The sequence below is a fragment of the Pelecanus crispus genome, chromosome 1 (assembly GCF_030463565.1).
Source record: "Pelecanus crispus isolate bPelCri1 chromosome 1, bPelCri1.pri, whole genome shotgun sequence".
Classification (NCBI taxonomy): domain Eukaryota; kingdom Metazoa; phylum Chordata; class Aves; order Pelecaniformes; family Pelecanidae; genus Pelecanus; species Pelecanus crispus.
In genome coordinates, this window is record NC_134643.1 from 98395379 (window position 1) to 98537805 (window position 142427).

General features: G+C 42.0%; 6 protein-coding genes across 9 annotated transcripts in view; 5 read left to right on the top strand and 1 right to left on the bottom strand.

Moving 5' to 3' along the window:
- Positions 1-2151: 2151 nt before the first annotated feature.
- Positions 2152-22174, top strand: CCDC80 (coiled-coil domain containing 80). Its single transcript, XM_009488686.2, has 7 exons — positions 2152-4047; positions 7995-8151; positions 13096-13232; positions 13862-14010; positions 17266-17369; positions 18983-19063; positions 21828-22174. Exons 1-7 carry the CDS (start codon positions 2152-2154, stop codon positions 22172-22174), a joined length of 2871 nt encoding a protein of 956 aa, XP_009486961.1.
- A 5253-nt stretch (positions 22175-27427) lies between these two features.
- On the bottom strand, positions 27428-37902 carry SLC35A5 (solute carrier family 35 member A5). 2 transcript variants are annotated; one of them, XR_012831241.1, is made up of 7 exons: positions 37733-37902; positions 36809-36907; positions 35019-35152; positions 31784-31851; positions 29652-30447; positions 27939-28484; positions 27428-27666 (listed from the first exon to the last, which is right to left on the bottom strand). XR_012831241.1 is itself a non-coding variant. In XM_009488687.2 (6 exons), the coding sequence occupies exons 1-6, from the start codon at positions 37860-37862 to the stop codon at positions 28419-28421; spliced, it is 1293 nt and encodes a 430-aa protein (XP_009486962.1). In that variant the 5' UTR covers positions 37863-37902; the 3' UTR covers positions 27428-28418. The 2 variants fall into 2 exon arrangements, 1 of the variants encoding a protein (XP_009486962.1); XM_009488687.2 differs by having other exon boundaries at positions 27428-28484.
- Positions 37903-39647: 1745 nt separating this feature from the next.
- On the top strand, positions 39648-65931 carry ATG3 (autophagy related 3). Of its 2 annotated transcripts, none has more exons than XM_075721087.1 (12): positions 39648-39769; positions 43292-43333; positions 46561-46610; positions 47839-47909; positions 49679-49786; positions 51811-51860; positions 53874-53955; positions 54451-54485; positions 55248-55403; positions 56061-56188; positions 63903-63971; positions 65676-65931. In XM_075721087.1, the coding sequence occupies exons 1-12, from the start codon at positions 39698-39700 to the stop codon at positions 65755-65757; spliced, it is 945 nt and encodes a 314-aa protein (XP_075577202.1). In that variant the 5' UTR covers positions 39648-39697; the 3' UTR covers positions 65758-65931. The 2 variants fall into 2 exon arrangements, with proteins under 2 accessions (XP_075577202.1, XP_075577210.1); XM_075721095.1 differs by lacking the exon at positions 39648-39769 and adding an exon at positions 43983-44088 and having other exon boundaries at positions 43294-43333.
- An 8362-nt stretch (positions 65932-74293) lies between these two features.
- Positions 74294-109304, top strand: F5 (coagulation factor V). The gene is made up of 25 exons (XM_075717702.1): positions 74294-74460; positions 77495-77586; positions 78982-79104; positions 80365-80577; positions 83442-83585; positions 84502-84723; positions 85463-85628; positions 87363-87540; positions 88573-88675; positions 89053-89264; positions 90053-90203; positions 90615-90827; positions 92639-94577; positions 96497-96662; positions 97865-98101; positions 98588-98798; positions 99847-100026; positions 102315-102431; positions 102889-102960; positions 104066-104160; positions 105532-105687; positions 106548-106692; positions 106850-106998; positions 107790-107972; positions 108754-109304. The coding sequence occupies exons 1-25, from the start codon at positions 74300-74302 to the stop codon at positions 108940-108942; spliced, it is 5817 nt and encodes a 1938-aa protein (XP_075573817.1). The 5' UTR covers positions 74294-74299; the 3' UTR covers positions 108943-109304.
- An 11258-nt stretch (positions 109305-120562) lies between these two features.
- Positions 120563-129922, top strand: SLC19A2 (solute carrier family 19 member 2). The gene is made up of 6 exons (XM_075719629.1): positions 120563-120778; positions 120887-121492; positions 124605-124836; positions 128299-128491; positions 129396-129537; positions 129797-129922. The coding sequence occupies exons 1-6, from the start codon at positions 120563-120565 to the stop codon at positions 129920-129922; spliced, it is 1515 nt and encodes a 504-aa protein (XP_075575744.1).
- A 10220-nt stretch (positions 129923-140142) lies between these two features.
- The window catches only part of CCDC181 (coiled-coil domain containing 181), a 7306-nt gene continuing 5021 nt past the window's right edge, over positions 140143-142427 (top strand). For both annotated transcript variants that reach the window (XM_075707038.1, XM_075707046.1), the window contains exons 1-2: positions 140143-140519; positions 141096-142045. In XM_075707038.1, coding sequence (XP_075563153.1) covers positions 140393-140519; positions 141096-142045 — 1077 coding nt within the window. In that variant the 5' untranslated portion in view covers positions 140143-140392. The remainder of the gene's footprint in view (positions 140520-141095; positions 142046-142427) is intronic.

Here is a 142427-nt window from a genome sequence, read left to right on the forward strand (position 1 = left end):
TTCAGCATCTTCCCCTACCTCCAGGGCAAACCACTGGCCACAGAATGCAAACTGTGGACACATACTAGCAAAACCACTACTAATGTTTATCAGTGCGCTGGACAACTTAAAGTAAATATGAAGCAAATAAGGAAAGAGAGAAAGAAAAGGAGGGGGTTTTATCCTTGAAACAATTTCAAGAGAAGTAGAAGGTACGCCTTCTCCCCCCCCCCGCCCCTCCCCCCAGGATAACTGAGGTCAAATCCAGTATGTTATCACGGAAATGTAACATCATCTCTGTAAATAAGTGAAATCTTGGAAAACAGTAAAAGTGGTATTATGGCCTTGGATGTTTTTAGATGTTACCCATCAACTACAATTAAGTGGTGTTTTGCACTGAAGGTGCATGACACGCTGAAGCCAGTGTGAATTGGCTAAAGACCGGGTGCTGGCGGCGTAGCTGTGCTAGTTTACGTCAGCTCAATAGAATGGTGTCATTTACACCATGAAGGGAGAGCAAAGTATGTGACCCTGTCTTTACCCATGTCTCTTTAGGTATTTTTGCATCTTTTCTCTTTTTTTTTTTTTTTTACTGCTAGTGCACATTCATGGGAAATACATGTGGCTCTAGTTTTAATACAATAATAAAGTAAACATCCCGATCTCTTCAAAAACTGCAAATTAACACACAGCCATTCCCATATGATGTTTGCAGAAAAGACTATACTAACATACATGAGGACCTGAAAGAGTAATTGGTTGGAAAGTGAAGAGAAATTGGATTTCACTGGAGAACTCCCAGAAAGCAAACAAACAAGGAAAAGGGGAACAGGAGGCAGAATTAATGGGGTTAAAAACCAGTAACTCTTAAACACCAGAGCTGTTATTGACACCGATGGGGAAATGCATTTCTCACAGGACTAGTTTTTATCCAGACGGTGTCCGTTTAATGGGAGGAAAGAGAAAGCTGAGGTTGGGGAGCGCCAGGGAGCTGGGACGCGTGAAGGAAAGAGTTAAGGCTGCAGTCACCCTCTCTGAAGTGCTCTGTGATGCTGTGCAGTGTTTCAGCCCCCAGAGCCTTCCTCCTCCTCCTCCCTCCCTGTGTCAGAGCGGGGAGGAGGCGGGTTCTGCTGAGCTGTTAAATCCTGAGTGAAGTTTCCCCCATTTCCAGTGGCCACTGTTGTCTGAGGCTGGTTCGGAGCAGGGCTGGGGTTACCCTGACATTTCTGGGACCACGGCCAGCCAAGAAGGGAAAGAGGAGAAAAGACGAGTCTCTTAGAATTTGTTTTTGTCGAAGTGTGGAAAAAGGGGAAAGGGAAGCGTCCTGGGTTTTTTCAGCATCACATTCCTGTATTTTTCTTCAGCCTGGAAAATATATTAATGCTGGTGCTTTCCCTTCTGGAAACAAAGGAGCTAAACGGGACTGAGGAAGCAAGAAGTGGGAAGGAGGCTTGGGAAATTTAAAGGAGAGACACTCGGAGCAGCTGGGATTTCCCTCTTCTTAAATGAAATCCCTGCCTGTGTGGGTAACCGATAGAGCAAAAAGCCAGACCTGCAGGTAAATGGAGAAGCAGAGATTCCAAAGGAAATTTCCGCTAACCTCATCCCGCTTGTCAAGAAGGTGAAGAAGAAGGAAAGTTAAAAGATACGCAGGGAGACAGACAGGCTCTGGGACCTGTTGGGCTGTGTAAAGATAAATCACTGGGCAGCAGCAAAGCTGTATGGCATTGCTCTCCTTTTAAAGGAAAAAGACGTTAAACCTCGTCGCTGGAAGGGGAACTTCCCTGAGAGTGTAAGTCTCAAGTCAAATTCTTGGCTTTCTGCTCTACGTACCGGACCCTTTCTCTGTGCGTGTTTGCATGTGTGTATGTGAGAACGTGAGAGAGAGAGACAGAGAGAGAAGGATGTGGATCACAGTGTCCTTTTGGATACACACAGTCATGTTACAGACAGATGATCTCATTTTTGCACAAAATTATCCATTTTGTGCTTTTCCAAAAATAACTGTAAACTCTACAAAGCCACCAGGGCAGAACAGAGGTGTAATCAGTACTTCTAAATCAGAAAAACTAGCCAACCTGTGCTCTTTTTTTATCACTTGTGCAAGATATCATCATACTGTTAACATCTAACTTTTTCTCTTTCTCTTCCTCCCTGCAAGTGGATTGCACAATGAACTGGAGGCCAGCTCTCAGCTTAGCCCTGCTGTGGGCAGTGTGGCTAGTGTGCGGCTCTGAGAAGACAGGGAGGCTAGAGGAGAGAGGGAGCCATGGAGTTAGGAAAGTGTCCCTGGCTTACAGGGCTCCAAGCAGCCTCCTGAGAAGGTCTGGGGCATCCCTGAGGAATTCGAGCCCGAATCCCCAACGCCCCACCACCAAGAGCGATTCTTCAGCACCTCCAAAGTCATCTGATAATGTCCTGCAAGGAGAAGCGCGTTCCCAGGCCAGGGGCATGGGGACCAGAACAAGACGGGTACAGAGACTCACAGCTGCAGCCAAATACTCCAAGTCCGAGATGATTAAGGATGAAGGGATATCTTCTGCCTCACAGTCACGAGTGGTACGTTTCCCTTTGGGGTCAAGTTCTCCCAATGTCCTGGCCAGCTTTGCTGGGAAAAATCGGGTGTGGGTCATTTCTGCCCCCCATGCCTCTGAGGGCTACTACCGGCTCATGATGAGCCTGCTGAAAAATGATGTTTACTGCGAACTGGCTGAGAGGCACATCCAGCAGATTGTGTTGTTCCATGAAGAAGGGGAAGAAGGGGGAAAAGTCAGAAGGATAACCAACGAAGGAAAAATCCTGGAGCAGCCACTAGATCCTGCCCTCATACCTAAGCTCATGAGCTTTCTGAAACTGGAGAAGGGGAAATTTGGCATGGTGCTGTTGAAGAAAACTCTGCAGGTGGAGGAAAGGTATCCTTATCCAGTCAGGCTAGAGGCCATGTATGAAGTTATTGATCAGAGCCCCATCAGAAAAATTGAGAAGATGCGGCAGAAGGGCTTCATCCAGACTTGCAAAGCAGCTGGGGTGGAGGGACAAGTGGTTGAGGAAGGCAGTAACAGGGGCAGCGCCCAGCCTACTCCTGGTGGTGGACATGTCCAGGTGTCAGCAAGGAAGGAGGAGCCAAAGAGGAGCAATAATCAGCCAACAAGGACCAAAACGGTGAGGAAACCAATGACAACCACGGTGGCCACTCCTCTGCCTACAGCAAGGACCACTACCCTCCCTCCCACCACCACAACTACCCGTGCCACCACCCGCGCAGTGACAACAGCAAGCCGGTCTACAACAACAACTACACCCCTCCCCACCACGCAGAGGACCTGGACCACGAAGTCACATTCCACCACAGAGTACCACAGGCTGCCAGTAGCCCCCGATGCCACCACACCACGAGTCACAACCTCTGAGGATTTCTACTCTCCTGTGTGGAAGGCAAACCGCAAGGACCGGCAGCGTGGCCACCTGGAGAAACACCTGGCAGCCACACGGAAACCAAGCAAAGCCACCCGCTATGACAGTTTCACAGAAGTCCCCACAGCTGCCTCAGTGCACTACACAAAGGCAAATGCAGGTAGATTTAAAGATAACCGAACAGACAGGAAGGACTACAACCATAGGGACCTAAATGTCACACCAGGGCAACACAAACCAACTAAGACTAAACCACCAAAAAGGAAGGCCCAAGAAAAGATACTGAGCAATGAATATGAAGATAAATATGACCCGAGCAAGCCTGCTAGTTCTCACTTAGAGGAAGAGATTGCAGTGGGAAATATTCCCCCAAAGAAAGGAAAAGAATCAAAGAAGCACGAGCGAATAGATAAACCTGAGAAGAAGAAGAAGAAGGACAGATCTGACAAGCTGCAGAAGAGTGAGAAGCAGTCCAAGAAGGACAAAGCTGACAAAAAGAGCAAACAGGACAAAGACCGTAGCAAGAAGAACAAGAAGGGGAGCAGGACTGAGAATGAGGATTTCCCCAAGCCCAACAAGAAGCCTTTCCTACAGCCTCCCAGGAAATCAGTGACTGACCTCCTGGAATATTTTGAAGGCAAAAGGCGGCTCATTGTAAGTAACTCATTCATCTGAATCCTATTACATAAATGAAGTCATATCTCCCTCCTAGTAGGAAGATGTGAAACAGGAAGTTCATGGTCATTTTGTATTCTTGGGTTTTGGTGCTTCTGTTTAAGAGGTAAAATTTCTAGGCCCAAACGATCATTTCCAACAGGGAAGGTTTCACAGCCTCATGTTGGAAATCTAACATGTAGTATGAACCTCAGTCAGCCGGGAATTAGGCTAAAACCTCCTCCCAGTCACTTCCATGAGCCACCATATAGCCATCAGATTATTTTGTTTCCAGTGCATATGTAGGTGTCAGGATCTGTATAGTTATGATCGACAAAAATGAAGTTCCAGCGTGGATTACATCCCTTTGTCGCTTTGGGGTACTTGCCAATGTTACCACATCTCGATGCTCAGCATGTCCTGCCAGCTGGCACACCTGTTTTATATTGGTGCTGGTGTCCTAAAACTGGAAGCAAGCCAGGTGGCTTGGCAGTACTAGTGCATGTCTGACTGAGGTTACGCACAAAGGCGTATGAACAGTTGCCCTGAGGTAGGATTGTTACATTTGCTATTCTTTCTGATGGGAATTTGGCATTCAAATCTCCTAGACATCTTCAGATATCCTGTGCAAACTTTATTTTGTTTTGGTTTTTTTCCCCTGCTGTTTTTATTAAACTATAACACTATGGTAAGTTTTCAACCCTGAGAAGAAACTCAGCATGGTCTGGAGTTACTTGTCCCAGGGTTTAATAGTGTTGTATGTTTTTCCAACTACTTATCTAAAAAAACACTTTACCTGGGACAGGAAACAGTTTTAGCTGTAGTACAAATGTTTTTTCTGGCAGATGGCACATGCCCTGAAAGGTACACTTTGAAAAACAGTTCTCTAGAAATATTATTGTGGGAGCTAGTTTCTTGCAATCATTCCACTGCAAGCTGGCCTGTTTCACAGTTATTGTCCAATAGTCAGTGTCACAAACATAGCTTTGACTTTCATGCCCCATGTCCCAATACAAATAGCTAAGATGCCAAACTAAGATGTCAACTGTTGGAATTTAATTAATCGTTCTGCTGATGATTCACAGACCTGAGCAGAAGGCAACTTTCTTCTCCCCCTCCCCATTCTTCCAGCTGTAGGGGCTGTGCAGAGCTAACAGACTTGCATTCCCCAACGTGATGTAAATGGAGAAGAGCCATATAGTCGAAAATTTTGGACTTGACTGAATTTTGCAAATAATGCCTATTAGTTACTTGTTAACTAATAGTTAAACAAATCAAAAGTTCAGAGAGAGAAACTGCATAGAAGTTTGGGATCTTTGAAACTTGGTCGGATATCTCAATGTTGTGGCTTCCAAAATATGTGCAGCATCAGGACAAATAAAAACAAATTTGAAAAAAGAGCCAAAAGCGGAGCTCACAGATGTCAGGCTGCTAATTCATTACACCAACACAGTCCTGGCAACTTAAAGGCTGGTCTGAAATTTGAACCTTCTGATACTAGGCCACCTCTCAGCTGGATCTCCAAGAATAGCGTTGCACAATCTCAGGTCATCAGGCCAAAACTCACTGAAGACAAATGATTATGCCACGCTGCACTTCACTTTTCCAGAATCTCACACCATCCTCAGCCTGCTTGCTCTAAAGTTTCTTGGAGAACAGCTTTGATTTGATCATTAGTAAAAGCAGTAGCTGAACGCTACTATCTCTTTGCCATGCATGGCATATGTGGAAAACAAAAAACTTCTTGAGCTTCTTTGAATTCACACACGTGCCTGTTTGCATCCCTTCCTGTCAAACTCTTTAGTCCCTTAGGGTCAGCCCTTCCAGCTAGATGAACCCTGCCATTCATGAGTCTTCAAACTCCCTCTCCAGAGAATTTGCCCACACTGCTGCAGAAGTGGCTCTACCTGATTTATTCCCCATTCCCTTGCTATACTTTTGACTTTCAGCTGCTTTAATAGACTGGATCACAAGGACATTTTTTCAGTCCTCTCCCAAAAGTCTTTTGAGAGATGTGGGGTTTTAAGTCCTACACATCATTAAGGATTTCAGATTGCAGATTTCAGTGTGAATTTCAAGGATCCAGAATTTTGAAGGCTATTCTGGGTTAAGTTTAATTAATGACAAATATAGGACCCAGCTGCAGAAACTGAAAAAATATACGGGTTTTGAGTCCTGCAGCCCCACCTCTCCATAGTGGGGCTTTTGTCGCAGTCTTATTAATGCTGAGAAATCTTGGTTCAGTGAGTTTGGGTTTTTTGTTTATTTCTCTGTGGTGATGAAATGCAGACTGACGGTTTATATATAACACTCTATTTATACCCACACACACATATATGCACATGCACATACACACACGTGCATGCAAATGCAGATAGATACAGTGTATATACTGCCTGGGTGAAAACAGTCCTAGCACAAAGCTTTGATTTGAAGTTTGCTTTGCCTCTTAAATGTTCCCTGCTTTGTTCTACGAGGTTTGATGAAGTAGATCAAATTCAGACTTGACTGTGCCTTCCTGCTTACGACCTCTGAAACTAGGAGGACAATACAAGCCAATGGTCTGGTTTTGATCTCAGTCCTCAAATCCTTTTCATGATCCTTTTTTCATTTGAAGCATTTCTATGCAATTTAAAAGCATGTTATACGTTATGGCCCAGAAATCAAATCCTCTTTCTGTCTGGCTCTCATTTACCTTCATGTCCCAATGCTGTAGTCATGCCAGTGGGCCTTTGCATGAGAGTCAGATATTAAAAGCCCCAAAATGCCTTTTACATTTCAGTACATTGATGAACTGGATTTATAAGGAGTATTTCATAAAAATTAGCCTTCACACCCTACAAACTTGAGAAGGCAGTTAGAAGATGATTGCACCTGTTACAGACTAAAAAGTGTAAGTTTGCAATTGAAGGATTCTGGTGATTATTTATGACCTTAAACCATAAAATTTGGATGCAGATTCCAACTCCCTTTGTGTTTGGGGGATTGGTGGCAGGTGCTTGATTGCAGTTCACTGCTGCCAGTTAGAATGATTACATTGCTAGAGCTGTGGCATTCCTCTCCACCTTCTGCTGGAAACTGCTGCATAGGACCACTGCAAGTTGTTACACACACGCCTCCCCTGGAATATTTGCATCTCAGTCACTGATGAAGGATCTAAGTTGTGTGCTTTAAACTTGTTACAAATTAAATCTTTGCAATTGTTTGGAGGCTTTGAAATAAGTACTATAAACTGTAGAGAGTTTTATACTTGTGGTGTTGTAATTGTTCCCCCTCCTGCTCTTCCCCCATAACCATGTCTTCTCAGCAATTATAAGTCCTGTAAGACATCGAAGTGGCTTGGAACAAACAAAAGCTAAATCAGCAATTTTCAGATGAGGTCACAATGGCCCTAGCGAGTCTTCCAGGTCATCTTATATGGCCATCAGCTACCTAAGTTTTCATGTAGCCCTAGTTGTACTCACCCCTTGACAGTCAAAACAGCCACCAGGACCCCTACCTGGACCATGGGATGAGGCCAGAGTGGCTGCCATGTTCCCACTGCTCCCCTTGTTAGTAAGTAGGGGGAATGCTAGATTCATGGCACCACTGAAGGCTGTGAGGAGGCATGACTGGCAGGGCAAGGGATAATAGGACAGTACATGGTTTTCTGTAAAATCAGTGCCATTTCTTCTATCAATCGGTGCTGTGGAGAGGCAGCGGAGGAGCTGGTGCCACCAGCTGGCTGTGCTTCCTAAGGTTTTCCTGTGGCTGGTTGAACACCTTTGGGTCAGGCCTGAGCCTAAAGGTACACTTCAACCACAAATAAATAAAATAAGGCTACAGAGCTGTCACCAGCTCTATGGAAAAGAAAGCCCAGTTTGCAGTGACTAGTTCTCCTTCAGTAAAATACTCATCTGCTTCATTCCTTATACTAAACAAGCTCTTTTGTCTCTGCCACCAACTAGCTGATCACGACCCCCAAGGCGGACAACACCATGTATGTACAGCAGCGAGATGAGTATCTGGAAAGCTTCTGCAAGATGGCAACGAGGAAGATCTCAGTCATTACAATTTTTGGCACCATGAACAACAGCAGCATGAAAATTGACCACTTTCAGCTAGGTTCTTTTTTTTAATAATTTCTTTCCATCTTGTGGGCGCAATACAGACAGCAAAGGGATAAATCTCCCCAGCTTGGGTCAAGATCTAAGCAAGATCATTTGTTGTGGTCCAGTTGCACTTCTGAACCCATTCCTCCTCTTTCCATGCCAGCTACACCCCTTTTGTATTTACATAAGTGCCTCTGGTATTTCCCATGTTTAGGCTTCCAGTGGTGTAATCTGAGCACCTTCAGCTTGCTTTCTGGGAATTCTTAAAGCCAGTAAAACAGTGAAACGGTGAAAAGCAGAAAAATGTGATGAGGGCATGGGACAGAAAGAAGAAATCAGGCTCAGCTCTACCAATATCTTGAATACCAACCTCACTGTCTAACCAAATGGCTGTCCTAATACAATGCCCCGCCCTTGGTTTTTTGCAGGACATCAGCCATGGGTAGCTAGATACTGGCTAGCACAATTTAAACACTGCTTAAAGAAACTGGTTGTTGTCATGAAGAAGAGGAGACTGGGGACAGAAAATGCTGAAGGGAACTGTTTGAGATTATATTCAAAGCTTGGCACAAGTTAATCCTATTTTGAATTTCAACATCATTATCTCCCTACTCTGCCACATAACATTTTCTCATGCCATTGCACTCCTCAAGCTCACAGAAAAATCTTCATTTTTCAGGGGCACGCACTGCCTAAACCCAGGACAGAGAGAAGTATGCTAGTTAGACCCCTTGCTGCGAGTTCCTTTCCTTCCCAGGATGAACTTTCCTAAGTTTAAGAGTTGATTTTGGTATGTTCACAAAGTGAGTATTCTCTTCCACAGTAAGGGGAGGAGGTCCAGGCACATTTTCCCCTCTGTACTGGTGGAAAGATATTTAGAAGATTTCAACCACAGCTTCTAGGTATGGACAACCTTACAAATTTGCACCAGCATACCTGATATTAAAAAGTTTACCATTTGAAGTCCATTAGTCTCTCTTTACCCATAAAGCAAGATACCCATCAGTGTGACTGTTTATTGCTGGCTGTTGTAAAGATGTACATCTCATTGAAGCCAGAGGTTTTGGAGGCACTATAAATCAGACTATGAAGGACTTGAAATGTAGCTCATTCAGCCATATTTAGTACCACCTTCTTTGCATACAGAGTTCCCATATGGATGGGTGACACTGGGCATCCATCTCTCTTAGGCAGCTTTGAAACAACCGGTGTCAGTGTTCAGGTCCTGGGGAAGCACCCACCAAAGCTAGTGAGAACCTTTCCTTTAATAACAGTAGGGTTTGGACAAAGACTTCAGGTCCCAGTCCAGCAAAGCACTTAAGCTTAGGTGTCTCTTGAATCATGTAAACAGTCTCATTGCTGTCTGCCTCTAAAGGTTAACACCACCATAAATGCTTCGCTGGACAAAGGCAAAGAAATAGTATAAAAGCTGCTAGTTTTGCTCATAAGTCCACTGCATCTTTCCTCTGGAAGTTCATCTGGTTTTACCAGACCTTGGGAAGAGACGTGTGATGGAACAGAAAGCTCAGGACCACACCAGATCCAGGGTATTTCAGGTCTGGCATGCAACAGGCCAGAAGATCACAGATTTATGTCTGGCTTCCAGCCATGCCTCTTCTACTCTCAGAGGGAGAGGACCAGGAGCCTTGTATGCCTGAATGACAGCAAGTCACAAATCCAGCCAGACTGTTCATTTGTGCACCTCCTTGACAAATCTGGAGCGGTACAGGATTTTCCACATCATGCCAAGGTTACTCAAGGTCACTTTTTGTGTATCTAGACCCATCTGCCCATCAGTGGACTGTTTAGGATTATATTTAGCTCCAGTCTGGCTAATAAACAGACGTTCACTCTGACATAAACCATACTCTTTCAGCCTGTTCCAAACTTAACCTAGACCCAAACTTTCCCCAAACCACACAAGTGTATATAACAGCTGAATTCTCACAGGAGGAATTAACTTGTTGAAGAAAAGCAGGAGACTTAGAAGGGTACAAGTTAAACTTCACATGAAGTTCACCTTACATTTTTGCCCAAAACAACAAATCCTGAGCTTTTTAAAAAGTTTAAATAATACAAACACCTTTCTAGCCTACCTCCCCTTCTCCTCTACCTTTCCTGCTTGCTTGGCCTCTTCATGGTTCACTCTCTGTCAGCACCAGAGGCAGCAAAAGCTCCTGAGAAACATTTTGTTCACAGTATTTATGCTGTAGTGAGAAGCCTTAGCACCCAGCATGATGAGGTCTACTTGTAGCGCTGCATCTTGGAACCGAGATACAAATGACAACAACAGAAAAGTCCACAGAAAAGACTTTTCACTTGAAATTTCAAACATGTTTAGAAGTAGTGAATGAAAGAGAGCTTATTAACACTGTTTGGCCAAGTTCAGCTCATACTGAAACCAAAGAGTGTTTCCCGGTTTCCCACTGGAATGACACAAAAGCTGAGTGTCACTGCAGAGGTCTTCTCTTCGCCCTGAGTTAGCCATGTGGTCTCTTTTCCCCAGCTCACAGGAACAGGGCTTTCGTCAACTAAACAGCCCCAGGCTACCTACCTTACAATCAAAGCCAATACCTATTCTATTAGGCCACTGTACTGCTACAACAAACTGCTGAACTCCTTTGCAACCTCATTTGAATTATTTGTGAAGAGTAACTCATCCTCTCAGCCTGTCTAGCTGCTACAGATGTATGGAGAAAAGTTTCCACACTCACTCAGTGACCTTTCTAGAAAGAGCAAAGAGAGCGAGGGCTTTGCAGGTACCAGCAGACAGTCTCAGCTCCTGTTGCTCTTCATGCTGATCCCAGAGGTCCTTTATGAGGTGGAGGTCAGGGACAAGTAGTGCATTGGAAAGAGGCGATTAAATTAACTTCTTTTTCTTCTCTCTAGAAATCACTTCCAAATTTGAAAGGCAGGCCAGCCTTTGTGGCACTATTTTTTTTGACCTGAAACATTTTTCTGTATCACTCTTGTCATTTAATTTTCTTCTTTACATTGTAAGTTTTAAAAGAAAATTCCCTAACAATGAAACTCTAAAGAGCTACCTTCATGTTGATATCTACAGTCTTTAAAGCACAAGAGTGCCATGGGTCAGTTGGTCTAAGGTACTGTGCCGTAGTGCAGTTTTCCATCACATTTCACACTAACATCTTTTGCATTATTGTACCTCCATATAGGCCAATAAGATAGTTTTTGCTTTTGTAGAGCAAAAGTATTGTTTGCAGGCATAAGTATGAATTTTTGGTCTATGTTTTAATGGTCATGCTTGCCATTAGTAACATGTAAATCTCATTTATGAAGAACTGAGGCATGATTTACATATGTTTTACAAAGTGAATAACCATTTAGCACATCCAGCAACACATCCAATGGGGAATTTACAACATTGCCTATAATTCTTTACAAAACTTGCAACTGAGGTACATATAACCATGTAAAACCATATAAATTACATCTACAGCTTGATTAGTATCACCAAATTTTAACAGTTGCTGGTTTGGCTTTTTTTCTGTAAGAAGCGGGTCCAAGGTGTGAAACCTAAAGGTCAGGTTCTGATTCAGACATTTTCCCAGAGTTTTAATTCAGAAGTTTTGTTCAGTCTATTACACCAATTGGACCTACTGCAAAATTTGAATCAGATCAGTATGCTCCTTAAAGGTTATGGATGTTTAGAAAATTATTTAAAATGTCTTATTGTATAATGAATCAAATCTTTTTTGTTGCTGTGTGCTCAACTCCCCCTGTGGAGCAGGGGACTGGGAAGTTGTAACCTCTGGATTCTAGTTCTTCATTGGCTGTAGCATCTCTGTTTGACTTTAGGCAGGTCACTTAAGCTTTGGCTGGGATTTCTAAATAAGGATATGAATATTTATATTCATAGTGGTGTCACAGGGGCATAAGCAAGTAACGTTTGCAGAGAGCTCATTGGTGCCCAGGTGACATTTCCCTTCGTGTGTGATTTAGCCTGTCTTTAGCTTTCCAGGCCCACAGTTGCATACAGAGGCCTGTTCCAGCATTGTCACAGTTGTATAGCACTGTGCTGGATGCTACAGCTGAGGCTGAGCTGATGACATGGAGGCTTTCAGGACTTGTCCCTAATACACCCTGGTTCCAGGGGTGTAAGTCAGTAAGGAACCTCAGTATCTCCACAGGCTTGTCTTGTACATGCTTCACATCTCTGCCTTCAGAGGTCTTTTTCTCCTCAAGCATTTCTGAATGTTTTCTTAGGTTAGAGCAGTGAGTAGGTACAAATCATTCTTAAATTTTTTTTTTTTTTTTCCTGCCAGGGTACTAGAATGGGAAATGAATGTCAGAAAGCAGATGAAGGAGTGCCACAGCAGAGTACATAGAGAGAGCTGAAGAGCTAGGACTGTAGTATTCAGGACACATTAAACAGTTTCTGGTTTCTTGTAGTCACTACACCTTCCATGTAATTTTTTAAGACTGGAAAGGTTAACTCTAATGTCCTGGCCAACCTCAAGCTGCTCTAGCTATATTTTACTGACCCAAATTCTCTATGTTGTTTCATTTGGATATGATGCTTTCCAGCTCCTGTCCTAAATTGTTGAACAGTTTCTATTTTCTATTCCAGAAGTGGCTGCAGTTCAGAACCTGGTGAAATGATTAGTACATGCATATGCATGTATAAGCACGTTTTAAAAATCTAAAATGTCTTTCCAGGAAAGAGCAGGCAACCAAGATTTTTCAAAAGCAAGTAGAAATGTTGAATACTGAAGTGCATGTGCCCTAGGATAGACTGATTTTCCAAAAATACTGGGATTGAAAACCGGACAGTTAAAAGCCATAGTGCCATACAGATGTTTCTTAATATCTTGCCTATGCAGCAGGAAGAGGGCTTCTGGGAAATTAATTTCCCTCTTTCTTTCAAGGTGGAATTAAAGGCAGAGCATTGTGTGATTCCATGATTATTTTTATTTCTCCTTTGTCTCATGTTAAGATAATGAAAAGCCCATGAAAGTGATAGAGGATGAAGATCTTGTGGACCAGCAGCTCATCAGTGAGTTAAGGAAAGAGTATGGGATGACCTACAATGACTTCTTCATGGTGCTGACGGACACTGACATGAAGGTCAAGGTGAGCGTTTCGACTCTTTGAAAGAAAAGGCATTGGAAAAATATGAAAACTTTGAAAAATTTTAGGAAATTACTACTTGCATGTGAAGTACAGAAGAGACTGATGTAGGACTCGTCATTGCTGGAGGACAAGAAAAAGGACAGTAAGAGAAATTTTCAGGAATTAGGTAGCTATCTTCATTTTCTGCAGCTAGGGGATTTCAGGAATTGTGGGTTTCTGCTGGGATGGTGAGCTGACACCATAGGAACAGGACCCCCCTCTGGCAGGGGTTTTAATGTAGTACCTGGCATTCTAAAATACACAGTTTGGCTGCTCAACAGGATGACAGCATATTGCATATGGACAATGCTCTAGTTGAATGGCCTTGCAAAAGAATATAATGACAATTTGTTGCCTGCAATGGCCTGGCCTCATCACATTGGGCAAATACTGAAAATACGCCACTTCCAAAGAGCAGTTTGACTGCAAAACAAATAATATTTTCCATGGTTTCTAATCTGTTCTAGGCCTTGTTACCCATGTGTAAATAGGAATACTTGAATCTCTATATATCCTACTGTACTGTGATACATGCAGAAAGAGTGCTAATATGTGCATCCCTTTATCCATCTGTTCTTTTTTCTTAACAGCAATACTATGAAGTACCTATAGCAATGAAGTCTGTGTTTGATTTGATCGACACCTTCCAGTCACGAATTAAAGACATGGAAAGACAGAAAAAAGAGGGCATTGTCTGCAAAGAAGATAAGAAGCAATCCCTTGAGAGCTTCTTATCCAGGTATGACCTTCTGTTCTTAGCTACTGCTAGTTATAATAATTATTGTCTTATTAGAAAAATACCCATCCAACTATTTCTGTGGGTTTTATTAATACAGATTTCTCAGTATTTACAGTGTTAAGCAAACACAGAGAGGTAGCCATAGCTGCATGCAGTCTTGTACAGAGCACTGGAAGTCAGGATGCATGTTGTCTTTCCTGACTGCACATTCTTTGGACACTAACTTTGTGTACCTCAGTACCCCCATCATGACATGGAGATAATAACACTGACTTGCATTAGAAGAGCAAATAAGGATTAAGTCACAGATGTTAGCTCATTGGTTTGAATGTATGAAGCACAGTGTTTATGTGTTTCAGTCATCAACCATCACAACCTCATTAATCCCATTCCAATCCATTCCACGTAGCTCAAATCACTAATTAATTCTCTGTAACTTCCTTCTTATCCTGCTTGAGATAGCAGTTGGTCTTTGCCAGTATTAGTCATGCATATTATTAAAGGTCTTGCAGATGTCTCTTGCAAAATGTTTGAGAGACCTTCTGCAGAAAGACAGTTTTGTTTATGCAATCTCTATATGCTGTGCTACTGCTCTACCTGTGAGACCTAAATTCCAGGCAATAAACATGTCCGGGCTGTGGGAATTCAGATCCAGAGAAGAGCTGTGCAGCTATAGCCCTATCTGTTACAGGATAATTTACATGAAATTTAGGGCTACTCCATCACTCTAGGCTTTACATGTTACTACTGCATCCTCCTCACCTACTATCAGAATCCAAGGGAATACACTGTTAATGCCAGATGGGTATAAAAATAACTGAGGTGGCGTGATGGATTATGACTTGAGGGAGAAAGGAGCAACAGGTAAATGAGTAGGTTGTTGGTTCATAAACATTTTAAAATTCGACGTCCAATTCAACAGAAAGAGAACCTTTAACAAGATCCACCCCACCCACCTCACCACCTCCTGTTTAGGTCTCAGTGATTCATCTTCAAGACCACCAAGAAGAACCACAGTTTGGAAACAGCTGACCAACACAAGAAAGAGCTTGTATGCTGGAAAGTGACAGGCCCCAAATCCTTCTTTGCTTGCAAACAGCCCTAGTAATAAACACACATTAGAAAAACAGGCAGGAAAAATGCAGAATGTTGCATCTATAAACAGAACTGCTGCTGCACAGAATGCATTTATTGTCTGTGAAACAAGCATCAGGCTTTAAATATCGGGTGGACTTCACTAGCCACATTAATTGGTCAGATTCCCAGCAAGATTCATTCCAGCTTTGTCCAAGATTATCTTCCCGTATGAACCAGAGTCCTGGCATCATCTCCCTGCTGTTGCTCATTGGGGAGGTCAGTTATAATAATGCAAATATTGTTCTTAACAAGTCTGGCTGGCGTGAAAGGAGACCATGAGAGCCAGAGCTGGTTTGAGTATTGCTTAAAAGCCACATTTATCAGGAGAAGATCCTTGAGTTTGTGGGGACGAGTCCCCCTGTAACACCAAGACACTGGCTGTGCTGCTCTCTCAGCTCACAAACAAGAATGGGGTGCAAAATAGGTAGAAGAGGAAGAAAGGATGCACCCAGGGAAGGGTCTGGCAGATTTGACAGGACAGGAGTATTGGCCTGTGGCTTCTCATGTCAGAAATAAGATAAATCTGTACATTAGTGATGGTAAACTAACAGCTGTGAAGGACCAACTGAATTAATTTCTCAGTAAAATGGGGCCCCAGACAAGCACACCAGGTATAGGGATTGCCTGGGGCAGAGGGATAAACAGCTTGAGTGGCTTTTAACCCTTTTCAGCTCTGTGCATTTCCAAAGGAGATACTCAAAAAAACCCAGAAAGGAATTACAGCATCTTAAAGCAGCTCACAGATAAGATTCCATCCTGATTTATGCCCTAGACAAAATATGATCCAATGTTTACATTCTGGGTCATTGTTTATAGGTAGCCAGGTGCTTTTGCTATACAAAATATCACAAAGATTATTTTTTCCTCATTTTTAGAATAACAGCATGAAATTTCCCCCCTTTCCTTCACATCACATATGTGATTCTTAATGCTTCTCGTTCCTATTCACATACCTGTATACCCACGCGCATGTCTCTGCTGTTCCTCCTGTGCAAGATTAAAATTCAGGACCTTTGCTTTTCAAGGGTTACTTTTTTAATCCTAAAAATGCACGCAGTATCAGTCAGTCAAGAAGACAGACATTGTCATCCCCTGTTCTTTCAGCCACTTGTTCTGTGACTTTGAGCAACTCCCACCATATTTTCTGCTTCTCTCAAGTGGAACAGAATTGACCCATTACATTAGCCTTTATTTTGTGATCTTCACATAGTGCTGCAGAAAGGCAGGCTATTATTGTAACAGAGTAACATCTGCATCCATTTAAAAGATCATTTCCTGCTACAAAAATATCCCCGCAGCTTTGCAAATTCCTTTAAATCTGATTTATTTAAGTTTGATGGAGAAGTACCTTTATTCAAAAAAGGGGTTGCTTGGAGAGTATTAAAAACCCGTATAGTTAGAATTTTTAAAGGTTTCAAGTGTCCTTATAGCATTGCCTTTAAGAGGACAACGGAAGGTGCTCCTTGTGGAAAAGTTTGGTTAGATGGGGCATCCCAAATTAAAGAAAAATCGAAAGATTTATCTTATTGCCCTATGCATGCCTTATATGGCCACAGGCTCACACAGCCACACACATACAAACAAGCTCAGATTTAAAGCCATGTTAAAGGTATTTTGAGCAAGGGCAGTATAGAAGAAAAAGAGGTCAGTGAGTATTTACACAGAAGTATGAGTTATGTCTGAAATGAAGATACACCCTAATTCTCAGACAGCCCTTGGACTGCAAAATAACTGTGCAGTTCCAGCAGTGGTGAATGACGTAAAAGCTAAATGTCTACTGAGGAATTCTACAGGAATCTTTCTTTCCCTTGGATATACACTTCCCAGCATTGTTATAACTATCAAAGGGCACTTTGAGCAAAGATCATAAGCTTTGCAGTTTGTTTGGCAAAGCAGCGAAATTGCAGATATTTCTTTGAGAGTTTTGGAGTTGTAAAATTCAAAACAGGCTTTATCCTCTCCCAGTGATGGATAGTACTGGGAAGATCTCCCATTCAGCTGTTACTTAGAAGTTGTGAGAGGTATGACATATCTCAGCCTACAAAGAACAAAAATGCTCAGAGGACTCGAGTCACTTGTGTCACGGCCAGGCCCTGTGGTGCTCTCTTCTCTTCCCAGGTTCCGATGGAGAAGGCGGCTGGTGGTGATCTCTGCCCCCAGTGATGAGGACTGGGCTTATTCCCAGCAGCTTGCTGCTCTCAGTGGACAAGCCTGCAATTTTGGTGAGTCAAAAGAAATTATACTTTTGCTCCCCAAAACCACATCCTTCCTGGTGATGTGATGGATTCCTTTGCTCAAGTCTGAACCTAGGCAGTCTGAGGAGTCTGACAACTGAAGTTTGCCGTAGCTCCTCCAAATACAAATGGAAAATATTGTGCTAAGCAGGTAGTACAGCACACCCTGACAGCTAAGACAGCTAAACAAAGTGTTCCCTGGAATCATTTTGTGTGAGGCAGAAAAGGTTAGCTCTCCAAAGCCTCTCTTCAGGCTTAGACTTCAGGAGATCAATAGTATTTTCTTCTTCTTACTGCACAAGTGAACGATGTAAGTACAATGCTTTGGGAAGGGCAGATACTCTTATACCCAGCTCAGAACTGGGCCAGGTATCAGGGAGATGCATGGACTTCCGTTTTTTTTTTTCTTTTCCTTCCTGCTTCATTCCCAAAACCTGAAGCCGTTTTAACCCAATAAGGACCCTCTCAGCCCCCTAACTACGTACTTAAGTTCCAACTACATAGTCAGTGGAGAGAGATGGGCTCCTCCAGGAGGCAATTAAGAGCAAGACCTAGAAACACTCTTCTGTCTTTCCATTATGAAGCCCTGAGAGACTTACTCTTTGACTTAGGTTGCTGGCAACACAAGTACTATATAGGACCTCGACTTGACTCCTACAACAGAATGAAACAGGTCCCATTCAAATGCCACTATTTCAACACATTTCAATTATGCCTGGAGATCTGCACAGTATCACTGCTATGCTGTCTATTTATTCATAATGACCTGGCTTTCATTCAGAGCATCAGCATCATCTCATTTGGTAACTACCAAAGTAACTGTGACATAGACCACAGCAAAATGCTTTTTGAAGAATGGGATGTAACCAAAACAGTTAATTCTTCACACTCTTCATTAGGGACAGCTTGAAGGAGACCCAGTGAGTTCCTAAAGTATTTGTCTTCAATGGCTGTTTTAACTAAATGATATGTTTCCAAGTATCTTACCTCCAAGTCATAAAAACAGTTACAGCAAAGATTTTGTAGATTGTACAGACTCATGTTACATGAACAGCTTCTACAGCCCCTAAGGTCTTTCTTCAAAGCAGAGGCAACAGTCCAAGCCTCTGCCCAGAACAAATGAAAGGAGTGAATGCCTGTCCTAAGCCATTCCCCACAGTCATTTGGAGTTTAACTGTGGTAAGTCATATTGCCTCTAAATACTTTGTTGCTGTGTGTATGACAAGCAAGAGCTTTACTAGTGAACAAAACAGTGCAGAGACATTCTGAATTTGGGGAATGGCCTCTCTAATTTACTGGTGTGCTTAATGTTTGTATCCCTGTGCTACAGAACCACACCAAATGCCATTGTCCTTGGGACACTAGCAACAGCTTTTATGCAACTGATATCACATTTATTTGACACAGTAGTTTATCCCCATGTTTGGGACAGGCAGTGCGACTGGCACAGACTCCAGAGAAATCAGTTAACTCTTCTTCCTAGAAGAGGGCTGCTGAGACTGGCCCCTAGTTTAGCATGCACAGACCTGGCTGATTAAACTGAAATCTGCCTGAGAACAAGCAGAAAGAACTGGTCTGACCCAAAACCATTTCCTCCACAGGTCTGCGCCATATAACTATCCTCAAATTGCTAGGACTTGGAGAAGATATTGGTGGTGTCTTAGAGTTGTATCCAATTAACGGTAAGTGACTGTTTCCAATTTCTTCAGTACTACCCATGAAGGGCATTACACAGCGCTGAGTGTTTCTTTGGTGTAATTTCTTTAGAGATGGGTATGACTGTGTTTTTCTCTTTTGTTTTGTTTCTTTTAAAAAACAAGACAACATAAAAGCAAACCATAAGTTTTCTTGGCATTCCTGTGCTAAATATTATATAGCTTCTTCAGGACAGAAAAACCCAATATCATCTGGAAGTCATCTCACATCTTTATCTCCCACCTAAACATACAGTCCCAAGTACACTCCTCTGCCTGCCTTGCTGTCAAAGACAGCAAAGGGATGTCCATGCCTTTTACAGGCTCAAGAGTTTGCAGGGCTAATGGAACATAGACCCAGAAGCTTCTCTTATATGGGTCCCTCATAAAATGGTTTGGGCTGGAAAGGACCTTTTAAAGATCATCTAGTCCAACACCCCTGCCACGGGCAGGGACATCTTTCACTAGACCATGTTGCTCAAAGCCCCATCCAACCAGATCTTGAAGACTTCCAGTGATGGGGCATCCACAACTTCTCTGTGCAACCCGTTCCAGTGTCTCACCACCCTCATCCTAAAAAGCCTCTTCCTTATAGCCAATCTAAATCTACCCTCTTCTGGTTTAAAACCATTACCCTTTGTCATGTCTCTATGGGCCCTGGCAAAAAAACTTTCTACATCTTTTTTATGAGCCTCCTTTAAGTATTCCACTTGCATCCCAGCAGGCTACTTCAGGTAGGAGGAGGTCTCACTGTCAGGGTACGTTTCAAGTGCTACAGCTTCCTCTACTACCCTACTACATAATCCCCACGACTGCCTCCATCAGTGGCGGGACAAAGACAGGAAGAAGCTTATTTATCCCACTGCTGTTCCTACAGCTCTACATGAAAGCATCTTAGTCCTTCTACCACACATAGACATAAGCCCATGCCTAAGAAAGAATATGAACAGAGGAAGCAGATGTCATACTTCTTCCATCGACACTCTTGCAGCCTCCACTTACTTTTCATTGAAGGACTTCATGACCTCGGTTATAGTTCCTATTTGTTAAGATCAACAGATCTCTCTCAATTCACTTGTCTAATCTCCCTTTGAATTCACATTAACTTCTAGCATGTGTCCTCCTGTGAGAACCTCTACACATCTGCAAGGTACCTTTTATTTGTCCTGAACATGGCCCCTATAGCTTGCTTTGTTCGATACCCCTTACCTCTTGTGTGGGGATAAAAGCTAAACATTTAATCCCTGTCCATCCCTGCAGTGACATTCACAACCCTGTAGACCTCCCCCAACCCATTTATTTTACAGGCTGAAGTCTTTACTTACTTGGTCATTTCTCATACAGGGTTTATTCCAAACCTACGATCAACCTTGTTGCCTTTCTGACTTTGTTTCCCAGTCCTACTATATTTTTTTGAGGTGAGAGAACCAGAATTGCACGCAGTGTTCAAGATGCACACAAACAATAGGTTTCCGTAGTGGCATAATAATACTCTGGTTTGGTTTTTCTTATTTTCCTCATGGTTTATAACATCTGTTTTGGCTTTTGACCATCAGTGAGCACTGAACGAGCCTTTCATGAAACTCTCTTTCACAGCCCTAAGATCTCATTGCCAAGTGGTAATGGTCAGATTTCACCATTTCTTATGTGGAGTTAAAATTTTCACCATGTGCATTATTTTACTTCAATTTGAATAGAATTTCTTCCATCATTTTATTGACCAGTCACACAGCCTTACAAAGGTCTTCTGCAATGCTGCAAAATCATCCTCTGCCCTTACAATTCTGAGTATCTCCACATCCTCAGTACAATTCCTCACCTCCATGCTCATACCTTACTTGCGTCATTTAACAAATACATTGAACAGCACCAGCCCCAGCACAAACAACTGTGGGACTTCACTGGTGACCTCCCTCCACTCCAGGAATTGATCATTCACTCCCACCTTTTTTCTGCCTTTCAACCAAGCTATTAAAGTTCCTTTTGAAGCCTTCTGGAAATCCACATAGCTTGTATCAGCCACCTGCTTGCTGACCCCCTTCAGAGAACCTCAACAAGTTTGTAAGGTAGGATGCCACTTTGTAAGAGTCCTGTTGCCAGGCCAACTAGGTGTATGTCTACGTGTGTATATATATATAGAGAGAGGTGTCCACTGATCCTAGTTGTCTTATACTTTCTACTCATTCATGCAGCACAGACTCCACACTTACAAGCCTGGAGTTCACCAGACTTGCTCTAGAACATGTATTTTGCAGTGGACATGACACCTACCACATCTCATATCTCGCATATCATGAAATTTCAAGAGTGAAGCTCTATACTGCTATTAATGACCGAGCAAATTCATCCTGCAGTTCTTCACACTATCACACTTCAATTCCAGTGATTTCTTTCACTGTGACTGTTTTTCACATATGCCTTCTGCATTATGTGAACCAGTGACCCAAGCTGCATAGAAGCCAAAGTGCATGTGTGTTGGGTGATGAAAAGGTGTGCCACACTCTAGTAGCTTCAGCCTAAAGAATAATGACAAGTTTACTAAACCTAACAAAACTGTTAAAAATGCATCTTTAGTTCACAGTGGAACAGTTTCATTTTGGAACCAGGAAATCCTGAACTTGTAAATGACAAGAATCTTACATTGCCAACTATTGGGCTGTATCCTATCTCATGTTGCTAACTCACTCATGTACAAACCATCATCATTGCCTAAACAAAATATCAATGCTCTTTTTATGTGATCACTTTCTAGGAAGCTCTACTGTAGACCGAGAAGATATCCCAGCTAATTTGGTGAAAGACATTCGAAATTATTTCCAAATTAGCCCAGAATATTTCTCCATGCTTCTAGTTGGGAAAGATGGAAACGTCAAATCCTGGTATCCTTCCCCAATGTGGTCTATGGCGATTGTGTACGATCTGATTGATTCCATGCAGCTTCGGCGACAGGAAATGACAATTCAGCAATCACTTGGCATGCAGTGCCCAGATGATGAGTATGGTGGGTATGGTTACCATAGCTATCACCAGGGATACCAGGAAGGTTACCAAGATGACTACCGTCACCATGGAAGTTACCACCATGGATATCCGTATTGAAAAGAGCAACTTAGCCTTCGACTGCCCCGTGTCTGTCTTCTAATAGCTATCCAAGCAATAGGTGGCCAGTTGCTGAAAGTCTTCCCAGGCCACCTAGATATCCATGCCTCGTTCTTCCACTGTTCAATCAAGGGACTTTGGTCATTTGCCTTCTCAAAAATGCAGAAGCCTTTACAGTGAAGCAATTCAAACCAGTAGTATTGAAGCTTTAAACAATAAAGACTCCTTTATATTTTTAAACCTTTACAAACAAAGGGCATCAGCAGGTGCTGTTTGTATTAAAACCAAACAAAAAAACGCCACAGCCCCAGTCCATGGACACTACTGTAGGGCAGGACACAAACTGTCCAACAAATATTGCAATGCTCTTTTTAGTATTTTTTTCTAAGGAGAACAAAAATACAAGTATATTTATTAGAAAGTGAGATTACATTGTGCTTACGAAGACAAGCAAAGAGTCACACTTCAGGACTTTCCCAGAAAAGGAAAATTTAAGAAAGAAGCATGGGGCAGGCTCTTTAATAATAACTATAACAAAATCCTTTTGAAGTACCTTGTCTAAAAAGACAGCATCCCTTCTACAGTGCATTAACATTGTAATTAGCTGACTATCAATAAAAATAAGAATTTATGGCTATGGCAGGATTTGTTACAATACAATACAATGCAAAGTTCTTAACTACAAAGCTTGCTGCATGGCCATTTATTCTTTTAATTGGGGTCCTTGTTCTCTTAGGTCCTGCCCACCTGACAGTTAAATTCAAGTTAATGAGAGCTAAATGGAATCACCAACAATAGTGAGCAGTGAAAAAAAGGAAAAAATCCTCTTTCACATATATTTTAAATGAGTTGTAACTAGCTCTCTATAATAATGTTTTAATTAAACTATTGCTCTAAATATCAAATTTTCTTCTACCTCTTCTTCTCATATGCTCCCCCATGGAAAAAAATATCTAGACTATATGTTTATAAAACTATCTGGGTATAATTTGACCTGCTACTAAACCAGCTCTATTTCTGCCACACTCTCTGAAATGGTTTTCTTATCCCTTCTCATGGGTGTGTTTGGGCACTGGATCTGTTGCACCACCCTACTCCTACTGAAATCAGTGGCAGGAACCACATGCATAGCCATGCTTTCAACACCATTTGGGTTAGATTTCTAAACATTAATGACCCAGCAGAAAAATTTAGGAATATCCTGAAGTGAAGGTATCATGCAAGCCTTCATACTGGCACAGTGGTCACTTCTAATGTTGAAGGCATGCCTGACCAGTCACATTTCTTTTTATAATCCAGGACATGGGTGCAAGTCATGTATAGACACATGCAACAGGGCACACTAACTAGGTTTTGCCATCACAGCAGTAGCACAGGAATAGGGAGAAGCTACAGATCTAAGCTGGCCAGAGCATGCTCCACAGTTTGAGTTTTAACTTTTTTTTTTTTTTTTTGGCCCAGACAAAACCAGAACTGGGTGAAGCAACAAGTTCACTCAAAACCAGATACTTTCTTTAGAAACTTAGTCACAAAAGGTCAGACTTTGCTTGCCCTTCTCAATGTCAAAAAGGCAGACAGATGTGGAGAGGTCACAGGGCCTCACCAGTTTGAGGTTCTTCATTAGCTTTACAAACCTGGTCACCCTCTGGGGCAGGCTGCCCTCTGTACCCCAAGGTGTAGTCAGCACAGGGTACAGCTCCCAGCTTGCCTCTCTCAGGTGACTGCAGATAAGTGGGGGAAGGTAGTAGGCATTGGACAGAACCATTTGAGAAGACTGCTTCTTGCAGAGAGCTTCCAAGCTCTCATTAGCTACAGCACTTGCACAGATGAAAGCAGTGGACAAAGAAATTCAAAAAACCAAAGAGGAACTACAATCAGAATCATAGAACTGAAAGGTTTCTAGAAGAAAATGGAAGGTCCCATAGCTCAGTTTTAGAAAACAAGTGCTTCATGCATCAGTGTATTAAGGTCAGCTGCCTAACTTTCTTTGCCTAAAGCAAAAGCAGAGGAAAGTATACCAGATGTCTAACAGCCACCTCCTGTAGACAAAAAGGGAAACACCTTTGGGGTGTTTTCTTTCAGGTGTTCATTTCAACCTTTCTGTAATCTTGTTTTTCTGTAAAGTCTGTAAATGAAAGCCCTTTTAACTCACATTACAAATCATGGAAACTAAATGTCCTGTGCTGAGCAGGAAGAGGAGACTGTTAACTTACAAAAGAGAGTGCAACACCTGATCCAAATTGCCTTTTTTCTTTTCCCCTTCTCCCCCCCCCCCCCCTTCCAGAATTCAAAGTTAAATTGTGCAAGTACCAAACCCAGCCTAGGCATTCTGTGGGAGTTGCATTAAAAAGACAACTCCAAACAAGCTCTCCACTTATAAGGGAGGTTGGGACGGGCTCTTAACCAAAACTACACATTCAAATATTGACAGAATTTGAGGAAGACTCAGTATTATTCTACATTGTGATGCCAATTCCTGCCTGCATTACAAACTGGCTCAAAATTACCAGAAACTTTTAGCAATGATTTAAAATCCTGGTTTTGCAACCTATCTCTCCCCATGGAAACCTAAAGGCAAAGCCTGAAGGAACACCAAGCCAAAAAATCCTTTCAACCACAACATATAGTTATCTTGAAAACTGTAAGCATTCAGGAGCTACAATACTCCAAATTAAGACTTCATTTTGCAAAACACAAATCAAATCCAAAGCACTGGATCTGTCCCCGCAGCAACACTCAGAGGACAGACTTATTAAGGTCCTATTTCTACAGCCCTTAGTGGGAAGATACCACATGATAAAGAAGAACTTTTTTCTTATACATATTTATGGGATTTGATTCAGCTCCAAGACGGCTGTTTTCATCCACAGGCTATCTTTCAAGCACCATGGCTCAGCTGCTACATTCACAAAGTAGCTGAAATTAACCAAAATAGATATTACTTTAACTGGCTTGTTATAAACAAGAGAAACATGAACACATCTCTCTTCCTGGGAGGTTTGGTGAACTATTTCCTCAAACCTGGAGGAAGGAACATAACATCATCAGCAGGATGGATCCTCAGCAGAAAGTTCAAACTTTTGGGAATCTGGGCTCTAAATCAGAGCTTACAAAGAGCTCTCTGCCCAATGTATTCGTTAAAGACTATGTGCCAAACTAACGCAGCTCTCCAAAAATCTCCTCATAAATTTCCCTGCTGCCATTTGAAGAGAAAAACAATAAGCTTTGCAATATGGAGTAGGTCAACAACCATACAGTGGAAATACTTAATCAGGTGGGATTCACATGATCTATTTGAAACATTTAACTATGGAATAGCTCCCCCTTGCTAACCAGGGCTTCTCTCCAGCTGACAGTTGTTTACAGTCACTTCCTCTAACAAATCTCATGTACACACTAACTTTGGCTATTGCCATGGATAGTACAGCTACACAGAATTACATAGTTATACTTTCAGGTTACTTTACACACTTTCTTATTGCTAAGTTGATGCAAATCCTTTCCCATTTTTAGGCAGCAGTTAACATTCCTGTTGCTGCAAAGGGGATATACAGTTCTCCTTCATTATTAAAAGAAACCTGCCTGGCCAATCCAACAGAATCTCTCTGAGACCTCCAACCTGCAGACAGCAGAAAGATTTCTACGTTAGACAGGACCAACTCTACAGCGCAAGTAAATGCTTGGATCAAAGTTGTATACCTGGTATCTTTGGGCAATCTAAGACTTTGGCAAATAAGTCAAACATGATAGCATTGGTGAAATTTATAGAGGGAAAAATCATTAAGCAGGACAAGAGTTGAAAGCAAGAACTAAGTGCACTTTATAAAACCTGCAGGTCAGCCATTTCCATATCTCATTTCTCTTAAAGGCAGGTATTTCAGGCAGGAAGGTCAAACATGTTTTTTAAGACATTCATCTTTGGTTTGGTGCTCTGTCATTAGAGGCATGAGGCTGATTTCCATGTTCTGACTTAATGCAAGGCAAAGCTCTCTGGAAAAGTTCATGTAAAAAGCTACTGCTTATGTAAATGCAAAGCAATGCAAAGCTAACAGTACTTTCACTCTTCTTGGAAATACCTGCTAAAGTTGGTAGCTACGATTGAAAAAGACAATGAACTCAAGAAGGTATATATTGCAAAGCTGTATGTAATGAAAAAAATGAAAATGTCTTATCGCAACTAAGTCTTTAACAGCTGGAGCACTTTTTTTTTTTTTCATTGAAGTTTCATCTTCCTAACAGGACATCATAAACCAATGAAAAACATGTTTCTGGTATATGAAATACACTTTCTTATTCATTCTATACAGATGCAAACAAGTAGGATTCCTTTTGTTGAACTGGCCTACTATAGAAGCACAATGAGATCAGCTGTAAAAAATTTTTCAACCACAACAGTAATTTCACTTTATACAGTTATTCTTAATATATGCTAGAAAAAGTTAGTACTCCCGGGGAAAGAAGTAAGAAATGAGAATAATAATTTTACATTCACAGTTTGCAACTTGACAGTCATTGCCCACATATGGAAACAGGCTGCCCCTCTTGATGGATCAATGACAGGAGGTATGTTAATTAATACAGCCATGAGCCATCAACACAGTATGCCTAAGTAAGCTGTTATACACAGAGCCTGGAAACAGGATGACAAAGGGGAACAAAGGCAGGACTGTCTTCAGTCCACAGAGAAATGCATCACTAACTGATTACTATACACTGTGGTATGAGGCTTTGACACTGAACTCATTGCTTATCTTCTTAAGAATTCTTTTGACAATATCTTTCAAATATGAAAGACGCATTTTTGAAGGGAGGAAAGTATAAACCAACATCTTTTCCACTGTTCTGAGAGAAGAGGCTTTAGGAACATACCAAGAATCTCTTATCTGCATCCCTATTCCCTTCCCCCTTTTAAAATTCTCCGAATTATTTGGAACCCATTTTTCATCTCACTCAAAATACAATCCAGCAGACGCCTCAACAGTGATTCTGAGATCACTATGCCTGGCACTCTGCAGAATGATTTCTCTCTCTACAAAATGAATGCAAGACCTTATCAGCCTGACAGGGTGGAGCAACACCAAATGATACTACCACCTGCACCCTCTTGCTCAGTTCTCCAGATGTTGAAGGGCACCACTGTAGCTGCATAATACTTGTTTTCAGATAGTGGCCTCAGTGCAAATTAAGCTTCTACACACAGCCGTTCTAAATGCAAAAAAGACACTATGACACATTCACACTGTATAACACACTTTTGTTTTATTCAAGCTCTTTCAAAGTTAGGCCACGTAAGTTGCATGTAAAATCCACTATCTGCTACAAAGGCATTCCAGATTTGCACTTCCCCAGACACTAGGAGACAGGCACACAACAGCCCCACACTGAAAATGTGAGGAAACTAGTGGCTGAAGTCAGTGAAATCTCTTCTGCTCTCAGTCACATCAGAGAAAATCAGAAAGGATGAACTCCACAGGAGTCAGTACAGAGTTACGCTGATGTAAAAACAGGAATGAAGACAGAATTAAGACCATTCCAACGCAAATCACACTCTAGAGATCTGCCTGTTTGAAGGATCAACATATCCTTAACCCAAATTATTTGATTTATTATACATTCTCAAGTCAAAGTTTGATGAGGTTGGTTCAGAGGGACTCTTTTATAGGAATATGTCAATCTGAATTGCCAAAATACAATAAATCAGTCAATATTCCTCATTATTTATGACATTATTAGTAACATCTTAAGTCCCGAAACAAAAACTTACTGGAGCATTTGTACATTGGAAGATGCAGCAAAAACATTAATCAACACTCATATCACTTCTGCAAGGTGGAGAACAGTTTTATCTCTGTATGGCTAACCAAGGAATTCATATAGGAAGTTGCAGTGACTTGGGTCAACCAAAGTGGTGAAAGACATACGGTTAGAGTCCGGGACTGCCTTCCACAATGCAACACATGTCACCCAGACCACTGAGTCCAGCGTCCAAGCCTCTTCTTGTTTGCATCAGTTAAAAATTTTGTTTCTTTCAGCAGATTTTGAACTCCTGATTTACATAGATAGGAAGAGGGAATACAACTCTCCATATATATGGCTTGAATGTTTTCCTTATCCACCTCTGACATCCAACCCCAAAACAGTCTGAAGTTGCTCTGCAAGTAGGGAAACACAATCCTTCTCTATGTTAACAAAACATTAACATTCTCTCACTACGAGTAATAGCACTCCTGTGAGCAGCCTCATGCTAGAGGGAATCATCTGTATCGATGTCACTGCTTGGTTTGTTCAATCTCTCAAATTCTTCTCCGTCCTACAGGAACCAGAAGCAAAATATGAGCAAAAGTTATCTTGTTATTAATACCAAAAAAAACAAAAAAGACAGGATTGAAGTTTATTTTGAAGGCATCACTTGCATAAAATCAAGACCCTGTAATTTAAATCTCTTACCATTGTGTTATAATTTTGCTTTAGGATATACATGCTTATAAAAAACATCCGCTGTATCTTTAACACTGTTTAGTGACTCACTCCCTAAAACAGCTTGTAGCCCATTCCTTCATCAGGAAGCCTACTCTCACATAGTGCTATTTGTTTTTACCACAGCTGCTCAATTATAAGTGTTAAAATAGATAACTTCTGATATACCAAAAATATATGACTGTTATTTACTGCTTGTTAAACAACAACCTAAAAAGGCACCATGTGGAATTTCTGGAAAACATCTCTCCCAAGTTTAACATTTCTTAGCATTAAATGGAGACAGCTCTCTCTGCTGGTTGCAACGTGTATTACAGAACACGTCTGTACAGGCAGACGAAAAGTACACGGACATTAACCCTTCCCCCTTACACTGACTGCTCAGCTCAACTGAATGACATATCTAAGAGCAAGCCCTCCCTGCCGTGTTCTCGTTAACTACATTACCACTCACATTAGGACAAAACACACTAATGGGCCTGGAGGAAATGTTTCATAAGAAAAACACATGTTAAAACTCTGTATTTAAACATTACCTTTTTGTCTTCAGGTGTCTTTGACTGTTAAGGTAGAAAGAATCTTAACGTCAAATATATTAACTTCTTCATGATGTGGGCGCAGCTACATAGATTTATCAGTTCTACTTAAGTACAATTATTTCCCAGGCATCAATTCCAATTTTTGGATGCCCAGGGCCAGCAAAATATTTTGGTTATAAAGGTTTCCAGAGAGGATTTGTACAAAGCTAAAGTTGCTCACAGGACTGTCTATAGTCACAGCAGGAAACCAATGCTTACCTAGGCTTCATGAATTGGAAAAGTGGAATATGCAAAGCAATACCCAATCAATTTAAAAGGTTTTATAAATACTAAGGAATTTTGGTGTTTGAGTTGAGGGATGAGTCCAGTCACATGCAAAATGAATCTTCCAAACATTCCACAGCATAAATGGAGGTGAAACAAAAGAGAAACCAGAGGAGACAAGTACCGAAAAGCCTTACCCCACTTGACCTCTCCCATGCATCTCCTTTGACAAGTTTGCCCCTTTCCCGCAGAGTGGCATATTCCAGGCCTCTTGGTTTACTGGCATTATAGATGAATATGGAGAGAAGCACTACAGGAGCTTCCAAAAAGAACTCTACAGAAGGCCTGAAGTCAAAGATGACGAACGAGACGGCAGTGATGATGACAGTGGTGATCTGAGCAGTCATAACATGGAACATGTTGTCTCGGAACTTCAAGATGAAGGCTACAGACAGCCCCAGGAAAGCTGTGACAAATATGAGAGCCACCGAGAAGATGTTGTGCCCATAAAAGAAGCCACAATTCCCTATCTGCCTCCGGTCCTTAGCCCGCAGCCCCAGCATAAGCCCATTGAACAGCACCCCAAAGGCATAGAGTTTGCTGTTCTGCATGAAGATGCTTTCAGCAAGCTGATCCCCATCTTTCAAGATCTTTTCATTGTAGATGTTAGCCAGGGCAGAAATGAAACACTGCACTAGAATAAGCAGATGGCCCAGGCTGAGGCGGAGAGGTTTCAATGCTCCTGCCATGGTACTGGTGACATTCCACTGGAAGCTGGGAAGGAAACTTGGTGCTACACAGTTGCCCTTTTCCAGGCATGCTTCCTCAGGTCCAGCATAGAGAAGACAGTGGTTAGATGGACTGAAAAACATATTGTGATGGAATCCGTGTGCAGCCAAGCTTTGCTGATGGCCTCCAGTTCCTAGAGTCAGGGCAACGATGGACAGGAATAAAATCACCAGAGATGCCCATTGTACCCAAGAGAGTTTTCGCCTAGGAGCAGACAAAAAAAAGCCACCAATTTTAGAAACACAGTGGCACAAATTAAATGACAGGAGAAGCAGCTCTACAAAACACATGAAAGACATGCCACAGATAAGGAGACAGAGACAGGTGCAAAGAAAAATTTTGGCTTTTCAGAATTGCCAGTAAAATGCCAAAATGCAGCATGCTTTTCTGTGGCAAGGGGGAGCCAGCCTGGTGATCACAGAAATACAAAATGGGAGTATTCTGTAGAGATAATTTAGGGAAAGTCTTTCAAGATCATGTTAGTCCTAGATACTGACTGCCTCACAACTTAAAAGCAACTGTTGTCTCCATGGGAACATGGGTCTGACGGATAAAAAGAAATCACAGACATTCAAATAATTACCCTCTTTCTTTGGTAAACTTTCACTACATTTCACTTTTCCCCCATGATTTTGTGCCCTTTTCTAGTATTTTATGATGGTACATCATATAAATCAATGAATGTAATTTATAAGACTGTTAGAACTATTTATACTATTTTTTCCACTCACACAAAGCCTGTTTATCTTGGGGAAATCAGAAATTTGGAAGATTAAGTAAACTGTGACATCCCAAGAGACATAAAACTAAACAACTGAGAAAAAGCATTTCAAGTCAGACTATCAGACACTCTTTTGGTATATTAACACCTGTAGAAAAGGCATCTTTGCTCCACGTTCAACACAAATGACTTTTTGAGTAGAGAGTGAAGTTAATATCCATTACCCTGTCAGTCTTTTCTGAATCTAAATCACACCATAAAGTGCACAAATCAGGTGAAGTGGAACACATAGGACAGAGAGTCTGGCTTTTGTCACATGAGTAATGAAGAAGACACATACAATTACTTTTTAAAACATACTATGCAGTTGACCAGAAACACACCAGGGCTGGCACAATATTACTGAAGACACCTCTATCTTTCACTCTTACATATCTCATTTCCTTTTGTTAAGATTACATTTACATTCAATTAAGAATTACAACAGACTGGAAAGAAGCACTGCTAATCATGAAATATGACATTTAATGTACAAATGAAAGTACCCAAACCTTAATTCTGACCATCCAACAACTATATAATCAGGATTTCAGTTGGTTTCTATTACAGTTGACCAAACGTGTAGAGATATGTAGGGACTCCTAATAAGCTATTATTTCCTACAGCTTCAGATGTAGAAAACAAAACCATCTCTCCAAGTTGGTATAGCCACAAGAAAACAGAACTACTGTTCCCATCAGAAAGAAAGAATGTAGCTTAACCTCTTCATCAAGGCTAGGAAGATATAAAATTTGATTTACTTTAGTAAATACTACTTACTTCAGCACTATCCTGAAGAGAAGAGCTGTTGTTATAATGACAAAATTTGAGAAGAGTACAGCCATTGCCTAGAAAGAGAAGGGAAACAAAGTTATACTCCAGACATACTGCGGACATCAAGAGCTCACCAACTTCATGTGTTCACCTTTCTGCAAGGTGCCAGAGTGAAAAGCTTCATCCTGGTACTGAACTTTCTTCCTTACCAAGTGGTAGAATAACACGCCCCTAAAATGACATTCAAGTTCCATTTCAAAATCTCAAGCAAACCACACAGCCCAAGTTCCACTGTAGTGGGGAAAGCTGTACTGAAACAAAGATGTGAGGAAACCAACCCAGCAGAAAACTTACTTAACAAAAAAAACTTAACAAAAAAGAAAATGGTTTAGTTTTCTGTCAGATTATTTTCCCAGCCAGGCTGACCAGTCAGCTGCAAAAACAGCTGTGTCAGCACAAAGTAGGAAGTTGCTCCAAAATGAAAATAAGAAAAAAATAGGGGAAGGCAAGGCTGCTTCTGGCTGCAGTACCAGCTTGTAGCTTTCACGAAATCCCAAACTTGGACAAGGCACTTGCAGAAAATAAACTTCCTGCATGTCAAATGCATTTGCTGTATCATTTATCAAAGGTAAGGACATGTTCGGCTTGAATTTTCAAGACTGCAACTGTACTAAAAAATTCACCTATTTCAAAGTACAACTGAAGACAACTCAAATGCTCCTGTCTAATTTGGGAATAGCTGTATAATAATGACAGTGCCCGAATCCATGGCCATGATCCCAAGCTGCAAACTCCTTGTGGCAAGAATTGCCTTTTTGGTCTCTGTATTAGACACTCTATACTGGGATGCTGGACCAAGAGGAAGCTCTTTTAGGCACTGCAGTTACCATTAAAGATCAGAATTTACCAGCACCAGTGGGGGAAAAAGGGTTCTTTTTGAGGGGTGGGGGTGTTTCCCAAATTGTGTTTTATTCAGAACCGCGCTGTGTAGTCAGTAAATGTACAAAAATCTAGGCATCTGAACTCCTTCCTCCAATTCAGCGTTAGAGCAAGATCACTTTTTTAGACAATTTTACACGAAAACACATATGGATTCAGAAGTGCAAAACACAGACATTATATTGAACTTTCTCATCTGCATTTCCACATTCCCAATTCTGCAATAGTAAAGCCTTTTTCATTTACCACAGGAAAAGCACAGGCCCTTTTCCCATTACCTTAGTTACTATCTGACAAATACTAAATCTCATGAAACAGCCCAACACTGTCTCAAGTAAGCTGAAGACTGACACGAGGCATCTGCCTAAGAAACCACAGCTTAATTTTCTGCTTTGCAAGATTACAATTCAATAAATATTCATGTTAGGTGAACAGTGTGGAGGGAGAAAAATATTTAATAAACAAGTGAATCTGGAACTAGCAGAAACCACTCCGGAAAAAAGGCGCTTGATGCAAAACATACAAGTGTTCCACATATACTCTGGTTTTGCTTCACAGTCAAAGCCCCCCATCCAACATCTCCGGTAACATAATATGATCAAAATCTATAGCAGGATAGTTACAAGGAATTAAGTTTCAGTTGCTTTGCTCTCTAAGGCCTCAAGGGACCTCTGTCCTAGATGAGAAGGAATAAGAAAAAAATTTACCAAAGATCACCATGCCACTAACTTATATGTCACGAACTCACAGGTCTCTAAAAAGTAAGTCTTATCTCTAGGAAATGTTAGCCACTAAAGAATATCCATAGTTATAGCTGAAGCTTCAAGCAAAAAAATCTCACCAAAGCAACTCTATACTTCAAGCAGCTGCTCAGCCAGGTACTACTTAGTCCCAAACCTACTCAGTTTTTAAAGTCACATGAAACCAAGTTCAGTCAGGTATGGCCACCTTCTTTCAAGCATCTTGCCTCCACCTTTTTATTTTCACAGTCTTGTACACTGTCAAGGTAGTCTATCTTACAGGTATTTAGTTATCTCTTTTAATGCTTGTTTACCATGATATGTTACAATTTAGCTAACCCTCCTAAAATATATCCAGTTAAAAGGTATAAGATGCTAAGAGTTCTAAAAAAAGAAGAATCTTAGGGCACATGTTCTGAGGGGAGAGAGACGGGGGGGGGGTGTAAAATATAAAAGCTGTGCACTTGACAAAAGATGACCTTAACTGAGCCAAATCAACTTGCTTAAGAAAGCAACAGTGTTTATGTAAACTAGTAAATATCAGGCTTTGCTATTGCAAACATTATAGCTGAATTTCCTTCCTAAAGTAAAAATAAAAAAAAACCCAAAACCCAAAAAAACACCAAAAAAACCCCCACACAACAAACCACAGACCCAAACACCTGTGCATGTTATTTTAAGATATCCGAGTCTTGATTTTAATTAGATTTTTCCAGCCAGGTCCTGTTCTAGACTCTGGTCTGTCCCTGACAGAAATGTACACCTAAAAGGACAATATTTTAAAGAGAAATGCTGAAGGAGAAGGAACAGAAACATTTACGCTAATTTTTAATGTCAAATGGGCAGCCACAGTATTTTATAGCAAGCACTAACCATCTGTTTCCATCTAAGTTCAACCATAGATTCTGAACCATAAAATATCCTAGCACGAAAGAGAAAGCAGAAAAACTGTACTATTTCCTGAACATACGTAGATTCATCCAAAAGGCTGAATGTAGCTAGAAGAAAGTACCAATTACATTTTGTGCTTAAACATAACCAATAAACTAACACAACAATTAAGTCAAACAGTTTTCTTCCTCCCCTCCTCAGTTCCTATTACACTTACTCCTTTTGTGGGATTACATTTACTCACTTTTCTTTGGAGTCAGTGAGGAAAGAAAACAAGTCAACAGGTGAAGTCACATACATAAAGTGGTAGAAGCTGCACAGAAAAGTGTGGCTCAAATACTAGCAAGAGGAGCAAATGCATTGAAAGAGAAATACAGAGTTGAAGAAAGCAAAGGAGGGAAAGCACCAAAAACCTGCCTAGTACTTCAGCGATTCAGCCTACCACTAAATCACTTCGGATGGAGAAAATACACAGAGACTCCCCTCTACTGAGGGCTGCACAACACTGACCAGTGGGCAAGAGAATGGGAAGGTCTGGCTGGTCAGGTAACAGATCATTCTTTTACCTCTAAATCTTGCCTTGCCAGCGTTACAACTGTATATAGCCTACAGGCAGCGTTACCTGTCACTAAGGCATTGGAAGATACTTTATTTGGTATACGTATACTTACTGGCTGGAGGTAGGACAGTACGTAGAAGACAATCAAGTTATCCAAAAAGTAAAGAAAGGCAGGAATTGACCATTTCATGGAATTACAAAAATTCTTCCAGGAGAGACATTCAAAGGGATGATCCAAACAACCCTCTGAAAGGAAAAGGTATCAGTAAGAAGGACATCTTTCTTATTATCAAAAGCCCATTCCCTTATAACAGGATAGGTACCACTGTTCTGTTTGTTCAGTCCAACAGTGTTCCTGAAAACTAAGGTACCACAGTCCTCTGGCAACATAGAGGACAGACCCAGGGCAGAACACATAGCTAGAGCAGCAATCCTGTGTCTATGGGCATTCATCTCCTTGCTTCAGCTAAGAAAACATCAAGGAACCTTTTACCCACACCACAGTATTTGTCCACTGGGAGCAAAAATTCAATTATCAACCATTCTCTGAGGGCCAAAAAGCACCCCAAAGCCCCTACACAGTAGCGACATCATTACTGGGTACGATTTTCTGGTGATCGTCAATCAAATCTAGAAATGAAACAATGACACAAACAGTGGATCTGTTCATATAACACCCAAAGGACAGCCAGTAATGTCAGAAATACAAAATAAACCAGAACTCAGTATCTGTAGCACACAGCACATGATCTGGGTAAAAAGAGAACATATAGGAAGAAGGGAGAAAGAAAGGACAAGGCACAAAGAATGACATTTACTTAGGCATTCAGGACACGCACTTTAGGAGGAAGACTGTGATAAACCTTGGACTACTCTAGAGCTGGTGACAGAAGTACTTTGTTAGCACAGATTTAAGACTACACAATGTTATCTAATCCTATTCTGAACCACTGACACATTGAGTTCAGCAAAACTGAATGAAAAAAACCAAAAGAAAAAAGAAAGAAAACAAAAAAACATGTAATCAGCAGTAGCCAAAGACAGCAAACACTGACTGAATATATTTACTGACTTGGGTATATCTGTACTAAATGGTGGAGGTAAAAATTTCACCAGCTTGCCAGAGCCATGACTGTTACATGGAGAAGTGGACAAAACCAGCAGTTCAATTTAACATGAGTCTCCAGAGCCTGACACCCTCTTCCAATTTAAACGTCTGTTCTCTACCATTTTGAAATGCTATGATGTTAACCTCTCATTGTTTTTTACATCAGGACAGAAAAGCCAAAAAAGAAAAAAGGAAAAATAGCCTGTAATATAAAACCAGTAGCTAGTGAAGGCTGACACTGCTTTTCCTTCACAACAAAGCTTCCTTGAATTGTAACACTGATATGTTGCTTCTGACTCAAATACCACTACACACAAAGCCTCTTCAGTGGAAGGTGATGGTGCTTTTAAATAAAAGTGGTCAGAACAACGGGACATAAAGGCCAATCCTTGAGTCAGTGCATTTTAGAAGCTTTTGTTCAGTCATGACTTCACAGTAAGGTGACTCCTATTATCCTAGCAAAAATGCTGTTAAAATTCTGACAATATTGGACTATCTTCATTATGCTTTCTAATTCAACTTACCTGTCCCCATTTCAGTACCATAAACAGAACTCAAGAACACCTGAATTTACAGCACAAAGTAGACTTAGAAAAGTAAAGTTTAGTTATAAGTCTGCATGGAAGACACAATTCCAGTAAACCTTACTAGCAGGACCTACTCCATACTACTACATGTGAATCTATCATTTAGAAAACAAAAAAAAACCCCAAAAAACCCAAAAGAAGTGATTTGAAGTACAGCAAATCTTAGAATATCAACACATTTTATTTATTTTAAACATAGATACTTACCTTTTTTCTTAACCCATAGTGCCAATACCACACACAGGACCAGTTTTACTACTTCAGAACATATGTTCACTGTTGTAGGGAGGTAATCATATTTGTTTTCTGTGGGATTCAGCAAATCGTAGAGTACACAATCAGATTTTGTCTCCCCAGTTCATAATTATAGCAAGATAGTATTTTAACCCCTCCAGTCAGAATTTTAGTCACTTTCCATAAATGCAAAAGGCTATGTCAGCACTTTCATTACAAATATTCCAATTTTTATGATATACAACTTCCTGAACGACCTCCTTTCTGGGTTGAAATCTTTCCTCATTTGGTCCCAGTTTACAGCAGAACTTTTTGGAAGAACTCAAGAACATCACTGTTTGAAAAAAAATTTTTAAATGGGAATGTTTTCCCCAAACAGCAATATGCTATTTTTCCCCCTCATAAAAAATGCTCCCAGGATAACACGACCTTCTCTTAGGACCGTATCTTTTCTTTGTTAGCATATTTTGCTAATACTTGGCGAACAGCAAAGCAGTAATACTAGCCAGTTATATTAGCACATCCGCTATGACATCACTTGTCTCCTATGCCTGTTGCAAGACAAATATTTCAGTCAAGAAATGGTACTACGGTACCATCTGTAGTGCTTACACAACAATGTAGTCTTTAAAAATCAGATATAAAATAATTCACTGCCTCATCTTTTAAGGGTGAATCTCCATGTCAATCATGCACCTTGCAACCCAAGTTATCAGTTCATGTCAGACCAGTGACTATACAGAGATTTTCCAGTACAGAAACACGTTACTATTTATAAAATAGAATGTTTATGCTAAGAACTCTGCAGGTAGAGAACTAGTCCTTTGGGTATCTGTTTTACCCCAAACGTCAACTCTTTTTTATTTGAGGTACATTATATTTATTGCCCAACAGCACCTTCATTGGCAGAATACTTCATCAGGAGGATTCGACTTGAGCCCAGCGCAATAAACACTCCTCCAAGCAGAAAGGTATAGATGGTTGTCTTGGAGCAAAACACAAGTCGACTACAGCACTTGGTCTTCATTCTGCTGTCTTGCTGTCAATGCCCTTTGGACAACAAAATGAAAATACACTATAAAGAGTACTTGCAGAAACTGGTTAAACAAGGTAAAATGCGTATATTCTACTGCTCGGTGTTATTTTATACAGAGATGCTTACATCGCAAGCCATGATCTCATTCTACAGTCATGTTTTTTATTTAAAAAGAATAAAATCAAGAAAGAGAGAAGGATACGCTCTGAGGACCAGCAGACAGGGACAAACAACGTACACACAGTGACTGAAGGTGGCACAAGAGGCCAGTTCGTCAGAAGAGCACATCTATGGAGTCCTGATTAGCTAAAAGGATTAAATAAATTGCACGCTTATTATTCTCCTTCAATATTTTTAAAAGCGTTCTCGTTCCCAATTCCAGCAGGGAAAAGTTCTGCGGCTGTGGAGCGAGAGCGACGCCGCAGCGCGGACCTGGGGCTTAGCCAGCAGCGGCAGGGGAGGAGCGCGGGGCTGCCGGCGGCACCCCCCGGACTGCAGCCCCCTTCTCCGCCTCCAGCGCTGCCGTGACTCGGCCGAGCCGTTCCCGGGCCCCCAGCTCTGAGAAACCGGCGAGCAGGCGGCCTGGGCCGGGGGAGGAGCGGGAGCGCCCCTCCGGGGCCGGCTGCCGGTGGGACGCCCGTTAACGGCCGCGGCGGCTCGCGCCGTTCCGCCCCAGCGGGGCCAGCCGGAGCGCGGCACCCCGAACGGGCGCGGGGCGGCAGGGGGAGCAGCCCCAAACCAGGCCCCGAGCGCCGGCTCCACGGGCCCCGGGGCGAACACCCCCACCTGGCAACGGTGGCGAGGCGGCCGCGCCACGGAGCGCTCGCCCGGCTTTGCTGACCGCCGTCTGCCACGTCGCCGCCTCAGGTGGACGCGAGGCTGCAGCCGGGAGCGGGGCCGGGGCCGGGGCCGCGGCCGCGCCGGGTGAGCCGGGCTCCGAGGCGGCAGCGGGCGGTGCTCAGACGGCGCGGCCAAGCAGACCGGGGACGCGGGCTCCCGGGAGGCCGCGGCACCGCGCTCTCCCGTCCCTGCCGCCCCACGCCCCCAGCACCCATCACCAGGCTCCCGAGAGCACGGCGCAGCCCCTCAGCGTCCCGCACAAAGCCCCCCTCTCCCCCGCCGCGCAGCAACCGGAGGCACTGCCCGACCCCCGCCCTACACCCACCGGCCTCACCTGGCTGGCAGCCTGACGGGCGGGGCGGGGCGGGGCGGGGCGGGGCCGGGCCCTCCCGCCCGGCAGCGCGCGCGCGCGCGCCCCCTGGCTGCCCTCCCCGCGCCGCCGCCCTGCGCGGGCGCGCGCGCCCCTTCGTTCTCCTTGACAACCGGCCCCGCCCCGCCCGGCCGCTCCGGCCACGTGACCGCCGGGAACCGGGCCCCGCCCCAGCTCTGGCCCGCGCCCGTCCCCTCAGACACGTGAGCCGCGCCCCCCTCAGGACCCACCCACCGCGGGGGGCGCGCATGCGCGCGAGCCGTCATGGCCTTCCCGCCCCGCCCCTCTCCCCCTTCCCGCCCCTCTCCCCCTTCCTGCCTTGCGCGCGCACAGGCCGAGGGGCGGGGCAGCGGCGGCGCAGGCGGGCGTTGGACGGCCGTTCGGCCCGCGCCCTCCCCCGCGCAGGCGCATCGCCGCTGGGCCGGGAGTGACGCGGCGTTGAGCGCCGGTGTGTCGTCACGTGTGTGCGACAAGACGGCAGGGAAAGGGCGGGGGGGGGGGGGTGTCACGTAACTGCCGGAGGAGGGGGGGGGGGCGGTGCTGCCGGGGCGGCCGCCGCCGCGGAGATCGTTGGCTGAGGGAGGCGGTTGATCGCCTCGCGGGGCCCGCCGGCAGCATGCAGAACGTCATCAACACGGTGAAGGGGAAGGCCCTGGAGGTGGCCGAGTACCTCACCCCCGTGCTCAAGGTGCCGGGCCGCGCGGGGTGGGGTCAAGTGGGGGGAGGCGCGCGCTGCCTGAGCCGTTGGAACCGTTAAGGGGGGGGGGGGGGGAAGGTGCCTGCCTTCTCGCGGCGGGGCGGCCGCGGAGCCCTGAGCCGCCGGGGTCGCGGGTGGCGATGGAGCGGCCCTGGCACCGGCCTACACCCCCCCACCCCCGGGGTGTCGCCCGCAGTGCGACCGCTGCCCGCCCGCTGGCGGCTCCTTACGGCCGCTCCCGCCTGCGCGGGCATTTCCCTGCCGCCCCGGTGCGGGGTGAGGGGCGCCCCACCGCCCCGGGAGTCGTTCCTCCTTCCCGGAAGCCGCCCGGCGGCTGCGGCTTCGCTTCTTGTTCGCAAGTCTGTCGTTGCGGCAGCTTTATGCAACCGGCCGAGGGGCTCCGAGGGCGCGGTGCGACCTCACGCCTCGGGCGGGGGGCGGGGGTTGTGCTGCGGCAGCCTGGCAGCGGCAAAGCCATCGGCCCTCATCCTGCACCGGGGCGTACGGGGTGGGGGGAGGCCGACTTGAGGCTCGCATCCCATTCGGGGCGGGAGCCTTCACCCGGGAGGTGCAGGCCTTCGAGGACCAGGTGTTGCTGGTCCTATTGATCAAGGGATAACTTATTTGTTGCTGTCTTCTGTTAAAGAATCTCTAAACTTTAACTGGTTGTGTGACCAGGAGTGGAAATCCAAAGGTGCTCGTGTACTGATAGGCTTAAGCCTGGTTTCAGGAATGTGTTGCAAAGGTTATTTTGGGTAAGAGTGCAACTTCTTCAGCTGACATAAAAAAAACCTAGTCGCATCTTCATTGTGTGAGCAGGTATAAACTTATGTAGCATAGCTTATTTCTATATCAGCATTACCATATTAATACAAGCCCCTCTGCTAAAGTAACTGCGAATAGTAGAAATGGGCTGTTTAGTTCTTGAGAGAGGATTGTAGCAGTCTGCTGGTAAAGGTGGGCAGTACATCTGTTATAATTCCTCTTATAGCTTATTTAGGTAGAAAAATTCTAAGTGTTTTTCTGCAGTTGTTAGACTACATCCCATCTTCTGCCTCCTATTTACAAACACTTTTGTCTCCACTGTGGTGTTGCATAATGTGTTATTGAGAATTCAGTTTTACAACAATGCAAATTCCTAAATTAAGGTGGTTTGAGTTTCTTTGATTTTTGTTAACTAGTGTATAGTGATGTTATTGTGTTTGTACAACTGCTGTTGTGCTTATCTTGAATCTTGTTGTTAAATGTCTCTTTAGAAATGAGGGAGAAAGGAAGTAATCAGTATTGTATGAAACAGGTGTGCTCATTTCCTTTTACATAGCACAGGTGATAGCATGCACCAGGGGGAAGCATCAAGAATAACCAAGTTAAGCAGTGGCTGTTTTTCTTTAATGATTTCGGTGGTGGGTTGACCCTGGCTGAATGCTGGGTGCCCACCAAAGCTGCTCTGTCGCTCCCCTTCTCAACTGGACAGGGGACAGAAAAAATAAAATGAAAAGCTCATGGGTTGAGATAAGGACAGGGAGATCACTCACCCATTACTGTCACAGACAAAACAGACTTGACTTGGGGAAATCAGTTTAATTTATTACCAGAGAAATCAGGGTAGAAAAATGAGAAATAAAAACCAAATCTTAAAACACCTTCCCCCTACCCCTCCCTTCTTCCCAGGCTCAACTTCACTCCTGATTTTTCTCAACCTCCTCCTCCCGAGCGGCACAGGTAGACGGGGAATGGGGGTTGCGGTCAGTTCATCACACATTGTCTCTGCTGCTCCGTCCTCCTCAGGGGAGGACTCCTCACACTCTTCCCCTGCTCCAGCGTGGGGTCCCTCCCACGGGGTGCAGTCCTCCACGAACTTCACCAACGTGGGTCCTTCCCACAGGCTGCAGTTCTTCACGAACTGCTGCTGCATGGGTCCCTTCCACGGGGTGCCGTCCTTCAGGAGCAGACTGCTCCAGCGTGGGTCCCCCATAGGGTCACAAGTGCTGCCAGGAAACCTGCTCCAGCGTGAGGCCCTCTCCCTCTCCATGGGTCCACAGGTCCTGCCAGGGGCCTGCTTCAGTGTGAGGTCCTCCCCAGGCTGCAGGTGGATATCTGCTCCACATTTAACCTCCATGGGCTGCAGGGGCACAGCTGCCTCACCATGGTCTTCACCGGGGCTGCAGCGGAATCTCTGCTCCGGTGTCTGGAGCACCTCCTCCCCTTCCTTCTTCACTGACCTTGGTGTCTGCAGAGTTGTTCCTCTCACATATTCTCACTCCAGCTGTAGTTTGTGTCCCGGGCCTTGGTTTTTTTTGTTTCCCCTTCTTAAATATGTTGTCCCAGAGGCGCTACCGCTGTCACTGATGGGCTTGGCCTTGGCCAGTGGCAGGTTCATCTTGGAGCTAGCTGGCATGGGCTCTTCCCCTGGGCACAGGGGAAGCTTCTAGCAGCTTCTCACAGAAGCCACCCCTGTAGCCCCCCGGCTACCAAAACCTTGCCACGCAAACTCAATACAATTCCCTAATGATTGAATAAGGTGAAGTTGTAGCCAAAAGTGAGGTACTTTTCAGTAGCTGCTTTTAGTCTTGATAGAAAAAAATCTGAGTTCTTTAGGGCAAGAAGTTACTCTGTAATTGATGACGCATAAACTTGAAAAGTGAGCTATGCCATGGTTGAAATGGTATGCTTTTTCAAAAGCCATTCTTAGGTAGCTCTAATGCTGGGGAACAGTAGGTTTCCTTGGTGCTTGAGGCTTTTCTGAAGAAAAAAAAACAGAAACAGAAGCCTGAAACAAAATACACTTACTCTAGGTTTGAATTTGCTAAAAATGTTGTATCCTTAAACTTCATAGATGTCATCTTTAATGCAAAAGTACTTCATTTCTCCCTGCAAAACTAAATCATGTTGCTGCTTGCCGTTTATTCTCTTATCCATAAAAAAAGTGACAATATGAGAAAATCAAAACCATTTCCATGGGGTGCATAATGAATGCACAGAAATGGGTTTAAAAGAAAAGTTAATAACTAAGTCTTTCTACATAATTTTTCTTACCACAGAGAAAAGTTGGTTTGGTCATTAATTTAATGACCTTTCTTAACTGCAAAGCCTCATACTGATGCATCGCACTACTGTTCAGTGTCTAGAGCAGTCCCGAAGTACTGATTGTGAGAATCCCTGATTCCAGCTGGTTTTCTGTCTGTTACTGGCAAATGTAATCCTGGGTGCCGGTGATCTTTTCTTCATTATTGATATAATTGGCTGTAGCAAAAAAATTGCTTTGTGTATGTGATCTTTTTTCATAATACCCCATATTCTGCCACAAGTAATTTTATTGGGCTTTGCATTATAGGATATGGAAGTAAGCTGTGTATCAGCCCTGGCAGAGGTTGCCTCCAAGCTGAGTCACGGATCTCTGCAGGCAGAGCTAGTTCCAAGACAAAAGTAGAGCAGATAATTTTCTTTACCAGTAGCGTGGAGTACTTTGATTTGTCAGCAGAGCTCAAAATTTCTAAACTTTCTTTATTGCAGGAGTCCAAGTTTAAAGAAACTGGAGTAATTACACCTGAAGAAGTAAGTATTTAGAAACATTGAAATATATTTTGAAAGTAATGATAAATTTTACTCAAAATGACTATGTTAATCTCAAACAGTTCATGTCTTTGCCAACTAATTATTACTTCTTGAAATGGTTTTCACAAAGTGGAAATTCTAAATGGCGTTTTTACTCTACAGATGAAGTAGATCCGCAACAGAATTCCTCTTGACACTTGACATCTCAATGTGGGATGCTTTTTTCCTGTATCATGTCATGAAAAGCTTGTAAGGAAGCTCATGCTGGGTCAACAGCTCTGTTTGCCATGGGAGTTAAGGACTCCCGTAAAAGCAACTCAAAGAGAAACTTTTATCTTGGGAACAGTCCTTGCTTTCCTGATTTGTGGTTCCTTCCAAGGCTCTGGCTAAATCATTACGTATGCTTGTCCACACCAAGTATCCAATGAGTCCCCCCTGCCCCTGTTCTCTTTAGGCTGTTCCAGGCTAGTTTTATTTGGGATTGCTGCCAAGCAGTTGTAGGTTTTTAAGGAGTCTGCTGCAAAGAGAAACGAACAGGATTTTTTCTAGAATAGTAAAAACACTGATTGTGCAGTGCTACTTTGATTTCCCCGTTTTGCTTTTTCTCATATTAAAGTGCTACTGTTCTGAAAGTAGATTGTCTTTACAGAAGAATAAGAAAACAATGTCAAGACTGTTAGAATGAAAGAAAAATGAGATAGAATGCACAAATGTGAAGATGAGATGGAAAAAGACGGAACTTATGACTGATGAAGGTAGATAATGTAGACGGAAGTGTTTTTCCTGGTACCTAGCATTTTTCTGCTGCATTGCGTGGCGAGCAAGCGCTTGTGCTTTCTATGATCCAGAAGATTACTGCTCAGAAAAACAGGCTTAGCAACATGGTGTTCTGCTGTTTTGAAAACCATACGTGTGTGTGTATATAAATGTTTATAATATATTACATAATAATATATTTATAATCTGTCTTCTATATAAAACAAATGTAACTCTTTACAGGGAAAGTCTGGACAAATATTCTACTAATGTAATAAGGTTTAAACCCTTATTGATCTATGAGAGAAAAGTACTGAAATAAAAGGTACTTTCTGTAGAACGTAGCAAGAACCACGTTATGTTACGTTAAACACTTTGCAGCGTTTAAACACCAGTAGTAGAATGCGAATAGTATGTATTCTTTGTATAAAGTTAGATGCTGATAGGATTAATAAATTCGATCCTTCAAAGCAGTAGTCAAGAGAAGCAGTTATACAGCAAGATAAATTTTTTGTTAAATTTAGTTGAGTCTTGAGCATGGATCTGCTGATTGTTCCTTTGACAGTCTTTCCTTTTTCCTGATGATTTCGGTCTTTATATAGTAATGATAGCAGAAGAAGAATTGAAGTCATCTATAATGATGCTAGGATGTTATCTTTGAATGAGTTTGGATTTCTTGGGTAATGAGTCTCAATTTAACTGTATTTTAGTCTGAGATGCTGACTATTTTATAGACTTTGTGGGGTTCCTGTGGCTTGCCTCTGAAGACGAATCCATTAGCTATAAGGCTAAAGATGACTCATTAGTCAAACTTAATACCTACTCCCTCTTTTCATATATCTGTGTACTTGATTTACTTTCAATAAATTCTTGCGTGCCATGAGTTCTTACTAGTTAATACCTCAGAAAGATAACACCTGTTTTAATTTTATGTGTAAGTACAGACAAATCTTAAAAATCATTCTTTCCAGGGGTTGAAATAAGATTTTATCCTAAAATTGATCTCTTGCCACTTTTGCAATATTGATTCAGGTATGAGATAGCATTAGTGCCTGAGAAATAGAAAGTGAAACCAGTTAGATAATTTTGCTGCCTAAGCTGAAGAAAATGGAAATGAAATTTCAAGTGGTGTTTTAGGGTTTTACATCTTTTAGATCCACAAGGAACACCTTCATTTTCTTTTTCATTTTTAATAATATATTTTAACATTGGTGCCACAAACAGTGTTCCAGTACCTTGAACAGAGAATTTTAAATAATTCTGGAGTTTCATGTGTTATTTATTATCATGTAAAGGCTAATGAGTTTTAAAGCTTTCATGTGTATTGGGAGGGATTGCTGTTTTCTTTAAAGTGAAGGTTTCATTTGTGCTAGAGACTTTTGTTGGAAAATAGGTGAAAGAGCACTTTTGCAGAGATTAAATCTGTTAATCCGTATGCAGTGCGTGTTGTGGTGTTTTCCACTACGCTGATATGCCTCGCTTTGGAGAGCATGGTAAGAAAATGGCTGACATGCTGCAAGCCTGTTGTGTCACTCTACAACAGCTTCTGGTCAACTACGAAGTATGTTGTTAAACTGGCTTTTTAAGACAAGAAAGCAACTATAGCTATAGGTGTGCACCTCATTTTCAAAAGTAACTGGTGCAAAGACCACACGAATCACTGTTCTTAAATGCAGGCTTGCCTTCCTCAATTTATGCGTACAAAAAATAAGCCCAATGGGTTAGACTTTGCTGGGTGAGTTTTGAGTTTGTACACAAGTCTAGCATGAGTTTTCCAATATGGCTTTGAAATAGTGATGTGATTTTATAAAAGCCTTTATCTCTGATACTAAGAACAAGTAGAGTGAAGATTAAAAGCTGTTTTTTCAGAACAAGTTTTTAATTGCTAAATTCTTGGTTATCCGTATTTAGTAAACATCAATGGTGAACTATCATAGCAAGGGTCATTACTTAAAATATATACTGTTTATTCCTCTGTGGCAGTTCTCTCACTGGTTCAATGAATTGATATCAGTCTCACTTTTCTTCTTGCTGCAAAATTGTTTTGAACACTGAAAGATAATTAAATATTATTTTTTTACACTAAGATTGTCATTGTCTTTGTAAAACTTTGAAGAGTGGCAAATAAAAACAGTTTATTCATTACAAAGTAAACAATGTTACTGGGACTAGGAAACTTTTTTGCTTGTTAAAAGACTGGTTAGGTAACACCACAGCTTTTGAAACTTTATCTGAGTTGCTGTTGTGCTTAGTGTGCATTTCCTTCAGGTGAAGTCGATTTAGTCTTTGAGTTTTCGTGGTTAGCTGAGGAATGGAATTAAAAGAAAGCATCAAACTGATATAAACAATTATTAGTTAAATAGTTAATCTAGCGAAGGAATGTGCAACTAAAATATTAATATTGAGAAAAATTTGAGATTGTTTTCTTATGCTATGTTTAACAGGACTTTATTTTTTCCCTGCCTTAACAGTTTGTTGCAGCTGGAGATCACTTAGTTCACCACTGCCCTACTTGGCAATGGTAAGTGAAATCAAAAGAATTATAGAAAGCTAGCATCCCTATCTGTGCTTTGATTTGTTTACATTGGATGCAACGTACAGTTGTTTCATTTCAGACCAGTACATGGACTCTTGCAGTAGAACTTCTGCTGTTCTTATGATTAAGCTATCATTAAGTCAGGCAGAACTTATTTATTGCTCTGTGTAGCAGTAGTTGAGATGAGGATTTGTTTTGGAATTGTTTTGTTTTCCTAAGGCTGTAGAGGAAATAAGCTGGTACATACTGTGAATGCTTTCAGTGCTTAGCTGCAGTAGCAGTTTGTCTCCCTGAGCTTGTCTTGGTGATTGAAAAAGCAAAGGCCATGTCCAACTCGAATTGCTAAGGGTTAGTTGTAATTGGGGTATTTTAGACAAGCATTTGTTAATTACATTTGTTCAAATTGGCCCACATCAGATCACTTTGTGTGTGGAAATCCCTTGGAAATCCCTTCTCTTCCATGTACAAAAAGGCTGCAAATAATGTGCTCCCTCATGTTTTATTAGTGTCTAGCATTATGAAACTAATCAGTTTGTGCCTAGATGGGCAGTTGCTATGCAGTTGGTGTCATCAAGATTCTTGGCTCTATACTGGGCCATGAAGAGCTGAAGGAGGAATTGTTGTGCTTGAATCATTTCTTGCCTTTTTACTGTCTCCTTCAGAGAAAACAAGATGTTGTGTCTGGCCTGTGTGCCAGCAGTTTGGAAGAGGCTATTTAGAATGTTAGACTCTTATTCCAAACCAGAAACCACTGAAGGTGAAAGCAAATGCTTGAGTAATGTGAGCTTGGCAAAGATTACTTGAGCTCTGGTGACTATGGGCAGGTTTTGTATTTCTAGAGGTCTTTTTCTTGCTTTTTCTGAAGTTCCTTTCTAGAAACATTTGGGACTGTGTTGTTGCCAATCCTAGAAAATTTCATATAGACTACATTGTTCTGTCAACCCATCTTTGCTTAGTCATCTCAAAGTGAAAGTAGCTTTTGAAGCAGAAAACAGTTTTTATCCAAGACTCCATAGTTTAGGAGTGGCCAATCTTTTTGACCCCGTACCGGTATCAAAGTCTTTGTATAGGCAAAAGTAAAGTCATAGGAAACGGATTCTGAGAATAGGTCAAGAGGAGTATATAAAACATTCCTGATATAAATTGAAAATAGAAGAGTTCTTTTGTTTGCAGATCAAATTCTTAACCTTTTATGGTGCACTTCATTTTACAGGGCTTCAGGAGAAGAACTAAAAGTCAAGGCTTATCTGCCAACAGACAAACAGTTTTTGGTAACTAAAAATGGTAAGACCGAAGTTTAAATGTAAGTGTTGTTAGGATTGATAGTGTGGTTGACTGTGCTATCAACTCTACTGATTGTCTGTATTGACAGGGGAAGCAAGTATCTTGCACTTTGGATGCTTTGGCTTTGCAATATTAAAAAAGCTTTTCCTGCACGTCTAAAATCTTTTTCTTAGACCAGTTGTTAGTAATGCAGCTTACCTTGCTGAAGTAGAAATGAAACTTTAAACATTATAAACCTCCTTTTCTGCCTTTCCTTTCTTCTGTCCTTCAGCTCATATTCAGTGTCTAAAAGGAAAACATGTTTATTTTCCTCTTTCTTTTGGAAAACCTGGGCTATTGAAGTGTTCCCAAAATGTTTTTCATGGTGATCTGATGCTTCTAGTTCAGTTATGTGACTAATGTCACGATCCCTTTCAATAGCTATAATATACATGACAATTTTAAATCAAATTTTGATCAGGTTCACAGTTGTGTATATGTAATACTTGTGGTGACTACCTTTTTAATGGATAAGAAAGCTAACATCTTGCAGCAACCATGGGGACATAATTTTCTCAAGAGATCTTGTATGAAAATGTGTCAAACAATGTCATTAGATAAACCTTCAGTACTAAGAACAGCCTGAGGAGATTTTTACCTGCACTGGGTTGTATTGTGTGCTTTGATTTCACTTGCAGGCTTTTGGAGTCTTGCAGTGTGCTATCATGCAAAAATGCTTATAGTAATGTTGGACAGACTTCCCTAAGATGGTCTTGATGGCTGGATGGCCAAGTGATCTACTTTGTTTCTCTTTTCCCCCCACTTCCAGGATCCCACATTGCTCTGACCCTTCTAGATCACATTTCAAAATAATGTGTTTTCTGCTGATGGTGGCACATTGGCCTACCGCCTGAGTAAAAGTTCTGGGCTATGGGTGAGGCCAGGAGCCATCCTACAGACCTCATTTTGGAAGTCTGGAGGACTTCTCTTTACTGTGACTTTCACACCCCTCTTCTCCCTCTCTGCAAGGTCTAAGAGCAATTTACAAAGTCTGCACTTCATGCAGCAGTTGTTTTCTCCACATTAGTAAAAAAGGAGCACTTTTTACATAGTCCTTGTTTGTGATACTGGAAAATGTCTGTTTTGCCTTAATCAGATCCGCATTCTTTCTTCGACTATTTTCTGAAAACTTTGTATAAATCTGTACTTGAATGGCTCTGTAATACGTACGACTGAAGTTATTCCAAATAGCACATTAATTCTAACCTCTTCTAAACTTCTAGATGTTAATTTATAATTAAACATACCTAATATATCACATAAATAGCTGATGCAAACTTTTAGCAGAATTCTAAAGACAAATAAGTTCAGTAAACTGATGCTAATCTAGGCAAAGTTGTATTTAGACTAAAAGTTGTCTAGCATTGTGAAGAAAACTAATAGGTTGTCTCCAGTTGTTAGCAAGTGGGCAGGCAGTCTGAGACATGAGAAGTTCATTATTTTCTAATCCTTATAAGTTTGTGTGAAAATGCTCTAATGGGTAACAGAAGAATGAACTTTTAAGGCCACTGCAAGTGTTGTACTGTACATGAAATAAAATATCTAGTACAGCACATCAATATATTCTTTTAAGTTCATGCTTTGGCATTTGAAATATAGCTCTAGGATTCCTTAAATAAGGATATATGAGAGACTAGCACATTTCAGAAGGCCTTGTAGGATAATTTCTTGCTCCAGTCTGATTTTGTATAGGAATGGCTGCATTCATTTTGTTTTGCAATTTTTTGCAGTGCCGTGCTACAAAAGATGTAAGCAGATGGAGTATTCGGATGAGCAGGAAGCAATTATAGAAGAAGATGATGGTGATGGGGGATGGGTAGACACCTTTCACAATGCAGGTATTCAAAGTCTTGCTTCAGACTTCATGTTTGGTAATCTAAAAGATTTTCAGTTTCCACTCTTAGAAAGTAAAATCTTTATAGATGACTGTGTACTAGTATCTAATCTGGAAGAAATAAGTTATATTGCCAGCTGCACACTTGATTGGTGTATGACTGCTCAGGTGTTAAACTGTATGCCTGGATATGCCTGAAATGGGCAACTTGTTGGAGGTGTTAACAATAAATTATTTCAGTGTTCTCTTTTTACAGTTCTAGGAAGTTGTTTAAAAAATGAGCTGTGTAGTGATTCATTCCTTAGTGGAGATCCTGTGACTCCTGTGATGCTGGTTTAAATTATTTGTTTGAAGAATATGCAAATTTCTCTTTTTTAGTAAGATTGCATGTGAAGCACGTTGAGATCTTCATCTTAGTGATGACCTCAACTAACTTAATTATTTCAGTGTTTCCCATTCTGTTGAATTGTTGGATTGAGCTAAAAGGGGGAATCATTAGCAAATACTTACTATCTTCATATCTGAGGTCACAGTGGAAAGGCGGGGGGGCACTAAAAAGAAAGAAAATACTGTTAAATACAGGTATGAGTGTAGGAGGTGATCCTTTTTTACACTAAGTCCTTACATGAGCTTGTGTTTATAAAGAAGTCTAAAATTACTGCTTACATGAATCTATCTCATTGGCTTTTCTAGCACAGCCTCCTTTTGTTCTTTTGTAAGAATTGGCAGTTTATTAGTTTTAGTCTGTTTCTTCATGTTTGATCATGAGTTAATAAAACTCTGTCTTTCAATGATGTTTTCTCCACCATTTCCAAACCTAGAAGGTACTCCACTCAGTTTTTACTTTCTTTGGTGTAAATTTTTTTGCTGTAATCTGTAAAGAAGTTCTCTAAATAGTTCATCCAGGCTGGGGAGAAAAAGGGTAGGAGTAGATGTCTTTTGTTTCTATAGATGTAGGTTTTTCATAACTGGCAAGTCTTACATGTATTGCAGTTCATAACTGAACACTCCCCACCAAAGAAATAGTTTGACATAGCTTTGTCATATCCTTGAATTAAGGATGCATTCTCTATCCCTGCTGTGGATAGGCTCCTCTGCCATGTTTTTCTTTTTAGGGTTGACTGGTTTGGGCAGCATGCTGTGGTAGCACAACTGTAAGACTCTGACTAGACCTGGCCAGGTCTCCACACACTATCAAAGGAGATAAAAAAAAAAATCTGTTTCCACCCACCTGTATAGATGTCCTTTATAACGCAACTTTTTCTGGTAGGAAAAAAAAAATGTAAGTGATCATACATCCACTAGAAATGCGTATTTTCCAAGCAGCATTCAACTGGCATTCCTTTTCTTTAAACAGCTATTCTGCTGAGCAGTTACTTGATTCCAGGTTCATTCTCCATAATGATGTAACTTATTTTCCGCTGAAGAGTTAATTAGGTAAATTTACTGTGTCAAAGCAGAATCTGGTCATGTATCCCAAAGAGTACTGGGTGAGAGCTGCAGTAAAACTGGAAAGCTAATGGGGAGGAACTCAAGAGTTGATGGTACTGTGATTTGGGATATTTTTTACTCCAACTTCCTCTCAGCTAAAAGCATTGAGTGTTCTGCTCCGTTATTGCTTTGTCATGAACACCTTGCTTTCAGGATGCTCAGAAATATTAATAAATGCATGCCTTGCTCATGAAGTTGAGTTCCATTATTGTGATGTCAACACCTATCCTGAACTCACTTTGATGCAAAAATTCCTTAAAACCCAAATTACTTTGCAGTGTTCCATCAACAAAATTTGTATGACATGCAAAAGCTGTGCTGTTGTGCTCCATGTTACTCGTATGGTTTGTTTATGGATGTCCAGCACCAAGCATGCTACCAATACCAAATAAACAGCCCTTCAAATATCAAAAGTGTTGTGAGATGTAACTTGGAAAGATCATATGCTGCTTTATGAAATCTTTGCAGCCTCTTTCTATACTGTTCTGTAACAAAGAAACAAGCTTTTTTAATACGAACTTCTTGTTCAATTAACAGGTATAGTGGGTGCAACAGAAGCAGTTAAGGAGATCACACTAGACACTAAGGTACTTTTTTCTAAATTTTCCTCTTGCTTTATTACAGGACCTAAAGGTAATAGAAGTATTACCTGCAGCAATCTAGTACTGCCTGTGAAAGATTAAAATATACTTTGTCACTAGGTATGTTGCAGATATACATTGACCTTCAGAGCCCATGATATTAGTCTAGGCCTGTGCTTCTCCTTATTACTACGCGTTTACTGAGGCAGTGTTATTTTTGGAATGTCTTTAGTTCGTGTGCTCTTGTGCCAGGCTTCTACAAACTGAAAATTAAATTCTGTTTACAGTGATACCGCACCTTTGTCTCTCAAGAAACTAATGGTTGGAGATCCAGTGTAAAGAAATTTTTGTATGGAAAAGATAATGTAGGGATGTAAAGTATTTCTTCATAATCTTTAACTACTGCAAGCAGAGTTTTAACACATTTGGTCCTGTTTGACAGGCTTGTGCCCTCAAGTTTAGAAGTATTAAAACTGTTTAAATGTGTACATCTTACAAAGTCATCAGCTTCTGCACATGTTTCCAAAAAGTCACTCTGCAGCAGGAGCCAAATGTGAAACTTAAGTCCTCAGGAAACTGAGAACAGTTGGAAGTACTTGAAATGGAAATGTGTTAGCTAACATGTTTAAGAAATGTGGAGAAAGTCGCAGAGGCACAAAAAGCTTTTAAAGATGAATTGGTTGTTAAAGTGGAGTTCTGTCTGTGTGCTATGAGAGTTTGCTAAACCATCCAAGCACAAAGCTTTGGAGTCTAAAAATTAGGGGGAAGAGAATGGGCTGCCACATGCTACCACACAATTGTAAACAGCTCAAAATGCTATTAGTATGATGAACTGTGAAATACATGTATTTCAAGTGAGACTGTGCTGAACATAGTAAAAATACTGCTTTGTCAGAAGTCGGTAACATAAGGGTGGAAGAAACATTCTAAGAAATGCCTAAAGGTGATCTTTGTGTGTTTCTGCGAAACACAAAACTTGCAGAACGTTATTGTGATTCATAACTATGTTATGAATTGGATTTCACTTCTGATATATTGTATGAAGAAAAACTCACTTGTACAGTACTTAATTTCTTGGACCACAGGTCCAACCCAGAAGGACAACTCACTGCTAACGTTCTGTTTGACAAAACACTTCACAACTTAGTTTCTTACTGGTTTTGGTGTTTTTTTGGTTTGGGTTGGGTTTTTTTTGTTTTTTTTTTTTCTTTTTCTAATGAGGAAACCAGCCAACTGATGCTTAGAATTAGAGCAGCTTCTAATTGTAATCATTATTTGCAGTGTTCTCCTAAAGTCTTCATGAAACCTTTCTAAAATGAGACCTCCCCCTTCTGAATGTCACTGGGGTTGTCTGTTGGGTTCAAATGCTATTCATAGGCCCACAATGCCCAAAAGCAAAAGTTGCCTGGGGGCTTGTGCCATATTAATTTCTGTTGGACTGTGCTTCCTCAGATAATGATACCAAAATGTGATATTGTTTGGGACTCTCTTGTGTTTTAAAAACAGTTATGGAACTGGATGATGCTCTTAGTCATATGATTTAGTTTTAGGTAGTTCTGCAAGGAGCGGGGAGTTGGACTCGATCATCCTCATGGGTCCCTTCCAACTTGAGATACTCTATGATAACTGCTGCTCAGTTGGCTGTGGGTTAGGACATATGAAATCTTAACCTACATGTTAGGTCATTGCCTTTCATTTCAGATAGGTGTGATTTTTGAAAAGAAATTATGGGCAGTTTAATGCCACGTTTATTGTTTGCTTAGGAATTAAATCATTCCAGATTACAAAGTCAAAGGAGAACTTTTTAGCAGATTTTTAATGTCATGCTAGGACTCTTGAAACTAAGTTTGGTTAATAAGCAGATATTTGAGTTCAGTATAGTCCTTCTTAATATTGCAGAAATTATTTTTCTGGTTTACAGTATGTATTGACTGGACTTACACCTTAAATTTGCTGGGGCTGTTAGGCTGTGTAGATGCAGCAGTCTTTAAAGCAGTGTTTTCAATTTAACTTCTAAAGGATAATATAAAAATACCAGAACGTTCAGCATCTTGTGAAGATGATGATGAGGAAGATGAAGGAGAAGCTGCAGACATGGAAGGTATTTCCTTAAATTTGGTGGGACATGCTTTATTTCAGGCCTTTAACTAAAGCAATACACTCTAAGAAAACACTGCTCTTTCTTTTCATGGATTGCATGCTGAAAAATTCAGCAGGCATATTCACTTTATCATATTTTGTATGGTCTTACTAACTTGTGTGCCAAAACCTGCGTGAATGTTAGTGACTGGGAAGTTAATTTGAGGAGCAGAACAAATCCAAGCAAGTATAACTTAGGGATTTAGCACAGCTTCCTTCCTGCTTCATACCTACACTTAAACTCAGTCTGCCTACTTAAAACCACTTAAGGATTGTTTTTCATGTACTTGCTGTAGTCTTGGTCAAAAAAAGGTATAGTTTGGTTTGGGGATTGGGAAGTCTACCTGAATAAAACATCTTTAGAAACATGTAGATTGTTTTAAAGGAGTTGTTTATGAATGAGAAATATGATGACTGCTACAAGCTGAACGCAGAATTTTATGGGTCTTCTTTTCAGAGTATGAAGAAAGTGGGCTATTGGAGACAGATGATGTGAGTGAACAGTTCTCTGTCTTGTCTGTTACAATGCCTATCACCAATATGAGCACAAGCAAAGTAAAAGTAATAACAAATGGCCGACATAACAAGCTTGTTAGGAGCAGTGGGATTATTGAGCCTGGTTTTCTATGAATTTGTCTCCTGACAACCTACTGGAGCAACCTTAACTCTTCGGTCCTCAGAGATTTTGATCACAGTAATTTTTCTTTTTTTGCTGATCCTTTTTGCTCTGCTTACACACAGTGCTGTATTCTCAAGAGGTAAAAAATGCAGTGGTGGTTCCTGAGGCTTACATGTGGAGGATATAGGTTCAATAGATTATGCTGATGCACCAGACTGTCCTGAGAGAAAACAGAGGGCATCGTTATTTGTGATACTCTGCTAAGGTCTTCATGAACCTGCATAAACTGAGACCTCTGCCTTCTGAATTTCATTGGAATTGTCTGTTGGGTTCAAAAGTTATTGGTGAAAGAAGGGAGGGGGATGTTACAGTGTAGTTGCATGCTTCCTTAAGAAATCGGACCTTTTTTAAAAAGTAAAAAACCCCACCAAAAATAAAACCAAAACCACTTGGTGGGAGAGAAACTGATACTCCTAATTTAAAGATAAAAACAAAACCCAAAAGCTTGTGTTTTTTTTTAATGCTCACTTAAGAACATTAATTTCAGTTTTACAGCTTTACATAACTACTTAGGATGGGAAAGGAGGGAACCCAAACAAGACTATAATAATGTTGTCATTTTTACCTTGAACCAGGCAACGCTTGATACAAGACAGATTGTAGAAGCTAACAAAGCTAAAGTTGATGTTGGAGGGGAAGATGCTATTCTACAGACTAGAACTTATGACCTCTACATCACTTATGACAAATATTACCAAACTCCAAGGCTCTGGTTATTTGGATATGATGAGGTATAGCTATGTCGTTTTTTTTTCCCCACTTCTGTGAAATTAGACTCACCATGTCAAATAGCAAGGCTGTTTTGTTGCTTATTCACGGTAGAAATTTAAATGAAAAAATGGTGAGAAAACCATTATACAGTCAGGGTTGCAGACAGGACTTATGGTGCTTGCAGCAAGTAGGAACAATTTCACTGAAAATTGTATTTGGTGACTGAGCACATTTGGAAGGAGGGAAATCATGCTCTGTTAGCTCTGTAGAGCTACTAATGACCCCAGTAAACTTAGTCAAGTAAGCAGGTATGTGTTTTCATGATCTTCAGAGGGAGAGGATTAGATAAATCACTCTTCCCTTTAATGACTACGTTTCTTGAGTTAAAGTTGCTTAGAGCTTACAGCTTAAATACCTAAATTGGAACCTAGGTGATTCTTAAATATATTGACTTTACCATTCACCTGGTATATTAAAAACAAAAATTTGTGCAGTAGTATTTCTACACCATATGGATTTTAACACACTGTTCCTTCAGTGTACCTTCACAACTGTTGTACATTAGATGCTTATAATTTATGGTGCTTTATCTGTTAACAACGTTAAAATTTCTGAGAAGGAGCAAAAGATTCGTTGTTAGTAATGCTTTTGTTCTCGTGTTCCTTTTTTCCATATAGCAACGGCAGCCTTTAACAGTAGAGCATATGTATGAAGATATTAGTCAAGATCACGTCAAGAAAACTGTGACCATTGAAAACCATCCTCATCTTCCTCCACCTCCCATGTGCTCAGTTCATCCATGCAGGTAAGTTTTTGTTTCTGGTCTGATTCAGCATGCAGACACAAGGCACTTTGCTGGTCTTGTTAAGGATTTGGCTCAGGTTTTCTGGACATATTTCCACAGTTGGCTGCCATAGTGGTCTTTTAGCTTCTGAGGCAGTATGAAAGGAAGGTATCAGTGGTTCTCAGCAGTCATTCCAGTGCTCACTGCCGCAGGTGTATTCTGCAGTTAGAGCTGTCTTCTCTCTGCTCAACTTGCTTTTCCTCCACTTTCCTATGCACTCCAGAAGTTGGCAGACTACTAGAACTCTATAAAAGTTCTTCTATACTTTCATTTGCTTCTTTTTTGGGAGGGTAAAAGTATAACATATACTTTGGGAGCAGAAAAAAATATTTGAACATGAAATACCTCTTTCTTATTTTGTAATAACTACCTTCTGCTCCCCCAGAAGTCCTTGAAATTTTACACTGATAAATAGAGGTCCTCTAATTTGCACACTGAAATATTTATTGAATACAAGTGCAAAACACACTTGTGTTTTTAGGGTCTTTTCTGTTGCATTTTCCACATGTCTCATCCAAGACATAGGGAGTCATTGTCAACTAGCTGCACAGCTATTTTTTCTAGGTCTTTGAAAGGTACCTTTTGTCTTTAGATATAGACCCCAACATCCTTTTAGGTGTCTTAGTGATACAGAGCCTGTATCTTAGTCGGTGTAACTCCTCAGCTTCTTGATAGTATGAAGTTCTTAGAGATATGAGTTTGGGCTTTTATCTCATTTTAAAAAGAGACACCCTTTGTAGTCTTGCATATGTTTTTTTTAAAAACAAGTCCAGATTGCCCCTTTAAGTCTTGTAATTTCTTTTGACTTAAAGAAATACTTCTGGGATACATGCCACTAGCTGAGGTGTCAAATAATCAGCTTGTTGTTGACAAGCTTGTGGTAGTCTTTGCAGACTCAAAACATTCTTGTTTCTGGTTTAGGAATTATTTGATCATAAGATTAGTCTTGGGAAGGGTATACTATTCTTTAGAGAGAGAGCAAGGGAGCTTTGCACCAAGCAGTTGATGGCTACTTTTATCATGAGGATGTATATTCATGGGCTTTGTAAATCTGTATCTTGTGTTTCTTCCAGTTCATAGTTCCTGAACTACCGCTTTACAACAGTCTGCTTTCACCAAGCAGTCAGGCTTATATCTGGACACTGTTGAGCAGAGAAGTCATTGTACAACTGGGAAATAGCTTTTCCCCCAGTTTAGCTGTGTTGTAGAAAATTTGAAAGTGGTAAAGTTTATTGTTGGTCTTTAAATCCTCAGGTTTAAGTCTACACTGACAAAACAGACCTGTGAAAATGTCAGTCTCGGTGCTCAAGAAGCAGAACTTAGAAAACTGTTAGGAAAAGAATAAAGAATAGAACAGAAACAGCATAAGGCCTCTGTTAATCTGTGGGACTGCCCATGTGTTGAATACTGCAGTACAACTTTCATCATCTGTTCTGTAGTCTGTGAGATGAAGGAAGACTAAAACTGGAAAAGATACAGAGGGGTTGTCCGGGATAACTGAGGTTATGAAGCTCTTTTACATAAGAAACAATTGAATAACCTGGGACCTTCAGCTTTGGAAAAGGCAGCTGAGGGGGGAGTTATGATTTCAGTGACCTTCATCATGAATGGCACAGAAGGTGAAGTAATAGGTGTTCAGTTTTTTCTAATAGTAAAACTGGTGGCATTGAATGCTACTCACTGCTGGCAGGTTCAAAGCCAGAAAAAGGATTAAACTCTGCACACAGCACCTAATTAAACTAAATGTTTATTTAAGCAATATGATGTTAATGAAAGAAAAATTTATCAAGAGTTGTTAAAAGTGAAGTTATCATAATGCTCCAGAATTAGAAAGTCCCAGGGTTGCATACTGCTGGAAACTAGTAGTACTTTGGGGGAAGCATTACTTACTAGGTGCTTGTTCTGGCCTCTGAGTAAGTACTATAAGATAATAAGCAGGATGAGGTAGACCTTTGGTTTGATCCAATAAGGTATTCTTGTACCTTATATGAAAATACCAGTCTTACTATGTCAGCCTGTTAGTGACTTTGACTGTCTTATTGTTTGCTGTCTGCAGGGTTTTGGATGAAAAAATGGATGCAGCTTTTTGTGCGACTAGTGTTTTTGAAGGAGTGTCAGGTGGGATGAATGTAGGAAGGCTTAACAGGATGACTAGGAAGATGATTAATAGAAGAAAAGGAGGAAAAAAAGTCTGAAGCTAAGGCTTAATTTAGTGATTGCTGGAAGCCCTGCTAATAAATTGGTTGGGAAGATGCTCCTCTTGATGTCTGCAGGCTGGGAGGGCACTCTCAGGAGAAACAGAGACAACCAGATATTTGGACATGACAGCCCTCACTGACTGGTAGACCTGTGGGTTTTATACTGGGCTGTGGCTGCTATGTAATTGCTTAATTTTGCAAATACCTTTGCAGAGTAAGAACCAATTTAATGCTAGTCTGTGAATTTGGATTGGGAGTCTTCATGGATGAGAGCTCTGTGTGCATATTTTCACCTCTTCCTCTGAAGCCAGTGAAGTACGAGTGCCTTTGTTATGTAATCCACATCTACACTCAAAGAAATGGTTTGCATCATGGCACTTGTTCCAATTAGTCTTTTAAGCATGAAAGAGATGATTGATATCACAGTGAGACAGATTTGTTGGTAGTCTTAAACATGGAGGAAAGCTGTCTAGTCCTCAAAAAGCAATCTAGTTGACTGGCAACTGCTTAACATCGGAAAGGTTTGAAAAGATCATCTTGAGGCTGTGAAGAAAGAGTCTAACAGCATATCTAAAATTGAGGTTTTAAGTACATTCTCTTACTCTCCAAGATGTGCTATTCCATTTTTCTTAAATTGGTAAGGCTAACAGCTAACGAAGTCTGGGCTTCTGAGGTGAAAAATAATAGCTGAAAATGTTGGGTTTTTCTCAGTTTAGCTAGGAAGTACCAGTGTTTGGCTAGCTCTGCTGCTGTTGCTTCCCTCCACGTTACAAGAATTGTGTAATGTAGGGTATTTGCTGGTCCTAAACTTACTTGGCTATTTCTTGTGACGTTTATATCCCTGTCGTGCATCAGAGAAAGGAAATAGATGGCAGTCGCGTGCCACTGTCAGCTGCTTGAGATTGCTTCTATTTTGAGTAGTTAGTTGAAACTGTTCATCTTGCAGCTCTGCTGCAAGTTGTATTTCTTGTCAGCATTTTTATGGGACTGGGAGGAATATAGTCAACTTCCTCATTAATTGCTGCAAACTGGTTTAATCACAATTCTCAACTTTTTTATGTGGGTATTATGAAGGGACTATCAAACTAGTTAACTACTAAACACGTTTACAATTAGATCTGAATTTTTTGCACTAATTCCAAAGGCTTATTTTTCTCTATTTCAGAAGCCTGTCACCATTTATTCTGAAATCTTTTTCCTTCTTATGTACTCTAAATATTTGCCGGGAAGTGACTAGAAGCAACTGCAAGGATCAGTGAATTGTAGATCTTAAGGTTAAATGACTGTTGCAGATTCTGAATGTTTCTCCTAATGATGACATTTGTGGGTTTTTCCAGACCTGTCTAATTGTGTGTGAGCAGTTACAGACACTGAATCAAATTAATAGGTAATTTTTTTCTTGAAAGCCGTGGTGGTTTGACCATGGCTGGATGCCAAGTGCCCACCAAAGCCACTCTATCACTCCCCTTCTCAACTGGACAGGGGAGAGAAAATATAATGAAAAAGCTCGTGGGTCGAGATAAGGACACGGAGATCACTCAGCAATTACCATCATGGGCAAAACAGACTCAACTTGGGGAAAACTAGTTTAATTTATTATCAATCAAAACTGAGTAGGAGAGAGGAGTGAGAACATGTGTAGGATTTTTGTACGGTAATGAGAAATAAAACCAAATCTTAAAACACCTTCCCCCTACCCCTTCCTTCTTCCTGGGCTCAACTTCACTCCTGATTTTCTCTACCTCGTCCCCCCTGCAGTGCAGGGGGATGGGGAATGGGGGTAGCAGTCAGTTGATCACGCGTTGTCTCTGCCACTCCTTCCTCCTCAGGTGAGGACTCCTCACACTCTTCCCCTGCTCCAGTGTGGGGTCCCTCCCACAGGAGACAGTCCTCCATGAAATTCTCCAATGTGGGTCCTTCCCACAGGCTGCAGTTCTTCACAACCTGCTCCAGTGTGGGTCCCTTCCACGGGGTGCAGTCCTTCAGGAGCAGACTGCTCCAGCGTGGGTCCCCCATGGGGTCACAAGTGCTGCCAGGAAACCTGCTCCAGCGTGAGGCCCTCTCCCTCTCCACGGGTCCACAGGTCCTGCCAGGAGCCGGCTCCAGTGCGGGCTTCCCACAGGGTCACAGGCTCCTTCAGGCACATCCACCTGCTCCGGCGTGGGGTCCTCCCCAGGCTGCAGGTGGATATCTGCTCCCCCATGGACCTCCATGGGCTGCAGGGGCACAGCTGCCTCACCATGGGCTGCACCAGGGGCTGCAGGGGAATCTCTGCTCCGGCGCCTGGAGCACATCCTCCCCTCCTTCTTCACTGACCTTGGTGTCTGCAGAGTTGTTCCTCTCACATATTCTCACTCCTCAGTCCAGCTGTAGTTTGTGTCCAGGGCCTTGTTTTTTGTTTCCCCTTCTTAAATATGTTGTCCCAGAGGCGCTACCGCTGTCACTGATGGGCTTGGCCTTGGCCATTGGCGGGTCGGTGTTGGAGCCGGCTGGCATTGGCTTTTTTGGACATAGGGGAGGCTTCTAGCAGCTTCTCACAGAAGCCACTCCTGTAGACCCCCCACTACCAAAACCTTGCTGCGCAAACCCAAGACAAAAGTACACTGTCCTAAAAAGTGTTGCATTTTACCCTCAGTTAATGGAAGTTACAGTTGTTGTCCACTACACTGGAAGCCCTGTGGAAGGCCTTTTATCTCTATGAACTGCAAGGGGCAGGGGGTGGGAAGAATAGTTTCTGGTGTTGGGCTTTTTTCCCCTATATGTCAGGAAGGCTTTTATTTGTTACTTTTACTGTCTGATAATATATATTTCCCTTCCAGCTGATACTCAGACAATGTCAGTATGTCAGCTGTGCTGAATTACAGTGTGAAGTTAGTAACAAATATTTTGACTGAGGACAGCTTTGGTCAATTGCAAAGCAGGAGAGGGGTTCTTCAGCTGGAAAGCAAACATTCCTGATGAGAGCATAAAGGGTCATCTAATCAATCCAAGAAATCAGCTTCTTTCAACTTATTTTTAACTCCTTCATGTATGGTCTTAACTTTGTATATCTCAATTTATTTTCAATAGGAACAGCAGTATTTCTGACTTGGAATATGAATAGTAACTCATTTATATACTACTTGAACCACCTCAAGAGTTGGTTGATATACCGGAAAGTAAATTAGGTGATCTTAGTAGATGGTTTAAATGTCTGATCTGTTTGATAGCTCACGTGATCTACAAACAGGTCTTGTAACAAGCACTGGTGAGCATGTAGTGAATTTAGTCATCTTGAGTTGAGAGTTACTTCTGGGGGACTTTTATTCAGAAGTAAAAAAAAAAAAAAAAAAGAGATTTCTAGATAGCAGGATATCTTAGATGACATTTCTCCCAGAGTTATCTTATTTCTTTCCATAGGGGGATATACATACTTCATATTAATTCCTCAAAATTTTCTTATAGAAGGAAACTGGAAACAGGAAACAAACTTTTGAAAGTTTGTAAAGCACCCACAAAGCTTTTCATGAGTAACTGTATGACAGTAAGAATGACCATTACCATGGCCATTATGGAATTCCCGATATCTAACTAGTCCTTAGAAGAAAAGAACAAATGTCATTAAGATGTATGAGTTTGAGCCAGTATCCTGTTAAAGACTTCTAATAGCTGTAGGGTGACCTGTATTCTGTGCCAGTACAAAAAATAGTCCACCGTTAGGATGAGGTCAAAGCTTAAGTTTTGACAGTGGCCAGGTTCCTATATAGAAGCAACTGGCCTTGGCATGTGTTCCGCAGGGGCATCATGAAGATCCAGAATTGGAATCAACTGTGAGGGCTGGTTGATTTGCAAAGACCAACAGCACAGCAAATGACAAATGCTGACCTTTACTATTTCCCCAGACTTGCATATTCCTGTTTACAGTGTGTCTTGGTAACTTTGCAACAGCTTCCTTCCTTGTGTTTGCAGTCACTGGCAGCATGATTAACCTTGGAGGTAACTACTAAATGCCAGTTACTGGTCAGCTATTTAGATTTGCATAATAGGATCAAAGCATCGTCAGAAAGTTACACAAACTCTGCTTACCACAATTCCTTGTTCTCAATACGCACATAGGTTGTTTCGGGATGGGTATTTTAAACTACTACTGTTAACTAGCTTACAGGGTTGTGTAGGTGGATGTCCATAGCCTTATGTGACCTCACTGATAAAGATTGCTTACAGAATTGTGAATTTCAAAGAAAGTTGAAGTATAGATAAAAGTAAGATTAGTTACACAACCTGGGAGTCTGTGTTAACAATATATAAATAAAACATCAATTAATGATACAGTAGTTTTCCCTTCTGATTTCATATGTTCTTCATCCCCTGAACACAAGACCACTACTTCTGAACTGTAACTAGTAATTAAAAGATATGAAGTATTCATCACTGGAGCTATTCAAAACCAGACCAGACAAGGTCCTGAGCAATCTGTTCTGGTTTACTGTTCATTGAGCAAGGAGTGTTGGACTAGATGATGAGCAGTCTCTTCCAACCTTAGCTATTCTGTGATTCCATGTTATGTGCCCAGAGTCAGCTTTGTACGCAAATGGTTGTATGGTTCATAGTAGGTCTGGTATGTCGCTGATGACTTAATGTCAAAACACAGTGACCCGAGGAAATGTCTGTCCTTCTCTGTAGTGCTTTACCATCAGTAGAGTCATGAGAGAGAAGCAGCTAGCTTAGAAACTGATGATCTACCACAGAACTCACATTACCACTGTAGCCAAAGAAAGTTTCCATACCTAAGTCAGTCTGAGAGTAACAGTTCTGAATTTCTGCAGGGTTGGTTTAGCCTGCCTTTCCGAGGAAACTATGAATCGTGTTCGAACTTACCTCGTAAGTTCTACAAATTTAAGAGTGCGGCAGAGGCAACTAAAAAAGTTGCAGCAATTTCTAGGCACCTTTTTCACGGGTCATCTGGGAACTTCTGGTGGCTTGCTGCTGGTGAGGATTACTTTCTGGGGACTTACCTGTTGGCTTCTGTGGCGTTTAGCAATTAACTACTACACTAGTGTCCTGGTTTCAACTGGGATAGAGTTAATTTTCTTCCTAGTAGCTGGCAGTGCTGTGTTTTGATTTAGTATGAGAATAATATTGATAACGGGCTGATGGTTTAGTTGTTGCTAAGTAGTGTTTATACTAGTCAAGGACTTTTCAGCTTCCCATGCTCTGCCAGGTGCACAAGAAGCTGGGAGGGGGCACAGTCAGGACAGCTGACCCAAACTGACCAGAGGGGTATTCCATACCATATGGTTTCATGCTCAGTATAGAAACTGGGGGGAATTGGCTGGGGGGCAGCTATCGCTTCTTGGGGACTGGCTGGGCATTGGTCAGCTGCTTCTGAAGCTAACAGTCCAAAACTATTTAATTTGCACAAAACCTCATACTACTGAGATGAAGAGAAAGTTACTTTTTCCTTAAAATCTTTTCACTGTTTCTGATCTGTTTTTCAGGCATGCAGAAGTGATGAAGAAAATAATCGAGACTGTTGCAGAAGGTGGGGGAGAACTTGGAGTTCACATGTATCCTTTTTCGTTACTGCATGGTATTCTTAGAGATTTCTTGCCGTGTAAGGAGCTATTACCTCAAGGTTCCTAAACCAGAATGCAATTGTGTGTGAAAGCGGTAAACAACTGTTTGTGGTAGTGCTTACTAGAGTTCTGGGATGAGCTCCTTTGTGCAAACAAACTCTGTTAATCAGGTGTTGGGGTGGGGGGAGAGGGTGGCAGGAGCAATGGGGAAAGTAGGTAGGATTGAAGGGGCGGGATTGAGTCGTTGTTTGTAGTTGTGTGAAGGAGGTAGCTCTGAGTATGAAACGGAGATCACAGTGTAGGAGGACGAGGCTGGAGGTTCATAGATTCTGGCCAGAGTGTAAACATTCCTCTTGCTACAGCAGCTTCTGTATTGGATTTGAATCTGAGATTCAATTCTGAAAGGTGTAGAGGTCCCATTATTCTCTACTCTGCATGTGAGCAATATCTTGGTAAAACGTTCAGCTGACAAAAAAGCAATGAAAATTACTGAAACAGTTCTGAACATCGACATCAAATGCCTCACAATTAGAATTTTCCCTTGGTGAGGTGACTGATCTTAGTTGTGCTTTGTAGTAATTCATACTGTGCTTTCTGACTGAAATAACCTCCATGTTTAGAAGCGTGTCCTTTCAAAATAGTGTTCTAACTGCTTTTGCTGCTATAAGGCAAGCAAGGGGGGATTACTGAGCAGCTATAGGCCCTAAATCAGTAAAATTCTCATTCACTGTATGAGTTGAGACTTGCTCAATTTATGCAGCAAGCAGCTGAAACTGAACTTGAAAATAACTTTTCCAGCAAGGTAGTTCAAGTCTTCTACTCCTCAATAGTTAGAAATAGCTTATTTTCAAGATTTTTTTTTTTACTACTTTTTTGCTATTGCTAAACAAATTCAGGGGTTTCTAACAGGCAGTTTCTTCCCTCATTATCATATAGTTTGTGTTTGTCAAGAAATGGTCCATGAGACTGACGTGCCAAAATAGTAGGTTTTATTTGTATCCAGTACCAATGTAACTTAATTATCAGTTGAAAGTAGTGGTTTATTTTAATTTTTTCAGTTTGCTGTCTGCCTCAGTCCCAGGTGGGCAGACAGTTTATAATTATCCAATATATTCCAGACTGCAGATTCAGGCCCAACACGCATTTGAAGGTGATATACACAAGAGGGACAAGGAAGGTCTCTTCTACAAAGGCAGACTTCTCAGCTTAGCAAAGCGAATCTCTCTACTTTCCCTTATCAACAGGAAGGAGCTCCTTTAAAGGGTGGTTCAGAACAGGAACCTGTTTCTTTTTCTGAATCACTGAAACACTGAGGGAGGAGCCTGCTTTCCCTAACTACAGGAACGTAGCTAGGGATTAGCTTTGGCAGATGCAGTTCACCTTGGCATTTGTTAATAATAAATACTAAGTAGGTAAATGGGATTGTAAATGTTTGTGTGCTGTTTGTAAGATTTATTGAAAATAACTCCTGATTCCCTGCTTTAACTTAAAACAGGAAAGTCTATATGTTTGGGCAAGCATCAGATGTCATTACCAGAGTTCTGCTGTATTAATTTCCTAATCTCTAACTGTATAAGTGCTAGGTGTTACTTTCCTATTAGCAAGAAATACTGTTGAGCAGACCATTGAATGTGACTTCTGCTTTGTTTTCCAGGATTTCTAGCTATTGCATATTTTCCTTAACAAGAAACTCAGGTACCTTCTTATTTTCTTGAAATTTGTACAGGCGGTCATTCCAACGATAGAATATGACTACACAAGGCACTTTACGATGTAACTAGAATAAGAGAGATCCTCCTCTAATTATCAAATCTTTTTTTAAATAACCCATCCATGTGACTTACACAGCATTATGCACAATTTCTGTAACTAACCTTTTATCAGGTTGATGCATTAAAATAAAATGTTCCATTACCAGCCTTTTTAATAAAAATCTTTGTGTGTAATAAAAATAAATCACTTTCCTATACAGACACTGCACTAAGAGGTGGGATTTTTTTCTCTGTAATTCCTTCAATTTCCTTTCAACAGAAGACTATTTTTGTCTATATTGGAAGCTAAAATCTACTTTCCTAATAGAAGCCTTATACTTTTGGCTTCATTGCTGATTCCTGAAAATGTGATTCCCCCCCCCCCCCATTTAAATTCACTTGAGACCTATGTGGTTTTTTCCTAGTTAGAATGATTATGTTTCCTCTAGCTGGAAGAGGATTTTGAAAGTGGAAAGAAGACAAGTGACAGTCTTGTTAGGAAGTTTGACTACATCTTAAACTAAAATAGCTGGAGCTAACCAATCTTTGAAAGGTGATTTAGATTTACACTTGAGCAAGACTAGTGTTTTGAGATGGAATTTTTTGGGAGACAAAGGAGGAATATTAGTATGTAGTCCTTTCATCTTGTAATAAAGGCAAGAAAAGTCTTATTGAGAAAATTACAGCTTGGGCGTAAAGGGAGAAGATTGCTATGGTAGAGGAAGGTGCAAGCTTGATTACTTGTCTACCTCAACTACACTAACTGGTAGTCTAATAACATGGTTTCCTTTTTGGGGTAAATATACATGGGGTTGTTTATGAATTCAAATATTGCAGACACATCCAGGCTTTAGCAGCCACTTTCTGCCCTGTAAAATGTAAGTTTTTCATTAATGAAAATGGGAGGAAAGGACCATCATATATAAGTATATTTTTATATATATAAAAAATACCTATATTAGTTTCACTCAAACTCTGTTTAGCTTTCAGGACAGCATCTTTGTCTCCCAAACATCCAACTTGCATTCTGGAAGGTAATCTGAAGTTAGGCATCTGCAGCTCACTGAATTTACTGTTGGGTAGGAAGGTTGGTCCCTGTCTTGGCTGTCCTCTGTACCATGCTGTTACTTACATGAGAGCCTGTAATCAAGTTCTGTGTACTATGCTGAAATTGGCTTTCCTCTTGATATCTATCTTCACTTCCTCTTTTTTGGACAATATCTTAAGCAATGTCTGCAAAAGTGAAGAGTAATGCTAGCTGAAACCTGTTAAAACTTAATCACACCCACTGAGTCATGCCATAGGGTTTTCCCTATTAGACTAATTTCAAAAATGTTTTGGGTTTTTTGGTAACAAAGGAAGTAGCTGTCTTCCACCCAGCAAATAGGGGGTTTTGGAGGGGAGCAAAGAAGGAGTATGACTTTAAAAAATCAGCAGTGATATATACTATTTTTTTCTTTGCTCTGTCAGAATCTTTTGAAACGTCCGTCTCCCTAGAAGGCATATATTCTCCAGCTTTAGGAAGGTGAATTAGTCGTTCACTGGTTTCCAGTACGCTGAATTAACAAACACCACATTCTTCTTTGTCAGGCTGTTGACAGAACTAAGTGGCATGATTTTTTTTTTTTTTTTTTTTTTTTAAAAAGTGTAAACTTATGAAGGCCGCCTCTGACTGTAGCAGAAAAGCAGAGGAGCAGCAGAACTGAAGAGAACTTGGCAATGGCTTCCATCAGCACCATGGTATTTAATGTCTTCTGGCATTTGTAGCACAGAAATATCTAGTATCACAAAACCTGGTGCTTGGTGACTAATATGTGGTGCTCTGCTTGGCTGGGTATCAAAGTGTCTGTATCTAAGCAAACAAATTTGACCTGGGTACACTTGGAGCAGTTGTACTGTATGTTAATCCTTTTATTCTGTTTGGGACTAGTATTAAAAATTCCTATCAGAAGTGAAGATTGCTGCTGTAGGAACTGCTGTAAACATATGCAAACACAGTAACCTCAGCTATAGCTTCTGGCAAATCCTATATGGTCACTAGTTGTCTGAAATTTTTCCTCTGCATCAGAATAGCTCCTGAGAAGTTCTCTGCTGGAGTCCCTTTCCTACAGCACATCTTACAGTTCCGGTGGCTCTTTACTTGCCTTCTTGATGATCTCTATCTCTTGACCTTGGACTTTGAGTACATTCTAGTTTACAGGTGCTGCATGCAGTGAAGATGTGGGTGAAATTTTGATTCCACTGAATCTGGACCAAAGTTATGCACAAGGTATAGGTTATGATGCAAAGGGAATACCCTTACAGACATTTAAAAGAATGACCATCACAATTTCTATTGTCAAACTTAAGATACCTAGTCCTCAATTTACATGAAATACTTTCAAAATACAAAAAAGACTTGCTTCCAATAAGAAGTAAACATAAAAGAAAAAAAATCAAAGCAGTAACTTCCAAGCAGTACATGGGAAGTGCACTTTTGTATTTGGTCTTCTGAAAGTTGAACCAGAATCTAAGCTATAAATAATGAAGAGTGGAAACAGTTTTCAAGAACTGGGGCAGTTTCAACTTTGTCCTTCTGTGGCTGCATTTTTAGGTGTGGGAAAGTGGAGCCTGTTTAACGAGCTTGCTAACAGCCTGATCCATTGCTAGAGAACTAGAATGCCTTGAATTTGTCCGGGTGTTGTAAAGTCCATAAGGACAGAAGTAATTTAGTGGCTTCTTATGCCAAAAGCTTACTGATTTCATGTTTCTTCCTGAAACATACCTATCTGCTTTCCTATTGGAAATTAACCTTCTCTGCTAGTAACTTGTGGGAATTGTTCTAAGTCTACTTTGAAAAAAAAAAACCCCAAAAAAACCCCAAAACCAAACCTGGATGTAGAAAATGCAACCATATGAAAGAAGAAAAAGTTAATTCATCCAGAGTATCCTACCTATTGTTGGAAGTAGTTACGTATACAACTTGATAAGAGGCGCTCTTTTTTTTGCTAATAACGCTTTCAGTTCCAACAAGGATTTATGATAAAAAGATGCAAACCTTCCTAGTTGCAAACTCTTGCAATCCTGTACCACCTGGTTAACATCATGTTGTGGGCACTGGTTTTCTTACTACTTTTATTCTCTACAGAAAGCAAGCCAAGTTGAATATGCTGCTAGACTGCCTTAGCATGAGGGCGGCTGGTCTGATTCAGCGTATCAGTTGTAAACCTGGGCAAAGAAAGAAATCTCTTAGTAAAGAAGACAAACTGGAACACACTCTAAACAAACATGGTTTAGAGTAGGAGCAAAATTCTTTGTGGAGCCAAACTGAAAATTTTCTGGCAAAAATTAAACACGGGGCCGGGGGGAGGGGCGGGGGGAGAGGCTTCTTTTGGGTCAGTCCAAAATTTTAAGTTGGACATTATTAATGTAGGTTTTGAAGGAGGAAGCTAGTGTATCCTCCCTTTTTGTTCCTTAAAATGAATTTTTATTCAGACCAAAAGCCAGTGGCCTTGGACAAATTTGCTAAAGCACTGAAATTATATTTTACAATATTTAGAAAATTCACATACTTCTTTTTCTCTGAAACTGTTTATTGAATTCAGCATCTCTGTGCAAATAGTTTTGGGTCCTGCTAAATAATTGGTTTTGGCAAACATATTGACTGGAGGAACAGCCAATTCTAATCAAGGACACTTGCCTTCCTCCAAAGGAAAAATACAGGTTTAAAACATGTGAATGTATGTAGGTTTAAATCAACATGATTATGTATCTTCTGAAGCCTTTAGCACCAGACCAGTCTGAAATGCTGTTCTACATTCTTACTGCCTTGTAGAGCATGTGTGACCACACAAGTTACATGAGCTGCCTTCCTTTAACAGTTAGGCAGAATGTGTTCTTACATGAGCTGCCATCAAATACAAAATGCATATACGTGTTCCTTTTGAAGAAGTTGTTGTCTGAAGGAAAGCCTAAGTTTCTCTTATCTTTTCTTTTTGCCTGCTCGTGTGGTTTTCAACATAGTGCATCTAACTTTAAACTTCTAAAATCAGCTGTTTCACAGATTAACCTTTCTTGGCTTTAGTGCCCTCTTCCAGAAGTGAAAATATTTATCTGATGGCTTCTGTTCCGGGTTGTGCCTGGCAGATTCGGTAAGTGCCCCCTCTTTTTACCTGCATTCAGAAGCATGGGTTCACTGCTGATCAATAATTAACTCCTTGTTTGCCCATGAAATCCTTTCACCCTCCACTAAACAAAGTATGCTTGCTGGACCATTGTGCATCGATTTGTGTGTTTGAATGAGAGAGATCGATCGATCTATGTTAGGGCATTGTTGGCAACCAATTCAATAATTGTTTTACAACTTTTTCTTCTCTATACTAGCTCCCTCTCCATCACTATAATACAATTGTTAAAACTGAGGGCAGCCATCAGGATATGGCCACCTGCTAGCACTTAGGATAGCATTTGTGATGGAGTAGAACCATGTTTATGGTGGGTCCTAATCTATAATTTGCAGAAAGTTGCAAATCGCCACTTTACAGCTCTTTTTAAGAGTTATCTGTTCTTGATTGCTCAGACTCAGCCTAGGCTATTCTGAGTGAAAAACTGGCAATCCCAGTTAGTTTTAAAGGTCAGCCTTAGAGCAGTACTGTGAGTATACTCTTCTAGTATGTTTTCACATGTAGCATAACAAGAATCAGGACCATAATTACTGGGTGTCAGAACAGACAGTAATCTTCCTGTTCTGGTTTTGGCTGGGATAGAGTTAATTTTCTTCCTAGTAGCAGGCATAGTGCTGTGGTTTGGATTTAGTAGGAGAAGAATGTTGATAACACACTGATGGTTTAGTTGTTGCTGAGTACTGCTTATGCTAGTCAAGGACTTTGCAGCGTCCCATGCTCTGCCAGGTGCACAAGAAACTGGGAGGGGGCACAGCCAGCATAGTTGATCCAAACTGACCAAAGGGCTATTCCATACCATATGACGTCATGCCCAGTATATAAACTGGGGGGGGTTGGCCAGGGGGCAGCAATCTCTGCTCGGGAGCTGTCTGGGTGTCGGTCGGCGGGTGGTGAGCAATTGCATTGTGCATCACTTGCTTTGTATATTATTATTGTTATTATATTATTATTATCATCATTACTATTTTACTTTATTTCAACTATTAAACTGTTCTTATCTCAACCCAGGAGTATTTCTCACTCTTACTCCTCTGATTCTCTCCCCCATCCCACCAGGGTAGGGGGAGCGAGCGAGCGGCTGCGTGGTGCTTAGTTGCTGGCTGGGGCTAAACCATGACACTTCCCCAGTTAGAAGATGCAGACCTGCTGTTAGTGTTAAAAAGTATTGCTTATGCTTCTCTTTCCATGCTTTCTTTTCATTTGGCATTTCACTATCAGTACATCCTAAAGGTACTGCTTAGTTTTGGGAATAACATTGTTCACAGTGCTGCAGAGATTGTTTTGCCAGTATGGACTAGACCCATGCTCCTCCTTGCGTGGCTTTTGCCCAGAAGATCTTTTGATGTTGCTGGTGACCAAATGTAAATTACATTTGAACACGTGGGTAAGCAATGAGGATAAAATAAAAAGTTTGCTGCACGTGCAGTGTTGTGAAGTAGAAGAAGCTAAGGTTATGGCTATATATATGAATAGACAGTAATGTTGCATTGTCTTGGAAGACTTCAGCCTGAAGAATGTATTCTGTAGTCACTTGTCATGTGACTAATAGTAATAGCTTGCAGGCAACCAATGCTAGCTAAAAAAAAATTATGTGTATGTATTAGACTTTCACCATGTCAGACAGGATATAATTGCAGATATTAGAAATTAATGGTCAGGTGAAAGGGAACAAGGTCTTTGGGTTATTAATGATTTTCAGAATGCTGTGAAACTTCCCAAAGCCTAGAGGAGACAATGTGATGCAATAGCTTAAAGAAAAGAAAAAAGAAAAAAAAAAAACCCAGGCTGACCCGGATAATTTCAGGCAGCTCAGTCTTACGTTGATCCTAAGAGGTGTGTGGGAAGAGGAGAAAATAAGGGAGTACCCAATATTGGACTTTTTGCTCTTAAGGGATTAAGGAAGGGTAATTGATGCAAATCAGTGTAGCTTAATGGAAAGTATATCTGGTCTAATTTGATACTCTTCTTTAAAACTAGCAGTATTATCAGCCACCCTTGTAAAAGTAATTTCACTGATGTAATGCATTTTTAATTCCTTTTACCATTTGATTGGTACTGCGTGATTCATTGGCTAAGAAATTTGAAAAACACAGCCCCCAAATTCATCAAAATGGATAAAAGAGAAGTAACTAATTGATGTCAGTTTTGATGATTCCAAGCTCACAGTCACAAAGCAAGGGTTTTTAAGCAGGTATTCTGGGTATTAAGTTTTAGTCTGCAATATTTTAGGTTTTATTACAGGGAAGAATTATGTATTAGAAACCTATAAAGGAAAATTCAAACACTTAGTTCATTAAACAGAATTACAGGAAGACTTGTTAAAAGTGCGTTTGATGTTCATCTCCTCACATAAGAATACAAGAAGGTCTTCAAATCCCTGTATGGGAGGAAGCTTTAGGAACAGCATTGTAAAGCCCAGTGGGTGGAGATTGGACTCAAACATGAATCAGTTTCTGTTCTGATAAAGATGCATGATATTTTCTGTGTGCTTCTGTATTAATGTTGAAGACCTGGAGATGAGACAAGCTAACTTAAAAGTGAAGATGGTTTAGGTTTAATGGAATGTGCCAGGCACTTCAGGACCAGCTGCTTCCCATCAGTTCTGGATCAAAGGAAGGAATTGTCCATGTGCCCAGAGATTTCTTTCATAAAATATAAATTATAAGCATTTTCACACCAACTATCAAACTTCAAGCACCAGCATTGAAATAGATCCTGAGCCAGAGATGAGATTAGGACCAGAGTAGAAATGAGACATAATATTATAACTTTTTATTTAAAAATTATTGAAGTAGTTTACCAAGGGTTATGGTGAGTTCTTTAATCAAAACAATAATTAATTAGTAATGAAATACTATTGGACTGTGTTTACCGAAGATTTTTCTCTTCAATATCAGTGCACGCATTCTGATCCAACTTAATTGTTGCTGGTTTCTGAGTTTTGAATCCTTTTCATACATAATATATCTGTCAGTGCAGCTCATGGGAACAAGTGATTAACTCCATGCAGATGCAGTAGGAGGTAATTTAAGTTCAATTTGCTGCCTTGAAACTGTTCCATGGTGTCTGTAGTCTTATGCTGTCCAAGTCATCACAATTGTTTCCAGGTTTAGGTACCAAACTATCCTGAAGTTTGGTAGGGAGCATTGAGCTATTGGTCGTCTTCAATTTTTTTCCAACCATCTTCCCTATCTTCTAAGGCCATATGGTACCATATAGTTTGGATAGGATTAACCAATATGCCAGTTAGACCATTCTGCTGTTGAACAATATATCAAACCTAGAATTGATCCGGTTTTCTTTTGAAGTAGTCTGAGAAAATGTTGTCCTTATTTTTGTCTGGATCTGGGGTGGAATTATTTTGATTTGGGGTTTTAGGTAGTTTTTTCATGAAAACATTATTGAAAAAGTTGTCGTGATCTTTCCGTGAAAAAAATAGGTAGGGATTTTTCTTTTTCCAGTAATCTCAGTGTACAGGAAACACACTCAAGAATTTTCTTGTTGCTTTGACAAACTTCTCAGCACTGGCAAAAGCAGGGAAACATTTTTTGGTGGTATGGTTGTCATTGATAATTGGCTTATCAAAAGGTATTTTTCTAATCATTTCTCTTTAGATAAGCGTCAACAGATCCTAATCAGGACTAGATTAGAAGGATTCTGACTACGGGCAAGTCTTCAGGCTGACCTGTTAGCTGCCACAGAGAAGACTGCTCGTTATCCATTACCTGAGATACTTGAGAGTGTAGTGGGAACCAAACTGAAGCTGACAACATGTTTGGAAAGGTTACTAACTTGCTATTATGAGTACGCAGCACATGGTGATCTGCACTAGATTTGAACTAGGTTTAGCTGTGTGTCCGCTTCTAGTCCCCACACCTAATCCCTCAGCATTTTGCTTTCTAACTGGGAATGATTTCTTAGGAAATGTAGCATCTAACTGGGAAATTTCCATCAGTGCCAGCCATGTGCTGGGTTTCTGTTTTCTGGGAAGATGGAAAATATGTCCCCCTTCTTCCTAACCATGCAAGTCAAACATCCTGCAATTGTAAGTAATCTAAGTAATTGTTTTCTGCCTCCGATATCCTGCTGCTTCAGTAGACAATGACCCAACCACAGTCTGTAGTGGGGCTGAAGCTGCTTCTCCTTGGTGCTTGTCTCTCTCACTGAAGATGGTGTGGAGGAGGGGAAGGAAGGTAGTTTAAACAGTTTTTTATCTCTATTGGATCCCTGTCAGTAAGGGGAGGAGGAGGTGAAGAGCAATGACCTGAGCTGAGCATAGCAAATGCTGTTACCCTCTTGCATCACAATTATTTCATTTCTGAGGGGAAGTTAGAAGCAGCAACAGCAATAAAAGCAGCAGTTTCCGCCTCGTCTTCCAGAGCACCATCAGCAAGGCATCTGTACCATGATACTCCACTGCATGCATCTTTTTCTCTTGCTTCTGCTTGGTTCATGGTGGCCAGACTCAGAGAAGCATGTGGTGGGAGCTATGAAGGTCAGGGAGCACTATATAGCTGCTCAGATCACTAGCTGGACCTACAAACCGGAATCTGAGGAAAAGTCCAGGTAACAAAGAACAGGATAAGAAGGATGAAACTAGTCCTCTCTTGTGACTGAAAGTGGTTTATGTCTCCCGTCTCCTGTGGAATTTTATTCCCCAGGAGGACTTTAGAGCCTGATCTGTTGACTTCAAAGGAACTTGTGTGACTTTAAACAGCATGATCTGAACTGGAGCCAGTGAAGTATTAAAAGCTCCTTTTTATTTACATCATTAGTGGATAGAATTATTTTTATCTTTTCAGAGCACTTTTGTTAAATATGTTCCAGGGCTTGCTTTTATCATCTTCTGTGTGGGTTGATGTTGTTTGTTTATTTAATGTAATTATTTTAGGTATAAGGATTTGGAGCAATGTCAAGTTGAGCCATGGTTTGGTAAGATTTCAAAAACTTCCAGATTTTAGAATTTGCTGAAGGAATAAATGTGTTCCGATTTGGATACTATCACTTTCACTTAAATCAGAGCCTGATGAACTTTGGAACTAGCTATGTTGTTTCTGAGTTGTTCAGTAGTTTTTGTGCAATGTTCGTCCCGAGTTCTGCCGAGTAAAGGTTGTAGGATCAATCATTGCTATACTTTATTAAGTGAAAATACTAATTTCAGGGTTTTTTTCAGATAGCATTGCAGAATGGCCAGCCCACATGCATACATCAATGAAGTATATAAAATATCTTCTTTGTATTACCACTGTTATCCTTAAGATAATAAACACTGCAAGCGCAATGCTACAGGCGACAAAACTTGGACATAATTTAGAATTCTTATGCTATGTTCACGATAGTCACCATACGCAGCTTTTATTTGTTCATGAACTGGCGTGAAATGGTACAAATTACTCCTGCATTCAAGGGTATATTTGCATACTAGTGCAGTTCTTTTGTATTGGTGGATCGCTTGTTTATTTTTGTTTAGCTTGTGGTTAATTTTCCTAAATGTGTATTGCATTTCTGGATGTTATGAAAAGGACATTTCCAGTTCAGATTTAGATTTTCTAACTATTCTTTTTTTCAAGACTAATTAAAACAAAGTTTCTATGATTTCTAAAACTCCCCTTGGCAGTTTAATACAACTTGTATAAGCATAATGTCAAACCAGCAAGACAGAAGAAAACAGGATTTAAATGTAGGAATATGAAGCCAAATGCCATTTAAGTATTGACCTGGACATGTGAATTTAGTAGTTAGAACTTCATTCTCATCTGCACTGGATGCATCAATATAAGCATCAACTGCTGTTTCATTAAATGTCACATTGTTGATAGATAGTTTTCATGCAGTAGCGACCCACAGATTGCCTTCAAACCTCAGTTGGAATACTCTCTGATTAGCCAGGAGCTTTTCATACACAGAGCTTATTGAGGTATCTTGCATAAGTATTTAGAGCAAGGCACATCCTGAATGGGTCTGATGAACTTTGTAGAGCTTATAGAAATTTAACTAAAAAAACCCCAAACCAAAACAAAACCGAAAACCCCAACAAAACCCCCCAAAACCCACAAACCCTACAAAGATACTCACTAAGGCATTTGGGTATGTAACTTGCTCTGATTTCAGCAGAAGCTGAATGTCTAAATACAGTGTAAGAATCTGATACTTTTCTGCTTTTGGTTCTAAATAACTGAAGAGAGGCTGAAAAGAAAATGGGACACTTACCTTCTCTGAGTGTCAGTTGTCTTATCGTGGTAGAGATTTATTTGTTACCATGTACAAGTGTTGTTTACAAGACACTTCAGAGCAAAGTGAAAATGTATTGTCTGTGCGTGCAGCATTGCTGGTGCCATTGCCGAAAGTTATGTAACTAGACCTGCTTGCGTAGTCTGAGATCTATGAAGTGTTAGTAAGCTACGTATTTGGTTCCTTCTAGCAGTACAATTGGCGTTGATAAATTTCCTCTTCCACCCCGTAGTCTTATGTGCATATTCTGTTGAACATCGCCACATTAGGGCAGCGCTTGTCAATGAAGGTTATGGACCGAGTCCTTCTCCTTAAAGAGCGAAACAAAATTTTATCAGTGACTTTAAAGCGAGGGGAGCGACTTGAAACATGAACCGCTTCTGCCTGACTCTTCTGAGAGTGTGTTGCAGAGGGATTTACAAAAGATCTGCACAAAAAGAGATCTCCCCCTTATGGACCCTGGATGTCACTGAAGTGAGCTCACTGTCTTATCTCTGCCCAGCCTCTCTATGCTTGAGCAGCCCATCAGCTCCCCGCTATCAAATGTGCCTGAAAGGGCATTACAAAAAAAGCAAGTGGAATTACTGTTGAAGCCAGTCATCATACATACTGTAAGAAATCAACCAATAAATGTGAAACTAAATACAGGCTATTATCCCCCCAGCCCTCTTCTCATCATTATTTCCATTCCAGAAGTGTTGTGTGCTGGTTTCCTTCTGCTTGCCTAAATATTTTCTAAGAAAACAGTGTGTGGTCTACTAAGTGCCTGATTCATTTACATAACAAGGCTAAGGACACTTGCAGTGTTTCTCAGAATGCAATTTTCTGCCTTGCTGTGAGATCCTTAGTTGTTGTCAGGGAACAGTTTTGTGCTTGCCCCCACGGTCATTGCTGATACAGGAGTTTGCTGTTAATGCTGTTGTAGAATCCTTGTGCTGAGTCTTAAAGTTCAAGCGTGGGGCTGAGTAAAGAGAAATTCAGGTTTCTTTCATTGTGTTTTGTCAGATGCTTTCTAAGTTAAGCATGGTCAAGACACCTTCCTCTGTGTGTTAAATGGACAAAACAAAGACATCTTCATCAAAAGGACCTATAGAAATCACCAGCAAAATCAGGGGTAGACTGTGCTTGGTACTGTAATTGAATGTCTAATATGGAAATGGTCTAGCTCAGAAATGTCATAAATTCAAGAGAGTAAGAGGGAGAGGGGAAGACACTACAAAGAGTTGGACTGTGTGCCTTGCCTTCAGCAAAATGTGCAAGTGATTAAGTGTAATTCTAGGATTCATTTTCCAAGATACGCATTAAACAGCAATGGCATCTCTGGCAATCTTTGTCCTTTTAATTTTTTCTGTAACTCTTCTGGTTTCAGATTGGGACATTCAGATCCTGTATTTAAGAAAATTTCTTACAGAGAATATGAAGTGGATTTTAAAAAAGAAAAGCCAGCAAATGTATTTGCAGGTAAACAGGAAGAAAATGTTCTGAATATTTTTGTTTGTTGCTTGTTATAAAGCCAGTAACAAGCTAAGCAAGTTTGTATTTTTGTGTCAATTGTTTTGCACATAAACCAAATAGGCATAGGGAATGAGGTGTCTACAGTGCACTGGGCTTTCAAAGGCCATAGAGAGGTTGGATTTTCAGAGGCTGGGGCTTAGTGCTATCTGCAAATTAATTGCACGGAACAAAGTTGTTCCCTTTGTTTTCAGCATCTGATGAGACTTTCCATACACATTTAGACTTGTACGGGACAGTCGCAGTGGTGACACTATAAATTCACATGGAAGGAGCCTAAAGCCTGAGGCTAAATATGTTTCTGATAGATCAGTGGAAAGGAAAAGAAAAACTTTGAGGTTGGGTGTGAAAGATGTCCCCTTTGTGTCTGTTACTGCTTGAAGAAGCTTTAAATGGATGGAGGCAAGTTCTTGTACTTATGCCCTACATAAGTATGGTACTTGTGTTCTGATACTTACATGGAGTACTTATATAGTCTGTCTGCACTTCATATTAGTAGATAAAATAAGTTCAGATGTTAGATGTTCAGATATAGATTTCAAAGTAAATGTGTGTGAGGTTGGTGGTATGAAACTGTTACAAGTTGCCCTGAAAGGTCTAGTCTATGATCTGATTCCTTCCAATTTTGTTTGTTCTCCTGTATTTTCTGAAACTCCTTCTTTCTTTTCAGAGAAAGAAATTTACAAAATAGTTTACAAGGAAAGAGGCTAAAAAGCCAAAGGTTGTCTTAGCAGGTTTTTTTTTATTTTTGCAACATGGGGAGTAGGGATACAAGCCCTTCTTGAAACCTTTCGCAGGCTATGCCTCAAGAAATTTGCAACATGGAACTGATTATTTCTTTAGATAACATTTTGGGATTGAAAGATCTTTTTGTTCCGTGACTTCTGGCATTGAAAGTGCTACTCAAAGAAATGTGCTTGAATGCCTTTCTCTAAACTCTTAAACTATAAAATATCTGCCTTCCTAAAACTGTTTAATTAAATTGTATGTGAAGGATTCCTAGACGTTCCCAGTGAACCTCAACATGAACCTTTTGATAAATTTTCTGTATCTGGAAATAACTTTTTTCCCCCAAATCTACCATTTTCCTGTGATTCTTAAATGCTAGTTGCCAGATATACAATTTATAACATTCCTGACTGTAAGCTGCAGGTTTGAAATCCCCATGTGCCTTTTTATGGGTAAATCTTCGTTGCAGTGTTATTACATTCTCTGCCTGTATTAATTTTGCAACTTGTACTTTGAGAGCTCATGTTCCCTAATGGGGGGAGAGAGAACTCTTCGTTTCACTAAACATACTGGTTTGCTCACATTTTCCTCTCTCTTTATGTTGGATAACTACAGGACTTCTGGGACCAACTCTGCGTGCTGAAGTGGGAGATACTTTAGTAGTTCACCTTAAGAATATGGCTGACAAGCCAGTCAGTATGCATCCCCAAGGCATAGTTTACCAAAAAAATGCGGAAGGTAAATACTATAAAAACTCCGTGTTTTGTTCATTTATTTGTAGACTACTGCATGAAATATTGAAAGGGGACCAGACCAGTGTTTGAGGGTATGTGTAACACAAGTATCTCTTGATCCTGGATTAAAACTTCACACCCACTGTTGGCTCCTTTCTTGTTCATCAGTGTAACACTAGGAATATGAGTCTCACCTGACATGCAAAGTCTCCTGACTAGCTGCCTGTGTACTAATACTGTTTCACAGAATCACAGAAGTGGTTGAGGTTGGAAGGCACCTCTGGAGGTCATCTCGTCCAACCCCAACGTAATTGCAAAATATTCTGTTTCAGGACATGTAAACTCTTAAATACAGGTCTTAAAAAAACTTTTCCAAATCCCTTGCAATAGCATGTGTCAAGGCATTATTGGTAAAGGCAATTGACAGTGCTGATCATGTTGTTCTGATACTCAGCATTTCATGCTCAGCTTTGTGGTGTTTTGCTCGTGGAACCCTCATGAGACTAGCAAAAAGAGATCATAAACTGTGACCAAATTGACAGTTAAATGTCTGGACTAGCACAGGGTGAGTTTGATTGCCCATGCTTCTTGGATTGCCCTGCCCTGTGTGCTGAGCCAGAGCTCTGACCTGCAGTTTACAAATTTATTCAAGGCTTTGTTTGTTGTCTCAGTACAAAACCAGTTTTGCAGCCACATCTCATGGAGTTGGAACAGAACATGTTATTGGAAGTGATAGGCAGTTCAGTCTGACTATCTTATTAATCTGCCTTTTGTACCTAGGACTTTGATTCTCTGGCTCCTCTTTGTCATATTGCAGATTTGTTGGATATGGTAGGCATAGATATGAGCCATTACTGCTATCTGGATATGCAGTGCACAAAAGGTCTAAGGCAGCAAGGCAATAGTCTGCACATGAGAGACAATTAGAAAGTTAACAAAGTGGGTGGTATTCCTCCACAGATTATCAGTGAGCAGAGGCTGTAGCTTCATGCCATCCTAACCTTAGTCAGACTGATGAAGAGCCCCACCTTTTGGCAGTGATGACAGTTCTAGGAAATCTTTAATCTGTAAGAAACAGGATGGTGGAATAGCTACTCTACCCTATGCTACTCTCCACGATGTGAGTGGAATCATGAGTTATCTCTTTGAAGTGTCATATAGGCAAGAAACAAACCAAGCTTTTGGAATTGATTGTAGGAGGACATTCCAGATGCTTTAATTGTTCTTTGTCTTCGTACCACCCTACTGACTCTTTTCTTGGCAGGCTCCCTGTATGATGACAGAACATCATCTGCAGAAAAACGAGATGATGCTGTACTTCCAGGCCAGGTCTACACATATGTGTGGGACATAACAGAAGAAGCTGGTCCAAGAGAAGCTGACCTTCCTTGTCTTACTTACACATATTATTCTCATGTGAACATGGCAATGGATTTTAACTCTGGTCTGATTGGAGCACTGCTTATCTGTAAAAAAGGTAATGAAATGCTTTAAGACAACTGTAAGGTAATACAGTTTCATTTCTTAATAAGGTTTTATGATAATGAGGGAAGATATATTATTTTCCTTTTCACATCTTTACATGCAGTGTAAAGTAAATGGTTTTCAACATCTTTCTTTTAGATGTTAAAGTTTTTAAATGCCAGCTTTCATGCAGATTCATCCTATAATTATAGGATGGACAGAGAGCACTATAAATAGATACATTTGCCTGCACTGATTGTATTTCAATTGCTTAACTGCTAAATATATGACCTCGAATTTCCTGTCTTAGAATAAATATTTTTTAAAGCCTCATTCAAAATGGTTCAGCCATTCCAGAGAATATGGCAGGAAATAATTGTTTTACCCATGCCTTTTAAAGGCTGTCTGATCAAGAGGCTGTAGCACTCTGTCTTCTGTAACAAGGGTTTGAAATCACAGAGCAGCATGTCTCTTACTAGTCGTTTGAAAATACAGTCACATTTGAATAGATTATAAGTCTTTGAAAATTGCTTTGCATGCCGTCAGGGACTTGGGATTTTAGGAGTTTGAGTAACTGAATTCCATCTCCGCTAATATGAACTGGTGTCTTGTAGGATTTGTAAATAACTGCTAGGTGGTACATGCTACTGATTTGAGGGAAGTTTGAAACCGCATACTTGTTGGTCCCTTAAATCCTAATTTTTTCCAAGTTATATATCCTTCTTTTAGTGAAAGCTCTCTGAGTTATTTAGCTTGATTCTCTTTCTCTGCAGCTTGAATCAAACATTTTGTATAGACTGCAGACAGACCTTGAAGCTTTCCTGAAAGTGAACATAAAACTGGTTCAGTGTGGGTTGTATAAGGGCATTCTTCTCACTGATAGATATCCGTTTAATTACAGAAGACACCTACTCAGATCACCTCAAAGGAATGGCATTAGTATTAATTATGTTCCTCCTGAAGTTTTTTGAGAATTAGTACTTTTAGTATTATCTTGGACTTGTTATTTTCCAAATTTTGTTGGGGTTTCTTTCTCTGTGTTCATGTGTATGTGTGCATTTTATGGCATTCTGGTGGAGTTAATCTGGACAAATGCTTTGGAATTACTTGCTTTCCTTCCTTCTCAGGCTTCTCAAATTCATCCATATATTGTGGGCTTGAGTTGGATACGAGTTTGAGATGGATTGGTTTGACCGCTACCTTCAAGACAATTTGAGCATATGTTTCTAGCTGGAGCAAAGACAAATGGCTAACTACTCAAATTTTTAAGATTTCTGAACAGGGTTTCTTTGACTGGGCACTGTGTGTGGCAGATGCATAACATGCCTGTGTATTTGGTCTGTCTGGTATGGAGTTAACTTTCTTCACAGCAGCTCATATGGTGCTGTGTTTTGGATTTGTGGTTAAATAGTGTTGATAATACACCCATGTTTTAGCTATTGCTGAACAGTACTTGCACAGTGTCAAGGCTTTCTCTTTTTCCCGCTCAGACCTCCCCAGCTAGTAGGCTGGGGGTGGGCGAGAGGTTGGGAGGGGACATAGCTGGACAGACGAAACAAATTGGCCAAAGGGATGTTTCCCACCATGTAATGTCGTTCTTAGCAATAAAAACTGGAGGTAGAGGAAGAAGCAGCAGGGGGGGTAGGGGGGAATGAGGGGTGTTGACTTCCAAGGTGGCTGGACCTGAGATACTGGCTGGGCATCAGTCTGCTTATGGGAAAGGGTGAGTGATATCCTTCATGTTGCTTGGGTTTTTTCCCCCTCTTTCCTTCACCTGTTGAACCGTCTTTACCAACCCACAAGTTTTCTCACTTTTGTTCTTCCTGTTCTCTCCCCTGTCCTACTGGGGGCAGGGAAGCATTGGAGTTGTGTATGGGTGCTTGGCTGCTGGCTGGGGTCAACCCACCAGTCTGACACATTAAGAGAAGAATAGGTGGTATAACCTGGGAAGGTTATAAAAGTGGACTTTTGAGTTAAAGCACTGACTGAATGTTTCATTGCATGACAAGCAGATAAATTCCTCTGTTGATCTGAGACTTCTTTTGTGCAGGAAAACAGGACTTTGTAGCCTCTCATAAATAGAAATGATTACATTAAACATAACTGCTTCCACTGCTAGTGTCTCTTCCTAAGTAGAATAATTGGCAAGCTCTCAAATTTTTAGTTCCTGCAGTCCAGAGGGACACCTATTTTAGTCCTGGATTATGTATTGAAAGTAGCAAATGGAAGTTTTTGATGTGAGCAATCTATAGGAAGAATCAGTAAAATCACACCAGTTCTGTGTGGCATGTCCAGAATTAATTCTATTTGTTGGCAGAAATCACATCTGTATCACAGACTCAACTAGATGGTTTCTTATAACCGATCCAATGCAGCAATATTTGTTAGTGTCTTTTGTATGTAAAGGTCATTTGCTGAGTGGTCGGTTTTATGCTTTTTAAAAGAGCTGATGACCTCAGTGTAGTGCTTGAAAAGGCAGTGTTCACACTGCAGGTGACTGCCATCATTCTTCTCCTTGCCTCACAGTCTCAAAAGAGAGGCCAGCATCTGATTGTGGACAGAAGGCTGTTTGGTGCTCCCGTTCAGTAAGGTGATCCCTACAATACATTGCCAGAATTGTCTGAGACAATTCATTGCATGTTGTTTAAACTCCTCTGGGATATTACAGACTTTTGATATTGTGGTTACCCAACCCAAAAGTACTTTCAGAAATAAAATCACTTTAGGAGCATTCTTAAGGTCTTGTTTTGGTCAGGCTCAGCCAGTACATGCTAACAGATGAAGCAAGCTCATTAAATACACATTAATGCCACTACATTGATGTGAAAACTGCTTTACTTCTGCTTCAAATTAAGACCTGTTGTTTCTTCTTCATAGGAAGCCTAAATGAGGATGGGTCACAGAAACTTTTCGACAAGGAGTATGTACTGATGTTTGGTGTGTTTGATGAAAACAAGAGTTGGCAAAGATCAGCATCACTCAAGTACACAATTAATGGCTATACTGATGGAACATTACCAGGTATTTTTCAGGCTTATGTGAAAAGAAATTAACATTGATGAAGACTGAATATTACCTTTATTTTTTATGCAAGAGAACAGGAATGTGGAGGAATGGGATACAGCCTTTTTTAGAACATGTCTATGAGCATCTAAATTCCAGAAGAGAAACTGTGCTGCTGGAAGGAAGTCATGCCAGATTGCTGATAAGAACAACAAGATTACTTCTAAGAAGAGTTCTGCTCCAAGAACAGGATTACTAACTTTAAAAAATAAGAAATCCCTCATTTTTTTACTCAGCTGATGGGGAGAGTGTGATGTGGTTAAACGAACTGCTGGTTTTACAGCATATAGAACATACTAGGTGAAGAACTTCCTGGAATTGGAAAGTCAGTTACCATTAAATTAGACAATTAAGTGGGAAGACTAGGAAGGTAGTAACAGGATTATTCTGTTGCTAGTGTTTTCCCCTTGTTCTCCTAAGGAACTACTTTCATATCTCTGTCCAGTCCATTGAGCAAATACAAAAGACTGTCTTAGGTGGGATTTTTTAAACAAATATTGGATAGGGTAGCTACTGTCACTAGATACAATCTCATTTTTTAGCTTGGATCCTTGCCTTTTTTTTTTCCCCAAATAAGGACAGATCAGTTTTCCAAAAGAGGCTACTGGTTTTCTTCCTTCTTCCCCAGCTCACTATAAGTCAGGTTGTCACTTGCCTATAAGATTTAAACACCTATCTTCTGCTAATGTACAGGATTTTGGTATCTGTTCCATTTACAAGCTTCTGCAACTACCTCTTGTTGCAAACGCTGATCGCAGGAGTCAGAGATTTCTTTTTTTAATGGTTTGAGCAAAGATTCATTTCAGACCTAGTGTGCATAGGGAACTTTCATGATTTGCCTTTATTCTGAACCCTACTATCATTTCTCTTTCAGATTTAGAGGCTTGTGCGTATGACAGCATTAGCTGGCATTTGATAGGAATGAGTTCCAAGCCAGAAATTTTCTCCATTCATATCAATGGCCAGTCCATGGAGCAAAGACATCGCCGAGTTTCTACTGTTAACCTAGTGGGAGGAGCATCAACCACAGTAAACATGACAGCGAGTGAGGAAGGAAGGTGGCTGATATCTTCTCTTGTCCAAAAGCACCTGCAAGGCAAGGAAACATCTATTTATTAGGCATCTGTAGAGTTGTCCTTCTCTTATTTATGTCCCAAAGGGCTTCTGCTGTTTTGCAATGGTACAGTTACTGTGTTTCCAATGGTTCATTTCACTAAGAAACCACTGGTGAACAGGGCGTTCTGTTGGAATGACAAGTGCATGATGAACTAAAAGGCATTCTTATCTGCAGCTTTACTGCCATGTGTAGATCACAGAGCAACAGTGAATCAGTACTTCAGTGTCTCTCTGCTGTTCAGATAAGCACCGTTATAAAATGAGTAAGGAACCACCTGTTTCCTGAGAAACTGAGCATTTTCATCTGTCACTCAATCTGATGAAAATATTTGCTGCTCATTATTTGAAAGTGGCTATCTATCCCTCAGCAGTGATCAGAATTCTGTTCTAAAGAATGAGAGAAATGTCTCTCTCATAAGAGCTGGAAGACATGTTTTGAAAAAAACCAGGAAAAAATAGCGCTCTATCTGTTCAGCTGGTATTTTCAAAGAGGGCTAGTTGAGAGAGTTTCTGTATTCCAGTTGATTAATATGGGCTCCTTGGAAGGCTTCCAGCCTATATATAGTCTACATGGATGCAGCCTTTTCAAGCCTGAAAAGATGGCAATCAGATGAACAAACGCTTGCTGGCAGCCTTAGCTAAAGAAATGAGAAATGCATTTGAAGTGGTAAGGGTTCATAACATGGAAAATCACTATGGTACTGTTTCTTCTCAATTAGCTGGAATGCGTGGTTACCTCACTATAAGAGACTGTGGGGACAAAGAGGTGAGGAAGAGTCGTCTCTCCTATAAAGAACGTCTTATGGTCAAAAGCTGGGAATATTTCATTGCTGCAGAAGAAGTTACTTGGGATTATGCCCCAACTATTCCAGACAGCCTTGATAGGTAAAATAATACTTTGTCAACGTAATATGGAATGTTAACATGAAATCACAGAATAATTCAGGTTGGAGAGGACCTCTGGGGATCCAATGGCAAAGTCGGATCCAGTTGCACAGGGCTTTATGCATTTGAGTTTTCATTGTCTCCAAGGATGGGGAATCGTCAATTTCTCTGGACACCTTTGCAACTTCACAGTGAAAAAGATTTTCTTTATATCTAATCAGACTTTCTCATGTTGCAGCTTGTGTCCATTGTGTCTCATCTCTTCACTGTGCACCTCTGAGAAGAGTCTGGTTCTGTTTTCTCTATAATTTCCCATTTGATACTTGAAGATAAAAATAAGATGCTCCCTTCGCCGTGTCTTCACATGACTGAATAAAACAAGGTTTTGCTTCTATGTCATGTGCTCTAGCTCTCTAATCACCATGGTAGCCCTCCACTGGACTCTTACCAGTGTGTCAGTGACTTTCTTTGCTGAGGAGCCCAAAAGTGGACACCTTCTTTTGCCTCTTAACGGGCAGCCCAAAGTATGAAGATGACTTAGGAAATGCCCTAAGTAGCATACAAGCCTGTTTTCTAAATTACTTTTCAACATGAATTCTGCTGAAATAAACAATCCTTAAGAGGAAGGAAAAGGGAGGGAGGGAATATTTCTGGAGAAGAAAAGTTTTTAAAAGTTCAGTACAGTAAAGTGTTTAGAGAATACGAGAAAGAGAGGTGTCTCTCTCTATAGATGACCTTTGCATGGCACCAATGTAGATGTAGTAGAAGTCATAATAAGTAAGCATATTGGGCTATTTTGTTCAACTTAAGGTAAATAGAAGGAATTCCGTGACATACCAGAGGTCATAGTACATAATGCTGCCAGTGCACTGTAAGGTTAAATTTGCTAATCTGTCAGTTCCCCACTGCTAGAGTACTGGTGACTTTACAAGCTGATGTTCATAAGAAACTTTAAGGATTTAAGCAGAACAAGACAAATTCCTTACCCTATATGGGATTACGGTTTCATATACTTCCTTAGAATATAGTGTTCACATAACTCTAAGTATTCCTCCTTCTTTGGTATGACTTGCTCTTGGACTTTTACATCTTTCCCTGCTAGTTACATGGCATTATTAACCACCTCAGTGCTCTGATTTTTCCTCCTTTGTTCAAAATTACAGTGTTTATCCCTGTTCTGTAACCTTTTTCTAAAGCACAAGTGACCAGGACAAACATGTTAGTCTGTGTTACTTCCCAGTATTTATCTTAGTTTTGCTCTCAGCATTAACAATTCTACTGTTTTTAAACTTGAGTGTAACACTACTTATTGTATGGTACTTGACTGGGATTATCTGTTCCTGTCTCTCCTACAGTCTGTGCTACTGTAAGCAAATTGTTTGTTTATTCTGTGCTCAACTATGCTGTTGTAAAAGGAGAACAGTAATTTCTGCTATCTTGAAAATGTAGCTGCTGCTTCAGTTAGTTTGTTTCTTGCATGTATACCCTATTAAATTAAATGTAAACTCTGATACTAATTGGTCATATGTGATACTAAAACACAAATAATGTTCCAAGCTTCTTCTTACCTAATTTAGGTTAGAATTTGGGTAGAAGGGCATTAGGTTAGTTTAGGGTTTGGATTTGTTTTCAAGCAGTGGGGTTTCTACCAATTGCTTGAGTACTAATTCTGTATTCCAGTAGATGTCACTATTCAAGTTTTGTTCATCATTTGTCTTTTCCTTTATTTTTAAGACACTATAAAGCACAGCACTTGGACAACTTCTCAAATCTCATAGGTAAAAACTATAAAAAGGCTATTTTTAGACAATATACTGATGCCAGCTTCACTAAAATTCTGGAAAACCCTCGTCCCAAGGAAACTGGAATCTTGGGCCCTATTATCAGAGCTCAACTCAATGACAAAGTCAAAGTAAGTAACACAAATTCAGAGATTATTTATACTATAGCATAATTTTCTGTTGGGCAGAGATACAAAAGAACTAGTCTGATTTGGGGGTTTTGTCAAAAAAGATAGCTGATGTTCTAAATATTGCCCCTATTAAAAGTTATGATCACAGGTGACAGTGTTTAGCTTAAATTTTTCAGCATTCCCTCTACAGTTTCCATGATTGTGCTTTATTTTACAACATAAACACACTTCATTCACACTCTTTGTTAAATATATTTATATGTTGACACTGGTCCAAAAGGGAAAAAACACAGACCCAGGTGGACTTCTGGGGGGATTTAGATGTGAGGCCAAACTTGAGCCACTCATTCCTTATGTTGTTGTTTTTTCTGGCTGTTTTAGACAATGGATCCCAGTTTTCATAGTTAAATGTTCTTTCTTGGAGTTATGAAATGAACCTACAAAGCATTTGCATTACAAGCTTGTGCTGCTGTCACATGCACTTGTCTTTCTGTTGTCACTTAATGATGCATCGCAAAGTTTCGTGACCTTTAATTGCCACCATGACCTGTGACTCTTAATTTGAGTTTAGCACCTTTCTTCTTTTTTTTCTGATTTCATCAAGAATAGGCAGGACATTTTGCCTTTTCCTCCCGTATCTCCTTTGGGTCTTGGAATCTGGGACAAGATTTGTTTTTAAATCTGTTTAAATTTGTTTTCTCCCATATTGAAGGTTCTTAAGAACTTTAGTCAATAACTTCATATTCCCTGAGGCAGTGTGTGCCTAGTAGCTGGAAGAACAAGTGTTCTTTTTAGATTTTCCAGAGACCAGGTGTAAAAAGCTGAACTTCACTCAATGGGCTCTACAAAGCCCAGCAGCATTTAGACTATGGGTTTATATTATCAGACAATATTTAAAAAATCCCTTTGCCTTTCCAGCACTTCCTGGGCTGAAACCAGGCAAATTCTACTCTAGTTGAAACTTTGTTATGTATTCAGACAAGAATTTGCTGAATACTAAATTCATTTTTTTTCATTTGCCTATCAATATAGGTTGTATTCAAAAATAAGGCCAGTCGACCCTACAGCATTTACTTCCATGGAGTGACACTTTCAAAGAATGTAGAAGGAGCTGATTATCCTCTGGATCCCACAAGTAAGAAATTTGTGAATTACATTTTGCATACCACTAACTGTTGTGGAGGGTTTCATTGCTGTGGCTAGGAGTGTGCATGACTAGGAGACCTCAATTCTATGCTCTGCCTCTGCTGACCTGTTGTGTTGCTTTATAGAGAAACCAAGGTGTTATCTGCAAAGCATAGACAAATACCCTTTTTTGGTGTCTTAGTTTTCTTGTTTGTGATTTTTAGGGACACACAAGTTCATGTTGAACTTTAGTTACCGCACAGGTAGCTTGAAATGGCATAACTGCACCAATTTCATGAAAAGGTGCAGCCTGATGTTATATAAGGGTCTGGCTCTATGTTCTCTAAGTTTGTATCACTACTGTTCTCTTTCTTTGTTTTTCCTTAGGCAATGGCACCCAGAGCAGAGGAATTGAACCGGGGAAGATGTACACTTACGAATGGAAAATTGCTAAAACAGACCAACCCACTGCAGAGGATGCACAATGTATTACAAGGCTATATCATAGTGCTGTAGATACTGAGAGAGATATAGCCTCTGGGCTGATTGGCCCACTTCTGATTTGTAAAAGTGAAGCATTGACACAGAAGGGTGTGCAGGTAACATGTTTGGCAACCTCTCAGAGATAGATTTTGCTCAAATATTATTTGATATACAGTGAATTTGGTTTTGCACCCCTTAGAAAACTGCCATGTAGAGAGCAATTAAACCAATAAGCTCCTGCAGAAATGACCTGAAGAAACAGTCCTCTAACTGTCCACATCAGTAGAGGAATTATATTCTGATTTTCTTAGCAAGAGCAGCATTTCAACAAAAGGTCAGCTTGACTTGAAAGTCTATTTCTAGACTTGATAATAAACATTCCAGCTGCTATTATACCTTCATACTCTAAAGACATTAAGTTCTGAGCTGGTCCCTTTCTGTAACAGGTATAACTCAACAAGGTCTGACAATCTCAGGCATCACTGAATCCAGAGCAACCCAAACAGCATGGGAGAGTTCTGGGAGAGTGGTTCTCTTTGCCATCCGTTGAAATCTTGCTTGGCAAAGATTTGAGCTACACTTGGGAGAAAAAAAAGTCAAAAGCTTCTGCTCAGGTCAAACCAGGAGGCTGGGTCCTTTTACAGAGGGCCCAGTCGTATACCATCTGCATATCTGTTGTGCTAGTGGCTTGGTCAGTGCTCCACCACAGGTTGGTTGCAGTAGTAGGATTGTCACCTTGAAGTCTTGACCCCCTACTCCCTTTCACTTAGCCCTTGGATCATGCTTACCACAACTCTGGTGAAGCTTCTACTGCTTACATAGTAAGTAAGATAGATAGTAGGATTGAGTCCTTACATTTTATGAGCAGAGCCATGTATTAACTGCTGTGTTGATTGTCTTTCAGAAAAAGGCAGATGGGGAGCAGCAGGCAATGTTTGTTGTTTTCGATGAAAATAAGAGCTGGTACATAGAGGATAACATCAAGGACTACTGCAGCAACCCTGCCACTGTTAAAAGGGATGACCCCAAGTTCTATAACTCGAACATAATGCACAGTGAGTGAGATATCAAGCTGAATATTATGAAAGCTCATGTGAACCTGAGCATTCAGTGATTGCTTGTCCTCAGATGTAGTGCAATCAGAGAATTCTCTAGAGAGTCAGTGGACTTCTAACCATGCCAGGCAGCACTGTACAGAAATATGCGATATTTTAGGGACCAGGCTGGCTCTGGACACTGAAAGAAAGGCAAGGGTTATTTAACTTTGATGCAGCACTCTGCTGCCTTAGAGATACTATTTGCAGAGCTGGAATCTCCATCAAGGCTATTGTGGTTTCAGCCCCATGCCAGTCTCTTTCCAGGTGCAAATGTGAGTCCAGTTTAGTGGACTGACATCAAAGAACAGGAGGTTTTAAAAGTCTTACTCTGAAAATATTGAGACCACTTTTATTTTGCTTTCCTTTTAGCAATAAATGGCTATGTCTCTGACAGCAGTGAAATCCTTGGATTTTGCCAAGATAGCGTGGTTCAGTGGCACTTCTCCAGTGTTGGCACTCATGATGAGATTGTCTCTGTTCGCCTTTCTGGGCACTCTTTTCTGTATCAAGGGAGATACGAAGATGTGTTGAACCTTTTCCCAATGAGTGGAGAATCTGTCACAGTGGAAATGGACAATGTCGGTAAGTGGTAAAACTATAGTGTTTGACAGCTCTTCTAAGACATTTTTTTAATCTCCAGTCTATAAGGACTGACCTAAAAAAGAAACAAAGCTTTTCAGATAAACACAATGCTGGAAAATGCACTCCGCAGTGCAACTGATGTGTATGGAGTTTTGTTGGCTACACAGACTTACCACATAGCATAATTGTATGTTATACTAAGGCTTTTTTGGGGGGGTGGGTTTTTTTGTTGTTGTTGTTGGGGTTTTTTTCTACTTCACAATTAGTATTTGGGTTAGCAATGATCATTTTAAGGCAATTCTAAGATTGTCCTTGGAAACAATCCAGTATCAACTCCACTCTATGATTCCCAGTTTTGCCACATACTCGTCTATCCTGCATTGGTCATAATGGGCCAAGACTGTCAAATTATGCTAGTCATTATTTGTCAAAGTGGCTTTGACATTTAGGAGCAGTAAAGTCTGACTGAATCAGATCACTGAGCCATTGGTATACATCTCAATTTCTAACTAAGATTAATACTGTATTTTGAAAAGGTGACACTAGAACCCATGTAGTCCACACTTACAGAATTACCTGCCAAAGGACAGAGATTCTTCCTCATTGAAGGCTGTGAGTGTTTAGTGATCATCCTAAAATCCCACAAGGTTTAAGTATCCTTATCGTATTTAAAATACCAATTTTTTTTGTATCTTTTATCTATTTAAATAATGAATTCTTTATGTCCTCAAAGCTTGTTTTCAGTGATCGCACAGCATCAAGACCTTAAGTTAAAAACATATTGTATGCTAATTGGTTTTTAGTGGTCAAGACTAGGGAATCATTAAAATTCCATCAGACTTTATGGAAACCTCCCCAGTAATGAAGTTGTACTTTTGCTTGATTTTAGTATGTGATCTGTTCTTTCTGTCTAGGGCATGTTTTCTTTTGTAAATTTGCCGTTGTTAGAAATAAGGAAAGCCATGCAGGTCACTTCAAACTGATAAATACAGAAAAACTGTATCTGTCCTTTTCAATAAAAAAGGCTGGTTTTCTCAAGCTCTGTTAATTCTGTCTATTCTGTCATTTCTGCTAGTTCCAAAAGCAAGCTATGATAAGCAAAGAACTTGATTTTATGCTATTTAGGCAAACAGATTGTGTTTTGTTCTCTGCAGATCCTAGTTTCAAATGGAGAACTTATCTTCTGACTAGGTTTTGGAGGAATTATTAAAACCTTCAGGTTAATCTGAGATGCCTCAGATTGGCAGCTTAATTTTTTGTGTCCAGATTGGAAATTCAAATTACTTTGTTCTTTTCAAGATCATCCTTTATGCATTCAAAAGCGTTTAAAATGCTGTGTTTGTCAGATGTTTGTCAACATTGCCTCAGAATCTATTTGTTCTGTTCAGAATGCTCTATTGGTGTGGCAATGCATACAACACTAAGGACAGGACAAAATTAAAACTTTATCTCAAAAGATCCCAATCTTAGATCCAGATCTAAACATAGGATCCTTTATATTGTTTCTTTCTTTTTCATATCCATCTCTTTAATGGGTTATGTTTGGACACAGGTCCTACATACAGCTTAATCTGTGGAGAAGAGCTCCAGTTCTTAGATGTATTTATTTATATGTGCCATTATTTATTTACATTATTAATTATTTTTTGTTGCAGTGAGAGCTCATGGAAATCCCAGGTGAGGATTAGCACTGTGCTATAGCAGGTGCTGTAGAAACAAACACAGGAACTTACCATGACCACTTACATGATAGGCAATGTCTGCTCTTGTAACTACTGCATATTAGAAAAACACTTTTATTTCAATTGCAGGTACTTGGCTTTTAGCATCCTGGGGTACCCCAGAGAGGAGTTACGGCATGAGGGTGAGATTCAGAGATGCCAGATGTGACTATGAGGAAGATGACACATATGATGTTATGGATTTCACTTACACAAAGACTGATAAAAAGGCTGTTTCCACCTCAGTTGAAGAAGATGTGCAAGAAGAAGGAGATAAGGAGGACTTGGATTATCAGGATTACCTGGCAGCTTTTTACTCCATCCGAAGCTTAAGAAATGCAACAGGTGATGAAGAAAAACAAAACCTTACAGCACTAGCCTGGGAACAGTATGAAGGCACTGATGCCATGAGTTCTGAGGTGGCAGCTGGCTCAGATCTGACAGCTATAAATAGTAGTGAATCCACAAACACCTATAAGTTCTTAGAAACTCATATCACTCCTCTTCCCCCAATCAAGGGTGAAACATTCCAGTCAAATCACACATCAGTCACAGCAGAAGAGGAATTATTTTTAGCTAGCACAACTGACGGAAAAGCTGACTTGGTATTTGAGAATGGAAGCCAAAGCAATTATGAAGTAGATCACGGTAATGTGTCTGCAGGTGAACACTTGCTGAGCAATGGGGAAGGCCAAATGAATGTTGCAGAAGAGCTTCCAACTGATGGAAAAGACAGTAAATTTTTTTCAGGAAAGCATCAAGATGAAAGCACAGGAAGAGGAAATTATAACATTAACAGTAAAAGGAAAAGGCGAAACTCACTAGCCATTAAGTTTTATTCCATCCAAAAGATGAATGCCCTTCTAAGTCATGTACGAAATAAAAATGTCTCACTTTCTGACAAGACAAGTGCACCTCATTCTGTGCATCATGCAGAGAACACATCCAATATAGACGTGCTGGGAACTGGCCAGCTTCCAAATGATTATGATGATGAACTGGAAGAGGAAGAAACCAACAAGGAAAATGCCATGCGTGCAGTTAACTTGACGCTTGCTTTGGGCGTCATTGTAGGAGATGGGTCTAATGCATCCAGCCTCTCCGAACCCAAGCTATCCAAAGATAAACAAGCAGACACTTTTTCTTTAGACCATACATTAGGCAATATAAGCCCTAATTCCAGCCCTGCACTAGTGAAGAACTTACGAGAAGCATCGTTGCCCAGGGCTGGGAAATATTCATCTAAAATGACAAATGAGGAATGGAATTTGGTGTCTGCAAAGGGAAGTCTGGGATTAGAAGCAAATTTAGATAAATCTGTTAGTGGTAAGTTAAATCATCGTGGCAGAAATGGTACAGTGTTCATAAATAAGAAGCATATGAAGAAGTATCAAGGGTTCTCACATCTAATGGGAGAAAAACAGAAAGGGAGCCACATGCACCTAACTCTGAAAGGAAAGGAGGGGAACAAGAATGATACTTTGAGTACATCTGAAACCTTCATCAAGATCCGAAGGAAAAAAAAGGAACATCCAAGAATGACTCACTTGCTGAGCCCAAGGAGTAAAAAGCCCCCCAAAATCACCAATTCTATGGCAGGGCTTGGCCATACATTGTTTCCGGGTGCGACCAACCACACAACGCTGCCATGTTGCACTAACACCACAGAGGCACCCAGTGAGGCCAACCATACAGTGGACCTGAGTAGAGCCAGAAATGAGGTGTTGCTAAATTACACGCTCACCCCACGGCAGCCTAAGCCATTGATCATGATTGGGCTTCCCCAAGAAAATGGAGACTACGAATATGTTACGGAAGGACCTTACAGTGAGGAAACATCTGGTGGTGAATATGAATACCATTATGTGGGCTTTGATGACCCATACATGACAGATCCAAAAGTGAATATCAATGAACAACGTAACCCAGAGAACATTGCTGAACATTACCTGCGTAGCAAAGGGAATGAGAGGAGATACTATATTGCAGCTACAGAGGTCTGCTGGAACTATGCAGGATATAAAAAAAGGTTTGGCTAAATCATTTGCTGTCATTTTGCATGCCATCCTGATACATACTAGCAGAATGTTGATTCACATGCTGATAAATTTAAGAGTGTCTGTAATGTGCAATGTGATTTCCAACATTTCAGTTGCAGAACCCTAAGAATTTTTCATGGGAGGCTGGGACCCCCCTAGAATTGTCATAGAGATTACTATAATGAAGAGCAACACAACTAAGAACTCTGTTTCCCCCCCCCCCCCTTATTTTTTTCTTAACCCCGTCTTGTAGACTCACTAGAAACACTCTTTAAAACAGAAGGTGAAAAACCCACTGTAAGAGGTCAAGAGGGAAACTTCCAGTTAGTTTTGTTATACTTGAATGACCTGTCTACTTCCCCCTTGAGTTCTTGGATCCTGTAGTAGAGACAGGATAGAGGCATCCTTGTACAAAGTCTTTCCAGGAATTTAATGGACTGACTGATCTAATATAGACAGGATGTTCTTATAGGCAGGATGAAATTGGTTTCTAGCACTAGAAAGAAGTGGTTCTGGTGTCTCAGTTCTCTCTTGTAAAATGGGATAATAGCACTTTCCAACTTCACGAGGCTGCAGTACTGAAAAGTACATGAAAGTTGCAAAGTGATTAACCACACTGGTGACTGCCTTATACTTAAAGTAAAAATAAAGCTGCATGAATTACTGCATTGTTGTTCCTACTGTTTAGAGAAATCAGAAGGTGACTGGATCACAAACCCTAACATTGATGGGTTTTCTTACATTTTGACAGGGAAGACCGGCCACTATGCCACAGCAAAGAGTATATGTGACTTGAGAGAAACTTTGTACTAAAAATTCATTATCTTGATTCCTACAAATTAGGATCAGTGCTCACCCTACAAAGTGTAGAATACCTAGTCACTTTTCACCAAAAAGCTGAACTTTGTGGCCCTTGAAATGAACAAGACCAAAAGTGCCACAACTTCAGGTTTTTATCAGAAGTAGCAAAAACGGGAGCAAGAAAATTTTCATCATACAAAATTCAGCTCCAAACATATATTATTTCTGAAATTGAATTTCGATTTTATTTTATTGTTATTTTTCCCCCCACTTTCTCAGTATTCTCCAGGTTTACTCCTGCCTCATTTCAGTCCATATAAATGGCACTTACAAAAATGGCAGAAACCACAGTTTCTCTGTGCACTTGCAAAATAAAGAAATACTTATGCTCAGAGGTCTATATAGATCTCCCCAGTGAGGTTCATTCTCAGCTGGTGTGAGGTGCATAGTTCCAGTGAAGTTAACAGAGCCCATGGCATATACCATCTCAGTGTGTTGAAGAGCTGAAAAACATCCTTTCTTCCTACTAGATGACTTCAGTTAAGTTTCTGTTTTTTTCAGAATTTATAATTAGGCGAGGTTTATAGGGAATGATAATATGGTTCATCAGAATAATAGCATTTTGGTGCTTCTATTTAAGATCTGAAGAATGGTTTGAGTGCCTAAAAGCTTATTTTTTTCTTACTAGCTCTGTGTTGCAAAATGCAGATATAATCAAATGTAAAATGTGTTTCTGTTAGCTTTCTAGAGAAGATGCATGTGTGAGACAGTAGGGTATAGGTGGCAGACCCACTGCACTCTGAGCTAAACTCTGATTCAGGTTATTAAGGCTAATGGTAAAAAAGGAAAATAGAGCTCAGGTGGGTTTTCAGTGACTAGCTGGAGTTTTTCAGTGATAGCTGACCAAATCTTTGAAGGATCTCGTATACAACTGTAGAACTAGAATTGCTTAAAAATTGCAAGTCGTGATTTTCAGAATCATCTGACATTTATTTGTGTGTTTATTCTTTATATTCTAAAATGTTCCTGCTGTATGAGTTCTCAGATTTCATCAAAGCTGTTATTTCTGATTCACTGTGTGGGTTTTTAATTGGGGATTTCCTTTCAGTACAATGATGAGTGACAAAACCTGTGCAGATGGCACTACACATAAGGTGATTTTCCAAAGCTATACAGACAGTACCTTTACGACTCTTCAGGATGAAGACGAATATAAAGAACACCTTGGCATCCTGGGGCCAGTTATCCGGGCTGAAGTGGACGATGTTATCCTAGTAGGTCAACTTTTGAATATGTGTGCAGGATAAGGTTCTTGTGGCAACCTTTAGTGTGACGTAGAATGGGTCTAAAAATACCACAAATTTTGAGAGATAATGGTGGGGAAAGAGTTTTCAAAGCTAGAAATTGCAGTGTGGACATACAGGCACAGTGATGTGTTTCTTTGAAACGCACTGGTTTTCTCTCCTATCCCTAGTAAATTCACTTCTGTTTTTCTTTCTTATGTTTCCCAACATTAAATACTGGCTTATCAGTCTAATGTAAAATGAGATTTAAGTTTAACGTTAAAAAAAAAAGTTTTTCAAACCCAGATTGCACTGAAAATATTACTTTTTATATGTAAAGGGAGCTTCTTAATTTTTTTAAAATAAATTAGTAAATTTGTATTCAAGATTAATATATATATGTGTGTGTGTCCAAAAAGTGTATTTTCCTCTGAAAAAATTTGCTTTAAATGGGTTGGTTAGTTCTAACACAAACAACAAGGATGGAAAGGAACGGTATCCCTGGTGATACAGTGGTATATTTGCATTAGGAAGCACATTGCTGTAGAGCTTCCCTTCTCTCATCCTTCTTCATCCAGTCTTCCAACACACAGGGATGGACTTAGATGGGGAGAGTAATTTCACTGCTTTCTGCTTATTTCAGTAGGAGTAGTGTGCAACAGGAACACGTTGAGCTACATTTAAAAACATGAGTAATAGAACAAAGAGGCTATTTTAGCTTGGGAGCATCATTCTCTAGGGAGAGGTAAATATGTAATCTCCCTCTCCTCATGCTTCTGTGGGGCAAGTGAGAACCACTGATTTCAGTGAGAGTGATACATACAGAGGTCTAGTGCTACTATTTTGTGCCCTTCATTATGACTGTGTAGCAGAGCATACGAGGTAGAAACTCCCCATCTCCCTGCTTGCTGTAACTAAGCAGATCCAGGTGTGAAGGGCAGCAGTAAAAGTCCTAGAAACTTAGACTCAGTGGAAGACAGAGAGTTAGACTCGTGCTTTCTACTTTTTAATTAACTACCTGCATCAAAGAGGGTGACTCTGCATGTCAAAAGCTATCTCTGCCAGCTTAGCCTGTAATCATTATACAAATCTTGTCCCTGGTTTGAGGTCATGGGAATCTATTGTGTGGGGGCATTGGTTTAGGCCTGAATTTGCTGAACAGAATCTTTTTTTTTTTTTTTTTTTTTTTTAAGGTTCATTTTAAGAATCTGGCATCCAGACCATATTCCCTCCATGCTCATGGACTCTTCTATGAAAAGTCCTCTGAGGGAAGCATTTATGATGATGAATCTACTGCTTGGTTTAAGGAAGATGATGAAATTCAGCCAAATAACAGTTATATATATGTGTGGTATGCAAACAGGCGATCGGGACCTGTGCAGTCAGGAGCAGCTTGTCGGTCCTGGATCTACTACTCTGATTTAAATCTGGTAAGGAAATCAAAACAGAAGTGGTAGTGTTGCTGGGGTTGATCACAGCATCACAGAAATGTTTATGTTGGAAGGGATCACTAGAGATCATCTTGTCCAGCCCCCCCAACTCAAGCAGGGTCAGCTAGAGTAGGTTGTCCAGGACCACGTCCAGTGGGGTTTTGAATATCACCGAATGATGTTACTGTATGGCTGTAGAAATGTAAGCTGCAGAGCATGTTTTGGATAGCTGTCCTTTATTTTGGGCCTCATGTTCACATCTGACATTTAATCTCTTATACTCAGTTAAAAGAGGAAGTAAGCTGTGGAAGAATTCAAATTGGGGAACTCTTTCGTAGACTGACCAGGGGAAAGTAAAGATACAAGGCAATGGTAACTCTGCTTTAAATTTTTAGGGCCTAATGCATTTCTATACAATGCTATGGGGTTTTTGATATCTTTTGGGAAATCCACTTTTACATCTAATATGAGTTTTTTACCTTCTAGGAGAAAGATATTCACTCTGGTTTGATTGGGCCAATACTGATCTGTCAAAAAGGAACTTTTAGTAAGTCAAACAGCAGCAGAACATCAACCCGAGACTTCTTCTTGCTTTTTATGGTCTTTGATGAAGAGAAAAGCTGGTACTTTGACAAACATTCTACAAGGCCTTGTACTGAGAAGACCCAAAAAATGCAGCAATGCCACAAATTCTATGGTACTTATTTCATTTTGCCAAGTATTCAGTTTATTGGGGTAGTGGGAAAGGTGTTGGGGGAGGTATTTTGACTCACAGTGCCTTTGAGCATGCATAAATCCTACATGTTAATTATGCGAATGTTGTTTTTGTTGTTCTCCATTGTACCCATAATAGTCATAGTGTTATATGTAAAGATTAGCATCAACTGGAAATTTGTTATTAAAATGAAGAAAGGCCATATTAGACTGAAACTTTCAACAGAAAACTTCTCTCTCACACTCACATACATCTACCCCCATATATTAAAAAAAAAAAAAGAAAAGAAAAAAGCAAGCCCCAAACCCCTCTTTTCAGTAAGAAGCTAACTAATACCCTGAAAACTTTTTGCAAGAAAATTAAAAATATTGTAATAATTTGACAAATCAACTAGTTCTACTGAGTAATTTGAAGCAGCTATAGGACAGCCCTTCATATATCTCTCTGGATACAGAGATTTTAGTCATGTAGAGTTAAGTAAGTGGCTGACTGTTCAAAGTTAACCCTTTTTTCTTTTTGAAATAATGGTCAGTGACGAAACTCTATGTTTCTGTCTTTGAAAACGTGATGCTTGTGTGCTGTAAGTTATCATGTTTGAAAAAGGCAAGTCAAGAAGTGGAATCTGCCTCTTGAAAATGTGGTCTATAAAATCAGTTATTAATCAAAGGTGTCAGGTGTGACCATACAGCTGTGGAAATATAACCTGCAGAACATGTTTTGCATAGCTGTCCTTTCTTTTTGGCCCGATGTTCCCATCTGACATTTAATTTCTTACACCTCCTTGTCCTCCTGGCTGCCATGTGAACAAGCAAACTGTGCTCAAATCCTCTGGTGGGGTCCGTGGATTTTCTGAATTGATGTACATAGACTATAAAGTGTGTAGCACTTTTAATTTTGAATTGGAAAAAGTAGTGTTTTTCCCAAGTGCATTACTTCATTAAAAATGTTACTTATTTTAATAACTAGATTCTAGCACTTTAAGAGACCTGTTTTGTGAGCAGTTTTCCTTACTAACAATATTTTTTTCCAGCCATTAATGGGATTACCTACAATTTACAAGGCTTGAGGATGTATGAAGGTGAACTGGTCCGATGGCATTTACTGAATATGGGTGGGCCAAAAGACATTCATGTTGTTCATTTTCATGGACAGACCTTCATAGAACAAGGAGAGCCAAAGCACCAGCTTGGTACATACACGCTCCTTCCAGGTAAGTATCAGAGCAGAGTAAGGTCTAAGGGGTGACAACTGCAGTCTGTTGTCATTGTACCAATGTAAAGGTGAACAGAAGTTGGCTTTGGGCATAGTAAGAAAGAGTATGAGAGCACTGACAGTTCATTTGCCTGTGATGGTCAGAAGGAAAACCATCACTTTGCACCTCACTTAACACTGTGGGAGGCGGGGAATAATGATAACATTGCTGTCCTCTAAAACTGGAAGTATGAGTAAAGTTACAGACAAAACTTAAGTGCTTGGAAAATGTCTTCCTCTCAGATGAGAAGGGATATATATGGAAAATGAATAGCAGTATGGTCTGCAGCACTACCTTCTGTTTTGCACTTTCCTTGCCACTCACCAGATATGTGAGCGTGAGCGGGTTTCTCTCCTTTATTGCATCTCTGTTTTCCTATCTGCAAAGTAGGTCATAGTGCTGAGCTTGGCTTTGAAAGGAGCTCAACAGTAAAGGTCAGTATTGGAAAAAGGAAGTCAATAGGATAGTGTCACCAACCAATTCCTCGTGAAATGACACGTGTACAATAGTGCAACAGTCCTGCTCGTGCATCTCCAGGCTTCAATACCACTAAAGTTTCGCTGATGTTTGCTGGGAAAGACTATTGGTATCTGGCTCAGTATGGTAAGGGTTTATTTTTACAATGTCAAGATGAGTGTGATACAGAAGAGAAAGAACAATTGTGAGCCCTAGGAGAATTCTTATGTCCAGAGAGAAAGGAAATAGGCTAAAAGCATTCATTAGGCCACAGGCTATACTCCATTGTCCATCACTGTCAGCAGTGCAAGTGTGCAATAACAGCACTTATGAAGCCTGTATTGCCAGCTACAAGTGTTTAAAAAATACCCAAACAACCCCCCCCCCCAGAAAAACCCCCAAAACCACACGCAAACAAAAAACCCCAAAACAAAAAAACCCAACCAAACAGGAAACAAGGAGATCAAAATAATGCGATTGGCTTCTGTCGTGGTTTAGCCCCAGCCAGCAACTAAGCACCATGCAGCCACTTGCTCACTCCCCCTACCCCAATGGGATGGGGGAGAGAATCGGAGGAGTAAGAGTGAGAAAAACTCCTGGGTTGAGATAAGAACAGTTTAATAATTGAAATAAAGTAAAATAGTAATGATAATAATAACAGTACAATAATAATAATAATAATAATAATAATAATAATAATAATAATAATAAAAGCAAGTGATGCACAATGCAGTTGCTCACCACCCGCTGACCGATACCCAGACAGTTCCCGAGCAGCGATTGCTGCTCCCCGGCCAACCCCCCCCAGTTTATATACTGAGCATGACGTCATATGGTATGGAATAGCCCTTTGGGAAGTTTGGATCAACTATTCTGGCTGTGCCCCCTCCCACTTTCTTGTGTACCTGGCAGATCATGGGACGCTGCGAAGTCCTTGACTAGCATAAGCAGTACTCAGCAACAACTAAAACATCAGTGTGTTATCAGCATTTTTCTCACACTAAATCCAAAACACAGCACTGTGCCTGCTACTAGGAAGAAAATTAACTCTATCCCAGCCAAAACCAGGACAGGTTCAAATTATAGTAGTTTATTTTAGTGAACATTAGGTAGTTTATTCAGTATTTAAGCTTTTTAAGGTGATGTTTTTCACTATGACATCTCCATATGTTTTAGTTTAAATGGGAACCAGAATTACCATGTCTGCAGTAACTAGGAATATAAGAAAAGCAATGAAGCATGTACTGTGCTTTCTAAGAAGTGCAGCAAACAGCCTAAACCATATCTGCTTCCTGCTCAGTCCTTGGCCCTCCTGGGGCACACAGAAAGTGAGGGGATGGCCTCATCCTTTACATCCATCCTTTACATTTCTTGAACAACACACTAGGGCAGCAGGAGTAAGAACTATAATCAGCACCACAGAATTAACATCCCTGCATTATGTAAGAAACTTAACAGCACTGTTCATTACATGGTTCGGCACTGTATTTAATGCACAGGTATCTGTCATTACATACAGGCATCCAAGGTTTTGTACTTTGCACAAGCAGCAAAGGTTAGGTTCTGATCTGGTCATTTAATTCCAATCTCAGTCTTCAGCTGGAACTTGCTAAGAAAAAAAAAAATGACTGAGACTGTAGTAGTTATTGCACACTCTGCGATGTGTAGCAGGTTATTTAATTTTTCTGGGTTAAGTCATAGGGTGATCTTTGGCTTAACATCCAGCCTTGCTAACATCAACCTTATAATGCTAATGTTTCTCATAACATTTCTCTTCCATTTTTTTCAAGGCTCATTTAGAACAATTGAAATGAAACCACAGAGACCTGGCTGGTGGCTTTTAGACACTGAAGTGGGGGAATATCAGCAAGCAGGAATGCAGGCCTCCTATTTGGTTATAGAGAAAGGTACTGAACTAAGGTGGTTTTTTTGGCTAGCGGAGTCAAGCTGTAAAGTCATCTCTACCCTTTCAGGATCACTGAAAATAAATTTGGGAGATTGTTCTGCAAAAAAACAAAGCAGATTCTCTGTGCTTTCAAGGAGAGGGGTGGAGTGGTTACTGTAAATTTATTTTAGAAGAAAAAATGTTTAGCTTCTAGCATACTGGCTTCAAATTATTTAGCATGCTACCTTTATTCCTTTAGCATACTAGCTTTGAATTTGAGGTTTCCTCACAGTGACCAGTGGCTTAATCTGCTGAGAGAAATTGCAGAGATTAACTTGGCCTTCTCTGGAAAGAGAGTGGTGATGTTACAGTATTACTAAGAATTGTTCTGAAGGATGTTGTCTTAGAAGATTCCACCAGAATATATGTTGGAATAGCCCTCCTTTTCTTTAACAACAAACTTACTGTGCTCTCTTTAGAGTGCAGGATTCCAATGGGTCTAGCAAGTGGAGTTATACTCGATTCGCAAATCGACGCTTCAGATCATATAGGTGAGTTCATACTTGAAAAGGTCCAGGCATGCTCCTGAATATCCCCAGCAAAGTATTGCTGTTCCATATTCTTTTGACATTTCATGATATGTCTTACAAGATCAGTTCAACAGTGAATCAACTGTCAGGTTAAAAGCTCTACAGTGCTGCAAGCAAAGACTATGAGCTGTACTAGATAGCCCTCGTCATTGTATTTTAACAGTGTCACAGGTCTACTGTCAGCATGACAAGCCTGAGAGTCAGGGATTCCTCTGTCCATGGCCTGCTGGATGACCTGGAACAAATCCAGCTTTATCTTTTTGTCCTTTGGGTTCCCTGCTTGAAAATCGACAGCAAGTGTTCAAAAAGCTTTTGAGATTTGCATTTGGCATGAGATGTGGAAGGACAAAGTGTATCTGTTACGAAAGATTTGGGAACCTGGCATCCAGAGCAATGACAGTGTCTTTAATTTATCAAGTTTATTCCTGGCATAAAAGTGGGAACATCTGATAGAGAAATGGATAGAATTTTACATGGACAGTGGCAAACCAAGGTATACAGGTTACACACACATGCAGGAACACACATCCTTTCTCTCAAAATAATAAATAAATTACTTATTTTGGAAAACTGATTTTTATGGGGATTTAATTTTCTTTCTTCATTTCCAACCACACTATTATGAAGGCTTGAAAGCTGTGTTGTCATATGTATTTCATATCAGTTGTTAATATGGAAAGCTCCTTATGCAGAGAGAAGCTCTCTGCCATGAATGTAGAGCACATTTGGTATCTGATCCCACTGGCAGCCAAAACTGGTTTAGCAAACTCTAGACCCTGGTTCCAAATCAGTAGACAGTACTTTATGTAATCATAAAAGCCTGTTATTTTTAAAGTCATTCTGCCAACTATAAAACTTTGCAGGGTAACAGCTGACTTTCAGTTGCTGACCATATCCAAATTATCCTAGATTATGGTTTTAGAGTCTGTTGGTTGGGGTTTTTTCCCAAGACAGTTTGGAAAAGAACTGAAGCACTCACCATCAGTAGCTAGTTACAGCCTCAGTTTTCTTTTTTTTTTCCAGCACCTCTCTTTAAATTCTTGCTTTATTCATATTTTCTGTCTAGACTATTGGGAACCTAAGTTAGCCCGATTAGACAATTCTGGATCATACAATGCTTGGAGCACTACCATGAAAAACGAACAACTCCCTTGGATCCAGGTATGGTTGGTACAACATGTGCTTGACCATCATTGAGCCTGAGTATGGCCATACAATCCTGTGTTGTGATCTTCCTGCAACTTGTTTTAAAACATCAAGCTGCTCTTGTTCTTGCTGAGAAGACTGCTGGGGAAAACTGAAAAGATGCAGCAAGCTTGACTGGTGATACCATAAACTGTCCACCTCCCCTGGAGTAACCCAGTCTCTACTGCTATTGAGGCTCACTGGCTGGACAGTTACCCTCACAATTTAGAGTGTAACTGGTTTGTAGTCAAATGGAGTCATTCTTTCTATTAGTTTCTTCTTCCTCTGTCTAACTAACAGTATATATTTATATTTATGTATGTATGTTCAGGTGATCATTTAAAGTGTAATACTCTCAAATATTCCTTCAGATAGTTTTGTGTGTGTTTGGTTTGGGTGCTTCTACGTCCAACTTGACATAGCACAGTGTGGCTTCACAGGGAAATTAAGCTTATAATTATGGCTTCAAGCACTATATCATTCAGTCACCTCACTTCTTCCATCTTTCTCTTCCGTCCCAATCACTTTTGCACCAGATAGCCAATTTGCACCGAAATTTAGGGAAGATAGTTGATTTCTTACGAATCTCATTAAGATTGGCAGTTGGGAAAAAAGACTCAAAGTAGTCTTGCAGTCTGAGTTCAACAGGTGGCTGTTATGTTTGGCTTGCTAACATTTGACATGCTAGCAAGCTAGTGGAGGTGAAGTAGGGGGAGAAGGTTGGGGGATCCAATGTGGAACTGGAAACAATATTGGGAAGAGAAAGAATTTGATAGGGGACATGGTAGTGAGAAGCTCAGGCTACTGCAGTAAAGCATGGAGAGGTGTGGAGGGCATAACCCAAAGAATGAGTTTCGCTGCTGATAGGAGCATCTTGCTGATTTGATTTTATGTGCTAAGTTTTTTGATCTGATATCAGCAGGAGTGGTGGCTTTTCAGCACTTCAGAATGTCATACGACTTTTCTCAGCGTGGGTATCTAAAACCAAAGGCAGCTCACAGAAAATGTGAGCCTTGAATTTCTCTATACTCCTTTCACCTGTCTGTAAAATGAGGATAGCAGAGTTCTGCCTAGCACGGGTCACAGATATTTTTGAGGTGTCTTTGTGGTGCTGTGCTGAACACTGTAAAAAGGCCTCTGAAATTAAATGCACACACAAATAAATACACGAATGAAATAAGAGAGACAGCATTAATTTGGACTCTGGCACCTGCTTGTATTCCTCCTGAGAGTGTTAGTGTTGTGGGTTTTAAAATTCAGGGCTCAAAGCTATCGTGTAGATGCCAAAGAATGAAGCGGATTTCAATGTGCATTATTTGCTTTATAAACACTGTTTGCCGTTCCTAGGTGGACTTTCAAAGACAAGTTCTGTTAACCGGGATACAGACGCAGGGAGCCAAGCAGTTTTTAAAGTCCTTGTACATCCAGAAGTTCTTTATTGTTTACAGCAAAGACAAACGGAAGTGGAACACCTTCAAAGGAGACAGCTCTCCAGCACAAAAGGTCTGTACATGCCATAGGGGTTGTGACAACCTAGCTAGCATCATTGGACGATGCAGGCGGGTGATAGTTTTATGTTAAGAGATAGTGGAAGAGACTTAATAATACAGCTTGAAGCCCCAAAGGTTATTTACCAATCTGATCAAATTTAGACCAGAAGACAAATTATAAAGTGCGGAGCCTCCTAGACTGGGGTTTAGATTGGCCCTGTGACCTTGACTGTATAGAGTCTGGCTTTCTCACAAGCATCTCTCCCTACATTCCTAAGCCCATGTCAGCTTCTTGAAGCAAGCAGGAAGCTGAACTAAAAATGAGGACCTACCTCATTTGGGACTAGATCCTCCTTCCTCTCCTTCCCTTCCTGTTGTCACAACAGCTGAATGTTAAACTGCCTGAATTGCTGGCAGAAGGCCTGTGTAATAAGTGTGGCCATACCCTGCAAGTTTCATTTTATGCCCAACCACTGCAAGAGATTCATTTTATGCCCAGCCACTCCAGCCCTACCAATTACAGCTCCCTTCAGTTTACTCTGAGGTTTCTACAGCACTACTCCCAAATCGAAACCCTGTTGTCTCCTACCTCTCCTTCTGCCTCTTTACTAATGTCTTCTTACAGACTTATATAATGCATAGAAATGGGTTGCTTACTTGAACTGAGGCCTTCAGGCACTTCCAAATATGCTAAGATGGGACGATGAAATATTTTGAGTTGCCATGCAGCACAGGGCACGCCATCACAGTGCGGGGGGTGGGCCTAATGGTGTAAAAAAGACTACTTCCGTAAAAGAGCAGGTTTTCAGCATCCAAGCTTGTGTTTGCATTAAATTAACTCCATGTGGATATTTTTTCTTTTTCTTTTAATAGATTTTTGAAGGTAATTCCGATGCCTATGGGGTAAAAGAGAACATCATTGATCCCCCTATTATTGCTAGGTACATCAGAGTCTACCCAACTGAGGCCTACAACAGGCCTACTCTTCGCATGGAGCTCCTGGGCTGTGAAGCAGATGGTAAGAATGGGTCGTGTGCTGGTGCTTCCTTTCTGGCAAATTTTTTACCTAATACATTAAATGAAGCTAAAATTGTGGGTGTTCTCAGTGCCAACATTGTTGCTTAGGCTACGGCTACTTGGATGAACTGGAGATAACATGGTGCTTCTCTGAACAGGTTGCTCTTTGCCACTTGGAATGGAAAATGGAGAGATCAAGAATACCCAGATAAAAGCCTCGTCTATTAAGACATCCTGGTTTAACACATGGGACCCTTCACTTGCTCGTCTCAATCAGAAAGGAAGGATCAATGCCTGGCGAGCCAAGGTAACAAGTGAAAAGTAGGGATGACAGCAAGACAGCCACCGTTAATAGATTTGTGCTGCCTGTGTGCTCATGCACTTCCTGCACACTGTGTCCAGTGCCAAGCATGATAGGGTTACTTCACAGATCTTTAGCCATCCTTTGGGAAGAAGCCCATTCAAATCTTCTAGTAGAAAACTTGCTGAACTTCTGGCAACATCAATTAAATCATATTTTGAGAGACGGATGGTGTCCTCTGGGCCAGAGCCTGCAGCACTTCCCTGCAGAAGTAGCCCTTTTAATTTCAGGAGATGAATACCAGTTAAGTATTTGGCTCCAAGGGGTTAAAGAAACCGTTCCTGGGTTGGTTTATAGGCAGTGCAGCTTAATGGATAATGGGGCTGGATGACCTTCAGCAAGGCATGTGAGCTTCTGTGTCTTCAAAATGGAGCTGCACTTCTTTACAAAGCACCTTGAGATTTGCTGGAAGCTACTGTTTTGTATAAGCATTGGGTATTAGTATTATGTGTTGCATTTTAATACTGGAGATAAATCTGTGTTATTTTTCATTATGTATTGGAAATTAATGTGGAAATCTTAAGACATCAAAGACACCATCTGCAGTGAAGAAGTTAATTGTATGGACCACCAAGAACACTTGTGACTTTTGCCTCAACTTTACTCTTCTGTACTTCTTTGATATAGTTTTGGTGCATTTTGATGCAGTTGTAACTATCTTTAAACAGGATTTTTCACTTAAGCAAATAAAGACATAGACATGTTTTCTAATAGACAACCCTTTTTATCAATTGTAGTTGAACAACAATGAACAGTGGCTGCAAATCGATCTCCTCACAATTAAGAAGATAACTGCTATTGCTACCCAGGGGGTCAAGTCTACATCTGCTGAAAACTTTGTGAAAACCTATGTTATCCTATACAGCGACCAAGGCTCAGAGTGGAAATCCTATACAGATGGTTCAAGCTCAGTGGCAAAGGTATCATCCTCAGCTCAGATAATTGTATCATCGCTTGGTTTTAGATGCTGAGCACAGTCAAGGCCTGAAGGCAGAATACCCAGCCAAAGAGATATTCTCACAGGATTTTAAAATAGTAGGGAGCTGGGGTTACTACAGATAATGTCATTTTATCCATCTGATTTTGATCATAGTAATTAACAGTAATAAAAGTACTCCAATTCTGTAGAGAATGCAGTCAACATTGTGATAAAAGGAGCTGACACTATTTGTAAAGGAGGACATTTAATTTGAATGCATGAGGACATTTAATTTGAATGAACAATGGATTTCCCAGGGCCTCTTTTCACCTCTTTTTTTCTGCCTTGATTTTATAGTGACATTAATGTTAGTGAGCAGTTTTGCTGTAACAGAGCTGGAGAGCTCTAGATACCCACAGAGCAGGCACAGTACTTTATATTGCTGCCCATATCACCTCACACCAACCTAACCCTCAAGGGCTATTAGCAGAGGTAAAATAAGGGAAGTTTCTTAGTCCATCCAAATCAGAATGGCAAATTTCATGGTGTGGATGGAAACAGAGAGGCTGTTTAATTCATTCAGACTCAGATTTGCTGGCCTGAACTAGCTTTGACCCAGTGTTTTAGGAAGAGACTGGATGTGATCTTATGTAAAATCAGAAATGAGCCAGTCCATCTACCCTGGATGGCTAATGCAACAGTGTGGAACCATTTTAAAAAGAAAAAGCAGTTTTTTTTTTAAGTACTGTCTTTTAACTAATTGTGTGTTTGTGTATTTGCAGGTTTTCTTGGGTAATGAAAACAGCAATGGGCACGTCAAGCATTTCTTTAATCCACCCATCCTGTCCAGGTTTATCCGCATTGTTCCAAGAACATGGTATCATGGTATTGCCCTTCGGGTAGAACTCTATGGCTGTGATTTTGGTGGGGGTCTGGCTGCGAAAAGGACTGGCAAGTCTGGAAGCTCTTAACCTTTCGGCAGTCACCACACAGAACAACAATTTTTTTATAAACCCTTAAAACAGTCATACTTAGTAGTTGGGATTTGTGCTTCCTCAAAGGACCTTAATGTTTTGCCAGCAAGAATTGAGAGAGATTTCTCTGGCAGATGTTTCATTCCTACAAATACACACTTTAGAAAACAGCTTCTTTTCTCTGGGAAGAAATAGCAGTCCCTTCTGATTTGTATAGCATGTCTTCATTCTAATCAGTACTCTGTCTTACTTTTTACTTAAAATTAAGTTCTAAATCCCTGGGGATGGAGACTCTGGCCTTAATCCTGAGCCCTGATTATCTCCATTTGGTAATGCTTCTGCAGCACAGAGGAGGAACAGAAAACTACAGGTGGATGTTCTCCATACATAGGGCTGAGAGGAAAAACCAACGCAGATACGGAGCTGTGGTGCTGCATTCCAGCAATGCCTCAGTAAGAAATGATTGTAGGGGTAGCCTCGCCCCCACACGTCTTTAATCTACACTCTGACAAAGGTAGAACGCATCCCAGCACTGAGGCGTATGTAATCCCTTCTTGGAGACTGTGGGTTTGCATTATTGATTTGGTTCTTACATACCCAGCACACCTGAAATGCTGTGGATTTCACATAATTCATCTTCAGTGCCCTGGCAAGGGGAGGGGGGAGCAAAACCTTTCTTTCCCAGAAATGAGGAGGGAAGTGATTTAACCTGGATTATGGTAGGTCATGGAATAGCAACAGTAGAACCAAAGTGAGAATCCAGAACTCCTGGCATTCAGTCCCATACAAACTTTCAGCCTGTGGGGAGGGCGAGCTCCCTCCAATAGGAAGGCATTGAGAACTGTAGCTGGTCAGTGAGAATACAGCCTGGTGGTGGCAGGAGGGTTAGATGAAACTGGGTAACAGAAACATCTGCATCTTCTTTGCCATTTAGCCCTGACAGTGTTTTCATTAATGGAACTACTCTTGTGCATAGAGCACACATGGATTTTTCCCAGGATGACTACATCTAGTGAAAATATATACACAGTCCATGAACTCATTATTCCAGCAGACTTTTACGTAAGCTTTCAGTAGTGTCTTTGGCTTCTATCCTGTAAATTGTTTAATTGCAGAACTTCTACTTATCACACTAGGTACCCTTCAGCAGGGTGGATTTTTCAAAGCAGTTTGTCTTTGAACCTTGTATGGTGATATCCAAGTTATTTCAGTAGTTTTTCAATTCTTGTATCTTCCGGACCATGCATTTCAAAATGATGGTATAGAACAGGTGTGAAAAAAAGTATAAAAAATAAACAAATATTTTCTTCTGGTTTTCTTACTATGTCACAAACTGTTGTCATTTTTCACTGGAGAATAAAGATAGTATTGTAGCATAAAAAACATCAACATTTTATTTTGTGTATTTGCCTTGGCAGTAGTACCTCTTTGGCAATAATTAGTGAAATTTTGCCTCATGAAAGTAAAATTTTCAGCTTGATGGGAATTTTCAGTGCTAATTAGAATTTATTTCAAATGGTGAAACTGTATGAATAATCATAGAATGCTTTGGGTTGAAAGGGACCTTTAGAGGTCATCTAGCCCAACCCCCTGCAGTGAGCAGGGACAGCTTTAACTACATCAGGTTGCTCAGAGCCCCATCTAACCTGACCTTGAAGGTTTCTAGGGATGGGGCCTCCACTACCTCTCTGGGCAACCTGTTCCAGTCCCTCACCACCCTCACTGTAAAAAATTTCTTCCTTATAGCCAGTCTAAATCTATTCTTCTTTAGTTCAAATCTATTACTCCTTGTCCTGATTGTCCCCATCTTTCCTATAGGCCCCCTTTAAGTATTGAAAAGCCTCAATAAGGTCTCCTTGAAGCCTTCTCTTCTCCAGGCTGAACAACCCCCAACTCTCTCAGCCTGTCCTCATAGGAGAGGTGCTCCAGCCCTCAGCTCATTTTTGTGGCCCTCCTCTGGACCCACTCCAACAGGTCCATGTCCTTCTTGTGCTGAGGGCTCCAGAGCTGGATGCAGTACTCCAGGGGAGGTCTCACCAGAGCAGAGTAGAGGGGCAGAATCACCTCCCTCGACCTGCTGGCCACGCTGCTTTTGATGCAGCCCAGGATATGGTTGGCTTTCTGGGCTGCAAGCGCACATTGCTGGCTCATGTCCAGCTTTTCATCCACCAGCACCCCCAAGTCCCTCTCCACAGGGCTGCTCTCAGTCCCTTCATCCCCCAGCCCGTATTGATATCGGGGGTTGCCCTGTCCCAGCTGCAGAACCTTGCACTTGGCCTTGTTGGACCTCATGAGGTTCACACAGGCTCACCTCTCCAGCTTGTCCAGGTTCCTTTGGATGACATCTCATACTTCTGGCGTGTCAACTGCACCACTCAGCTTGTTGTCATCTGCAAATTTGCTGAGGGTGCACTCAATCCCGCTGTCTGTGTCATTGATGAAGATATTAAACAGCACTGGTCCCAGTACGGACCCCTGAGGGACTCCACTTGTTACCGGTCTCCATGTGGACATCGAGCCATTGACCACAACCCTCTGGATGCGACCATCCAACCAATTCCTTATCCACCGAAGAGTCCACCCATCAAACCCATATCTCCCCAATTTAGAGAGAAGGATGTTGTGGAGGACTGTGTCAAACGCTTTACAAAAGTCCAAATAGATGACAACCATAGCTCGTCTCTTGTCCACTGATGCAGTCACTCCTTCATAGAAAGCCACTAGGTTGGTCAGGCAGGACTTGCCCTTGGTGAATCTGTGCTGGCTGTCTTGAACCACCTCCTCGCTTCATCTTAAAAGATCAGTTTCTTAATATTTTGTAATGATGCTTAATTTATTTTAGTTTGATACAGCCATGAAATTGCAATACAAGCCATATTCACTAAGAAAAGAAAAAAAAAGTAAACTTTGGAGTCAGGTTTTGCTCTAGAAAACAGATAACAAATGCTCACTAACTTCAGCAGAACCACGATTTTGTGTGATAAGTGCTAAACAATTTCTGTTTAAGAAGGCCGTGATCTTAAAGATTCTACATAAGTAATGACATAGAATCACATATATATATTTATCTAAAAAAACCCCTAAAGTTAGACAACTGCAAAATTGGTTGCAGGAGCATGACTCAATACACCTGCATCCATTTTACAAGTTGGAGATTCTACTTCTAGTTGCTAATGGATAGGAATTGGGTCAGCTGGGGTCAGCTGTCCTGGTTGCGTCTCCCCCCCAACCTCTCATCCACCCCCGGCCTACTCACAGGCAGGGCAGAGTTGTGAAAAAGAAAAGGCCTAGATACTGTGCAAACACTGTTTAGTAACAGCTAAAACATTGGTGTATTGTCAACACCTGTTTAGTCACAAATCCAAAATACAACAACCCAACAAGGGGCTGCTACAATGAAAATTAACTCTATAACACTGGTGTTCCAGTATGTCCAGTACAGGAACAGCAGCAGTGCCTGGGCTCTATGCCAGCCTAGGCACATGGCCATGATGTTAACAAAATGTTCCCTGGCACGGCAGAGTAAGATGATAAGTGCTACAATAAACAGCAAAAGTCCAAACCAGCCACTAAGAAGCACCAGAGTCAAATATATACAGTAAGGCAAGCAAGCACAGGACCCTGCCAATTAATAGCTATAAATTCCACCTAGCAGTTTAATAAATGAAGCAAAGCTGCATGTGCAAGCAAAGTAAGGTAAGGAATTTATTCACTACTTCCCAGTGGCAGGCAGGTGTTCAGCCACTTCCTGGCAAGCAGGGCCTCGGCACACGTTAAGAGTTAACTTGAGAAGACAAACACCGTAACTCTGAAATTTCCCCTTCCTCCTCCTCTCCCCCAGCTTTTACTGCTAAGCACAATGTTGTATGGTATGAGATATCCCTTTGCTCAGCTGGGGGCAGCTCTCTTGGCTGCCTCCCCTCCCACACTCTTGTGTGCCCCCAGCCTGCTCGCTGGTGGGGCAGAGTGGGAAAAAGAAAAGGCCTTGGTTCTGTATAAACACTGTTCAGCAACAGCTAAAACATTGGTGCGTTATCAAGACTGTTTCAGTCACAAATCCAAAGCGCGGCACTACACAGGCTGCTATGAAGAAAAGGAACTCCATCCCAGCCAGACCAAGTACACAAAGTATTTCCAAATGCAAATGGGGGATCAAATTCTTGGTCCGTGTTTCCAGCAAAGGAGATGTGAAAACCTATCTGTACTGGATCTGCCAAATAGAAGGTCAGCTATATTTAGTAAGCCTGTAGATGATTGGAAAACCAAGAACTTCTACCGATTTCATGAAGCAATCAGCAGAGATTGAATCTGCCTAGACTTCTGGAAATTTGTAGTTAAATCAGTCAGTCTTGCACCACCTTTTACACACTGTGGAATGCAATCCTGTGTATGCTGAAGTTATTTGCAAAATACACAAGGGGAGCAAGAGTTCCTGCAATTTTCTTAAACTAAAGAATAAAGATGCATATCACAGCATGAAGGTTAGCAAACACAAGCTATTTCGGACTGAGGGAGAAATGTGGTGGCAGAGTCCAGAGTGTTCACGTCTGGCCAATAATTTCTTCACTCACAAATGTGGGTGGATGCCTTCACACTGGCCTTCTGATCCAAAGGTCCAAAGTTAACTGCTTTTAGCCTCAAACAGCGTTGTAATGGAGTTGCTGCCCTCTAACGCTCATTTCAGCTTCCAGGAGGCCTCAGGGTGCCCAAAGCTGACCATTTGCAGATGACAATAGCATAGGGGTGGCTGTGCACGACGTCCCATGCTTTTCTCGCTAGGTGCCACCAAGTGTTTCCTTTTGCTTTCCAGAAGTGGTGGCCATGCTCCTTCAAGCCAAAGTTGTGAAACTGGCTGCGTCTGCACTGGATTGGAAGTGAGGTGGCAGTACATGTAAAGACAGAGTTGAGCAGCTCTAAAGCAGCTACTGACAGCAGCACCGCAGTAGTTTCTTCAGACCCTGATGCGTTAGCCCAGTATTCAGACAGGTTTGTGCAGACTGCCCTGTAAAGTCTAAAGCTGATTCAGGCAGGCTTACATGAATGAGTAGGCACACCACTTGCTTACAGAGTAGATGTAACCTCCATTTTTGCTGGGTTTCCTGCTGGCAGTTCTGACCATAATGCCTGTACTGCACAGGTAGCTGGACTGAAGCTGAGCCAGCTCACCTTCATCGAGGTTTCAAGGGGTTTGCAAATGGGGTGGTTCCCTCCACACCACTGGTGTAGCAAGGCGTAATGGAGACATTACAGCTGTGTATTACCTGTGGATTAAAGTCAATGCTGATCATGTTTCTGTGCTCACTCTCTCAGAAACTTCCTGAGCTGTGCATGAAAACAGATGGGCTTTGGGGCACTTTACCTATTAGACACATCAATGAGCACGCATGGAAAAAGTATGCCCATGTGAAGTGCCAGGAGAACTCTACAGAAAAAGCATCAAGTAGGAATCTGGTCAGGACTCCAGACAAATATCCAACCTTTTGAGCACCCTCCAGCACCCCGTGAAATGGCCATGAACACTGGTGGGTTGATCAGAATTTTAGGACTGTGCTAAGGGGCAAAAAGAGGGCTTGCAACCTCACAAGGAGTGATGCTCAGGAGGTATCTTTCACAACAGGAAAAGATGTTTTGGACACATACCTGGCGTAGGAAGGTAAAGGCTGTGCCCATGGGCACATATGTGCTAGGGAAGACTTTTTATTAATATGTTACTATTTAGCACCATAAAAATGAGATGCAACGCTGTCCTGGGGTGAGCAACTGCCATTTTGTATGGGTCAGTCATTCCACTTAATCAGAAGATTCCTCTTCTTGCTCCCGCTCCTATATTTTGTTTTGTTTATTCATGCTAGCTGTACGCTGTAACCAGTTTATCCACCTACACTTTCCTATCCTTGCTGTGCCTCGTTCTCCATTTGTTTGTTACACCCAGTACTTGCATCATGCTTTAATTGCAATAATCTCCTCCACGTAGGGACTCCATCTTGAATGTTTGTACAACACTCTCCAAAAGAGGCCATGGGATCATTCTCAGGGTTCCTGGGCACATCTGTAACACCATTCCTAATGGGAGCAATACTATGTTAAGCCCACCGTGACCTAGATACTTCCAAAAGCACAAACTAATTCAGCCCAACCTATGTGCTTCTACATTTAGTAAAAGTATGGGGTATGTTTCTTCTAAGTCTACTTGATCTACTGCTTGCTTTTCTCTGTAACACCTGCTATTGTAATTCTCTTTTAGCACTTCCCATGAAAATTTGTCCACCAGTGTCTCCATTTGTAGGAGACTTGAGTGACTTTTCCATTTTTTTCCCATGTAGCTGACTGCAAAGTATTTTTTAAATGTTATGTACATAATGGAAATGTATAGTGCTGTACAACATGATCCATCTTAGACCAAGAGTTAATCTGATATCCTGTGGCAAGTGATTTCACAAATTCAGCCATAAATGCCTTATTTCCAACAGCTGTGTGTTTCAGCCTGCATTGTGTCAAAGGCAGAGCCTGCTACAGTGTGTGGAGGATAAGGGAAGTTCTCTGCCAGGGGCATTCAGTAGCAACCTGCCTCCTAAGGACTCCTATGCTTTGGAGAGATGGCTGCTGTTTGTGCTAAGGCTTCTGCAGGTCTTGCTAGCTTGGATTGTAGACTGGCTTCTCTACCAGCTGTGTTCTGGTAAACTGCAGTGCTGCTTTTTCTGCCCCCATGCACACCCTTCAGGACATACTTGGTTTACCAATCTTGTTGAACACAAGATCTAGCATATATGGGACTAGAGGTGATGAAGGCAGCCCTGGAGGAAATACATGGTGGAATGTGTGGACATCCAGGCATGAACTGCAGGTAAAAAGCAGTGAAGTTTCTGAAAAATTAAAAATAAGATGAAATTGTGTTGAACTAGAGTACCAAAATATCTTGAACTTCCAGATTGTGTATAGTAAAACAGAAGCAGAAAATATGTTCTGTCCATGCTACAGAGAAGAGCTGTTGTACTCTTTTAGCAAGGGACCTTTTCTTACAGGTCAACGGCAATTGAGAGAGTTTTCTTGCTCTCAGAATGGCTCCAAAAAAGCTGTGGCATTCAAAGAATATCCTAGCAGAATTTGTGCATATTTATTTTTTGAAGAGGGGAAGAAATTTTAAAGGAATTAAGAAGAAGGGATCAAGAAGCTGAGTCAATTCTGTTGTCTGTCTTAAGGCTTTTTTTAAAGCCTGTTTTTTTAAAAATAGTAATTTACTATTTGAGGTCCTGATATGGGAAAGCACTGTATTCTTCTCTCCAGTGAAATTACTTTTTTCCATTGGTTTTGATGCCAGGGAAACACATGCTCTGTGCTTGCAGGACAGGGCTATGTTCTTAAATCTGGGTTCATATTTACTCAAGATGTGACATCTTAAAAGTCTGGAACTAACAAACACTAGGAGAACAGGAAGTAATAGAAATTAAGGCATACTATCTGAATAAAGTAATCAGTGCCAGAGCTTTTAAATTAACCCTTCATGGTTGCATAGTATTTGTAAGTCTCCTGTTCAGAACCCCCAAATTATCAAAGGATCAGTCAGAGGGGGAGCTAGAAGACACAGCCCTTCAAGGTTGTATCCAGTCTTCTGTTCTTACAGATAGCTACAGTCTATAGGCTTTGTTCTAAACTAATCATGCTTAACTTCAGAAATAATTTGGCTTTTTTGTTCTTGCTACTTCTGTTGCATTTCAACACATACACTAGTTAATGGAGTCTACTTCCCCAAATTAATTACAGTGGCCAAAATCATAAAAACAAAGAAATCAGTTGCTGCCTTTTCTCATATTTATGTGCCTTTGTTCCTTCCATGCTCAGCAAAAGACAAATACGTTTTACTTCCTCCTTCTGGAGAGCTTCTGAGGTATTTGTACCATCTGACTGCCCTCACATACTGCCAGAGCACTGAAGAACGGCTTCACAGGAGTGCAGAAAGTTTTCAACTTACAGAAGGTTGTCTCCAAACAACTTGGCAAGATTTTACGATAACTTTTCTTGCACATATATTTTATAAATTCCTCCACAGTAAACTGCAGGCCAAAACAGGTTAACAATACTCCCTTCGGGTGCATTTTGGGGTGAAACCTGTCAGAGTTTATGGTGTGGATAAGATGTGACCTTAAAATGTTGTTGACTCTGAGACTGAAGCATGTATTTAGATGAGTTGCTTGGATCTCATGCTGAACCAAGCATCCTCTAGGGGTGATTCCACCCTAGATTCAGACAAAAAGGGATTCTTAGTCATTAGCACTAAGGAAAGTGGCAACAGTGCCCTGCTGAAGGGCTTGCTGAGATCCTTTTCTTCCAAAGTGCCAGCAGCAATTTCTGAGATTAATCTGAAAATCTGAAGAGTTCTGGGCAAGTACAGACAGGTTTCAGTCTACCCTTGTGCAACAGAGGAGCAGGAGGACACACAGCTGGTGTGTCCCCTGGCCAGCAAGAGAGCCTTCTAGTGTACAACAGCCCTCAGTTGTACGAAGGCGAGGCTTCTGATAAAGAAGTTGTTTGAGGAAACTCATACGCTCTTGAAGGCAGTTCTGAGTGGTCGAGTAACCCAGCACAGAAGGGTTTTGTCCCGTACTACTACATGAGCTCTGTTGTGGTATAAAATGTTACTCACCGGGGTACATTCAGGAGATGTACGAGCCAGAGCTGTGTCTGTAAAGGGCAGCCATCACACAGTGCATCCGTGCTGCAACTATCACTCATTCGGTTCAGGTCACACGTGTGCAGGCAGTGCCTCTCTGGCAGACTTGCACTGACTGTTACGGTCTTGAAAGATTTTATAATTATTTCCATGTAATATTACTTATGTGGAAGCACTCAGAATATGAGCAATCACTCAAATTGGTTACATCTTTCTGGTAAGAGGACAATTTTCTCTGGAAAATGGTTTCATCCTGTGTAGAATGTAGTCATTTTCAAAACACTCTTCACCCGTCTGGGAAGCTAGAAATGAACAAACACATAGCTTTGGGATGAAGCCAATCATTGTTTCATGTTAACATAAATTGTAACATTATTTTGGTTTTGGAATTTAAAAAATTACAGTTGAAGGGTAGAAATTCTTCCCCTATTCCTATTTCTTTCTTTTTAAACTTCCTATTACTCCTTTCTTCTGCTGAAAAAGCTGTGTGCTTGTTGAGAGAGGTAGGGAGCAGGTAAGATTAAGGGAAGAAAGTGTGAGAAACCCAACTTTACACAGCTCATGTCTTCCATCTTGGAAAAAAATATTAGAAGTTTTAAGGTTTTTCTTTACTATCAAACACCCTTAACATTACCTTACTTTTTCTAGTAGAGAGGCGAGATGGAGAGAGAAAATGGTGAGGAAGGCTAGGGAAGGAAAGATAGAAGTAAAAATTCAGGGAATAAAATTTTATCTTGTTTCTAAAGGCTGAAAATACTCCATGAAAAGAAAATAAAGTGAGTTCTTCTGAGAACAAAAGAAACCCTGAGAAACCCTGCAGTACTTAAGACATTGCAGGTTCTTTTTCTTACGCAGTTTTTGGAGGAGAAATCTAGGTTGACTGGCTGACTGAGTATCGCTTCAAGGAAGTGGGTTGAGCTGACATAACTCCTTTTACCCCAGCCAATCCTCTGGAAACAGCAGTTGAGCTCCAGTGGCACAACTCTAGGGATTGCTGTTTTGGAAAGGACCCAGGCCACCCATCAGATCCTGTAAGCAGCCTGGAAGTTGTGGGAGCTGCTGCCCCTAGGCAGTGCATGCTGTGGGAACTCCAAGGTTTTATTCTTTCCTCCCACCTCTGCTTGGCGTGAAGCAATAACCCAGATCGGTAAGAAGATGCGCTACACCTCATGCTAGCAGGCCATATCCTTTTGTTATCTGCTACTGAGCCACGTGCCAGCAGAACAGAGAGGCTACTAAGAGCTAAGTGAGAGGGAACTGTGTGTTTCTGTTCACTTCCCCATGGCAACTTATCAGTCATTGTTTCAGCTCATTTCACTCTAACCATGCTATTTTAAGAGATGAGCAGTTTCTTGCGAATTGTTGAGGTGGTGCCAGTATTAATGGGAGCTGAGTCTTTAGAGTTTTGCATCAAGCTAAAATGTGGTGAAATGGCAACTGTGACCTTTTTTTCTTCTTTTTTTCTAATAAACCTACAAACAAAAGAGAACATGGAGATGCTGAGGAGCAACGGCCTGAGAACAACTGAAAGGAAATTTTGCTAGACCCAGAAGAGAGCCAGAAAGCAGCAAACCACTGGCACCAGATGATACAGGACCAGAATGTTTAGCTGCATTTTACAGAATGCTGAGTAATCTTATGGCGCTAAAACCTTTTGTATCTATGCTTATTAAGCTATGATGATGGAGATAGTAAGAAAATTCTGTGGCTCAGCTATGCTTATTAAGCTATGATGATGGAGATAGTAAGAAAATTCTGTGGTTCAGAGCATCTGTTCTGGGGCTGAGAGGACCCTGTTCTTGCCCACCCAACTGTGTGTAGCCAGATGTCTTCTGAGGGTTTTTATTTTGCTTCCTCAAGCATCGACCCCAGCTAGGAGGCAGGATACGCAGTTGCACAGGTGGGAGGCCTGTCCCCTGGTGTGAACTTCTTATGGCATCGGCCAATTTGGAGAACAAACTGTAGGTATAGAGTGGGAAGCCCTAGCCAGTGGTAGGAATGTGGTGGAGATCAAGGGACTGGAGCATGGGGACAGGCAAAAGCAGGTAGATAGAAAGACAGTGTGGTATAGATTGAGCAGCACAACAGCAAATAGTTTAGAGAAGGATTGGCAAAGCTTTAAGAATAGTAGTCCTGGGCAAAGCTTTAGATAATTGCTTTGAATGTAACACCTTCATTTTCTCCTCCTGTTTAATATTTCTTCTGGCTGGGCAACAAGGTGCAGCTTTTATTAAACCACAGAAGTGGTTCCAGCTCTTACCTTGCTAAAGGGAAGAAAGTGGCAGAGCTCAGCAGCTGCATGCGTTCGGGCCAGGAAAGAAAGAACAAGCGCAGCACATCAGGAAAAGGATCTTTGTCCAGATGGGTTTCAGGAAAGGCTTGTACCTGCCCCTCGGGGGGAGAGGGGGGAATTCGGGGGGGGGGGGGGGGGAAGAGCAGCCTATTGGGGGGAACCTCAGCAGCGGCTGGAGCTCCGCCACGCCGCGTTGCGCCTTCCCTCTGCGCGTAAGCAAGAAGGGCGCCCATCGCGCTCTCCGCGGCCAGTTTCCAACGCGCACCCATAAAACAGGCTGCCCCTTCCTTTGAGGGGCCTCCCGCCTGCGCCCTCCAGGTAAGGAGGGCAGCGCCCAGGCTCAGGGGCGCACCCCACTTCCCACACGCCGTCACGCCGCGGCCCCCCGCCGCGCGCACGTGCTCCCCGCCCGCTTCCCCCCCCCCCGCTCTTGCCCGGCCTTACCGCAGTCGGCAGCCGCGCCCAATCAGAGGGCAGCGCCAAGCCCCGCCTCCCGCAGGCCGGCGAATGGTGTGGCAGAGCAGGGCCGCGGGCCGAAGGAGCCTTTCGCCAGGCGGCACTGGCGGGAGGGTGCCGGAGAGGTGACCCGGGACGGGCCCGCGGCCGCCCCCCCCACACCGGCCCCGGGAGCGCTCCCGGCCCGCTCCTCTCCCGGCATGGCGGGGCTGCGGGGGGGCCGGCCGGCGCGGCGCTCCGCCTGGGCTGGCGGCGGCGGCGGCGGCGGTGGCGGCGGCGGCGGCGGCGGCGGGTGCTGCTGGGCGCTGCCCACGGGGCTGCTGTGCGCCTACGGCTTCTTCTGCAGCGTGCGGCCCTCCGAGCCCTTCCTCACCCCGTACCTGCTCGGGCCGCACAAAAACCTCTCCGAGTCCCAGGTACGGCCGCCCGGGGCACCTCGCACCCCTGCCTGGGTGTCTGTATTTGTGTTTTCCTTGCGGTATGCAGGTACTGGGGGTTACCGCGGTCTTTTCTCCCCCACGCAGGTGTTTAACGAGATTTACCCGGTGTGGACTTACTCCTACCTGGCACTGCTGTTCCCGGTGTTCCTGGCCACAGACTACCTGCGGTACAAGCCCGTGGTCCTGCTGCAGGGCCTGAGCCTCATCATTACCTGGTTCATGCTGCTGTACGCCCAGGGGCTGCGGGCCGTCCAGTTCCTCGAGTTCTTCTACGGGATGGGGACCGCCACCGACATTGCCTATTACTCCTACCTCTACAGTGTCGTCAATGTCGACCTGTACCAGAAGGTCACCAGCTACTGCCGGAGTGCCACCCTGGTGGGCTACACGGTGGGCTCGGTGTCCGGGCAGGTCCTCGTGTCGGTGGCGGGATGGTCCCTCTTCAGCTTGAACGTTATCTCCTTAACTAGCATATCCATTGCCTTTGGCACAGCGTGGTTCCTGCCGATGCCACAGAAAAGCCTTTTCTTTCACCACGTCTCAAGTCAGCAGCTGAGTTGGGAAATGAAAGTCATGGACTGTAAAAATGGATCAGCTGTCCAAGATCATCCTAATATGCAAAGGGCAGCTGGCTGGGAGGATGAGACCAAAGTTCCCCTAAATGGAGAGGGTCATTCGGCAGGGAAACAGGTGAGTGGTGCCCTGTGTTTACAGAAGTCGAAGATGCAATACTGATGTGGTCATCGTGCATGCATCTGTGCATATATGTATACAGCAGTAGAGATGTAATATTCAACAGCAAAAAGTATCCCTTCGCTTATCCTGCTTCCTTATTTATGGCACAGGAAAATTTATTCCTGCATTCCTTTTGCCGATTGAGCATGGTAGGCCGCTCCTTAGTTTTTTCTGAAGTTGTTCTGCACGTCTCGCAAGGCTGTGATTAAAATTCTCTGGGCATCAAATTGCTGTTCAATGGTACAAAGCAAGGGACATCTCTGGGGCACTAAAAATTGTGTATATGTCCAAATTCTGTGTGTGCTTCAGGATACACCCTGTGACTTGCAGAAAAGAGGCAATTCTTCCTGCATTCACATTTTGAAAACACTTGTTACTTCAACTGTTGTGCAAGTTGTGCAGTAACAAGCTGTGTAGTAATTGGGTTTTATCTTACGATCCTGTAAGGAAACTGCGGTAGTCCTTGAGAGCACTTACAGGCTGATATTGATTAGTTATAAATGGACAGAACACGGATAAATTGCAGGAAACGCCTTTGCATAATAACAGCTTAATGCAGCCCACGAGAGCCCCAAGGTAGTGCCCCAACTTGTGGCTTTTATGGGCTACGTAACCTCTAACAAAGTCGCTTGTATGGAAACATGCATGCAGGTGCCCTTGTTTGGTGGCGGGATGTATTGGATCCCACGAGGTGACGAACAAGCAGCCTCCTCCAGTTTTGAGGCCTGACGCGTGTGTGCAGTTGCCTGCTGTGCAGCTCTGCCACGCTGCTCCAGGTAATGCACGTGTACAGAGAGCCTGTCGCAGCATGGGGATTCAGGGCCCTGGGAGGAGGTCAGCCTCGCTCCTCGGTCACGAGGAGGTTGTGCTCATTCTGAGAACGCGCCAGAAGGTAAGCACGGCTGTTGGTTTAGTCAGCTAATGGGTATTTCACTTAGCAAGTGTAAGCCCCGGTTAGCTGGGTTGGGGGGAGGCAGCATCCGGGGCCGCTTTCAGCTTCTTCCAGCTACAGCTGGGAACTAAAGGTATTAACATTCCAGGGACCTAATCCTGCCCCATCCAGCAGAGTCGTGTGTGAGCAAAAGTATTTTTAACTATGTTATACTTGCATGCTGAAGGGTATTTAAGACAAATTCTGCGCCAATAACAAGGCATTAATATCGCTTATCTGTCCCTTTTGTTTCTCTTACTCCCATTCTGTGAGAGCAAGGGTGGTTCCAAACTAAAGGTGAATATTTTAAAAAAGGAGCAAGTACACTTACACAACTATCCAGAGTTCAGTTATACCAGCTGCCAAAAGCTGAGAAGCATTGGTGTGTGATGATAGTCCTTCTTACTAAGGTAACGGCAACCATATTTCATGAACATAAATGAATGGCTGTAGGAATAATTATACTGAAGAAGCGTCGCCAGGTGGTGGGAAGGTGGATGGGCCTTCCCAGCTTATCGGTCACATGCTTGGGCTGAATGTGCCAAATCAGTTTTTGCAGCATATGTGACAGTTCCCTTCCCCGGTTTTTCTGCACCTAAACTTGAGCTTCATGTGAAACCTTCTGTGTGGGGGTTATGTTGCCAAAGTCGCATTGCTGCAAGCTGACCTCTTCCCAAGTTGTTCTGTTGGGCTTTGGAGGAATGGTGTCCACACATGGAGTAAGCGTTTTGCCATTGGCAAAGCACCAGCGGGACTCTGTGTCGTTTAATAAAGATACTCAGAAATCAGTGACACTTCGAGGGGTGGAAAAAAGGGAGTTCAGGTCAGAGTTAGGCTGTGGTCTTTGGGCGTCTTAGTAGAAACACCTTAAAATGAGTTTTATTGCTCATGGAGAATAGTCTTTCCCAGGCACACATTGCATGATTCCCCCAGGGAAAGGGCATACTGCCAAGAGCCCCAGGTTGCTGCTGCTGACTGGAAACCACTCCAAAACTGGATGTGTGATGGCACAATGTGCTACAGCTCAGTCCTGTGACAGTGCTGTAAGTTTCCCTGCAGGGAACCCAAGTTCACGGGGGCTAGAGATGCTGGGTGGGCCTCGGGGGCTCTGCCCAGTTTCACGTGAAGTAACCGCGGCTCTGACTTACACGAGAAGGGTCTCGCCTGTCTACAAAGACTCTGTATGTGTGTGCATGCAGCCAACATAATCGGCAGCTCTGTCTACCCAGTAAAGCCATACTTGTTTCCTCTGCTGCTGTTGGCATAAAGTGGTTAGGAACAGGGCTGTAACAGCCTGTGTGTAAAAAGCAATTTTTGTCATCATCCCCTGTTGCTAGAACAGATAAATCTTCAAATTTTTTCAAACCACTTCATGGGCCTGCCCCCTTCCTTGCTCTTTCTAGAAAGATTTGGAGGGGAAAGCTTCATTTTTATCTCATGCTATTTATCTGAGCACTTGTATATACAGGAGCATATATTTGTGATAGCAGTGTCTGGTGGAAGTAGCTTCGGTTTCTCTTCAGATCCCCAGGCAACATCTCTCGCCTTCTCAGAGCCTTGGTGAACGTTAACGGGGTAGAGAACAGTGTAATGATACTGCTTCTTTCAATATTTATAACCCCTGAATGCTACTACTAAAGAATATCTACTTATTATGTGGGGAAATATCTGGTGGCTTTCATGTTCCCTGTGCTACCAAATTTGGTTGAATTTGGATCAGGACTTCAGTGACACTTTCACCTCTGTGATTTCAACGACTGGCTTCTGATCCTGTCTTGTCAAAGTGGATATCGTGTCCCGTTCTCCTGTGTCTCTTCTCTCTGGTACCTTTCAGTTGCTCACGTAGTACTTCTGACATCTAGCAGTTACTGCTCTCTGCTTGAGAGAGACAGAGATCGAGAGGGTGCCTGGGGCTGAACCCTTCCCTTGCACCTGAGGGGACGGCCCTGGGTAGGGCAGAGACCAGCTGCTGGGACTCTGGCACAGAGAAGCTTTTTATTCATTACTCTGCAGAGATTTGTGTCCAAGAGTGGCACTGTCACTCACCAGTGATCAGACCACTTGAAAAGGGCAATTTTGTGGAGCAGTATGGATATTTATAAAGAGACTAACACTTCTCTCCTCTCCCTTCACCAGTCTATGCAGGAGCAGAAAGTAGATGTTGTAAAGGTACTTAAAGATCTCTGGCGGGACTTCCTGGAGTGCTACTCCTCCCGGACCATGCTCTGCTGGTCTGTGTGGTGGGCGCTGTCCACCTGTGGCTACTTCCAGGTCATCAACTATGCTCAGGGCCTGTGGGAGATGGTGCTGCCTTCTCACAGCATGGAGATCTACAATGGTGCCGTGGAGGCAGCCTCGACGCTGCTAGGTAAGCTGCTGGTGTAGCTCCCGCTCTGCTGTGGGAAATGGCTTATGTCCCTCAAGGTCACCAGACCACGGTTTGGAAGTGTCTTGTGTTCCCCCATGCATGCAGGGGAGGCAACCTCAGCATTCGGGCTGAGACCTCAGTGACGTGCACAGGTACGGTACTCAGTGTTGAATTTGTTGCTGCATGCAGCCCTGATTCTTATAATCCAGTGCTTAGGTGTTGAAAGGAGCCTCCCAACTCAACCTTTGTTCTGAAATATTTGGCAGAAGCCTCAAGGCATGCAGCTGACTCTGTGTTCTTGGCTGCCACTGTGGCAGTGGGGTTATGCCTATTTTAACTGCTCAAAGTCAAGCTAAGGGTCCTGTGGGTTTATTGGTTTTTGTTTCTCTGGCAGTGTGGGGAACATATCAAGGTTTCCTGTACACACACAGCATGCAGTGAGCCACGTTTAGTCATTTCAGCACTGTTAAGCAGAAAAGCTATTAAGATGAAAGAAGTCGTTTGACTTGAAAGGGCCACATAGGTCAGTCAACACAAACATTTGTTTTGTTAAGTTAATACTGTTCCATTACCAGAACTAGGACAATACCTTTTTAATATAGCTAACATACCCTTGCAGAGGCTTTCTAGGTGTTACTGTAGTATGTTCCTTTTCTTTGATGGAGTCGTCATTCCACCGTCTGCAGTGGACATCACCTACTTAGGGGTAAAAGAAACCAAGGTACACAAACAAGGAAGGCTCAGTACTTTCTTGGGCATGCTCAGCCCCCTCTTGGAGTTTAATGGGAAGCCATGGCTGGTATATAGTTCTAAAAGCTGGTCTACCATCCATTGTTTGTTGGGTTTGAAACTGTTGGCAACTTGATTCCGAAGGCTTTGGCCATTAAATGGTCTTCAGTGTGCTAAACCTGCACTTTAATAGCATGCAGTCATACACTGTCCCTCTACCCTAGCACAATGCTGTGGTTCTTATTTCTTGTTTGATTTGGCTTCCTCTACTATCCTGCCTTGGTCCCAGGAAGGAGAAGAATCGGTATCAAGGGAAAGAAGACCCATAGCATGGCAAAAGGTGGGCAGATTTTAAAAAAAAAAAAAAAAAAAAAAAAAAGGAAAAAGAAAGGAGGAGTATTCTTCAAACCTTATTATGAACATCTTTGATATCGAGGTCTTTTTTTTTTTTTTTTTTTTTTTTTTGAAGGCCTGTGAACAATGGAACTATTGGAAGAAAAGGTGGTTGGCACTAAATCCAAACTGAAGTTTTTAGTTTCCCATTTTGATTTTTTTCCTCTAGTATTATTTTTATAAATGGTTGAATGACTTTGGGTGATGTTTTCTGAAAGCAAATTAGCTTCTGTCCCTGAACAAAAACTCTTTCTGGCTGACACAGATTTGTTGCTTGTTCAAGTGATGTTTGGTGAAGTAGTAATCTCATCTAAAAGCTTGAAGTGTATAACAAGACTGGAAGGGACCTGTTAAGAGTGAGCATCCAGTGACCTGACTTCCTAGGCACTAGTGCAAACGCTCTAACTTCTGATTTCCAGTTTGAATTTATTAATGAGCAGTTTATTTATCTCTGACTTCATGTCAAGGCTGTATTTTAGCACAAAATTGTCTCATTCTGGCCTATCTGTAGATACCTGTTCTTTGCTCTGGGCCAAAGAAGCCAAGCTTTTCTAGTTGTTCTTTGGTAAAGTTAAGCTCCTTGTTCACTTTGTCATCTTACTAGCCTCTCTTTGTACCAAACCTGGTTTGAGCTGCAATCTTTTTGAAGACGGATGACCAGAGCTGCACTCAGCTTTATTCAGTGAGGCCTCAGACTTGTAGAAGGACACTAATACTCTTTGCTTTTCTCCCTTTACTAGAAATACCTTTCCTGGTGCATCCCAGATCTGATTTGCTGTTTTCATGGCTCTTAGTCATTCTGTGCTCAGTTATGAGCAATGTTTGGCAGCTTTCATGAAAGATGCCATCCCTGCCTGTACCTGTGCTGCCCTGTAGAAGGGTTTGAGTAGAGCGTGGTGACTGATGTGGCTGTCAGCTTCCTGTCCCAGGCAAGATAAATAGTATTCCTTCTAGTGAGGTCAAATGACTGTTAAGCTGCATCCCGGCACCTTCTTTGGAATGTGGCAATCCTTTATCAGGTTGGGGTGTGAAACCACGGAGTCAGCTGTAGGTGTCTAATTGTAGGACACAGGTTGTGTATCTTGTCATAATTAGGTGTCAGGCTGCTATAACCTTGAGACATAGGGGGAATACAACTTTGTGAGTTGCCATGAGATCCCCAGAGAGCGATGTCTGTTCCCAAATTTCAGAATTGCTGAGACAGTAGGAAGAAGGCTCTAGGACTTAGCTTGTTTTTGCGTCTCAGGGTTTTGCTACTGGGGGAGCCAGATTTCCAAAGAGCAAAATGTCAGGTAGTGTCACAGCAGGCACTGGGGACAAGAGTGTAGCGGGGGGAAATAAATTTCTTCCCCTTGGCATAGATACCTTCTTCCCTAGTCTGCAAGATTGACAAGAGGTCTGGACAGGGTTGCAGGCTTGTACACACTGATGGTACATAAGGAGTCTTCATGTGCTTGAAGGATTTCTAAGATAGCAGGCCAGCTGAGGGCTACAAAGAGCTTAGATGCTGCACTGTAGCACTTCTGTACAGTGGTCAAATGCTGAATACAGTCCTGTTTTTCAGAGATCTCCAGTAAACCTCCCTTTGTCAGTATGCTGTTTGTCTAGTTTGCTGTGTACAGCAGCATCGTTATGCTGTTGGTTGGTGTTTGACTTGTTTGCAGAACAAGGCCTACTTCAAATGGGAATTTTCTTGTAACGTAATATGCATTTGGGCTTCTCAGTAGTTAGAACTGTGATAGTGCATGAAACACACCTTGTCGGCTTGTTGACTTGCATGAAATATCCTATGCTTTCCATCATCAACAACACATGACAGTAGCTTGTGATTAGGTTGCATCCTGGGAGATGTGGATTTGGACCCCTGCCCTTACTTAACAGCCCGGCGTGAAGATGACAGTAAATGTAGTTTTTCCTGCCTCCTGGGAGAGAGTTCTAACAGCTGTGTATCAAAATGGGTAGTGTCTTCCTCCATCCTAACCCCCCAAAGCACCACAAAATAATTAGCTGAGTGCTTTTGAGAACGAGGGTTTGCGTTTCTCTGTAGCCCAACTGACAACACTGCTATGGTCAGGCACAGAGGACGGAGTGGCAGTGGTCTGAGTCCTGGGGCTGTTCTGCTTCTGAAGCCAGGGAGGAGGCTTCAGAGGCAGTCAGAACTGACCTTTTTTTTTTTATTCCCCACCCTGCTGTTCCTGTAAAAGTGAATGGGAGTTGTGCATGTTAGTCTCCTCCACTTCAATCATGTTTGGCTATTAGAGGCTGTATAGCTTCTAATACACAGTCTCCAAATTGCTCCGATTGTAATAACTAACAGTTATGCTTTCCTTCCCCTCGCAGGAGCTGTTGCAGTGTTTGTTGTGGGTCACATAAGAACATCCTGGGCAATGTGGGGTGAGGTGGCACTTGCCCTGTTCTCCTTTCTTATTGCTGCTGCTGTATATATCATGGATACTGTTCGTAACATCTGGGTGTGCTATGCATCATATGTGGTCTTCAGAATTATCTACATGCTGCTAATCACAATAGCATCGTGAGTATCTTTTTAATGTAAATTGCTCTTAAGGTTACAGCTGGTGTGAAAGCTGGCATATTTTCTATGTAACTAGGGTCTTGCCTACCAGGAATCTGGAAATCTGTTGCAAGGGTTTGTGTTGTGATTCAGGTTGGCAAGTGAGGCACAGAGATACATTTGGCTGGCAGCCTGCCCAGGCTCAAAAGTCTTATGACACTGAAGTGACTATTTCTAAATACTAGATAGCGCTGCGCGCCAGGGGAATGTTTTTCATAAACATGACTGGAGTGAAGCGTCAGCAGATGAGGAGAGGACAATGCTTTGCCTGCGTTGAAGTGTCAGCTTTCCCTAACCTGTAAGGAGGAAAAACATTTTAGGTTTTTTTTGTCACTTTGGGGAGGAAACCACAATTGTTGTTGAACCACACATACATAACTGCTCTAATACAGCTCAAACACAATATGAGGGGAGATGCTGAAACTGGTTAACTGCAAAAGGAGTAGTTCCAGTCAGAAGGATGTGGGAGGTTATGGACCTTCTACCTGCAGCAGGCTGATGCTTTGAGGTTGCCAGCAGCTCTCTGGGATCAGAGTGCGCTGTATGTTCTCTGCGTGACAAGGCCCTTCAGCTGCATTGGACAGGAGCACTGCTTCAGTAAGACTGAAACCCACAGAGCTCCCAAAGGTTTTTTTAGCCTATTAGATGTCTCTGTGGGTCTCTTCTAGCCTCTATGCTAGTCTGTCGTGATCCTATTTAGAGAAGTACACTGTCAGTGTGAGGTAATTTAGCTGTGGAAAGTACTGGACCAGTCTATGTAACTCTTCAGGTTGCATAGTGTTGTTGTCCGGAGATGTTCCTCCTATTCCTGCATTTCCCCGCTTTTTCCCTGTCCTTATGTTTCTGGACATCCCTTTCTTTCCAGGTTCCAGATCGCTACGAATCTCAGTGTGGAGCGATACGCCCTGGTGTTTGGGGTCAATACTTTCATTGCCTTAGCACTTCAGACACTGCTCACTTTGATTGTTGTGGATGCCAGCGGGCTTGGGTTGGACATCTTCACCCAGGTATGATAGGCGCTCTCAGTTTTACTGATGGGAGGGAGGAAGGTAAACCAGGCTGTAAAGCTTCTCAGCCACCTGTTTCTGAGTGAAAGGTTTGCTGAAAAAGAAATAATCACCGATTCCTGATATTTTAGAAGAGGAAGGGAGCTCATGTATTAACCTTCTTACCAATTTGGTAACTGCTTGGTTTAACCACTTCTCTCTCTCTCTCTCTCTTTTTTTTATTTTTTCTCCTCCCTCCCCCCCTTCCCCTTCTCTGCAGTTCATGATTTATGCCTCTTACTTCGCGGCCATCTCTCTGGTGTTCTTGGGCAGTGGCATATACAGTATTGTGAGAGCTTACAGAAGACCAGAGCAGATGCAAAGCAGATCTCCTGAAAGCCAGTAGTGCACCAAGTGAAGACTGTTGGTGGCTATATATGAAGACATAGGTCTGGTTTTTTTTAATCTCTGCCTTTTCTTCCCAAGGCAGTTACCTTAATGGTATTTGATCCATATTTATACTATATTAGTAGCACATTTTAGAAGGTAAATGTATTAGCTCTTACGTAAGTGAGAACAAATATCTTCTTTCTAAAATGCCTTTTGTTCTTCTGTTGCATATATGGGATGTGTAGCAAAGAACATAAGTTTTCTTAAAGAATGAAAGCCTTGGGAGATTTTAGTTTAAGGCTGTGCATCTGGAGGCTGCCATTGAAAAGGCAGCTTCACGATTGTCTAGTCAACTGCTACTCTCTGCCATTGAGGTGCTGCTGCAGGGCAGAAGTCAGGGCATGCTAATAGACCTCTCTGTAGAGAGCCCCAGGCCTCGGACAGGAGGTGGCCTTAGGCCTGTGCTCTGCAGCGCAGCTGTCCTGTGCCTGCCCTGTGATGCTGCATGCTTTCTTTTGTACACTTACGTTTCTGCGTATGCACATGCTTCCTTGAGTTGCTTGTACTGTTTCTGCTGCTCCTGCCTGTCATCCCTGCTGCCAGAGTTTTACCATAGCTGATCATGGTGCTTTCCCAAAAACTTAACTGTGTCCTGGGGCAACTTGTGACACTGGTGAATTGGCTATCAGCAGTGCTGCTTGTGCCATGAAGGCCTGTGCCCAAGGGACTGTAAAGCTAGAGGGGAAGCTTAGAGGGAGTTAAAGTAGACAAAATGCTAATCTGAGGGACCCTGGGACATCCCTGCCTTTGCCCTTTAGGAGTGCAGATTCCTGTGATTACCAGAGTCGCTGCCTCCCAACCCTGGGGGCTGGGCTGTTTCAGTGGGATGGTGGATGTTAGTATAGCACTGAGAAGGAGGGTGACTTGCAGGATTTTAAGCTAATCTTTGTGACCTTGGAGAATGATGACTCTGGTGACTAAATAGACACCTTCAGTTATGGTAGTTAGCAGGATGACTGCCTGAGGCTCTGAAAAATGCTGATTTCTGGTCTGTCAGTTTGTCCCGTTGTTTTAAAACACCTTTATGTTTCTGGTAGGTCTCTGTCCACTACTTCCACCTCTTCTTTCCACCGAAGCAGGACAATGAATGTTTGGAGTGGGCAGTTCTTTTATTTTATTGTGTCCTGTCTAAGCAATTTGGGATTTGCCTCATACTTGTTTTTAAAAATATTTTTTTCCAAACTGCTTCAGCACTGGAAAGGAGTTGCACAGAGTTGTCCTGGGCTTGGGCACCTGGATACTTGGGCACCATGACCGGTGCAGCAACAGATATCTGTAGTATACTATGGAGATGGCCTATGGACTGTCCCTGTTGCTGTGCAGGTTGTGGTGAGTTTAAGTCTACAGGAGAACAGGCAAGGGAGAAGATGCAATGCAGCGTGCTTCCCTCCATGCCTTCTCTCTGTGTGCTGGTTAGAGCTTCTTCCAGTCAGAGCCTGAAGCAGCGGCTTTGGTTCGTTGCTTGCTTTTAGTGCCATGGAGACTTCACAGCATCAGGGTTGGGAAGGCTTCTCTCCCCTGGCTGGGGCAGGTAGGGCCTTTCTCATCGCTTCTGTGAACCTCAGCCTTTACCATGCAAGGTGAATGATTACTGTGTTTGGGCTGTGCTGCTTGGGGTCTGGGGACTCCCTTCCAGGCTGGCTGCTCAGGGGAACCCACTCCCTAAAGCTTCTCTGTGTTTGCAGCCTGCCTCCTGAAATATCCCCCTAAATGTAGGGGCTCATCTCGACTGGCATTTACACACGTAAACTTAGCTGCCTTATCCTGAAATGGAAACTTGAAGCCACCCATCTATATATTCCTTTCTTTACTGTTTTTTGGTTTTAAAAAAATGAAATCTGAAGCCGCAAAATGCTAGCTGACGAGCTGTCCTGGGAAAGGGACAGGAAGTGCACATCCCGCATATCCTGCCCTTTGGGTTCCTTGGTCTGATGGCAGTTGCGGCAAGGCACGAAGAGTGGGTGTACAGCGCTCATGTCAAGTGACCGAAAGAAGCAGCTCTATTTTAATCACATTTTTCATACAGAGAACAAATCTTTGGGGAACAACCCAGTTATTTAAAAGCAAGTAAAAAATTAACTAATGAATTACAGCAATAACAATGATTTTTCTAGCAAAGTAATGAAACTGGAGCAACTGCAATAGAGAGGGTTGCTACACTGGGTGTGTCTTCAGGCCTATTAATATATGGAAGCCACACCTGGATTTTGTTCAGGTTCCTGTGCTGGGCTGTTGCTGTGGTAATGAGGTGACCGTAGAGCCTGACTGGAGCTGTATGCAGAGTTACTGATGCCTATGAAATTCTGTAAACATATTGATGTGGTTGGTTTCTAATTGAATAGCTATTTTTGTTAAATAAAAATACTCCAAGATACCCTACGTGACCAGTGTTTGTTCTGTTTTGATACCTTGCTAATCCACAGCACTGCTGCTGCAGCCAACTAATGCAGGTTGTTCTGAGCACCTCTGTAACAAAGAGGGGAAAAAATAATGACAAACCATGCAAAAAGAACCAAGTCATAAAGAGGATAGCTGTTGACTGTTTTTTGTAGGTTTGCAGAACTCTGTGCCAAGTGTCTTGGGTCTTGCACTGAGGAATCGTAATGGCTGAGCAGTTCAGAAATACCACTATAGTTCCGGTGCAGACTGGTGCAGTGGGGGAGAAAATTACTCACTGGTGCAGGGTAACCCTCGTCAGGAAGCATCAGCCTCACTGAGGGTGACTGTAAGGGAAAGCAGGCGCAGGTTTGCCATGCAGGAGGACCTTTCTGTTTACATCAACTTAATTACAAGATTGAGGCCTTAAGAAATGCTGTAAATTCCCCATCCTGGCACACCCACACTTGACTGCCTTGGAAAGCTCTCCCTGTTTTGTGCTTCTGGAAGAGACAGCTTGTACCTGATAGTACAGGCTGGGCTGGAGGGGAAAGTGCTCTCTGAATATCTGCTGCCAGTTTGATGCAGTTTGGTTTGGGGAGTAGCCCAACAAGCTCCCTGCATTAACACCAAAAACAAGAGAAAATGGGTGGTCTGGGGGGAAAGGGAGGTCTAGGAAAAACTACTGTTCTTACAAGTGTTGCCTTGAGAGCTTTATTGCTGAGGCAGGAGTGATAGGACTGCCAGCATGTCGGGCTTGCTCTGAATTTCATTCATCTGCCTTGTCTGGGTGAATACGGGAGTCAGCTGTGCAGGGGTTTAAAATCTCTGCTTGCACAGGGCAGGAAGGTAACTAGTAGCTCATACAGGTATAGCATTACCCTTTAAGGTGGATTCAAGCATTTCACATCTCTGGTGCTGGTGAAAGGTGCTGTGACAAGAATCCTGAGGCTGCTGTCGCCTGCGAGCAAAGCGGGTCCACGTGAACAGTGGCAATCCTCCTTGCTCCTCCCATTGCATCCCACCGCTGTGTACAGCTGAAAGCGCTGAAAAGGGACACCCAGCTACGGTCAAAGAGCTGAATTCCTGTGTTTGCGAAGCAGCACGCAGCACGGTTTGATGGAGATGAGGTAAATACTACGCACGGCTGGGGTGTCGCCCTGGGACGCTGTGGCTGTTTCTTTGTTCCTGTCGATGCCGGGGGCTGCTGGAGGTGAGTGTTACCACCAAATCTGTGTATCCCACACCAGGCTTGCTATGATGCTGGTAAGATGTGGCACAGTTCCTAGGCTTTAGGATCGCCGTTAGGGGGAGAGGCTAAGTGCTGGGTTTGTTCTGTCCAAAATGTGAGGAATAGCAAGAGCTGCCAGAGGCTGCTCTTTGAGGAGCAGCACCCACTGCTGTCCCCCTGGGCTAGCACTGGCTGTGACAGCCCACCAAGGCATGGCAGGGTTACTCTCAACCACGCTCTGGCTGCGTGCGTGTGTGAAACAGCTGGCTGCTGTGGCAGTGCTTTTGGGGAAAGGGAAGGGCTCTGCGTAGAAGTCATTATGTTTTCTTCTCTACCAGTGTGATCGTAGCCAAGTACTGGGAAGGAAAGGGACTTTGGTTATGGAAGGGGCAGGAGACTGGGAGCTCTGGGCCCTGTTCCCAGCAACTCTTGACAGTGTCAGCTGTTTCCTACACAACGTACAAAAGGTGTTAAGGTGCTTGTTTAACATTGCTCTGGAGGTGTTACGCAGCCTTTCTCTTGTCAAACATACTCGCTCTGCGTAAATCAGTGTTCCCTAAACACAGTGTTTGATGCATTAGTGACATAGAAAAGAGCAACCAACGTGTCGGGGCCTGTCCTTGGAGCACTGCGTTGCTTGGCCTGTCCTTGGAGCCCTGCGCTGCTTGGCTAGTGTTTCAGTTGCATTTTTGTGTGACTGTGTTCTGTAGCTCCCTCACAGATGGGAACATCTGAAAACCTAAATTTGATGACATATGGGTTAATGAATGCATGCATGAATTTAGATTGACCTTAAGATATCATTACATTATCATTATCAAGCATCACAGCTCGATCTTCCAGCAAGGGGGTCTAATCCTTCTCTTACAATCACAGGGATCTGTAATTAGTCCAATAAAGCATCTTTTGTGAATGAAAGGGGTAGCACTGGCTTGTAAGATGAAGGATAGTCTTACGATAAAAGCAGAGCATAAAGCTTTGATACTGTGCCAGGTTTCTCTTTGTTTTAGTCTGCTGTGAACTTGTCGAAGCCACATGTCTGTGAAATGTGGAAAATCAGACATTCAGCATATTGTCTTCAAGCGCAGGATAACTGCATGACCCTGGGTGAGGTCACTGGCTGAAGTTTTTCCAGGCACAGCAGGAACGTTTGCCAAGCAGGTGCCTGAGTGTTATCTCAGGTAAACATCAGGGAGCCCTTCCAACCTGCCAAAACCAACATCAAACCGCGTTTGTCTTTCTGGCTGTATGGCATGGAAAAGGTAGTCAAGCATTGGAACAGGCTGCCTGGAGAGGTGGTGGAGTCACCATCTGTGGAAGTGTTCAAAAAACGGGTAGACGTGGCATGCTGGGACATGGTTTAGTGGGCATGGTGGTGTTGGGTTGATGATTAGATTGATGATCTTAGAGGTTCTTTCCAATCTTAATGATCCCTAGTTTTTACTTTCATTAAAAATAATGCAGCCACCAAGCCAGGAAACATGAAATTGCTACTCTACTCTTAATTGGTTTAGTGGTGGACTTGGTAATGTTAGGTTAATGGTTGGACTGGGTGATCTTAAAGGTCTTTTCCAACCCAAACGATTCTATGATTCTATGGGATTAGCAGAAACCCCGAGGTCGTGGAGTCCAACCTCCTCCTGTGATGTGTGGCCTGCAATGACAGCTGTCTTCAGAGACCTCCTGAACCCCACCTTGAAGGGGTTTAGCTTTCTGCCCCGCATTACTTGGAGTGAAAGGGTAACTCTACCTGCATTACTCTGAGAGTTACCAACGCTCTGGCTAAATTTACTCATGGCTGTTCTCTGCCTGTATTTCATTTCATTAACATTAAGCCTTGAGTGTGGGGGGGCATGCTGCCCTCAGAGGTGTGTGGCCTTCTGGTGCATTTGCAGACTGTCATCCTTCATTTTGCTGGGCCAGCGTATTCCAAACAGGGGGCCATGGCTGTGTGGGGGACGGTGCGATGGGCGCTGCGTCAGTGCTGCCGGCGAGGACGACTCCCTCCCTCCACCCCTGTGGGGCCATGCTGCCATGGCCCAGGCCCACATGCCGGCGGGAGGGCTGAGGAGGGTCATCCCCCAAAATATGGTGCTGGGAAGCACCAGGCGATGCTGTCCCTGCTCATGCAAGGGGGGTTGGGCTGGATGACCTCTCAAGGTCCCTTCCAACCCAAAGCATTCTACGATTCGATGATGCTGCATGAGCCTTGGTCACCCCGGCGGCCACACCCTCCACCTTTCCAGCATTGCCGGAGGTAAGTTAATGGGATCCGTTGTATTTCATGGCATAAAGACCAGGGACGAAATCCCAAACCCTGAGGAAGGACCACTTGCTTCAAACTACACATCCTGGCTCCGCTTCCTCCAGCCCTGCCTGGCCGGGGGAGCAGCGGAGGGCTGCCGGCGGCGTGGCGTGCTTGCCCGTGCCATTCGGTGGCTTTTTTCCAGAAGGGGATTTATTTAGAGTGGGTTTTAGTGCCTTTTTTTCCTCCTCTTTTCAAAGTTGTGGGAGCGTGCTGTGTGATTAACGCAGAAGAGCACCTCTTTGGAGACGCGGCCCTGTATTAGCGAAAGCTCAAATTTTGACGCCGCTACCTTTTCGGTCTGATCAAATTACTCATCCCCAGCCCGAGCATGAATAATACAATACAAAACCTGCCGACGCTCAGGCTGCTCCCAAACAAGTGCATAATTTAAGAGCGTCCAAAGGCTTTCAGCTGGGCAGGGAAAGCCCCCTTGCCGCGCTGCTGCCCCTCTCCCGGGCGCTCACGGCTGCGGGCCCCCCGCTACGGTGTTCTTCGCTTTTGTTTCCCAGCGTTAAATGACATTTTGTAACGCAAAGGGAGAAAGAAAGCGCCATCTCCTAAGGGGCCCTCAGACCTGAAAATGGGGGACAAAGCCCGGGAAGGGGGGGGGGGGGGCGCTGCGCGGATGCCCGTCGCCATGGCAACGGGGCGGTGCCGCCTGGCGAGCGCGCCCGTGCCCGTGCCCGCGCCCGCTGCTGCCTCAGCGCCGGCGGCGGGGAAAAGGTGCGGGGGGGGGGGTGGGGGGGGAGGGCGGAGTTTGGTCCTCGGGGGCCACCGTCGGCGCTGACCGTTGCTGCAGGAAGGTGAGCGGGGGGGCGGGGCGGCCGCCGCTGCTGCCATGGCAACGCCTCCGGGCGCACAGGCGGGGCGGGCCTCGGCGGGCGGCACCGGCGGCACCTCGTCCCCCGGGTCCGGGGCGGGGGGGGCAGCGGCGGGAGCCGGCGGGGCGGCGGTGAGCGGGGTGTCGGAGGCAGGCGGGGCTGGCTCCCGCGGGGAGCTGGTGGTGCCGGGGAGGGGCACGGCGGCCGCACCTGCCGGCTGGGCCCGGGGCGGCCCCTTGGCGGGAGGCTGCCCGCCGGGCTGCACAGGGCCGGCCCTTTCCCGTAACGGCCCGGCGAGCGGCTCCTTCGCCTGATGGCGGGTGTTGGTAGTAATCGCGGCGAGGCGCTGGCTGTAGGGCCGCTCCCGGCGGTGCGGCGGGGTGTGTGGTTTGCCGGTGTTCACCGGCAGAAGCTGCCCGCCTTGAAATGCGGAGCCCGGTGCCGCTGGGCCCGCCCGCGGGGCTGCGCCGAGGGCCCACCGCGGGGCTGGGCGTTCCCCACTCCAACAGTGGCGGCTTCGGGCTTACCGGGCTGTGCGTGTGTGTACTTTGGTACGAAGGGGCAAAATAACAAAAGTCCATCACTGTATCCCTCTTTTTGTTGTAACTGCGCCTAGCCTGTGCTTGCCTATAACCCCGTAGAGGCGTTATTTAGCTTTGCAGAACAATTCAGTCACAGTACCCACCCCTCCCTCCATTAGAATAGAAGCAGGTGAAAATGAAGACTTGAGATTTTCTGAATGTTTTTGGCCCCTATTAAAACTGAAGCACTTTAATCTTTACTTCGTAAGACTCTAGATAGAATATCCTGATTCAGGATTTTCGGAAACGAGGTCATTAAACTGAAATTATCCTTTCAGACATGGCTATGTTAAAACAAAGAGGCTGAATTTTATGCTGCTCCCCTTTATTATATGTATCCTAAATAAATTGAACAGTTTCCAGTATTTGTGCTGAGTGTCACAGACTGAATGTGTTTTGTTAAAGGCACTGTCGTGGTTTAACCCCAGCCAGCAACTAAGCACCACGCAGCCGCTCCCTCGCTCCCCCTGCCCCGATGGGATGGGGGAGAGAATCAGTAGAGCAAGAGTGAGAAAACTCCTGGGCTGAGATAAGAGCAGTTTAATAATTGAAATAAAGTAAAATAGTAGTAGTAAAAATAACAATACAATAATAGTAATAATAATACACAAAGCAAGTGATGCACAATGCAATTGCTCACCACCCGCCGACCAATACCCAGACAGCTCCCGAGCAGCGATCGCTGCTCCCCGGCCAACTCCCCCAGTTTATACACTGAGCATGACGTGATATGGTATGGAATAGCCCTTTGGTCAGTTTGGATCAACTATTCTGGCTGTGCCCCCTCCCACTTTCTTGTGTACCTGGCAGATCATGGGACGCTGCGAAGTCCTTGACTAGCATAAGCAGTACTCAGCAACAACTAAAACATCAGTGTGTTATCAGCATTTTTCTCACACTAAATCCAAAACACAGCACTGTGCCTGCTACTAGGAAGAAAATTAACTCTATCCCAGCCAAAACCAGGACAGGCACAATTCAGCTTCATAGCTTTTGCCGTCCACTTACTAAAATGATGATGAAGTTAAAGAGAAACAGTTCTTCTGTGCTGAATACGTACTAGAGCAAAGTAACCACCATTAAGAACCCAGGTACATGTCACTGCCCTAACCAAGGGTATTTGTGAAGGAAGGGGCATTCCCAAGCAAAAAGGATTACATGTCGTATGAGAAGAGGTGCAGGAAAAACATGATGGAAATAGACGTGGTGTGGAAAGCCAAAGCAACAAGTCTGAACAAGTTTGAAGCTTTAAACTTGGAGAAATCTAGAGTGATTCTCATGGCAAGTGATGACTAAAAAGAAGTGAATTAGGAGAAAAAAAAGCCTGGTTTTCTTGAACAAAATATGGATCAAACGAAAGAGCTTTTATGAAGCTTGTATACAAACAAGTTTGCAACAAAAGTGCCCAGCTTTATTACTAGTCTTTTCTCTTAAACAAATCTTGACTAAATTTTGAGGTCTAAAAGAGCAGCACTCCTGTCAAGCGTGAAACACAGAGTTTTAAGAAGTGGAGCTGGTATTCATGTGTGTAAATGGTTGGACTGGATGTTCTTAAAGGTCTTTTCCAACCTAAACGATTCTATGATTCTATGAAATAACTGAGAACTCCAAGATGCTCATCAGAATATAGAACAAAAGCTTGAAGGAATTTAAGCAGCATCTTCTGGATGGAAGGGTTTTTACAAAATCCATGACAAAATGCTTAGACAGATTAGGAAGTCCAGGTGCAACTCTTCTTGTCTGGAAGAGCAGGATGGTCGGACAGCAAGAGCTGTCTTACTGTTCCAGGGCCATCCAGGGTCAGAGCGAATTCTTACATCCCGTATTGTGTTACCATATGCTAATGCTCGTATCGGGATCTTTTAGTATGTTGTAAATGACGCAGATTTGTCCTACCAGAAAGACACTTAGAAGTGGCACCTACCCGCCTACAGCAGAGGGTACAAAGAGAATAGGAACTTTTGAATAATCAACATTTCCTTCTGTTATGTTGCTTTTGCAAACAGTAATAAACAAATTAGGGAAGGAATGATGAGTGGCTAAATCTGTAAAGAGAGCAGAATCAGCTCTCTAGGCTGATGTGTGTCTCCACATGTCTTTAACCCTTTTGTGTCTTTAGATGGAGGCAGATGCCTTCAACTGAGTGAGCTGAACCGAGGGGTGGCAGGCAGTCAGCCTGGACCCCCAAGCACTGGCACTTAAGCAGTTCTTCAGGAGCTGTTGGCACCTGTGTGCTATGCAGTCCAAAGATGGTTTAAAAGATTCAACCCTTACAGTGGCTCATCTTCAGTTTTGTCATTATGATTATATCCAGCCTGATTAACTAGCTACTGAGTATTTCCCATTGTTGTCCTCCTCAGAAATACAAACCAGAACTGAATCCTTTTCCCAGGAGCCTCAGCTGGTGTCTGTGTGACTTTCTTTACCCCTAATACTAGTGGAGGTGATATGGTTTGAAAGCTAGCTGCTTGTAAATGTTCAGTCACTCTAGCAGAAAGTTCCTGTCAAGAGTCCAATGAATGTCTTCTCATTTTAATATGCTCACAATTATGGGAAGATTTTTGATAATTTGATCTACTGTAAGCCATGGCATGGATCTTCTAGGACTTGTGCATCCCACATCTTTGCAATGTAACTTTAAACAAGTTAAGATTTCTTTAAAGGAAAGTGGGCCAGGCCAATATAAAATAACAATGTAAAACACACCTGGGAGCAACAAAAGCTGGTAGTACTTCTAATAAACATACACCAGCGATCTCTCTGTTAAAGGATGGGACTAACACTTAAGAGATCATGAGTTCTAGTCTTGGCTCTGTCAGAGACTCACTGCAAGACATTGAGTAAGTCACCTTGGTTTGCTTTTTGACTCAAATCTTCCCCTCGTAGTCGGGGCTGAAAATGCCAAAACCATTCATGTTTCTAAACTGTTAGTGATCCTTAGTTCTGAGGTGCTGTGGCACTACCCAACACAGTTGTATTGATACTGCTTACAAGCTTGATGTGGGTGACATCAAGAGATATAAATGTTCTGTATTTGTGTGTCACTAGAGTTTTAAACCATTTTTTTTTCCCTCTCCTTTTTATAGTATTGCTCTAATGCATCATCAAAATGAGTGAAAAGGAAGACCAAGGAAATCCAGCAGATACGGGTGATTTAACAGAAACTGGAGAATATGAGGATGACTTTGAAAACGACCTCGAATGGCTGATTAATGAAGAAGAAAAAGAAAACCTTGGTGAAAGAGAGGTATTTGTTAAATTAAATGCTAGTTGTCTTATTTAGAAGACAAAACTGAGTAATATTTGGAATCATAAGCACAAAATTTAATATGGTTTGAAATGTGTAGGTATATTCACTGAATTTTGACAAGGAAGGTTATTGGAATTATGGTGAAAAATAATTCAGTGAACTGGTTGGTTTGGTTATAATTGCCTTAAAACAGAAAATTCAGTGTTCATTGAAAGTAATATGTTTGTTTCAAATGTACTTCTGGGTTCCTTTAAGTGTTTGTGCAACACACATTGTTCTGGTTTTATGTCGTCACTGATCGCTTTACTGTGCAAGCCCTGGTTAGTTAAACTTTGTGCCGATGTGAACATGGAGAAACTGCAAGAGAGTTGTTAGTGCCAAAAAACGCTATTAGTTATGACATGCATTATTTGACAGCCTGGTTTAGAATTAGGGTAGTTAGTACTGCTCTTCTCTCTTGCTGTTTCTTTTTCTCTGATACTGTTCTTTGTTGGGAGAATAGACTAGTTCATTTTAATTTAATTTTTTTAGAATCCCGAAAAAAATGAAGAGGATATTGAAGCACAAATTGTTGAAGTTGCGGACAAGTTTGAGGAACACAGTGAGGAAATGGAAGGAAATCAACATCAGCTTTCAGGGACGGACGTAGATACGAAAGTGAGACCCTCCAATGAAGACAGTTTGGAATCCCGTCCTGATATTAAACAGGGGGACCGTGTATCTGATACTGATAGTGAAAGCTCTTTCCAGGAATCCGAGCTGGAAAACCAGCAGGAACTGGATGAGGAAGAGGATGAAGAAATAAAGCGTTACATCTTGGAAAAGATTGAAGAAGCCAACAAACTGCTGGAGAATCAGGCTCCTGTGGATCAGAACAGAGAACGGAAATTAAAATTTAAGGATAAGTTGGTGGATCTTGAGGTTCCTCCTCTAGAAGATGCTGAAGTTTGTAAAATGGACCTTGCAAGAGGAGATGATGTTTCAAATAGGCTATCTCAGTTGCATATTTCTAATGAAATGGGACAGGAAAGCACATCACTTTCACCACGTGCTGGCAAGGATGAGGAGAAGAAGGATGGTAAAATCCTAGTGGAAAAAGATGGGAAGTTTGAACTCTTAAGTTTACGTGATATTGAAAGCCAGGGCTTTTTGCCCCCTGTAAGTGTTTCTTTTACCGATACTGAAACTCCACAGATGTCTCCAAAATCTTCACACTACAGTCCTTTTGGCACTGCCTCTGGAATGAAGGAAGTACCTCCAGTAAGACCAGGAGCACATTCTTTTTCTCCTGGTGGAGAAGAGTGTGTGTATTTCCCTAAGCCTCCATCTAACCCTAAGCGTCGTCCAAATTCTGCTATCAATGCCTCAAGAGGTCTGGGAAGACGGAAGACTCCACAGAGAGCGCAGTCTGCAAATGTGCCCACTGTGAGAAGCTCCACTTACTGTCTTTCTCCCAGACAAAAAGAATTGCGGAAGCAGTTAGAACAAAGGAAAGAAAAACTGAGGAAAGAGGTAAAGATACAGAGGCGACAAGTAGATCACAGTGACCATCCTGTTCCTCTGCTTCACAGAGACTACATGTTCCAGGCATTTACTCCATTTTCCCATGATAAAAGAGACAGCAATACTAATACTAGTACTAATTATTATTATTCTCTGAGTTTGTACAGAATCTCTCAAAACTCCTTTCCTTAAAGGAAAAAAAAAAACCACAGAGTGGCATAGGATAATACCTTGCTTACAGGGGAAATCAAGTATTTATTTAATATATCCTTCTTAAACAGGCCTTCTGCTGCTGTTTTGCACTGCTTTTGCTTATTGACTCTCTTCCTACCTAGGTTCCATTACAGGCCCACTGTTTACGGGAATGTAGCACATGGTCTCCACAGGTCAC

Bases quoted from the DNA above. Each gene is read 5' to 3' on its own strand.
- CCDC80 (XM_009488686.2), top strand. From the start codon at position 2,152: ATGAACTGGAGGCCAGCTCTCAGCTTAGCCCTGCTGTGGGCAGTGTGG. The intron at 8,152-13,095 runs GTTCTTTTTTTT...TCTCATGTTAAG, and splicing joins AATTGACCACTTTCAGCTAG to ATAATGAAAAGCCCATGAAA. The intron at 19,064-21,827 runs GTAAGTGACTGT...ATCACTTTCTAG, and splicing joins AGAGTTGTATCCAATTAACG to GAAGCTCTACTGTAGACCGA.
- SLC35A5 (XM_009488687.2), bottom strand. From the start codon at position 37,862: ATGAAGACCAAGTGCTGTAGTCGACTTGTGTTTTGCTCCAAGACAACC. The intron at 36,908-37,732 runs GTGCTGTTGGGC...TGAATCCCACAG, and splicing joins GAAGTATTCTGCCAATGAAG to AAAACAAATATGATTACCTC. The intron at 31,852-35,018 runs GTAAGTATACGT...TTCTCTTTCTAG, and splicing joins TACTGTCCTACCTCCAGCCA to GCAATGGCTGTACTCTTCTC.
- ATG3 (XM_075721087.1), top strand. From the start codon at position 39,698: ATGCAGAACGTCATCAACACGGTGAAGGGGAAGGCCCTGGAGGTGGCC. The intron at 39,770-43,291 runs GTGCCGGGCCGC...TCTTTATTGCAG, and splicing joins ACCTCACCCCCGTGCTCAAG to GAGTCCAAGTTTAAAGAAAC. The intron at 56,189-63,902 runs GTAAGTTTTTGT...TCTGTTTTTCAG, and splicing joins TGCTCAGTTCATCCATGCAG to GCATGCAGAAGTGATGAAGA.
- F5 (XM_075717702.1), top strand. From the start codon at position 74,300: ATGATACTCCACTGCATGCATCTTTTTCTCTTGCTTCTGCTTGGTTCA. The intron at 96,663-97,864 runs GTAGGTCAACTT...TTTTTTTTTAAG, and splicing joins AAGTGGACGATGTTATCCTA to GTTCATTTTAAGAATCTGGC. The intron at 105,688-106,547 runs GTCTGTACATGC...TTCTTTTAATAG, and splicing joins ACAGCTCTCCAGCACAAAAG to ATTTTTGAAGGTAATTCCGA.
- SLC19A2 (XM_075719629.1), top strand. From the start codon at position 120,563: ATGGCGGGGCTGCGGGGGGGCCGGCCGGCGCGGCGCTCCGCCTGGGCT. The intron at 128,492-129,395 runs GTGAGTATCTTT...CTTTCTTTCCAG, and splicing joins CTGCTAATCACAATAGCATC to GTTCCAGATCGCTACGAATC. The intron at 129,538-129,796 runs GTATGATAGGCG...CCTTCTCTGCAG, and splicing joins GGTTGGACATCTTCACCCAG to TTCATGATTTATGCCTCTTA.